Here is a 144179-nt window from a genome sequence, read left to right as displayed (position 1 = left end):
AAGGAAACGGTGTCTACGCTCTCCACTGAAGGCATGCATTAGCCTACATAATTAATTTGGTTTGTTAAGCACCAAGATTTGTTTCAAAACAATTTCTTAATTCAGTTCTAATTTCCAGCAAACAAATAAATGAACAACAATAATGAAGTGTGGTCAGAAATCTGAGTTATATCCAAAGACATGTCCTATGCCCCATATGGTCCAAAACCTGACAGGTGGACACATATAAGCTTGTGTTTATTAAAGCAAATATATTATGCATAAAGTAACTAATACTGCTGATAATAATAACAACATTATACAAAAGCAAGTTGTAGTGAATAAACTGAAAAAGCCCCCGAATTGAAGGCATGGAGGTAATGGTTTTTATATTTATATATAAAATTATATTCCTATAATATTTTATTCCTTTCATTCTTTTTCATTTGTAAAGATATTTGTTTATTGCCGTATATGCTGCATGTATTAAGCAATGTTTAAGCGAAGCGCACAACTGACGTGCTCTGCGCTGAATTTTAGACCTGCTTTCAGCTGGTCTATTGAGCAGTCGTTTTAGTTTCTCAAAATTGAACAATGCGCCTTAAAGCTGTATTAATAGTTTCGCCTGGTGCCACATCACGCACCTTGCGAAACGGTCGAGGCTTTTAAACTTGCCGCGTTCACCATTGTGATATTCCTTAAAATGACAAAGGGCGGTCAGAAGAAACTGACAGTATAGTCAGACAGATAAACAGAAGCAGGAAGTTTCCAGAACTACGTCATATCATTAATATCATTCAATATTTTAAACAAATTATTTTATTGTTTTTACATATTATTTTAATGATTAGAAAGATTAGAAAGATTTTTATAACCATTCAAGATTTTTTTTTTATCAAACTTTGATGCATCACTTGCTTTTGTTCATATCTCGGACAGTTTTACCTATTAAAGGGCACCTATGGTGAAAAATCAACTTTTCAAGCTGTTTGGACAGACATATGTGTAGTTATAGTGTATAGACCGTCATACTGGGGTGATTTAAACACACCCAGTCCTTTTTTTCAATTTAACAACATAAAAAGGGTGGACTACTTGGAGCGGTTTTGAGACCGAATGTAACTTGACGTAGGAGTGCGGTCCCTCAGCCCACAGAATTGATTGACAGCTGCGTATTAACATGTCCCGGTGGTCACATGTGTATACTCATATCAACAAGACAGGACATGCGCAAAGCAACTGGGAATAAAAGGTCTGTTCAGTTAGCTAGGATCATCTGGCCCAGCATCCTCTGTTAATAAACTTCAGCTTGTGCAAAATGCAGCTGCCAGAGTTCTTACCAGGTCTAGGAAATTTGATCACATCACCCCAATTTTATCCTCCTTACACTGGCTGACTGTTAAGTTTCATATTGAATTTAAAATATTGCTTCTTACCTACATAGCTTTAAATAATCTAGCTCCTGTTTATCTAACCAACCTTCTATCTCGCTACAATCCAATTCGCTCTTTAAGATCTCAAAACTTAGGGCTTCTGGTAGTACCTAGAATAGCAAAGTCGAGTAAAGAAGGTCGAGCCTCCTTATTTATGGCTCCTAAACTCTGGAATAGCCTTCCTGATAATGTCCGAGGCTCAGACACACTCCCTCTATTCAAAAATAGATTGAAGACCTATCTGTTTAGTAAAGCATACACTGCACATGCACCTTGTTTATATACACTATGAACAGCAGCTACGCTAATTATTCTCTCTATTCTCCATTTCCACCTGGGGATACTCTTCCCAAGGCCCTCAGACTATGCATAGTCACTGATTCGATCCAAGACCAACGACGAGATGATCCCAAGGTTTCCATATCCTGGACCAGGCCGTATCCCGAGCAGCTACTGTGGTGATCATGGAGGAGTGGAGAACATGACACTGATTCCTGTGACGCTCCAGGGACAGACAAATCTTTGCTGAGGCCAGCTTCCAGCCTCCGCCACTGAGACTGCAGCTCTGCACAAGACGTTTGGCCACCGGAGAAATTAAAATGGCCGTGCCCAGCTGAGTCTGGTTTCTCTCAAGGTTTTTTTTCTTCACTTTCGCCAATTAGCCAAGTTTTTTTTCCCTCTCCGCTGTTGCCACTGGCTTGCATGGTTCGGGATCTGTAGAGCTGCGCATCGTTGGATTTGCTCTTCAGTGTTTGGACTCTCAGTAGTGATTATTAAACCACACTGAACTGAGCTAAACTGAACTGAACTTAAACACTAAAAACTGAACTACACTGTTCCAATTTACTAAGACCTTTTATGTGATGCTGCTTTGACACAATCTACATTGTAAAAGCGCTATACAAATAAAGGTGAATTGAATTTAATCATCAATTATCATCAAATGTGATCAAGAAGAGTGAGTTAAAAATGTTTTAAAACAGTGCATGTGTGTAATGAATTACAGCAATTTACTTCAGCTTTACGTAATCACCACAGCCGAGTGTCAGAACAAGTATAAAAGAAGACGCTTCAATCCTGCTTTGTGGACGTTAAATCAGGTTTATTTTGTACATTAACATAATAGATATCCATACAGCAGTGTATATTAACCTGCATCCTGTCACATTTGCGTGCAAAAAGAGTGCAAAGCTAAACGCGCCCGCTGTCTGTTTGTGCGTGTCCCCGCTGTGTGTGTGTGTATCTGTGTGTGTGCATGAACTTTGTAGCGACATTGTGTGTGACTCATTGTTGCAACTCCACAACACATGGATCAAATACTCAAATTGGTAAAGTCCTTACTGTAGTATTTCTCATAAAGGTTACATGAGATCTTCTTCCTTTATGTCTGTCTGTTGTCTGAGGCAGCCTACGGAGGAGATTAAAGGCTAATTTATACTTCTGCGTCAAACGCACGCGTATGCTACGGCTTGGCCTACGCATGGACGCATAGCCCTCGCCATGGCCATCAGCGTCGCAGTCGCGCACCTCTCTAAAAATTTACTACATGTCGCAATGACACGTAGCGCAAACTCTGTGATTGGTCGGCTTGGTAGCGCTGACGAGTGTGGGCGGGACCGAGAGCCACGCGAGCCCGATGGAGCGATTGTTAACAAGTGTAGAGTGCTGTGAAGAAGCTCTGGATGGAAAGTTTTGTTTTGTGTTTACCTTATGGTTAAAGTTGTTGCACGTCCGCCAGTTCCTGCCTCAAAATGAGTGAGTTTGAACCACTTTTACATTAAGGAAGCGTACAGAAAAAACAAAACACCAGCGAAGAAACTTGACAAAGAGTAACATAAACACCTCACTGCCAACTAGCATTTCGGAAGTGTTATTGCAGAGCAACAGAAACAGCGTGCGTTATGAATGCACAGATCAGCGCGTTGCATGCGCCGTGGGTTACGCCGATCACTTGACGCAGAAGTGTAAACCAGGCTTAAGGCACGCTGAAACGGTAGGCGTGACGACTAGCTTTAAAGGCGCAGTACAACAAAACCGCTACCTGATGCTAAAAGGTAAAAAATAGAAACTTATAAAAGGTATATTAAACAATCTGATGGGTGTTTTGAGCTGAAACTTTACAGACAGATTCTGGAGACACAAAAAACTTATATTAAATCTGAAAAAAGGGGTAACCTAGGTGCCCTTTAAAGTTTATTAAAATATCAATGACAACAGAACATGGGTTGCTCTACAAAAATATTTTTATTATTGCAAGGATAAAAGCAAAAAAAAAAAACAAACAAACACTTAATTAAAAATACTGATGTTTCTTTTTAGATTTAGCCCGCTCCACAAGTCACACATTACTGTCTGGCTAAATTCTGTCCTCTTCTTATGTTAAAAAGGCAATGGTCCAACATTCCTGACTATTATCACCAATAAAGCCCAGAAAAACAGGGCATCAGTATATTGTAAACTGATATATTCAAATATTCCTTTCCAGTAATCAAAGCAATAATTTGTTCCTTAATTGTAGTTTTCTAACTAATAAATTATTTTAAATTCAAAATAAGCAAACTAGCGGATGCATCGAATATAAACCAGGCTTAACACACTTCTTTTCCAGACCAGAACACCCATAAGTCTACAAAGTGGCGAAAATGTATTCGCTATTTAAACAACGTGGTGGAAAACGGGAAAATTAGAGTTACGTTGGTCTGAAACTAGCAACACGTCTTGCGCTGGGTGTATGATAGGCCCTAGATCTTCACAATTTAACATCACAATGACCTTTGGATTAGACTGACAAAATTTGGATTCAATCTGATAAAATTTGTAAGAGGAGTTTGTTAAACTGTAATACATGTAATTTCCTGTTGCCAGCAGATGGCGCTATGACTGTAACTGGATATTGGCTTGTCAACATGTTCAGTTCAGGACTCTTATCAAATTTTTCGTTTCCTGTTTTGTGGCGAAATATCAAAGTTTGTGAGGCCGCCACAGACACGCCCTTCATCGAAAACTCTAGATCTTTGCAATTTAATGTCCCCAAGGCCTTCAGATGATAAAACCCAAAAGCATGGAAATAGTAAAAACTGCACTTTTTAGGCAGATGAAGCTAAAAACATCTGACTTTCTGTTGGCTTTGAGATTTCGCTCCAAGAGACTTTTTTGTTGGTATTGGCATGTTTGATGTGTGTGCCAATTTCAGCATATGTGCGTGAAACATAGCTCGGGGGCCACTACGTCAAAAGTGCATAGGTGGCTTTGTCGAGTCATGTTTCCACACCCACTGCCGAAATCCATAACACACGTAAAATTTTGCAACTTTGGGGGCATGTGCAAAGTTTCTTGAGTTTTCGAGCATGTTTAGACCTTCAAAATCACAATTTATTCTAGAGAAGAAGTAGAAGAGGCAAAAAAATTAACGGAGCATTTCCAATAGTGCCTTTGCATCGTAGGTGCTCGGTCCCTAACTATACTAAAACCATATTAAAACTATAGTAAAAACATATTAAAACTATAGTAAAACCATATAAATTTTTTTTTTAACCATAATAAGACTATAGTATAAAAATTGTAAAACTGCAGTAAAACAAAATAAAAAAAACAACAGTAAACCATAGTTAATAGTAACCACATAGTAACTATAGTTAAACTATATTTAAACCATAGTTAAACTTTGGTTAAACTATTGTAAAATCATAGTAAAACCATAGTTAAACCCTAATTAAACCATAGTTAAACTTTAGTAAAACCATAGTTAAACCATAATTAAACCATATTTAAACTATAGTAAAACCAGTTAAACCAAAGTAAAACTATAGTTAAAGCATAGTAAAACCATAGGTTAACTATAGCAAAACCATAGTTAAACTATAGTAAAACTATAGTTAAACCATGATTAAACCATAGTTAAACTATAGTAAACCATAGTTAAAGTATAGTTAAACCATAGTAAAACTGTAGTAAAACCATAGATAAACCATAGTTATACCATATTTAAACCATAATAAAACTATAGTAAAACCATAAACCATAGTAAAACCATAGTTAAATCATAATTAAACCATATTTAAACTATAGTAAAACCATAAACCATAGTAAAACCAAAGTTAAACCTTAATTAAACCATAGTAAAACTATAGTAAATCCATAGTAAAACTATAGTAAAACCATAGTTAAACCTTAATTAAACCATATTTAAACCATAGTGAAACTATAGTTAAACCATAGTAAAACCATAGTTAAAATAAAACCATAGTTAAACTTTAGTAAAACCATAGGTAAACCATAGTAAAACCATAGTTAAACCTTAATTAAGCCTTATTTAAACCAAAGAGAAACTATATTAAAACAAAAGTAAAACCACAATTAAACTATAGTTAAACTATAGTAAAACCATAGTGAAACCATAGTTAAACTATAGTAAAATCATAGTTAAACTATAGTCAAACCACAGTAAAACCATATTTAAACCATAGTTAAACCTTCATTAAACCATATTTAAACCATAGTAAAACCATAGTTAAACTATGGTAAAATCATAGTTAACCCTAGTAAAACCATAGTTGAACTATAGTAAAACCATAGTAAAACCATATTTAAACCATAGTTAAACTATAGTAAAACAATAGTTAAACCATAGTAAAACCATAGTTAAACTTTATTAAAACAATAGAAAAACTAGTTAAATTATAGTTAAACTATAGTAAAACCATAGCAAAACCATAGTTAAACCATAGTAAAACCATAGTTAAACCATAGTTAAACTATATTAAAACAATAGAAAACCACAATTAAACTATAGTTAAACTGTAGTAAAACCAGATAAACTATAGTTAAACTATAGTAAAACTATAGGAAAACTATAGTTAAACTTTAGTAAAACCATAGTTAAACTATAGTAAAACTATAGTTAAACCATAGTTAAACTATATTAAAACAATAGAAAACCACAATTAAACTATAGTTAAACTGTAGTAAAACCAGTTAAACTATGGTTAAACTATAGTAAAACCATTAGAAAACTATAGTTAAACTTTAGTAAAACCATAGCAAAACCATAGTTAAACTATAGTAAAACCACAGAAAAGCTATAGTTAAACTATAGTAAAACCATGATAACACTACAGTAAAACCATAGTTAAACTATATTAAAACAATAGAAAACCACAATTAAACTATAGTTAAACTGTAGTAAAACCAGTTAAACTATAGTTAAACTACAGTAAAACCATAGTTAAACTACAGTACAACCATAGTTAAACTATAATCAAACTATAGTAAAACTATAGTAAAACTACAGTAAAATCATAGTTCAATCATTTTTAAAACCATAATAAAAACCATATTAAAACTATAGTAAAACCATAGTTAGACTATAGTAAAACCATAGGTAAACTATAGTTAAACTATAGTAAAACCATAGTAAAACTACAGTTAATATGAGTTATTAGTATGTACTACGAAACACTGAAATTTGTCAGTCGGCCACGAACATGCCTTTCGACGAAAACTTTACCATTTTTTCTTCACCATTTAACATACCAAAGGCCTTTGGATTATACTGAAAAAAACATAGATTCAATCTGATAATATTTCTAGGAGGAGTTTTTTGTAAAACATGTCATTTCCTGTTGCCAGTAGGTGGCGCTATAACAGTAACTGGATTTTGGCATGTTAACGTGTTCAGGTCAGGACTCTTATCAAATGTGTGAACTTTGATTGCACAATGCATGCCTGAGTTATAACAACTTCCTGTTTCGTGGCGAAGCATCAAAGTTTGTGAGGCCACTAATGACAGACCCTCTTGACAAAAACTCAAAATTTTTCACATTTTAACATCACCTTTAGATGACAATTACCAGTTTTGGTGTTGATTGGATGAAATTCCTAGGAGAAGTTTGTTAAAATACAATGCCTGGAAATAGCAAAAACTGCACTTTTTTGCACAGGAAGTTAAAAATTTCTGACTTGAGCTTGGAGACCAGTCCGTCAAATGTGCATAGGTGGTGCTGTAGAGTCAATTTGCCACACCCACTTCTGAAACCTATAACAAACATAATTCTTTTGCGACTTCTGGGGCGTGTGCAAAGTTTCATGAGTTTTTGGGCATGTTTAGACCCTCAAAATCGCAATTCAGTCTAGAGAAGAAAAAGGAGGAAGAAGAAGAAGAAGTAACAGAGCAATTCCAATTGGGTCTACGCACCATTTTGGTGCTCGGTCCCTAATAAAAACTGGAGCAAATCCAATAGGACCTACGCACCTGTCACGGATTGGCCAGGCTCTTCCACCAACATCACGCAAAGATCACCATCACCTGAGTATTAACCACACACAGCTGCACCCAATCACTTAGTCACTATATAAGCACACACCTCACTTCACTCAGTGTCCGGTCTCGTTCCTACGAAGCGGACTCTGAGTGAACACCTCCTGGTAATCACTAGCATTTCAATCTCAGTATATTGTACTTATCTGCTCTCTGTCTCTCCTAGTTTGTCCAGTGTTCCCGGTGTCCTGTCTGCCTTGTGTTTGTCATCAGTCTGTCTTCCCCGCAAGCCCTCTGGTGTGTGCATTCGGTCTCCCTCAGTATCAGTCATCCAGCCTGCCACCAAGGATCATCCAAACAACCAGACTCCACTCACTTCTCCTCCGTTCTCCTTGTGTGCTCAAGTGTTGTAAATAAACATCGTCAATAACTCACTCACCTTCCTTGTCCGTCTGCTTCCCATAACAGCACCATAGCTGCTCGGTCCCTAATAATAATAATAATAAACGGAGCAATTCCAATAGGGCCTACGCACAGTTCCAGTACTCGGCCCCTAATAAGAAACAGAGCAATTCCAATAGGGTCTACGCACCATAGGTGCTCGGTCAATAATAAATGGAGTAATTCCAATAGAGCCTACGCACCGTAGATACTCGGTCCCTCATAAACAGAACAATCCCAATAGGGCCCACGCACCGTAGGTGCTCGGTCCCTAAATATAGCTGCAAGCAGTAATTATCGAGACCATGCAGCCCAGCGAACACATAATAAATAAGCACAGCAGCAAGCTACAGAGCAACAGGAAAATTCTATAACTTTTTGGCAACAGATTTTAAAACTAATTCAAGATAGTGGACAGGAAGTTATGTCAATTAGGAAATAAACTATATCAATGTTCTCAGTATAATCCAAGGAATCTAACAAGACCAGTCTCATGACAATAGACGAAAATATTCAAAGTCGTTAGATAAATTTTGTATGATTTCTATTGATAGAATTTAATTGTTTGTCAATTTTACCCAGAAGGTGGTGCAAACTGATGTAGTTTGGTCAATGTCAGTTCCAGATCATATACATTGAGCCCTATCATACCCCCGGCGCAATAAGGTGCAAGATGTGTTTACCCTGATTTTCAGACCAACGCAACCTTAATTTTCCCATTTTCCGCCACGTTGTTTAAATAGCAAATCCATTTGCGCCACTTTGTGGAATCATAGGTGTTCTGGTATTAAAAAGAGGTGTGTTAAGGTGCATTGTTGGCGCATTGCTATTTTGGGAAGCTAAAATAGACTGCGCAATAGACCAGCTGAAAACAGGTCTAAAGTCCAGCGCAGAGCACGTTAGTTATGCACCTCGCTTACACATTACTAAAACATGCAGGATGTACAGCAATACCCATATATCTTTACAAATGAAAAATAATTCAATTAATAAAATATTTTTAAAAATGATTACGTTCTACATAAATATAAAAACCACTGTGTCACGGTTACACAATGAGGACTTTTTCATCAATTTATTCAAACAAGTAGTGGATTAATAAACAGGAGAAACAGGTAAGTGAATGTTGTTTACTTTGTAAACACAGAGCTTCAGGCAAACATAGAGTGTAAAGTCACTTCCCTTAATGATAGCTTTGTTCATCCACAGGTTTAAGAGAAACATCCACAGGAGAAACGTACATTGGAGAGGAGCAACATCCACGGAAGAAGGCAGAAGTCAGGGAGAAAGTAAGGTGAACCATCAGACATCGATTGCAGCCACTGACTGACTGGAATCTCTGGGTTATATGGGGAGTGCTGATGGTGGGTGCAGTTGTGTCTAATTACAACTCAGGTGAATGTGCTCGGGTGATGGTGAGAGAGAGTGGTAGGTGGAGCAGCCGGGGATGTGACAGTACCTCCACGGGTGACTCCAGGCACCCTGGAGCGACGGCAGGGACGGCCACGTCCACGAGGATCAGGTTTATCAGGATGCTGACGTTGGAATTCATCAAGTAGTGAGGGGTCCAGAATGTCATCTCGAGGTGTCCATGACCTCTCCTCAGGACCGTAACCTTCCCAGTCAACTAAATATTGGAGGCGGCCATTTCGCCGCCGGGAGTCGAGGCTTTCCTTGACCTGGTAGATGTTGTTGTGTATGTTGAATATTCAACAAGGAATGTTTTGTAATATCAACTTCACGTAAAACATAGCGCTCTCATACAGCATCTTACACAAGCTTCCTTATTTATCATTTCTCTCTAGCCTTTCCTGAACTAACTTGACTGACACTCGTTTTAGCCAATAGGAACCTAGAATGCCCTGCCTGTGCAACGCCACTGGCTTAGAGTAAAACACAAATATTACATCGCCTTTCTTTTAAAGTGAGAAAACAAATAATGTATGGCAGATAAAAAAATTAAGTTTTCCAAAATGCATCAACACCCGTATGTTACTGAACTACTACCATAAAACCATAATTATTTTCTTTATTCTCCATTTCCACCTGGGGATACTCTTCCCGAGGCCCTCAGACTATGCAGAGTCACTGATTCGATCCAAGACCAACGACGAGATGATCCCAAGGTTTCCATATCCTGGACCTGGCCGAATCCTGAGCAGCTACTGTGATGGTCATGGAAGAGTGGAGAACATGAGACTGATTCCTGTGACGCTCCAGAGACAGACGAGTATTCGCTGAGGCCTGCTTCCAGCCTCCGCCACTGAGACTGCAGCTCTGCACAAGACGTTTGGCCAGCGGAGAAATTAAAATGGTCGTGCCCAACTGAGCCTGGTTTCTCTCAAGGTTTTTTTCTTCACTTCCGCCTTTAGTGAAGTTTTTTTTCCCTCTCTGCTGTCGCCACTGGCTTCCATGGTTCGGGATCTGTAGAGCTGCGCATCGTTGGATTTGCTCTTCAATATTTGGACTCTCAGTAGTGATTATTAAACCACACTGAACTGAGCTAAACTGAACTGAACTTAAACACTACAAACTGAACTACACTGTTCCTATTGACTGTGACCTTTTATGTGAAGCTGCTTTGACACAATCTACATTGTATAAGCGCTATACAAATAAAGGTGAATTGAATTGAATTGAATTGAAAACAACGCTTGCATCATATGTTTGAATAAACTAAAACTGTCACACGTGTAAACAAAATTTGCATTACCTTTTAAGTGCACTGAACATTAAATTCCTCAGTGGTTCACCTACATACCTGTACAACTAAAGATCCAGAATAACTCTAGGCTTAATTTGTCTTCCATATCTGGTTCTGTAAATGGTAGCTTCGGGAAGTTCATCAGTGTGTTTAGGTGTATGTGTAGAGTCATTGTGTAGGGAACTGTTGGTTGGATTTGCACATGGTTCAGCACCATCATGCCATTCAGATTCTTCCAGACTGTTGTTTTGGGACTCTTTTGTGTCAAAGAGATGCCGTCTGTTGCGTCGGTATTCGCGTCCATCAACAGTATGCACATGACATGATCTTTCAGTGTTCACTGTTTTGATGACCACAGCTGGCTTCCAGTATCCTTGCTCCTGTACTCTGACTGTCTGTCCCTCCTTGAGCTGGGATAGGGGTCTAGATGATCTGTCATAATAGCATTTCTGATGCTGCTGTTTGTTCACTCTCTTTGTTTTGACGTCTTTACTGCTTACAATCTTTGGCATGAGCTGCTGGTTGGTGGTGGGCAAGGTTGACCTCAAGCGGCGACTCATCAGCAGTTGAGCAGGTGACTTGAAACCATCAACAGGGCTGTTACTCCAGCATGCTGAGGAAAGGATCGCCTTTGCCAGCCTTTGCCTTTTCCAGCAGCATCTTAGCAGTATGCACAGACTTTTCTGCTAGCCCATTACTTTGTGGGTTATATGGGCTTGTGGTAGTATGTTTGAATTGCCATGTTGTTGCAAATGTTTCAAATTCACTTGAGCTGTACTGGAGACCGTTATCTGATATTATCGTCTCTGGGATGCCATGTCGTGCAAAAGCAGCCTTGAATTTGCTTATCACAGAAGCTGATGTTGTGGCCTGGAGCTTGTCTAACTCAAAATATTTGCTGTAATAGTCAACTGTCAAAAGATAGTCTTCATTGTTCCAGGTGAATAAATTGGTGGCTACTATTTGCCATTGCCTATCTGGAATTCTGTGAGTAATCATGGGTTCTTTGGTGTTGGAAGGCCAGTATGTAAGGGAGATTGTGCATGTGCTGATGATATTTTCTATTTCTTTTCCCATTCCAGGCCAGAACATAATGTCTCGAGCCCTTTGCTTACGCTTTTCAATTCCAAGGTGACTGGTATGTATACGTGACTGCATGTCAGAGTGAAGGCGTGTGGGAATGACAATCTTTTCTTCTTTGAAGATTATACCATTCATGTACGAAAGCTTGTCACAATGATTCCAGAACTGTGAAATGCTCTGAGGACATTTTCTTTTCTCCTCAGGCCAGCCTCTTTGAATCACCTGTTTTAGTGTCTGGAACTACAGGTCTTTTCCAATGTGTTCCTTTATTTCCTCAAGCTTTGAATTACTGACAGGAAGACTGCTGTATACTATGTGTACCTGAATGTCCATGCCTTCACTGAGGCCTGTATCCTGGTCAGCCTGTGACTTTCTTGACAATGTGTCTGCAACAGGGATGCTCTTGCCTGGTTTGTGCACAATTGTGAAATTATACTTCTGAAGCTGAAGTATCATCCTCTGTAGCCTTGGGGGTATGGACGCCATGGGCTTCCACAATATTGACTCAAGGGGTTTGTGGTCACTCTCAACAAGGATCAAAATATGCTAAGACTGGACCTGGGTCACGTGTGAGTAGCTCTTTTATTTTCTTGAAAGCATTGTCTTGTTGGGCATCCCAAACGAACTCTCTTGACTCCTTAAGGAGCTGACGCAGTGGTGCATTGACATCAGAAAGACCAGGCGCAAACTTGGAGAGGTAGTTAATCATAACTAATACTGTCTCAAGTTCTCTTTTGTCTTTAGGTGGTTCCATGTCTCTTACAGCAGCCACTTTGGCTGGGTCTGGCTTTACACCTTCCGCTATCAGGAGATGTCCAAAGTAGCTTCCTTCTGTGGCACAAATGATGCATTTTTCTGTATTGCGCTTAACACCTCTCTCTTTCTGGAACGAAGCAGCATCGTACGGGGGTTTCTGTCATGCTCAGTTTTGGTTTTCCCATGAATGAGTATGTCATCGACAATGGCCATAACTCCAGGCAAACCTTTATAGGTTTTGTCAATCTTTCACTAGAACTCATCCTGAGCTGAGACCAGTCCAAATGGAAGACGCAAGAAACGGTAACGACCAAAGACAGTGTTAAAAGTGGTTAGTCTTGACGATTCATCAGTGAGTTTTATGGCCCAATAGCCAGATCTGGCATCTAGGATGCTAAAATATTGGGCACCGGCTAACCTGGATGTTATATCCTCGAGAGTAGGTAAGGTCTCTCGGTCCAGACATACCCTTAGCTGACTTGTGCGTGGTTTTTCAGCCACAACCATGGAATTAACCCATTCAGTTGGCTCTGTGACCTTAATAATAACACCTTGCTTTTCCATACTTTCCAGCTTCTGTTTAAGATGACTGCATAATGCGAGTGGAATGCGTCTTGGTGGATGGACTACTGGGGTTGCATGTGGCTGTAAGTGTATGATACACTCACCAGGAAATAGCCCAATCCCCTTGAAGACATCTGTGAACTCCTCCTTAACTGGCACCTCTGTCTTTGTTTCTGTAACTGATAGAGCCATTTTAATGAGGCCAAAGTCAATTCATCCTTTTAACCCTATGACAGGGGGTGCGTTTGTGTCAACAACATAGAATGCCATGACCATATCAATGTCTTTGCACTTGCATTTCAGGTCACACTTGCCTTTTATTACCAGGCGTTCACCTCCATAACCATACAGGGGGCGAGATGTTGACTGCAGATTGAGCTGCACATCCAATTTAACATACTCGTACAGTGGTATGACATTGGCTAAGGATCCTGTGTCCAGCTTGAACCTAATTTTGTGTTGTTTTGGTCTTATTTTAATATTCACAAAGGCTTGTTCCATGTCTGAACTGTGTTTATGCTGTGTCAATAAACAGCTCATCACACTCCTCAGCTTGGTCTGAATTTTCTTTACTTATTGCATGTATGTTTTTCTCGCTATTAGAGTAATATACTTTTGCAAAATGGTTTAACTTGCCACATACTTTACAAACTTTTCCTCTTGCAGGGCACAGGGAGCGATCAGCATGATGTTTGTTTCCACAAATGCCACATACTTTGGATTGCATTGAACTTGCATTTCTAGATTGCAGTCCGTCACTGTATTTCTTTGTATATTTGGTATTCTGTTGCTTAGCAACTGAGCCTTTTGATGCATTACGGAAGACTGTGTGTACATGCTCACGTGTAGTGCTCATACTGCTTGAGACTGTTTTTAACTGTGCTTGGGCCAGCTCATGAGATCTAGCAATGTCTATTGCTCTATCAAGGGTTAATTCAGAGCCCACATTCAAAAGCTTCTCTCTTACTTTCGATGAATATATCCCGAAGACGATGCGATCGCGGACCATTTCGTCACTATTTGCATAATTGCAGTCCTTCACAAGTAGACACAAATCTGTCACAAACTGCTGAAAAGGCTCATATTCTCCCTGCATTTTTTCGTAGAATTTATAACGAGCAAATATTAGATTTGCTTTTGGTTCAACATATGCTGTAAAGCGGTCATAATATGACTTGAGGATCTTCGCCTCGTCTGCGGACAGTGACCATGTATTAAAGATGTTGTGACCCTTTTCTCCGACCCATAGGAGAAGATAACTGCATTTTTCATCCTCACCCTTATTTTTTAGGGGTCCACTGAACATTAGCTCTGCATGCTGTTGAAACTTGCACCATGTCTCAGGTAGGTTAGTAGCCTCCCAGTTTATAATCAACATCGGGACTCCCGCTAAATCCATCTTCGTTTGTGTCATCCGTTTATTCTGACACCATGTTGTGTATGTTGAATATTAGACCACTCACAGGCTTTCAATAACGAATGTTTTTTAATATCAACTTCACGTAAAACATAGCACTCTCATACAGCATCTCACACAAGCTTCCTTGTTTATCATTTCTCTCTAGTCTTTGCTGAACGAACTTGACTGACACTCGTTCTAGCCAATAGGAACCTAGAATGCCCTGCTTGTGCAACATCATTGGCTTAGAGTAAAACACAAATATTACAGGTGTTATCAGGGATGACTTTGGCTTGTTCGAGAGAGGAGGGGGGTGATTCTGGGTCTGTTGAGGGAGGAGAGACAGGATCAACAGGGCTTTAATAGGGAGACGTGAAAGGACATGCAATATGGTACTGTGGAAGGAGATTGAGGTGGAAGGTGACTGGGTTGATCTGGGAGTGGATAGTGAATGGTCCTATGTAGTGGGGACTCAGCTTGCGGCATGGCAGTCTGAGGCGGATGTCTCTTTTAGAGAGCCACACTTGTTGGTGTACCTCTGTACTGCCCGCTGCGGTGGACATGAGTGGAGTCCCACACCCTCTCGCTCTCCCGGAACCAGTGGTCTACTGCGGGCACTTCAGAGGTCTCGCCGGCCACGGGCCACAGGGACGGTTGGTATCCTAGAAAACACTGAAAGGGTATTAGACCAGTAGAGGACTGTCTGAAGGATTTCTGCGCATACTCAGCCCACGGTAGATTCTGGCTCCAGGTGTTTTGGTGATGAGAGCAGTGTGTCCGGATATAGTGGGGAATTTCTTGAATCTGGGCCATTAGACTGCAAATAGTAGATAGATAGGCTGATAGTTGTGCCCAGAAGTTGGAAGAAGGCCCGCCCGACCCTGAAGATGAATTGTGGACCCCGGTCAGATACAATGTCTTCGGGGAGTCCATAGTTCCGGAAGACATGATGGAAGAGGGCTTCAGCTGTCTCAAGAGCTGTAGGGAGACCTTTCAGAGGGATTAGTTTGCAAGACTTAGAAAAGCGATCAACAACAACAAGAAATGTGGTATAACCTTGAGCTAGAGGTAAGTCGGTTGCGAAGTCCACTCCTAAGTGGGTCCAGAGTCGGCGGAAAATGGGTAGTGTCCAGTTTTCCTTCAGGCAGTCAACTAAGAGTGGTGGTGGTAGCACAGACCGAGCAACCCTGGACGTACTGGGTGACGTCCCTGGTCATATTTGGCCATCAATATCACTGTCGAGGTGCAAGAGGGTTTGCCTGCTGCCTGGGTGTCCTGAGCCGAGGGAGGTGTGCGCAATATCCAGGAGCGGAACACGGCATCTAGATGGTACGTACACACGACCAAGTTCAGGGGGTGCTGGTACTTCAGCGGTGGCAGTTCATATTTCCTTATCCAACTGCCACAAGACGGAAGCAAGGAAGACGGTGGAAGGTAAAATTGGATCTGGGGTATAAGAAGAAGGTTCAGGTTATTACCTACAGGAATGGGCATCGGCCTTTACATTCTTGTGGCCTGGTTGGTAGGTGATATTGAAGTTGAACCGGGCAAAGAATAGGGATCAGAGAGCTTGGCAAGCATTCTGGCACTTGGCATCAAGGAGATACTGGAGGTTCTTGTGATCAGTAATGACAGTAAACGGGAACTGTGCTTCTTCCAACCAGTGACACCATTCTTCCAGCGCCAACTTAATAGCAAGTATCTTGCGGTCTCCTGACAGTTTCCTGGAGTAGTACGCACATGGATGGAGGCTTCAGGGTTTACCAGACCACTGGGGGAGAATTGCTCCAACTCCGGCGTGCCGCATCAACCTTCACGATAAAGGGGAGCATAGGATCAGGATGACAGAGAACAGGGACAGTGGTGAACATTTCTTTCAGGCAGAGAAAGGCTTGACGTGCTTCAGCGTTCCAGGTGAGTAAACGTTGTCCGCCTTTCAGGAGTGAGGTTAAAGAAGCAGAAAAGATCTATAGTGTAAATGTATGTACAAAATTAAAAATCTCCAGCCAGCAATTATTTTAAAAACTGGTTTAACTTGTTGAAATTTGTTTTAGTCCATTAACAAGAAGTAAACACTGTGTGGCTCAGTTTCAAAAGCAACAAAATAGCAATCTCATGCAGCAGTTTAACACAAATATTAAAATTAAATGATGACAAAATGACAAATTATAGGAACAAAGAGTAAATTATTATAAACTTCATTATAAATGGAAATAAATACCCAGCTAGCAAAATTCATGTGGCTCAAATACAGCCCACATCAGACATTTACATCCGGCCCACATACCGCATGGAATGATGTCACTTGGGTGGTCTGCTCCTGTTTGCCAGATCTGGGCCACAAATAAGCCAAAGCAATACCACATATTAGCCAGAATTCAAAATGAACCAAATCTGACCATATTCTTGGCCACAGTTTGCTTTTAATCTGGCCCAGATCTGGCCTACACTTACAGTACATCCGGACCACTTAGATGACTCTAGGGTGGTCCACTCCAATTCATGTTCAGAGAGTTAAGAGAGTGAATAAAAATAAAAAAACAGTTCAGAAATGGTACAGACACACTAAGACCACAAGAATGCGAATGTGACTTTGTACCTCAGCAATGGTAACAATTAAAGTATTTCATGCTGCAATGCATGAAATGCAAAGTGGTCCGCTTTGATAACTGGGCCACATTTGCTAAAGCTTACTCTTCCAAATATTTGTCAAAATAATTTGCCCACATTTGTTTTAGGATAACTGGGCCACATTTGGCATAATTTCTCTGGGCTACTATAGGCTCAAATCCACATTAGCCATAGTTTACTGTGCCAAATATTTGCCAAGCATGGCCCACATGTTTTAAGATAACTAGGCCACATTTGCCATATCTTCTCTGGACCATAGGCTAACAGCCACATTAGCCAGAGTTTATTGTGCTTAATATTTGCCAAAAGTAGCCCACATATGTTTTAAAATAACTGGGCCACATTTGCAATATTTTCTCTGGGCCACTTAAGGCTCACAGCTGCATTAGCCAGAGTTTACTGATCCGAATATTTGCCAAAAATGGCCCAAATAGGTTTTAAAATAATGGGGCCACATTTGCCATATTTTCTCTGGGCCACTTAAGGCTCACAGCTGCATTAACGAGAGCTTACTGTGCCAAATATTTGCCAAAAGTGGCCCACATATGTCTTAAGATAACTGGGCCGCATTTGCACCTACACATGTGAGCCATTTTAGGTTAATTTTGTGTGACTGTCACAGACTGACACAGAATGACATAGGGGGGACAAAGACTCCCTGTGTTATACCACCGGTCACAATTGTGACCGTCTTTAATTATGAGCATTTTGACAACAGAAAAAAAAATGTAAATAATATAATTTTAATATGTTTGTATAGAGAACCCTTTCTTGATGATGCATGCAAAAAATGTATTGCCTATTTAAAAATTAACTTAGGAAACTTACCTGTCATTTCTGAGCTTTGACATTATCCTTCTATTTAAATGGCAGTACTACGAAATGAATGTAAATGGTGACATGGCCAAACTACCCAATCATGTTAGACCTGCCCTGAATTCATTTAGACATCTAAAATTTTCATTATATATGAACATGTGCTTCATAATAAGAGTTGCTTTTTAATACTACAGAAAAATATGCAAGCAAAAATTGTGGTCACATTTGTGTCCGGTGGGATTAAATGGGTTAAATGCCATTTGCCATTGACTTCAAGTAGATTGTTTGTGTAGTGTGTTATTTGGGTATACTTCATGTAGTAAGTATACGAACATACTGTATATGTAGTGTATTTGCAAGTGTACTACTTTAATAACAATTAGCCGGTTTTTAGCATATAAAAGTATACTTTTAAGTGTACTATAAGTAGTAAACTTTAAATGCACATGTAATTCACAATTGTGTTTTTCATATGCACTTCAAGTCAACTTATGGGTATACAGTTTGGTTTTGTAATACTTGCAGAAAAAAAAAAATTGGGTCTTTTGGGTAAATACACAGAGCTTAGAGTGAACTTTCAGTCCAGTGTATCAATGGTTTTTAAAATGTTTATAAAGCAGTACATGCTTGTATACTCAGACATGCAATCTATTCCTGGGAAAAGTGAGTGATTGAAACCATTGTACCAATATATTGTGGCCAACTGAGAATTTAGGACAAACTGGGCAGATAAGGGACAGTTTTATCAATGTATACACTTGTTGAGTTCTGAAGCAGAGAAGAGAACCGTCCCTTAGGTGCCTGACTGCAGATCAGCTCCCGCTGATGAAAGCGCTTTAGAAGAGCAACTGGCACTGGTCCTGAAAAGGTGTCATGGTGCTTGATGCAGGTGAATGTGTTCAGTGTGCTGAAACTGGTGTTTATTGGAATGATGATTGCTGACACACTTGCCTTTGAGGAAAGGTTAAACATATGCCTCATATGACAATAACAATATGCTTCATAACAATATGGTTTATTTGATTCTCGGAAGATTTATTTTTTATGAATGACTGACACAGTAATAAAGACATCCAACTTACATGTTATTGTGTGTGTGCATGTGTGAAAAAGTGTGTGGGAGAAAGATCCATCTGCTGTCTGACAGAGAAGTGTCCTCAATGGTGAAACAGGCTGACAGCTACATTTTCACAATTTGGATGGAAACAGGCTGGGAACTGGACATTTTGAAAAAAAAAAACTGTTTCCACATTTCCACTGGCAATAACAAAACACTGCAATGTGTAGATGGAAATTGCTATAGTTACAAACAATACTGTACTATCTTGCTTTGAATTATTAAAACACATTTATAAATGTAACTGCTATATATATATATATATATATATATATATATATATATATATATATATATATATATATATATATATACATACATACACACATGGCTTGACATTCAATTTTTGATCTCCAGCCACTGTGGCTAATAGCTACTAGCTGTGGCTTGATTTAGATCTTGTGTTATGTCCACATACCTCCTCATTCATTTAACTTTTTTGTGTGTTGTATGACCTTGAGCAATTTGGTTGTGGTTTCATAGTGTAGCATCGCAATTATTTGTTATTTCACATGACATTTCAGGGCTCCAAAATTAATGATTTACCAAATGTATCTCTGACCACACCAAAAAAAAAAAAAAAAAAAATATTCCTTAGCCATAAATTTTAAACAATGTGTCAAAACAAGCAAAATATAGCTGTATACATGCACTTTTTCTTCAACAAAACATTTCTTAAAAAAAAAAACAATTTAGATTTTTAAAAAAAATATTGTCATTTATCTAAAACTTTGCACAGTCTGTCTTGGCTAAAGGTCTAATATCACCAGTTAACTACACATAAATGGGGAGTTAATCTCCTATTAAAACAATGTTAATGCTAAAATGATAATTAAACCTTATTAACAAAAATAACCATAAGCAAAAGAAAGCAGGTGCAAAATATACCGTGTGTGGTAATAAAAGGATTATCACATGCACACAGTTAACGTTAGGCCTCTTAATAATCTGTTCAAAGAATGGTTAAAGCAAAAACAGCAACCACTGCTGCTTACAAAAAGGCAAGTAAAAAAATCTGGAGCTCTTAAAAAGCAGCAGGACTGTGGGTCCATGAGCATCACTTTTGTCCAGTCTATTTCAAAGAGAACTGATTGCACTAGTTGTGTTTTCAGGCATGGTTGCTTCACGCAAGGGAACGGGAGCACACATCACATCACCCGTGCGCGCCAGTGATTCATGCTGCTTCGCGATTCTAAGATCACATTTGCAAGCCTCTCTTATTGTCGAATCCTGGTCTTCAAATAAAAAAAAAAAACCTACAATTTAAAAATTATTTCCAACCAGCCAAAGTGGCTAGTGGGAGTGGCTGTCTAACCCACCCCCGCTGAAATCTTCCCACACTTGGCGGGTATTAATGCCAAGCCCTGTATTCATACAGTTGAAGTCAGAGTTATTAGCCCCCCCTTTTAAGTTTTTTCTTTTTTAAATATTTCCCAAATGATGTTTAACAGAGCAAGGAAATTTTCACAGTATAGTATGTCTGATAATATTTTTTCTTCTGGAGAATGTCTTATTTGCTTTATTTCGGCTAGAATAAAAGAAGTTTTACATTTTTAAAATCCAATTTAAGGTAAAAATTATTAGCCCCTTAGTCTACAGAACATATAATCTACAGATCAAGAGAACAAACCATTGTTATACAATAACTTGCCTAATTACCCTAACCTGCCTAATTAACCTAATTAACCCAGTTAAGCATTTAAATGTCACTTTAAGCTGTATAGAAGTGTCTTGAAAAAATATTTAGTAAAAAATTATTTACTATCATCATGGCAAAGGCAAAGATAAAATAAATCAGTTATTAAAAAATAGTTATTATAACACTGGCACACTTCTTTTCTAAGCCTATATAGACCTCTAGACAGAAATGTTAAAAAATCATCTAGAATTAAAAGCTTGTGTAAGCATCTGAATTACCCTACAGATTATATTTTAATAGTTGTAATGCAGTTATGCCTCAGGCTCGCTGTTATTGCAGTTCTACTCTGGCATTTAATTACTAATACTCACTTAACACAACATCCTGTATTGGCTAGTGTGGAACAACTGAGAAAGACAAGATGTCTGAGATATTGAATAGAGAGAGAGAGAGAGAGAGAAAGAGAGAGTCTTGGTAAATTATTAATTAACTTCTTTTTTTAAGGTGTGCATGAATCAAAATTTCCAAAGATTAATTTGCATGCACATTGTTAGTCTTAAGGTAAAAAGTTTTGTTTGTTTCTACGGGTGCTCTGGTTTCCCCATGCAAGTCCAAAGACATGCGCTATAGGTGAATTGGGTAAGCTAAATTGTCCATAGGGTATGTGTGTGAATGAGTTTCTATTGGTGCTTCCCTGTGATGGATTACAGCTGGAAGGGCATCCGCTGTGTAAAACATATGCTGGATAAATTGGCGGTTCATTCCGCTGTGGCGACCCCTGATTACTAAAGGAACTAAGCCAAAAAGAAAATGAATGAATGAATGTTTAGCCAATATTTATTCAAAATCTAACCATTTGCTTCTGCTCTGCAATGCCAGTCCTTCTCTGTTGACATAGCTGCAATGGGTGCTTAGGGGTTGTAGCTTTAAACTGATGTACAGCTTTTTAAAATTACTCTTGTCCTTTTTGATGTAATCTATTCATAAACATTGACATGTGAAAAAGCAGCGCCTCAGTGCATCCTCATCGGGGCGCTGGCTAAATGGTTAAGTGGCTTAACCACGCCCTTTCAACCTTTAGTTTGCTGTGAGTGAAAAATGAGACAAGGAGCTCAAAAATAAAATCCTACCCTCTACTCAATATTCCATTTCAGTTGGAAATATATTATCATCCTGAAGAAAAAGTCTGGAGTAACTTCTGGTTCCTATTTACTTTAATTAAATGACATAGCGTCCAAAAGCCAATTTCTATTTCTGCGTCAAGTTGCCGGTGGTTGGTTTGGTGTAGTCTATGCTAAGTTGCAGACACTGATGTCGACCCTACAAGCAGCTTAAAAAATTTACCTACAATTTCAAAAGGATGTGTAATTGGTTGGCTTGGTAGCAGTGTAAATATGAGGCCAGTGTCGCAAGTGTTTAAAAAAACTTTAGTCTTTCTCTATTGAATGAGTGTGAGTTTGAGCTACCTCCAGGGGCGTCGCTAGCATGTGCCCCAGTAAAAATCGCCAGTGCCCCAGTAAATGCTTTGAGATATGATTTACTTCATATGCAAGTGTATTTATTAAGAGTGGTAATTCTGGAATAAAGACGTTATTCTCAGCAAACTGATGCATCTCCACATGTGCTCAGAGAACCTGCTTTTTTTGGATGAAGCAAAAAGAAACGATGACGAGTCAGGGAGGTAAAGACTTAATAAACCTAATTCTCTGACATGTGTCAAGTCTAAGACAACAAATAATTCTATAAAACATCTTTTTTGTATTCTATTGAATTGTTTATAGAATTTCAATCAAATGAAATAAATATTTATGCAAAAGATTTCTTAAATGATCTTAGCATATCACTCCATTTGTGTCTTAACATTGTTTTCCAGTTACATTTATGATTATTTAGAATAATAATTGTATAATAACAATAATACTTTTATTTATAATAAATATTTGTTATATATATATATATATATATATATATATATATATATATATATATATATATATATATATATATATATATCTTTTTAATAAAATTTTTATTTATTTATTTTTATTTTATTTTTTTTGAGGGAGGTGGGGGGAAGGTGGTCAGTGCCCCAGTAGAGCTTTATGTCTAGCAACACCCCTGGCTACTTCTATTACTGGCATAAACCCAAACAGCTGGCAAACAATCTTGATACAGCACATAGAAACCCTACTGTCTATTAATGTTTCATATGTGTTATTGCCAGAGCAGTGTAGACAGAACACAGAAGTATGCTCACAATTGTAGCAGCTATGAGTAAGGTATGTGTCATATGGCACTGTATGGTGATCAACTGATGCAGAAGTATAAATCAGGTTTTAGCAGCTGACTTGTCGCCTTTCACCCTTTTTTTTGTGACTCTGTAGGCAGCGTTTTTGCACAAAGGCTCCTCATAAAACATATTTCAAACAGACTTCTGATACTGCATAACAATTTAATCATGTACAACAAAACAACAAGAGCTTTGGGGAAAACAAAAGGAATATTTGCTCACTACAACTTTAAATTCTCACAAAAATGCTATCAAACATTGCTGATAAACATACACTTACACATAATATTACAACCAAAAGTGGCGCTTTGAGGTGCCATGTTCTTTTTTTTAGCTCCACTGTCAGAAATGAAACCCACAGCAGGATTGTGAGATATCAAAGGCAGTAAGGAGCACATCAATCAATTTGATCAGAAGAAGAAACTTCCAGAGACAGAAAGTTAAGCAGAATGATTTGAATTTGGATGTGCATTTATTACTTCCTGCCTTGGAATGCTGCCACAGAAAAAAACAAAAGACAACAACACTTGAAATTTATTTGCACTGGTAAAGTTACAATTTTTATTACTCATTATTATTATTATTATTATTATTATTATTATTATTATTTCTTTCAGTTGACATTTCTATGGGTCTTGATACAGATGGACCTCTATTATCCAGAAATGGCCTTCCAGTCATTGAGGTTAATTAATGGCAGCCTGTATCAAAATCCTGTGTAAATATCCACTTTGAGTGTTTAGCCTCTTGTCTTCATCTCTGTCGGCTTTATGTTCACTCTCCCGTTGCTGTTTTTTCATTAAATAATCATTGTGGGTAAGATATATTTTTTAAATACGCTGTGCTGTGAAGTCAGTAGCCTTTTACACTGAACTGAATTGTCAATTGTTCTTCTCAGATCTCTAACAGAGACAAAAGAGGGAATTCACAATGAGAAATGGGGCTCATTCTTGTTATACATGACCTTTTGGAACAGTAAAAAAACATTTCTATAACGAATTATATCTGAATTATTTTGTTTGTGCCAAGCTAAATATTTGATATAACATTGATTCAAGTTAATAATTGATGAGTTTGTAGGCAGGATCATAACATGAGCTATCTTTTGTCGGTCACACTATATTTTGATTGTCCGTTTGTTACATTGCATATACATGTCAACTAATTCTCATTAGATTATAAGTAGACTGTTAGGTTGGGGTTAGGGTTAGTGTAAGTTGTCATGTACTTGCAAAGTTTCTTAGTCAGTTAAATGTCTGTTGAAGGAGCAGTATCAGCAGATATTAAGCAGATAGTCTACTAATACTCAAATAGACCATCAAAATAAAGTGTTACCCTTTTATTTAATTGGAATGAATTTTAAATGGAATGGAATTTTAAAGTGAAACAAAGCAACAATCACTGCAAAACGTCAACAAATTTGTACAATCAACAATTAAATTTGAGTTGTGCATAATTATATCAATATATGCAGATAGATGAACTAAAATATCATTCACATAAGTGGGGGAGTCATTTATTGAATTCACTTTTTTGTTGGTTTGTCTCTCCCTCTGATAACGAAACTAAACTATTTTTGGATGGCTTTGCAGACTCATATTTCATTTCTCAATTCAGTCAGTCAAAAGGGGGCAATGGCTGTGACATAATGAGACATACAAGCATGAAAACACATGCGCACACAGCTAATCAGTGGAACAACCAGGACTGGATTCACTAATGAGATCCCGCTGGACAAACTGACAATTATTGTGCAGAAACACACACATGCATGCATACCAACAGATCCAGAACACTATAGATGTGTGGATAAATTAGTAGGTCTTACCGTCTTTCTGTATCTCTGCTTGCATGCACGCACACACACACACACACACACACACACACACACACACACACACACACACACACACACCTTGCCAATTTAATTAGCCTTATACAGCAGAGTGATACACAGTTCATCTTTACTTCATCTCAGTTAAAATACAGCACAATCACTCATGCTTTCATTGTCATTTAATTAATTGTAAAGCATGAAGCTGTTTTTAAGCTATATAACATGTTTACTTATAAAGCATTTTGGTGGCATTTGATAGAAATAGCTTGATTTAGACTTTATTTTGATGGCCCTCTTTAGACATACTGCTGCCTTTGCAAGAAACTGTGCAACTACATACATTAATTTAAGTTAGAACATTATTAGAATTTCTGTCATGACAACTTTCTGAGAGATTTATGGCTTGCACTGAGTGCTACAGTATGGTACAATACGGTACGGGTCGGTATGGGCCACATTTATCAAGCTTGCATTTCCACTGTTAAAAGGGTACCAATGTATTCCTTTGGTGGCCATGGTATATAAGACAGAAAGTTTCAGTCGACGTCATTCTCGCTCAATGAAATGTCTACAGTAAAGCTGTATGGGTCGTTCATATTTCATATGAGAAGCACTTCTCACAAAACAAATGCTTTATACACATGAATACTTGTATTGTTTATATTCTATGAACATGATTTGATTATAACTGCATATGAGTTACTGCAGGCAAAACAACCTACTGTGACGTTTGCAATTATATAAAATAAATAAATAAATGAATAAATAAATAAATGCAACATATATGAACACATACAGACCCTTACAGTCTCCGATGTGTTACTAATTACAGAAATACTACACACATCATACATTTAGTTCCTATTTGGTTCAAAAACAACAAAAGGGGACGATAATAGTTAAACATAGCAGTTTGTTCATCTTTAAGGTTGCTGAAAGAATTGTTTGCTCCTTTGTTTTTTTTTTTTTCGGCTTCTCCTTAGATTTTGTTGCGCTACACTCCCACGTTTGTCTGTTTCTGAAAGGAATGAGTGACCAAAGCACTTCAATAATTTCAGAAGTTAATTCTTTCAAATATAGACGCGCAGCAAACGCACACGAGAAAGCGAAACCGCTTATGCTTTAGACTGCCTTGTAAACAACTACGGGGCACAGGGTAGATTCTGCTCTTCTTCTTGTCTCTGTGGTTGTTCATCAAGACGACGACAAGGTTTGTTTGAACTCGGGTGGGCCATGGCTTGTTACTATATATATATATATATATATATATATATATATATATATATATATATATATATATATATATATATATATATATATATATATATATTATTACAGAGTAATGTCTCAGCTGTGTATTTAAAAATGACACTTCCTTTGTTTTCATTCTCCTGTCTTGTGCATGAGCCAGTGACGTTTCTCTGTAAACCAATAGCGTTCAGCTGCATGTCTTGCTTCGCCATTTAGTACTCTTTTGTTGTGCTAGATACCCTTTACAAGGGGGTACCTAAAAAGTGGTATGGTATTGTTCGCTTTTAGGTACCTTTTGACCATGGAAACGGCCATAAAATTGTTCCGTACCACTTAGTGGAAATGGGCCATTAGTATGATAATGAATGTATATGGCAATGATGATGTCTATGGTCTTGGCAGCATAGATCTGCTACGCTGCTGGTGCTGCTTTGATTGCTATGGCAAAGCAAGTACCAAGAATTGCTACTATCAGTATATTCACAGACATGCCATCTGAGAATATAACACACTGCTGCTGCAAACATAAAATATATGTAACCCCAATAGCAGATCTTAACACAGATAGAGTTGGGGTGGAGGAGGGTCTCTGAAAAATGTGCTGCACATGTTAGCGTAAAACTACACTAAGCATTAAAAATGCTGAGGAACATGTTCATTGGCTGGCAAGGTAACAGCAATGAATCTTTGGCACAACATAGCTAAGGACGTATGAGCAGATTAAGTGACCTATCAGTCTATGTGAACACAGAGTTTCATAAAAAAAACCTTTGTATTTCAATTATTATGATATTAATCAAAATTCACTGAATGTCTAAAGGGAGCACAATATTTGCATTTTTCTTGTGACCTGATATTTAGGACATACCACTTACTATCTCCTAAAAACAACAGAAAACAAGATAGATAGATAGATAGATAGATAGATAGATAGATAGATAGATAGATAGATAGATAGATAGATAGATAGATAGATAGATAGATAGATAGATAGATAGATAGATAGATAGATAGATAGATAGATAGATAGATAGATAGATAGATTTTTATTTTAAAGCAAATTTTAAAGTCATTTTTGGTTCAGTTGGCATTATCAGATTTTCTCAATCCGTTTTCTATTTCAAATCTGTTGTCAAAACAGCCATTTCTGACTTATGCTTTTGCATTGGTTGTGTTGCCATAACAATAAGTTTCAGGATGTTTCTTCAGGGTAGCTGTTAGGCCTCTGTGAATGTGCAAATGAAGATGGATTCCCTATGAGACAATACACACACACATACACTTCCAAGCTGTACATCTGTTCATTCACAGTGTGATATTTTGACAGCTAATTCTTTATTATATGAAGTTTAATTTCAGGAACTTGTTTCTAAAAGTCATTTTTAAATTAATTGCAGAAGATTAGTCTTCTCTTATCACAGAACTCCAGGTGTCCTTCCATATTGATTGAAGGGCTTCATATGGTTGTCATGACAACAGATTCAAATGATGTCCAGCTCAGAGGGTTCTCCTTTCTGCAGCATCCACAACCACACACACAATGAAGACATGAAAACGCTTTATTGTTGTAAATGCTGGCCAGGTTTTGTCATCTCTCTTTCTTAAATGTATTCCTTATTTCTGTCAGCTCTCTCACTAGTGTATTGCATGCTCAAACAGCATTGTCTGCTTGCATAAAATTAATCAAAACTTTTAATAAAAAAACCACTGGAGCATTCAGTTTTGATAACAGTTTAGTTTACATTTGCAGAGCACTCAACTCTCTTTGACTATCAGCAATTCAAACCCATGTTCCTATCGCAAATCCCCTTATCAAAATGAATGGCTGAAGAATTTTCTCTGCTGAATCACCAGTACCTCACACATTCTGTAGGGAACTTTTGACAAGATATGACTTTTAAACTGTTCATCTGAGTGAAAATTTAAAATAAATAACATGGTATACAATGGTATACAGTGCATGGTATACAATACAGTTCAAATTAGAGAACAGCCTGAAGTTAGTAATTAAATTCATTAAAGCATCACTGATTAGTCCTATTTTTAGTTATCATATTATGTATAAAATTGTGGTTTTAATGTATATTTCTTGAGTTAAGTATTAGACATACATATTAGTGTGTCAGCAAACAGCTCAGGTTCTAAAGGAAGTGCCTGCGCATAAATGAGTAAGGAAACCCTGAGAAATTATATAAGAGAGAACACTCTGGTTCCTAAGGTAACCCTCGTTCACTGAGGGGATGGGGGGGGATAAATGCTATGTGGAAACTTTCACTATGGGATTTTGTCAGAATCCAATCTTCCGAAAGAGTATAAAAATGGGCCAATAAAATGTCAATGAGTTGGCGGCATCAGCGTGCACAGCTGTCATTAACAGAGATGTATAGTACCGAAGTAGAACTACTTCACTGCAGGTACTTAAGTACTAAAAGGCTGTATCTGTACTCTACTGGAGTATTGTTTTTTTCTCCTACTTCCACTTTTACTTTAGTACATATTTTCGATAAGTTTAATACTTTTACTCCGATAGATTTTTTTATGTGCTGCATCATTACTCATTACTAGGGGTGTCAAAATTATTGATATCTGTTCAGTAATAGATAACTGGCTGTTCACCACCATCGGTGAACAGCGCTTTCATTTCTAAAGCCAATCACTGCCCTTTCTGTTGAGCAGGTGAAGACAACAACCAATCATAGGGGTGTAAGACCTCAACTGTCAGTACTCAAAAAGCAAGCGGGATAATATTTACATTAGTTTATTTGCTATAAATGCTCGTGCTGTCTTCTGTGCATGTATTGCAGTTTTTTTGATACATTCAGAAAGAGTGTTTTCTTTGAGCAGGTCAAATTAAGGGTATAGTTCATATATCTTACTGCTGTATTAAATAACAAAATTGTATTACAGTTAATATGTAAATATATAATATATTTATAGATTTTAATAAAAAAAAATATTGTGTTGTGAACAAAAAATCGAATTATGTATGGCAAGCATCGTCAATGCACCGAGAAATTGAATTGAACCGAATCGATGGCATGATAATCCTAGCCAAACCAAACCAAATCAAACCATGAGACCAGTGTAGATTCACACCCCTACTTGTTACATTTATAGAGCTTTTTCTTGGCTGCTGCATGGAGGGCACCATAGCAACCAGCGTCTTCCTGTAGAATATATAGAACTTCCGTTTACAGCATTTACAACCGGTGATTTGCGATCGGAAAATGGGTTTCAATAGCGTTTTGAGTGGATTACGGAATGTTTTTGTGACACAACTTTGAAATGTCTGTGTTAATAGCTGTTATAATCTGTCAGATCTGTGATTCAAGCGCGAGAGAAAAACGTTATCCTAGTTCATATAAATCGTAAGCCATGTTTCTTTTCCTTCTGCTTAATCATGTGACCCCAAAAAAGATATTTAAATTAAACAAAACAATATGGCTTTTGATTGCTTTCTTTAATAACTACATTACAGAATACTTGTACTTTTATTTTCAGTATTTGAGTTGTCAATTTTGAAATAAACTACTTGCAATACTTAAGTACAAAAAATGTTGAATACTTTAGTACTTCCATTTAAGTATGGTGGTTAAAGAGCACTTCAACTTCTACTCAAGTCACTTTTTGATAGAGCACTTGTACTTGTACTTTTACTTAAGTCTGAGTCTCTAGTACTTTATATACATGCACTTTAGCGCTGCATCCTTTTCTAGCTGAAGAGCCTTTTACGGCTGCTAGCTAAGGGACAATCGTTGTGACGAAGAAACAATATTTCTGCTATGAGTATGAGAGGGGAACAGCATAGAATTAATATCCACGTCTCGCGCCTCTGGGAGCTGGATGATTAGGCGATGCTTTCCCAGTGTGCCGCCATCGCTACATCTTCAGAGCGGGCAGTGCATCTGGCATGTTCGGGGTCCTTCTCGGAGAGAAGTATACCACACAGCGAATAGACTCCACTTCAGGGCGTAGGCATGCCTTGTAAAAGGTTGCTCTAGCCTGAGTGATGGCGTTAATCACCTAATCCATAGGTCACCTAAGTCCACCATGCTCCATCTATGGACCACACATGAGGTTTCATAGATCTGGGTGTGGGTGCCAAACGATGCCTGTCCCAGAGAAGAAGTTTTTTCAGGGAATGTGCCAGGGAGGGGCTAACACGAGGAGAGAGCTGAAATAAAGATCCGGTTGGGCCAGAGAGGTGCAATACATAGACCTGTTCCTCGTCCTCCCTGACTTTACAAAGTATCTGTGCGAGTAGGCTCACTGGAGAAATGCGTATTATGCATGCCCCGGGGCCAGCTGTGTAGCCAGTGTGCCAGAACACACCCATAGAACGTGGAGTCTCCATTTTCCCAGACAAACTGCCGTGAGAGCGCATCAGCTGCATGGTTGAGCTAGGCAGGGAAGTATGGGATGCATCCATTTCGCCGCGTATGTCCAGAGGACAGAAGCACAGCTAGGCAGTTAAAATACCAATGCAACCAGGTTCCTTTCACGAAGCCACTGCTGCATGCCCACAACACACAGCCCCCCAGCACAACTGGAAGCATCAGTCAAAATGACGACATGCCTGGACACTTGTTCTAGAGGCCAGCAGACCTGTAGAAACGCAGGGTACGTCCAGAGGCTTAGGGTGCGGCGACAAAGCGTATTGACAGTCACCCGGTGCGCACCCACGTGCCAACTCTCTCAGACAGGTCAGCATCAGCTCGGCGCACTCTCAGAGGAGGCGCGCCTTCATAGTAATCAAATCCAGCTCCAACCTGAGAAGAGAGATGCTCTGCAAGGGGGCGAGCTTGCTCTTTTCTCGGTTGACCTGAAGCCCCAATAGGTCGAAGTGCCGAAGCACCCTGTCTCTGTCAATTGATCTGTCAATCAATTGATCCCTTGAGTGCTCTGAAATCAGCCAGCCGTCAAGATAGAATATGCAGATGCCCGCGAGCCAAAGGGACGCTGGGGCACCCTCCGCGAGCTTGGTAAAACCCGCAGAGACCGAGAGAGGCTGAAGGGGAGGACTTGTATTGCTAGGCTCGACCTTTGAAAGCAAACCGCAGAAACTGCTGCAAGACCAATCCCGAGGACGAATTCACCGGAGGAAGCACTTCTGCATAAGCATTCTGAACAGCAGCCTGTGAAGCCATCGGTTCAGACCGTGCAGATCTAGAATTGGCCGCTCTTTTTGGGTACAATGAAGTACAGGCTGTAAAACCCGTTCTCCATTTCGGCTAGAGGGACTGGCTCGATTGCATCCTTCACCAGGAGGACAGCAATCTCCTCTTGCAAGACAGGGGTGGATGCAGGGCTGACCGTGTTGAAATACATGCCTGTGAATTTGGGAGGCTGTTTCGCGAATTGATCTCTCGCAAGTGGCTTCACCGTGAAGTACCAGCAGTGGGGCAGCACGGAGTGGGTGGGCTCAACCATGGAGCTCTGGGGTCCCACAGGAGAGCAGGAGGAGAGAAATTGACTCTCGTCTCGCACCCAGACTCCGCAGGAGAGGCTAGGAGTGTGAGAGAAAGGAGACCGTTCTCCCATCCTCCGCAAGCCACTGGCGAAGTGCACCAATCCTGCAAGCTGGAAGGCATAGCGTCCCAGACTGGCAGTGTTTGGGCTATCACAGGGGAAAAAATGCTCTTTCTCTGAGTATTTGATGCAGTTTTTTTTTTTTTACACCGTTGGATGAAGAGCCAGGCCCTCCACCGGTTAAAGAGCAAATTCCCTCTTCTCCAGATGGCCTGTCTCAGGGGACGCTTCACGGTCCATTTACCGGACTTAGTGGCACCCTGGGGCGGGGGGCACTGGTTGCCTGCAAGATGCTCAGTGCAGTCGCTTGGCCGGAGGCTCAGACGGGAGCAGCGGAGCAAAAGTCGCTGACAAGCGTCCATGGCGAAAAGCAGTGGATGTGGGTGGATCGGCGGGGTGAGTGGTCTTACGATCCCGCTGATAGATTACCTCACCTATCACCTCCGACTGCCCCTTCACCGGCGTGAATTCCTGGGCGAATTCACTGCCGGTGTCGCCGAACAGGCCAGCCTAGGATATGGCTGTATTTAGAAAGCGAACTTTGTCAACATCGCGCATATCAGCCAGGTTTAACCAGAGGTGGCGTTCCTGAACCGCTAATGTGACCATCGACCTTCCCAGGTAACACACAGCCGACTTGGTGGTACGCAGATCATAGTCGGTTGCGGTGCAGAGCTCATGCTCAGGCCTGGGTCGGAACCACCCTCGTGCAGCTGGGCCAGCGCTTGCGCTTGATCCATAGCTTACACGGTGGAGGTGCACGCAGTGCATGAGCTTACTGTGCACTTCCAGAAAGAAGGGGATGGGAGGATTAGAAGGTCTTGTATTCTTTACATCCTCCACATAACCCCCTCTAGTCAGTCCGGCCACGAGGCTGCGGGATAAACCACTCCAGGCCCACGGCCAAAGCAGCCCGGAAAAGCACAGCCACCATGTCTGCTTCTAGATCCGACGCCACGCTCATCACCCCTGAGGAAGGAAGCGGGTTTGAATCCTCATCAGACAATGACAGCCCACCCTACAAGGATAGTGAGGACGGAAGGAGGGAAGAAGGGGATGGAAGGTTTAGAAGGTCTTGCCTTCTTATATCCTCCACATAACACCCATCTAGTCGGTCTTTTATGTCAAATTGATTGCCATTAGCGACCAACTGACAGGCATTTCATTGGCTTGTTTTTATACTCTTTCATATGATTGGATTCTGACAAAATCCCATAGTGGAAGTTTTCCACATAGCATTAAAGTTCCCCTCCCGAAGGGGAACCTACAATCTACTTCATGTCAAATAAAGCACATCAATGAGAATTAAATGGGCAACGAGAAATGGTTTATGGTCCTTAGATGTCCGCCAACTCTGTAGGAGCATGTCCAGGCATTGTGCGGAGATCATACAGGCATGTGGAGGCCACAAAAACTACTGAGCCTCATTTTGACTTGTTTTAAAGACATTACATCAATGTTGGATCAGCCTCTAGTGCATTTTTACACTTCAATTTTGAGTGTGACTCCAAATCCAGACCTCCATGGGTTATATAACTTTTTCTTACAGTTTTTTCTCAGTTGTTGTACATTTGCAGGCTGGCCAGCTTCACTAACAGTATGCTAAAACTGGGCATGATTTATATATGGTGTGTGTATATGTGTATGTGTCGGATGGAGTTGGTTTGTCGAGTTTGGCGTAATACATATAATTGAGTGTTGCTGTCAGAAGAGATTTCATGTCTTTAGTACACACATCAGTCATGATTAATTGGCTGACAGCCTGGATTTTATTGCAAAGCGAAGAGATGTGTGTTTGTGAGTGTGTGTCGCAGTATCTATAAGAACCATTAGGCTAATCTCAACACCAGAGAGAAGGCCTTTTAGAAAACAAAGTACACAGAAGAAGGGATGTGTTTGAGTAAGAGAAATGTGGCAGTGTTTAAATGTTTAGTAACACTCGGTGCAGTTGGAGTGTGTATACTGCATGCTCAAAGCAAATTTCCAAAGAATACCAAAACAAAACTTAATTTTGGAAAATGTGCAGTATATTATCATGCATGGAATATTGTATCCAATAGTAATTCAATATATAATTTAAACAAAATGGGCATTACTTTAACATATATGCCTAAAGAAAACAACTACTGCTTGAAACATGAAACATCTGCTTCATATATATATATATATATATATACAGATATGGCCACTATGAACGCGTGAGTGTTTTAAAGAGAAATCGCTCACTTCCGCAGTAAAGTTCGGGAATCCGCAACATGGTCCAACACAAGAAATACATGGCCAGCAGTTATGTAACATGGTGAGTATACTGAACTGGTACGGTGTACTGAGCACGTGAGCTACCTGTAAACAGTGTGAAAATGGCATTCTTTAGGCAGCTGTGCATGTTATCTTATACTATATAGTTTAACTGTTTAAAATGCAGATTTTGGAGTGTCTATTTAGACTAAGTGCAGATAGCACACCTCTTTGGAATAAGCTAGTCGAGTGCTTCTCGCCATCCGCCCAGTTTAATCAACAGAGACAAGAAAAGTAAAGAGCACTTCTGACAACAGAGTGAGTAGCGTAGCTCATAAAGCGCATAACAACATGATTTGAGGCCATTGATCATGAACTCGGTTCAAATCTAGCATCTGGCGAACATGTTTTTTATTTTTCCCCACTACATATCAGATTGGACATACATTTATTTTTATTAGAAAGGAAATATTTTTGTTGAAAAATTAAAATAAAGTATATAAAATATATAAAATTAGATATAAAGTCACAAGAATGAAGTGACCAAATAACAGCCTCAAAAGCACAGACGTGTGTAAAATTACACTTTATTACAATATATATTGAATATAAATATATTATATAAATTATATAATATATATTATATAATATTAAATTACATATAAAAATAAAAGGACTAACTCTGGACCTTATGGCCATGGGGGGTGGTTCGTTCTAAACACCCAACCCCCCCACCCCCCCTCGGCTACTAGCATGATTTAGGTATATACTATACAAATAAATTAAACAGTTTCAAGCCATTTTAAACTTTCATTTTACAAAGACCTGTCTGAATTTTTATTTTTTTTGATAGGCTATTTACTAAAAAACAATAAACAACAAAAGAGTTTTGAAATATATTTTATAAAATGTTTGGATAAGATGATATTAGACCAGCTGAAAGCAACCTAAAAGCCGAAAGACCAATCAGGTTTAAAATCAAGCGCAGAGCGCACATATTTTAAAATGGCATGTCTAGACTGATTCTCCAAAGCATATTGCACTTTAAAATAATAACTATCCTTCAGATAAAGCTTTACATGTAAAATTATTTTTTTTAATTTTACCACATCATATAAAACATAAACATTTATTTGAGGATGTAGATGTTTTACTTGCAGTTTTACTTGCAGTTTTCACAATCTGTTCATAAAGCAGCACTGTGCAGGGCTGGATAAGTTAGATCTTAAACATTATAGCATTTTTTCTTACGGAAAGAGCAAATATTCATTATCTGTTGATGATGATGCACAGAAACGGACAAATCACAGGCAGTTTCAGTAGTGAATTTTGTGCGAAGTGCAACATACAAAATTCAAGTGCAAAGAGTGCAAAGCACTTTGTTGCAGTTGTCTGCTGAGTCAAAATATCAACATTTCGATACAGAATCTTGCTTTCGCTTTGCTCTCTCGAAACACGCTCTCTTCTCCTGACGAGCGCTGCTGCCTGTCCCTCATCTGTATAAACAATATCCAAAGATTAGTATCTGAACTCATTTCAATATCACTGACTCGATTAATTAAATACGAAAGCTGTGTAACGTGCTGTCGATTGACGTTTTGTCCTTTTTTTCCCTTTAAATCTCTCAAATTATCATATGGGATCTTCTCTGTTATTGGACTTTTTAACTGAGAGGGGAAAAAACATCAAAAACAGACACAAGATATCTTAAACTGTTCACTGTTGTGCTTAACGGTAGTGTAATGCAATACTGAAAATTCAGGATTCAATAATGAATAGAATAAATATTGATAACTCAAGATGTTTCAGGGAGCAGGTCGACGCATACACGTGTGCTATGGCACGTGAAACGCCATTGATGTGTCGATTAAAACATCTTATATGTGAAATAAATGCTGAATTTTGTTGAGATGCTATAAATGGTAATGTATTAGTTATTGTGACCACCGTTACAAAGGACTGGATATTTAAAAATAAGTTTGCATTGTAATGTTTTAAAGAGTGTTGGAGATTTAGCTACCCTTTAATGTTCTCATATTTACAAAAACATTTGAAGTTCTAAAGCAGCTGTTTCCTTGAAAAAGACTTGATAGTGTTAGAGACTGAATTGGAAATGACGTTATTTTAATATAGTCAGTCGTGAATTAATTGTGGTGGGCCAGTCTAAGGCTTGAAGGCTTAACATTTTATAATATATAATAATAGTGTATGTGCGTGAATGTGTGTATGAGTGTTTCCCAGTACTGGGTTGCAGATGAGGCCCCAGGTTAGGTTCACAGAGTAAGTTACCACAGTAACTGACTCTGAGTTAAAGTTACCTCTCTTTAAGAAACAGGCTTTACTTACCCTGCTTTCTCGAGTTTGACAAACCTGCCATTTTGAAAACAGAAAACCCAGAGTTTCTCTCTTTTCAGGGTTTTCATACTCTGAGGACAAGAACGCGCATCCAGATTATGTCTGAACCTCACGTACCCGCATCAAGCGGGAACGCGCATGGTTTGAGCGCGACCAGGATGGCGCTCATACAATGACAAGGACAAACAATGACGGGAAAGATGAGTGTTTGACCTAAGAAAACTTAAGTCGAGCACAACAAACAAGACATGAGAGGACTAGTGTCTGGACTTTGCCATCAAAACAAGAATTAACAAGACTGGAGTGGCAGAATCCTGACATTAACTTCTTCATTGACAAAACACTTTTGTTTATTTGGCAAAATTTGCAGAAAGTTTACTAATGTGACTACACTTTGGTTCAAGTCAAAGAATCATTTGCTCATTCACACAGACACACACACACGCGCACAGGATGGACATTAGAAATTGGAAATTCACCACACACTTCCTTCTCTCAACAATAGACGACAATACTCTCAACAAAAGCAAATGGTATACACAGGATGTGTTTTACACTGATGTCGTGTTAACGTGGTGACATTTTAACACTCTTTCCTCTCCTTTCAGTAACATCAATATTATGCAACGGCCTCTTTGCACTTGTGAATCAATCATTAACTGTAAACAAGGGAACTGATTAAAATGGTAAGCTATGTTAAACAGCTGTCTGTGGTGTTTTGTTAATGAGTGCAAGTCTGCGCATGTGTTTGTATAATAATGCCCTTGCTGGTCAATAGTGCTTAATGAATATTAGCAGTTATGAGAAACACTAGGTTTAATCCCAGTTGGCATGTTGTACCATTGCACTTGTCAATTGTGTGAGTATGTGGGTGTGTGTTTATGCTCGGAATTAAAATCAGTTGATCACATTGCAAAAAAAAAAAAAAAAAAGCCAAAAGAATTATGCTTTCCCTTGTTTGGTTTCCACTGACTGTGTGTGACCTTGTTTACAGTCTTTTTCTCTACCTCTCTCATTAATAAATGTCATTTGTCATAATTTCTCCAAGGGTTTTCTGCTCAGTTGTTTCGTGAAGGTTGATGGGCATTAGAACATCCCACGGGGGAATGTGTGCAGGGATTGCTTGTCCAGAATATGTGTGCCTATATAAGCCCTTATATGGATGTACGTGTGTGCGTGTGTGTGGGTGTACCACCATATGTACCACCATTGTCATGTGCATAAGACCACATATGTACAGCTGTGAAAGTAACGTCTATTTTTGGTGCAGGTGGCCCTTCAGGACACAGAGGGGCACAGAAACAAATTTACCCTTAGCAAATGACACTTTCTCCCCAGCCAAAACATGAGTCAAACATGTCAAATCTAGCATATAAAACTAGATCAATATAAAGATGCAATCCCACATGGATCTGTGTACTTGTCTGTGTTATGATGCTGTATCATCCTGCTTCATTTGATCTCTCTGGGGAAAAAAAATGTTAGTCTTTAATTACATTGGGAGCTTGGACAACTTGATACTAGTGGCTTTCTCTGTGTACATATCCTCACCTTGGAATTATATGGTTCTATCTGACATTTTTGTTAACTTATTTACATCATGTGATGTTTTTGTAGAAGTTGTTTAATAAATAAAAGCTAAACTCTAGCTTGGCTCTATAAGGCTCTTTCTGTTAGCCAATAAAGATTTCGAATGCATGCACGAGGTCCAATAAGGATCAGCTTTCTTTGTCATTCCACCGGACTGCTCTGTTGTTAAAAAAAAATTAATATTTAAATGTAAAATATTTTTATTTGTGTGTATATAGTGTTATGTCCAATTCTCTCTCTCTCTCTCTCTCTCTCTCTCTCTCTCTCTCTCTCTCTCTCTCTCTCTCTCTCTCTCTCTCTCTCTCTCTCTCTCTCTCATTGACTGGTGACCTGTGGCATCAGATGGCCTGTTATTGATTAGTCTATGTTTGGCTTGTCTCTTTAGGTCTTGGAATCTTGGGCGCTTTTTTATAACTGACACAAGAAATGTTTGCTAATAATCTAATGGAAAAGCTAAAATGTGTCAGACAAGATCAGTACCTTTGCTTTACCAATGTTTATATATATATATATATATATATATATATATATATATATATATATATATATATATATATATATATATATATATATATATATATACTTACAGATAATATAATTTTAATGACATAAAGGCCACTTAAATGTACTTAAAGAGAGTTCAAATTTTTAATTGAGTAGTCAAATAAAATGCCAGACATCAAAGTACATATTTATTGTTGTATAAGAATAATGAAATGAGCTTTTTCTGCTTTAAAAGGTGCACTTTTTTCATTTTTGACTAAAGAAAGTTTGATAAAATATGTTTAAGTTCACCATTGATGTTCATCAAGACAATACACTTCGACAATATTAGAAGACAACACAAGTAATTACATATAAATAATTTTATTAAATAAAAAATATGCTATTGGCTTTCAAGTACATTACATATAGTCTGATTTTAAGCATGTCATTTCAAGTATAATGTATGAAACCCATTTTAAATACATGCTGAGGGCTGCATTTTTGCAAACCATAATATATGTTGCTCAATTAACGTTTCCTCACAGCTTGTGTTGACAAATTCACTAGAGGCTACTGGCTACCATTTTACAAAATTTGAAATACTTTATTGGGCTATGTTTTCTCATAAGTGCCATTAAGACGCCCTTCTTGTGCCTGCCAGCTTGTTGTGCATAATATACTCGACTTGCAATTAGAGGGATACAAAGTTAACATTAGCTCTACTATAAAAGATCTGGGTGTTATATTAGACAGCAATTTAACTTTTGAAAATCATATATCCCATGTCACAAAAACTGCCTTCTTTCATCTGAGAAATATTGCTACGTTACGAAGTATGCTATCCATCTCAGATGCAGAAAAGCTAGTCCATGCTTTTATGACTTCTTGGCTGAATTGCTGTAATGCTCTGTTCGCTGGTTACCCAGCATTCTCTATTATCAAACTTCAGCTAGTACAAAATGCAGCTGCCAGAGTCCTTACCAGGTCTAGAAAATATGCTTATATCACCCTAATTTATCCTCCTTACACTGGCTGCCTGTTAAGTTCCGTATTGATTTTAAAATATTACTTCTTACCTAAAGCTTTAAATAACCTAGCTCCTGTTTATCTAACCAACCTCCTGTCTCGCTACAATCCAAGCCACTCTTTAAGAACTCAAAACTCAGGGCTTCTGGTAGTACCTAAAATAGCAAAGTCGAGTAAAGAAGGTCAAGCCTTCTTATTTATGGCTCCTAAACTCTAGAATAGCCTTCCCGATAATGTCCGAAGCTCAGACACACTCTCGTAGTTCAACACTAGATTAAAGACCTATCTTTTTAGTAAAGCATCACATAGCGGTATGATGCATGAATGTGCTCCACGCATCTCATTTATATACACTAAGAACAGCAGCATCAGTGCCTCTGATGCGATCCAAGACCTGTGAAGAGATGATCCCAAGATTTCCACAATCCCGGACCAGGCCGTATCTTGAGCAGTTGCTGTGGTTGTCATGGAGGAGTAGAGAGCATGCATCTGATTCCAGTGAGACTCCAGGGACAGCTGAGTCTTCGCTGACGTCCAGCATTCTCCAGCCTCCGGCGCATAGACTGGAGCTCTGCACAAGGACTCTTAGCAGTGAAAATTAAAACCACACTGAACTGAACTAAACTGACACTGTTTTAATACACTATGTTCTATGTGAAGCTGCTTTGACACAATCTACTTTGTAAAAGCGTTACAGTATAAAAATTAATTGAATTGAATTTAATATCACATCATTATCAACTGACCCGCACCTTTCCTTTATTAAGCATATTTTTGTTCTTTTTAATCAATTTAAAAAATATTATGTATCAAAAGTACATTATGCTGTACAACAGTTGTTAACAGTTGTACAACATGTTATTCAGCAAGTTTTATGCAGTGGATGCCCTTCCATCTGCAACCCATCACTGGGAAACACCCATACACTCTTATTCACAAACATACACTACGGTCAATTTAGCTTACCTAATTCACTTGTACCACATGTTTTTGGACGGTAGGAGAAATCGGAGCATCTGAAGGAAATGCAAACTCCACACAGAAATGCCAACTCACCCAGCCAGAACTTGAACCAGCGACCTTCTTACTGTGAGGCGATCGTGCTACCCACTGCACCACTGTGACGCCCCGAATTTATAATGCTCTTTTGCTAAAAAAATATGACAAAGTGTACTTTTTAAACAATTAAATGATGCAGACAGAGGGAGTTATTATTAAACAATCTATTGCGTGTTCCGTATGGTCAAATAGCTTTCAAAAACTGATCTAAAATGGATCCACTCAATGGGAACTAAAATGGTCTAAATTACTGTTGTTTTGTGTACTTTACAAGACAGAGAGGTCAAGCCGAACATCTATTTCCTGAATCCCAAATTAAACTTTCCACACACACACACACACACGCACGTACGCACGCACGCATGCACACACACACACACACACACACACACACACACACACACACACGCACAGACACACACGCACACACACACACAGGCTCCAAAATTAAACCTCTTCTCCTTCCTTCTGTGTTCAAATGACTAAAATACTCTCTGCCTCGCCTCCCCTGCTCCATCTTGTCTATCTTTATTTTTCTATTTTCTGGTGCTTTTTTCTCACAAATACATACTCGGGCATCGCTGTGGCCTTGGTCCAGCATCTCTACCTCTCAGCAAATTACCTCTGATTACTGAGAGAGCCAGTGCACAATCAATACACTCAGCCCAGGGGAAAATCTTTCCCTTTGCTTTCTTTCGTTTGTCTCTATGCTCACCCCTTTGCTCTCTTATTTCTCATATGCAGTTCAATAAGTTATAAGCACAACATGGAGTCTGCAGACCTCCTCTAGATTATAGTGCTGATTTTGGGGAAAAACTAAATTCGTTTTACTAAATTTCAACATATATAAATAAAAGCTAAAAACCACACGTCAACCTAGACTCATTGAAAATATGAGCTCTGCTCTGATTTTTTAAGTCTGGCACCTTTCACTATTTGCGGTGAACTAGCAAACTAATCACAGCAGAAAACATTGTCTGGTACACACAAAATGCAGACATATTTACCTGCAATCACTTATTTCCCGGTTTTCAACGGTGTATAGCCCTGCTGGGGCACTTTGCTAACACTTTATAATATCTACACACTATGAATAATTTATTAAGCATTAGCAAATAGTCAATTCATTATTTGTTCATTAATTCATTAATAAATGTTAGTAAGCAGTTTGTAACTGTAGCTACAAATGCTGTATTCTTGACTTACAAGCACAAGTATAATGTGCTTAATGATTGTGTTTTCATTATTAATGATTCATTTTTCGTGTCTAATTTAAGTATTGAATTATTTACAAACCAATGATTTAACAATAGTTTTTTCAAGATCATTCAAATGTGAGAGTAAATTATTAATATACTTTTTAAATTAACATTTATCTATCTTATTATTTAGGTATATATTAATAGTAATTGGTATTTTGATAAATGCTTTATTAACTCAACTTTATCCAGTTTTATGACCTAATCTAAAGTGAGAACTATTTATGCTTTATAAATCTGATATAAATGACAATTAAATGCTCAGTTAAATTCTAAACAGCAAAATAAAAAAAATAAATTATTTTATTAATTTTGAGATACAAAAAGGAAACTATCAAATGAAAAAAAATTTTTGCTACCTTATTTAAAACAAAATTACTGTGCAGTTTAAAAATCACTAATTATCATTGAAATGTATCATCATTATTTTTTATCCAATTTTATGTTGTATTTTGTCACTCCTGTTTTTTGGCAGTAGTTAAATTTTACAGTAATTTTACTTTTTAGATAAGATTGCAAAGATTATTGTTCATTTAATACTAAGCCTTTAATTGCCACTTAAAGGGATTTACAAACGTAAAAAAAAAGTCCTCACTTTAGATTAGGTCACAAAACTGGATGAAGTTGAGTTAATAAAGCAATTATTAAAGGATAGCTATGATAAAATCATCTTTTGTAAGCTGTTTGGACAGAACTGTGTGTAGGTACAGTGTGTCCACAGTCAAATTGGAGTGATGGAAACACAATAAGTCTCTTTTTTTTAATTTCCTGATGTTAAAAATAGGATCCAAATCCTACCCATTTTGAGGCCCACCACAACGTGATGTAGGAGTGCGGTTTCCCAACCAAATTGATCGACAAACATATATTAACATGTCTCCATAGTAATGCATATAAACATCAACAAGACAGGATGTGCGCAAAAGCAACTGGATAAAAGGATCTGTTCAGCTCTCTGTGATCATCAATCATCATCAACATGACAGGCATGTGGGAACAGTAGGCGGGGAGATCTAGCATTAAAGGCACAGGCAACAATAACAGCTGCATAGTGTTTACAGCAGAAAATTCTAATATTCTGAAAGGTATAAATAATGTGATGGGATGCGAGTATTAAGCTGAAGCTTTACAGACACATTCTGGAGACACAAAATACTTACCTTAAATCTTGAAAAAGGGGTAAAATAGGTGCCCTTTAACATACAAAGTAAATGCCATTATATGACTGAATAATTATATGTATATACACACACACACATGCACACACACACACACACACACACACACACACACACACACACACATATATATATATATATATATATATATATATATATATATATATATATATATATATATATATATATATAAATATAAATATATATTTATATATTTGATTTCAATATTTTATTAATACTTTACCTCATTCTGAATGATCTTAAAAACCACCAACTACTCTTAAATACAAACGGTTTGTAAATAATGGTTTTAAATTAAATACATAATTTATTAATAAAAAATTAAATCAGTCACAAATTATGAAAGTACAATTATTAAGCAGATTGTAAATATGTTTTTAAGTCAAGAATACAGCATCTTTAGCTGCAGTTACAAACTGCTTACTAACGTCTATTGATGTAGATTTAATTATTAACAAATAATGAATTCACTACATGCTAATGCTTTATAAATGATTCATAGTGTGGAATAAAGTGTTTGGAACATTTTCCAAGAGAATTGTAAATTGTGAGCATTTTTTTGTTTATTTTCTTTTCAATCTAAGCATAGCTTTTTTGTTTATTCAAAAAAGAGTCTATAGATATGAGAGTATAAATATACAGTATATATATATATATATATATATATATATATATATATATATATATATATATATATATATATATGTGTGTGTGTTTTTTTTTTTTTTTTTTTTACCATGTATGCGATTTTAAATGGATGAAAAGAAACTAATTCAAGTAGATGGTAAGTTAATAATGAAATAATTATTACTTTTGGGTAATTTTGATTACACACACAAAAAACATCAAATACATTTACATCAAATAAAATTGTATACATTTATTATTAGAAGTACATTACAAAACACATTAAGTAAGGTCACTTATTTGAGACAAATATAATGAATGAGACAAAATATGACTGAAATATTATCCACAATCTCTTTCCTCAGCATCATGTGTACTAAAGATAATTGAAGGTAGAATCTTTATCAGTAGCTTATCTAGTCTACCGAAAGGACACTTCAAGTAGGAATGCTGAACAAGTACGGCTTCTTCACAGCCATATAATCTCTAACATTAATATGTGTTGGAGGTCTATTTCGGCTCTAGAATTCCCTGTAAACTCAAAGCACACCCTTCCCTTACAATTACTGAGATGGTCTGTGGAAAATTAATGTTTAGACTGATTTGGATTGCTTGTCATTCAAACAGAGAAGCTGAGTGAGTCAAGTAGGTCTGATGAGGAAAGGTATTCATTCCCGATGATTCATCTTAATAAAATCAACTAATGAGATTATGCAGTCTAAGCATTCAGTATTTTATGGCTATGTGTAAATGTAACAGGGACAGTAAGATAAGCAAAGGGCTATGTTGCAAGCAAGTGCACACACGCACGCACACACACACACACAAACACACGCACACACACACACACACACACACACACACACACACACACACACACACACACACACACAAACACAAACACAAACAAACAAACACAGTCTTAAATGGGCTAAGGGATAACACAGGAGTCAATAAAATATTATGATCATGGCATATTTGGCTTCGACTAATTCGAACAGCCAAGGCAGACAAATAGCCTCAAAAGAATAGTTATTAAGATAGTTTACGTACACAAGCACATAAACAAACACATGCACTTACACAATTAAAATATAAATATTTAAAGATCATTTCAGTAGTAGTAGCCTAGCTAACAATGTTACATTATAAATACATTCCAGTGATGTTCCCATTAAGTTATGAAAACAATATTTTTGAGCAAATTTTATTTCAAGAGTTCCCACTTAGATATCCTTGGCATTTAAAGCAGGTTTGGCATGCTGTCCCGGGAGAGAACCCTGAGCTCAGAGATATTTGAGCCCAGGGCTCCCGCCCGGTCAATAAGCATATCAGGAGATCCGAGATCAGGTAGGTCTTGAGAGCTCCCCCTTTAGAAAAGGGAGGAAAAGGAGGAGATGGGGTGGAAGGGGGGGATTCTTCCAAATAGAGCAGTAGGAAGAAAATTATCCATTTATAGTAAACTAGGATCACTCTGATTGGATTATTACTGATTACAGATGAGCGGCCAGTCATGCTCGATCATATCACGTGCTCCTCTCGAAATTAGTTTATGAAACTTTACTTTATTCTAATAAAATTAATCACAGGTTATAGAGCACAAAATTAGCCAGCATGGCTTTGGATCTGAAAAATGTTCGTTCTTAAATGAGTTTGATTTTTAAACAGTTTTAGATCCTTCGGGTGGGGAACTTCAATGCTATAGTGGAATTTCGTTCAGAAAGCCAATCTTCTGAAAGAGTATGTAAACAGACCAATGAAATGCCAATGAATTGGCAGCGTCAGCTTGCGCACCTGATGCTTGTTGCAATCACTTTAGCAATAAAAGCACAGGGAAAGTAAGAAGATGCATCCTTTTATCTTCAGAGACTTCACAGCCTTCTGAGAGAGTCAATGAGAGTTTTTCCTGCTGATCATCAGCGATTCCAAGCGAACGAGAGCGGTCTCCCAGTCCAGATTGTGATACATGCGGCGGCAGACAGTCAAGCTGGGTTTTCTCCCTTGCCTGGTGTTCTTTGGGTCCCGTCCTCCAGAGCGGTTTGTATGTTGCACTTTCACCTAAAAGAGCAACACAGTCTTGCAGCGCATCCTTTTGAGGACATCGCTCCGACCGTGCGTTTCTGGATGCGGTGGTTTCCTGTCCCCGGATGATGGCCACGAGCACTGCGTTGCATGTCTGGTGGTCCAGCTTGTTAATGCAGCGCTTGCGGGCAGTGCATGCAGTCACTGCGGGGGCATGTCTGTGGCGCAGTTAAGATCGCGGGTCACTCTTGCAAAAGAGCAACCCACCCCAGATGTCTCCCGCTCCGCAGCTGGGCACTCGGGCAAATCTGAGGGATACAGTGGCAGTAAATCTGCCGCCCTCGGGCTTGCGGACCTCTCAGTCCTCCATGCACTCCATCCAAGCTTCGAGTGAGAGAAGCGCTCCGTCCTCGGATGGCTCCACCCTCGGATGGCACCGCCCTCTCACTTGATGACACAGAGGCTCAGATGTTCACTGCTGCATTGGAAGACGGGCTGTCATTGTCTAATGAAGGATTCCCTCCCTCCGCTCCCTCCTCTCGGGAGCAAGCGCGGCGGCGGATCTAGAAACAGACATGGTAACCGTGCTTTCCTGGGCTGCTTTGGTCGTGGACCTGGAGATGGTTTATCCCCCAGCCCCACAGCCAGACCGACTAGATTGGTGTATGTGGAGGACTAATCTAGCCTCCCATCCCTTTCTTCCCGGACATGCACAGTGGGCTCACACAGTCTGGAGGGCACCTTTTTCTGCCCAATCTGCGTGCGCCTTCGCCTCACCACCCTTGATGGTGGAACATCCAGGGTGTACGAGTCGATAGCCCAGATTGAGAGTGCCACTGTGGGCCTGCATGGTGCCTCTTTCTGCTGGAGTCTGCCTCGTCTCCCGTCCAAAGCGTGTTGGTTTTCTGCCTCCCCTGAGCCAGAGCCCACACAGCCACGGACAAGCCCTGCACCGCACCCGACTGAGCTCCACTGGCCTCAAGTCTGCTGCGTGTGCCCTGGAAAGGACGATGGCCACATTAGTGGTCCAGGAGCACCACCTCGGGCTAAAACCTGGCAAAGATATGCACGGAGTCGACAAAGTTCACTTTCTTGACTCCCCTATATCCCAGGCTGGCCTGTTCGGCAACACAGTCAGTGGATTCACCCAGGAATTCACAGTGTAGCAGTCGGACATGATGGGAGTTATCTATCGGCGGGATGTAAGACCGCTCCCCCTTGCCAAACCATCCACATCTACTGCTTTTCACCGAGAGCGTTCGTCTATGAAAGCTGCCTTGCCCCGCCCCGCCTGTGCCTCTGGCCAAGCGGCAGCGTCGAGCACCTCGCAGATATCCAGCGTTCCCCGCCCCAGGTTGCTGCTAAGTCCAGTAAAACGGACCATGAAGCGCTCCTGAGGCAGGCCATCTGGAGAAGAGGGAACTTGCTCTCTCCCCGGTGGGGGGCGAGGGGGGGTGGGGGGCTCCTCAGAGAGAGCACTTTTTCCACTTCCCCAGATGTGGCAGCCCGAACTCTGCCAGACTGGGACGCAATGCCTTCCAGTTCGCAGGTTCCGTGCATTTCGCCAGTGGCTCACCGGTACTGGGAGGATGGTCTCCTTTCTCCCACTTCTTGAGCCCCCCCTCTGGAGTTTGGGTGCGAGGTGAGAGTGAATCTCTTGCCTCCAGCTCTTCCGCAGGACCCTTGCACTTTCCGGATCAGCACACCCACTTTACGCTGCCCCTCTGCTGGTACGTCAGTGGTTGTAGCAATGAGTCCATTAGTGAGAGCTCTGCCTGCCTGGTTAGCGCAGGCCAGCCCTTCGCGGTGGCTCATACGCACAATCAGACTCGGTTATGTGATTTAGTTCACGAAACGGCCCCCCAAGTTCACGGGTGTGTATTTCACCAGGGTCAGCCCCCTGTCTCCCTGTCACTGTCACGCCGCTCGGATTACTCCATATGAGACCATTTCAGCACTGGCTTTACAATCGAGTCCTCAGACGCGCATGGCACGTGGGCACACACCGAGTCACTGTTACTGCGCTGTGTCGCCGCACCCTCAGCCCTTGGAATGACCCCTTGTTCCTACAGGCCGGAGTGCCTATGGCATCCTGTATGTCACAGAGAATGGAGATTTATGTCCACCCCGAGTCTGTTCAGCTGATATGAGTGCAATTCGGGGAAGTCCAGATCGATCTGTTTGCTTTCCCCGAGAACGCTCATTGCCAGTTGTTTTTTCCCTGACCGAGGGCTCTCTCGGCACGGATGCACTGGCCCACAGCTGGCCTCGAGGCATGTGCAAATATGCGTTTCCCCCAGTGCATCTGCTCGCGCAGTTACTGTGCAAGGTCAGGGAGGATGAGGAGCAGGTCCTGCTAGTTGTGCCCCTCTGGCCCAACTAGACCTGTAAGTCAGAACTCTCCCTCCTCACGATGGCCCTCCCCTGGCAGATCCCTTTGAGAGAGGACCTACTCTCTCAGGGACAGGGCACCATCTGGCACCCTCGCCCCGGTCTTTGGAACCTCCACGTGTGGTCCTTAGAAGTTAGGAAGTCTTAGGTAACCTACCGACTGTGGTGGTTAATACATTTTCAGTCAGTGACTTGTGCCTGGAATTGGGCCAGCTTACTCTCACGTTGTCCTAAGACTCCACCCGGAATATGTGCCCAAGGTTCCTACCACACCATTTAAAGACCAGGTAGTAAACCTGTAAGCGCTGCCGCCAGAGGAGGCAGACCCAGCCCTTTCATTACTTTGTCCAGTTCGCGCTTTACAAATGTATCTGGACTGCACACAGAGCTTTAGATCATCTGAGCAGCTGTTCGCCTCGTATGGTGGTCGGCAGCAGGGAAGTGCCGTATCGAAACAGAGGTTGCCCCACTGGATAGTGGATGCCATCTCCCTTACTTATCAGAGCCAGGGCGAGCCGTGTCCCCCAGGAGTGCGTGCGCACTCCACTCGGAGCTTCGCACCCTCTTGACCGCATGCACGCGGTGCCTCTCTAACAGACATTTGTAGAGCTGCTGGCTGGGCGATAATACATTTGCAAGGTTTTACAATCTGGAAGTGGAGCTGGTTTCCTCAAGGGTATTAGGTAACCCTTGGTGTTTGAGGAAACAACACGCTTAAGGTGTTGAAACATGCTTGCTGTACTATTCTCCCTAACATGGAGATACGTGTGCTTATTCACTCTGTCAGTAAAGTTCCCCACCTAGGTGAGCCCTGCAGAGATTCCTCCGAGGCCCCCAGCACTGACTCAGCGGAGGAGTTACTCGCTGGCCCATAACCTTGTAGGTCTGCCCTCTGGTCAGCCCGCATTTTGGGTATAGGTGCCTGCTATGCATGATCCCCTCTAGGCAATCCCATATGCCTGTTCAGCCACGGTGCAGTCCCCTCTCACAGACGGACCTGTGTCTTCCCTCTCCACCAACCATCTTATTATATGCATACTCCCCCCTTCTCAGGGCTAGTCCTTATACTCTTTTGCCACCATATCTCCCCACTTGGGTAGCAGGTGGCCTTTGCAGCGTCCTCCCTATCGGGAATGCATGTTTTCCCAACGTCCTGTTGTATTAAATTCCTAGAAATTATCTTCCTAGAAATTATCTAGGCGCTTTGCGGCTCCCTAAAAACATATCTAAATCTGTAAATCTTCTATTGAAGTGGGATAAGTAAGGTCCAGGGAACACGTTGGAAGACTCCCTCTCTATGATGCAGGTGCGCTCACGCTTGCCTGGCAAACCTCTCATCGGAGGCGGAGGTAAGGTGCAGTCATAATGCCGTTTTCCAGACATTTCCCATAATTGGATTAATTCCACTATAGCACTGAAGTTCCCCACCTGAAGGGGAATGCTCTGGTTACTAAAGTAACCCTCGTTTACTGAGGGGGGAGACGGAAATGCTATATTGCATCGCCATAATAATTGTTCCTTAGTTGTGAGTATCAGTCTCTTCAGCTTAAAAAGGATGCATCTTCTTGCTTTCCCTGTGTTTTTTTTTTTTTTTTGCTAAAGTGATTGCAACTTGCATCAGGTGCGCAAGCTGACGCTGTCAATTCATTGGAATTTCATTGGCATTTCATTTACATACCCTTTCAGAAGATTGGCTTTCTGAATTAAATTCCACTAAAGCATTTCCGTTACTTTAGTAACCAGAGCGTGGTATGTGATGATTCTTAAGCCCCAGTCAGATCACACAATTTTTTTGTCGATTACGAAAGTCACTATGTCAGATTATGCCTTTTTTATTTTTTTTTCTTGATAAAATCTTGACATCTACGATGAGCGTTATTTCCCAAAGTAGTCACAAGTATTGCTATAATGATATTTCTTACCTCTTATTTAAAGCTCGATAAACACTGATGCTTGCTGACAACTAATAACTACATTAGTTAAGGGCATTCCTTAAGACATGGATAGGATCCAACTTATGATTCCTTTTAAATATTAAGATATATTCTTTGAAATCTAAATGTATATTTTCCTGCCAGGGTTGCTTTTTAAACACTTCCTCGCCTGAACTTGCCGCTAGTGAGATGGAGAAAATGAAAGCACTTAAGCAGCAGCAAGGAAAAATCAGATGCTCAAGACATAATCTTTAAAATAATGACATATAAAAAAATTAGCAAATATATAACTGAGGTTTGTGAAACAACATTCACAGTGAAGCATCCATTAAATCCTTATTTTCCTCAGGTGAAACAAATCATCCACCCACACAGTTGAGTAATGGAAGGGCACAAACAAAAATATAATTTGGATATTTTTCTTGGAAAAAAATATCTTTTTGAAACAAATTTTGTTTGCTATAATTTTTATCTTAATTTTAATGTATCTTTTGTTGGTCAGTTATCTATAAACAAGAATAACGAATACCATTTGAGGTGAAGCGCTTCAAAACAATTCCGTGAGATTGTGTTGGTATGTTAATAAAATAATAATCTAGCCTAAATAAAATTAAAGTGAAATAGTCACAGTTTCAGAGAAGCCTACATTACAGTTTTTTACAGTTGCTATGACAGTTTTTTTCAATACATTTAACAAGTTTCCTAAACTCTTAGCATGGTTAGCACAACATCTGTCTTTGTAGGCTATACAATTAACACATTTATTGTTGCTTTGATACAAAATGCGTAGAATTAACACCGATTTCGAATGCTTGAACTTCTTTTACACACAAGCTCAACCAAGACCAAAACAATGTAATTTTACAGTCAAATTTACAAATGCTTTCACACTGTATGTCAGAACAGATAACATCACGTTCTAAACAGAATTTCTATAGGCTAAAGTCAAAGTGAACAGCGAATTGAAACACAAATATATTGCCTGTATTTTATTCCATTGCCAATGAGAAACAGCTTGTTGCAGTTATGTAAATATATAAATCACAGATGATTCCCATCTAGGAACTTCTCAGGTTTTTCCAATCACATGATTATATGTTCTAAAAGAGGACTCTTTGGGCTTTTGAAAGGAACAGTGAGCGCATCAAAGAACTCCATCACCAATACGTGCAGGTAAGGTTATGCAATACAGTCATTACTGTACTATACACTGTGTGTTTTACAGTAAACTACTCTATAAACCTGGAGTTTATTTTTTCATACAGTAGATATACAGACCAGCACAGCATTTACATGCACTGTGTCTAACTACTTTCAGAGAATCATGAAGTTGGAGGCCATTCAAGTCCCACATGAAATTTTCTATGCTGACAAGACTGGCTTCAACTTGGCGAAAAGATGTCGCCGTGGGAGAAACATAATAGGCCAAAGAGTCACAGTCACCATGCCGGGCCATAGAACATATCAGGTGTGATGTGGATGAGAACATGTGGCCAAATGCAGATGACCGGGCATAATAGAAGATTACTTTGTTTATTATTATTATTATTATTATTATTATTATTATTATTATTATGATTATTATTATTACAGTGCTTTCTTGGTTGTATATCTTGCAGAAATGTTCATTTGCCAAAAAAGTTTGTACTGCAGCAACTCTGTGTCTGTTTTTTTTTTACATAAACTGTACATTTTATAAAGATACTCTGAGATGGTTATTCATGTTTTGTATTGAATTTCTGCAGCAAAAGAAACAAAATGCATGCATTTACTAAACCCAACAAAACTAAAATGTAGCGAGGCTTCAAATATAAATGCAGGCCTGACACATAAAATAAGGCAGTGTCTGTAATGTCAGCTGATGATGATGTTTTTTGGTAATTGTGTTATGATTGACTAAACAAGTGTTAGTGTTTTGAACAATTATTTGATTTTGAAACATGTTTGCAGTGTTTTGTTAGGCGTGGTGTCTCGTGTTAGTTTATTGCTGTGTTTTGAAAACTAGTTTTGGGGTTTAGTTTACAATGTGTGATTTTGAGCATGAAGTTAATTGTTTTGCCAATTGTGTTTTTGGTGTGTTGGTGTGTTAAGAGTTTAGGAAACTTGTTAAATGTATTGAAAAAACTGTCATAGCCATTGTAAAAAACTGTAAACTGGTTTCACTATTAATGACAAATTTGAATAAGCAGGAAATGCTTTTGCAATGTATTCGCAGCACTGAACACATCCCAGATTACTTCGGAAGAACAAACTCTGTTGTGAGAATGGAGATGTCTGCATATTTGTGCCAGTCTGTCAGATAAAATTGCTTCAAACACCATAATATTTTAGAAAAGGTAGTTAAAGCTTGCATAACCCACTCATAAGTAACTATGCAGCCTATTTATTAATTACTTGCCAGAGCAGGCATCACCCGCTGAAATAACCAAGGAATTATGTGTTTCTATTGCAGTGTCACGTACGTGATGGAACTCATCGTGAAGAACGAGAAAAAAAAATGAAACATGCTAGACTTTCTGCGATGATGTCATGAGGCATCGCAGACATGGTATCGGTTGTCATGAACTATGTCACATTACAAGAGTAGAAACAATTGAATCTTGTGTCACGATGCCCATTTGTCATTTACTAATCCCCATGACACCCTACGCCAAGGAAATTTTGCTGAAATCATGACAAATTTGTGTGATCTGACTGGGACTTTACTATAAAGTCATGCAGTGTGTTATAACCTCATGTCATCAATTTATCATACTGTGAGATGTGACCTTACATGGTTTATTAATAGGGTTGTTTTTTGAGTTTTTTATTGTGAAATTAATTGTATTGTTGATGTGATTGCTGTGTGATAGTGTATGTTTTTGCAAAAGATTTTAAAAAAGTACAACAATGAAGTGGATGCTACCCCAGATAGTAATGCAGTGTGCAAAGAAAAGACGTTCTGACAACTTTGAAAATTGAGCAGTTTAAACTTGGATTGATGTTGTATAAACCAAGACAATCCTAACAATGTGGTCTGTAAAGTTCAGCTGCTCATCAATCACAGCATCAAGGTTCCTGGCTTCATACTGATAGGTAGAGTTCATTGTCATTAATTTATCTGAGATATGAAAAACTTTGTTTCTGAAAGGGTTAAGCCATATACATCGAGAAGAGATGCAGTCCAATAACTGAGCCCTGGGACACACAAGTAATTGTTGCCAACTGGATGCTTCACCTATTCAAGACAACCTGAAGACTTTTGTCATGAGAGGTAACAGGTGAATCTGGTGATATACCATGTCAAAAGCAGGCACAGAATGAGCAAAATGAGTTCTGAAAATTTGAAAGCTACATGTACTCTTTCCACTCTCAACAACTAAGAATAGGGCATGGTGGTTTGAACGTTTGATTTTGAAGGCATACAAGATGTTATGCAGTAGGTTGTTCTGTGTGAGAAAGGTTGAGATTTAAGTGTTTTTGCAAAAAAAGAAAGAAGAAATACCAGCCTGTGCTTTCTACAGTAAAACTGCAGGATTTAGAGAAGGGTTATCCAAGTCTGCCTAAATGCTAAAAAAGTGTAGCAGATTTAAGTGATAAACTGATCTCAAATGCTTCTTCTCAAATAAAAGCCCACATAACATGCTTCTACACACACAAAAGCAAACAAATGAAGAAAAGTATAAAGTCATGGGTACATATTATCGGGTACATTTATTCTCTCTATTTGAACAGTTAAACCATATTTAACACTGTAAATCCTAATACTGTCTTTACTTAAACACTCAAGTAAACATTAGTTAATCTACACTATTTGGCACCATAACTTGTTCATATTTGTTAGAAGAACTTATTCACTATTAAAATCCATATACTCAAGATTTTAAGTATTTTGACCTCTGCATCATGATTAATACTTGTAACAAAAAAAGTTACTTATTTCTGATTGGCCATGCAAAAATTCCTTCCTGGCAACAAGAGACTAGAGATCTAATTGGTGTACTACAAAAATGAACTAAAGAAATCTGTCTCTAACAGTCATCCCCCAGTTTGCTGAAAATGAGACTGATTTTTGATGATTTTTCATTATATTCAAGTTTGGCAGGTGCAATTTGTGGAGTTTTTACTCATTTATAACACACACTGGATTCTGTGGTAAACACTCAACTTCTCTCTTTATTCTTTTTGTCATTCTTTCCAGCACTTTCTGTACACTTTCTCACTGGAGTCCACAACAGTGCAGTTTTACATTACATGTTTTAAAGTAACCATGAATTACTGTATACTTCACAACACAACAGAATTATGCAGTTTGAGTAAATTTACAGTTTGTTTCAATCCTAATAGTATGTTTGCTGTTTCCTGAGAAAATTCTGCAAACTTAGCTATTGGCTAGCCATAATTAATTTGATGTTTGTGTTGTAATGTTTTTTATTATTTTACTTAATAAAACATAAAATAATCATAGACTAGTTGTGTAATGTTATTTCCTTGAAAAGAACATGATAGGTACAGTTACGGTTAACCCTATCTAGAATAATTAGCAATTTTCTTTATAATATAATGTTAGTGATGGTAAGTTATGTTTGTGGAGATACCAGTGTTTTTTAGTTAAACCTATGAGCTATATTAAATTGCATGTCAAGACCTTGCAGCTGTTACTGAGACCACCATGTGGATATTTATCCCTGAAAATTACTAAGCATAACTTAGCAGACAATATGCTATTTGCACAGCTAACTAGTGTTTTTCACCTGCTGATAAACTTCCAGTGAAATCTTTATGTAACTATTTTTAATATCCTAAAATTTCCTTTTACATCATCGATGTTGTAATGTAATTAAAATATAATGCATTAAATAGACTTAAGTGTTTATTTAGTTGTTCAAGTGTAAAATGAGATAAAAGACCATTTAACGTTAAACAAGCATCGTCAGTAACGATAGCAGCAGACGAGCACAGAAACTCCATTTAAAATACTGTGGAAAAATAAATGCATACAAGTTGACCTGATATTTTACAAAAATGCCATGTTTTGTAAAGTATAAATTGCGTCAATAAAATTTCATATTTTTCCTCAAAATCTCAAAATGTCCTCATAAACTCATTTTCTCGAAATGTTTTTCAGCCAACTGAGGTCTGACTCAGATCTTAACCTGTTTTCATTTGAAGATCCATCTGTGCTTCTGGTTGTAAATATCTCACTATATAGGCAAGGCAAGGCAAGGCAAGGCAAGTTTATTTATTTAGCACATTTCATACACAGTGGAAATTCAAAGTGCTTTACACAAACAGGAATAAAAAATAAAAATAAAAATAAAAACAAATAATAAAAATGGAATAATAGAATAGTGCGATCTGTCGGACGTAGCACAGTGCTCATTCAGTAAAGGCACAGCTAAACAGATGTGTTTTCAGTCTTGATTTGAATGTGCCTAATGTTGGAGCACATCTGATCATTTCTGGAAGCTGATTCCAGCAGTGAGGGGCGTAGTAGCTGAAAGCCGATTCACCCTGCTTTGACTGAACTCTTGGAATTTCTAGTTTATTTGATCCTAAAGATCTTAGTGATCTGTTGGGTTTGTATTCAGTGAGCATATCTGTAATATATTGAGGTCCTAGGCCATTTAGTGATTTATAGACCAGTAATAATACTTTAAAATCTATTCTGAATGTAACTGGGAGCCAGTGTAAAGACCTGAGGACAGGTGTGATGTGCTCTGATTTGCTGGTTCTGGTCAGAATTCTGGCCGCAGCGTTCTGGATGAGCTGTAACTGTCTGACTGTCTTTTTGGGGAGGCTAGTGAGGAGGCTGTTACAGTAATCCACCCTGCTGCTGATAAAGGCATGAATGAGTTACTCTAAGTCTTCACTGGAAACAAAGCATCTAATTCTTGCAATGTTTTTGAGATGATAGTATGCTGATTTACTAACTGCTTTGACATGACTATTGAAACTCAGATCTGACTCCAGAGTCACACCAAGATTCTTGACCTTATTTTTTGTTGTTTGACCCTTAGAGCCAAGGTACGCATTCACCTTGAGAACCTCATCTCTGTTCCCAAACGCAATCACTTCAGTTTTCTCTTTGTTTAACTGAAGAAAGTTTTGGCACATCCAATTGTTAATTTCATCAATGCATTGGCAGAGGGTGTCAATGGGGCTGTAGTCATTAGGCAGTAAGGCTAGGTAGATCTGAGTGTTATCAGCATAGCTGTGGTAGGAGATTTGTTTTTTTCTCATTATTTGGCTCAGAGGAAGCATATAAAGGTTGAACAGGAGAGGTGCCAGAATCGAGCCTTGTGGGACTCCACATGTCATGGGTTACTGACATAGTAACCTCTCCCTTCAAGGTAAGATCTGAACCATTTGAGGACCGTCCCAGACAGCCCAACCCAGTTTTCTAGCCTATCCAGAAGTATGCTGTGATCGACAGTGTCAAATGCGGCACTGAGATCGAGCAGTACCAGCACTGTTAGTTTGCCTGAATCTGTATTTAGGCGTATATCATTGATTATCTTTATAAGAGCGCTTTCTGTACTGTGATGTGGTCTGAAACCAGATTGATAATTGTCTAAACACCCCTTGAAGTTTAAGAACTTGTTAACCTGGTTAAAAACAACTTTTTCAATGATTTTGCCAATGAAAGGGAGATTTGAGATGGGCCTGTAATTGCTCAATAGGGTATTATCCAGGTTGCTCTTCTTCAAGAGGGGTTTAACAACTGCAGTTTTAAGTGAGTTAGGAAAAATCCCAGAGAGAAGTGAAGCATTTACCACTTTTAGAAGATCCATTTCTAAACAGGTAAACACCGTTTTAAAGAATGATGTGGGGAGCGTGTCAAGACTGCAGGTTGATGTTTTCATAATTTGCACGATCTCTTCTAAGATTTTACCATTAATTGGCATGAAATCAGACATAATGTCTGATTTCTTAAGTTGTGGTTGAGCTAGACTGACTTCGACACAACTTGGCTGATTGGATGAGCTGATTGTCTTACTGATATTATTGATCTTGTCAGTAAAGAAATGAGTAAACTCCTTACATTTGCTTTCAGAAAGTAGTTCACTGGGAATCCGACTGGGGGGGGGGGGGTGAGTCTCTCTATCGTTGCAAAGCGTTTACGAGCTTTATTTACGTTGCTGTTTATAAGGCTTGAAAAGTCTTTCTCCACATACGCTCATTTTTTCTGCACTGTCTTTTCATCATTTGTACTCTTGGGGACCTAGTCCAAGATCCCCTTTGCCTGCTAGTTATCTTCTTGGCTCTAACAGGAGCAATGTCGTCTATGACATTCTTAACTTTAGAGTTAAACAAATCAAGGAGAGAATCAACAGAGTCTGCAGATATACTTGGTGCTAGCGATATGGCCTTCATAAACTGCTCATTAGTGTTCTCATTTATGCATCTCTTTCTGATAGAGACAGTTCTGTCTTAAATAGCTGGAGTGATCAAAATACAAAAGAAAATACAGAAATGATCAGATAGTGCAACATCCTTAACAACAGTCGATGAAATGTGTAAACCCTTAGTTATAAGTAGATCAAGACTGTGTCCACGATTGTGTGTGGGTCCTTGAACATGCTGAGTCAGATCAAAAGTGTTCGAAACAGTCATCAGTTCTTTTACAGCATTGATTTCTGAATTATCAATATGAATATTAAAATCCCCAGCAATGGTAAAATAGTCAAATTCAGAGGTTACTATTGATAACAACTCTGTAAAATCATCAATAAAAGTTGGAAAATATTTTGGAGGTCTGTAGATAATGATCAGTAAGATACGTGGAGCACCTTTTAGTGCTATACTCAGATATTCAAAAGACAGAAAGTCACCAAATGACACTTGTTTACACTCATAGACATCTTTAAACAGGGCAGCGATGCCTCCACCTCTCCTATTGGCTCTGCAAACACTCAAAAAGTCAAAGTTTAAGGGAGCTGTTTCATTCAGAACTGCTGCGCTACAGCTGTCATCTAGCCAAGTTTCATTTAAAAGCATAAAATCAAGGCAATTTGTGTTGATAAAATCATTGACTAAAAGTGACTTATTGTTGAGTGATCGGATGTTTAAAAGTGCTAACTTAACAGTTTTAGCTATTTTTGCCTCAGTAGGCTCAGATTTATATTTAATAGACACAAGATATAGAGACACTATATAGCAATAGTTCATCCAAAAATTTTAATTAGCAGACAATCTTTACCCTCAGTCTACTAATAATGTAGATAAGTTTGTTTCTTAATTTAAACAGCAAAGAGTCTAAGAAGATTTAAAAAAAGAAAAGAAAAACATCAGAACAGTGTACAAATAATTCCTGACTGAGTCAGGTAATGTCTTTGTAAGAAACAACTTTAAACAGAAAATGTAAAAAATAAATAAATAAATAAACAAATAGAACACTTTTAAGCTTGAAGTGGAGGTAAAGCTGTCAAGGAAGTGTACATTATTTTGTAAACTGATTTCCAATTTAATGAAACAAAATAAATGAAACAAAAAGAGGGCTCTCCCATCTTGGAATGTTGTTGTGTCTGACATCATGGTGTTGGTTTTATGCACAAAAAAAACTTTTTTGAGTTGAAAGAATGCAATGGAAGCAAGCTATATATATATATATATATATATATATATATATATATATATATATATATATATATATATTATATATATATATATATATATATATATATATATATATATATATATATATATATATATGTGTGTGTGTGTGTGTGTGTGTGTGTGTGTGTTTTGCCACAAATGCTTATCTTGCACCAGCTCTGCGATGCACTCTCACGACCCAATGCATTGGTTTAAATTAGACTTTCCAGTCTCCGTGCTCCGTCCATTTCTTATACTATCTATTCACCTGAGGGCCAACCCTGTGTGACATCAGACACAACCCATTTATGCTAAAAGCTTTAGTACAACATACCATTTTTCATCAAAATGGTTACATTAATTAGGTTTGTTATATATATATATATATATATATATTATTATTATTATTTTATTTTAATTTTTTTCGTGGAAGATAGATTAAAGTGGAAATAAATTTACTAAATTTATTTAATCTTGACTGATTGCTTTCATTCCTCTTAAAACTACTGCCATTAATGCTAAAACAACAATAGGTGTTTGTTCTAGCTAAAAAAATAGCATCCTCTGTTTAGCAATCTTGTTTTTGCTTCTAAATGGTACTTACACTGTACCTGCATCTCTTCGGGTTGAAATAAGGATAGTAATTAATTTAACTTAAGTTAGCATTCTATTAAAGATGCATTGATGATCATCATTTGATGCCTGATGACACACTCTCGCTTTTTTCACTAGGTATCAGATCATCACAAGTCTATCCTTGATGTGCTGGCAGCAGTGAGAATCTTTCATTACTTTGCAGTTTGTACTGTAATAAAATTTTGTTCAAAAGGTTTAGCTTGTGCACTTATAATAAATCTACTAACTGAAATAAAATGCTGTTCTACAATGGTTGTTTAGCTTGGGGGAGGTTTCTCACCAATTCCACGTTGTGGTTTGAACCCTTAGTGTCTTTAGGGTTTTTATGTGCTTATTTTTGTGATATACCAAAATTGTATCTTTGATTCAGTAGTGTGCTTTCAAGGTCAGTAATATATAATGTACAAAAGTGACATTTCTGTGAGGAGTTTGCATGTTCTCCCCGGGTTTGCGTGGATTTCCTCCCGGTGCTCCGGTTTCCCCCACAGTCCAAACACATGCGCTATACTGTATGTGAATTGAATAAGCTAAATTGGCCGTAGCGTATGTGAATGTGTGCAAGAATGTGTGAGTGTTTCCCAGTGATGAATTGCAGCTGGAAGGGCATCCGCTGTGTAAAACATGTGCTGGATAAGTTGGCGGTTCATTCTGCTGTGGTGACCCCTGATTAATAAAGGGACTAAGCCAAAAAGAAAATGAATGAATAAAAGTGGAGTCAAATTAACACCAATAATTTTGAACTAATTTTGAAACCCCATTACTCAGAAGTTTAAGTACATGCTACAAATGCACCAATTACAATAAAATTCAATATGTGTGTTTTGGGAGACCCCATTACTCAATTAAACTGAGGGAATGAGTTTACTCAATCAGATGAATTTAATCAACTTATTGGGGTTTTCAGTGAACCTCTTTTTTGTGCTGTTCTGAGGAATTCATTTAGTATGCAGAGAATTAGTGGTATGAATATGTGTGTTATTTATTGCAGATTCTGAAATTACCTTCATGAAGAATCAAGTACATCTTCTGTAGTCATGTTGCTATGGAGACAGCAGGAAAGCTCAGGAGTTCATGGACCAGCTTACCCTTATTATTAACTCTGTGGCCTCTTAAAAGTGTGTGTGTTTCAGCCACTTCAAGGTCGAGCTTTATATACTCAACATTAAGAATTTTAAAGTCAGTACAGGTCCTAGAGGGACTTTTGCAAAACATGTCTTACTGTGTGGATCTGTGTGTGTTTGTTTGTGTCTTTATGTGCATAAATATTTTTCCTTTCCTATTTAAATATAAAAACGCTGTAATCACAAAGAACAAACGCTAATGCAATGTTCATAATGAGGACTTAGTTACAACGTATGAACAATATTAATATTAAAAACTTTTTAATCAAAGGCATGGCTCATTTGTATTTCCATTAGCATTGGCGAGATTACACCCCCACTTGAGAATAGTGCAAACTTGGCAAATAGAGAGACTGTCTTATTAAATTTCACATTCCTATATGTATGTATGTATATGTCTATCTAGCAATTCAACAGTATATTATTTTTCATTGAAATAAACGCGCAGTCTGAACATTTAGATTATTAACATAATCTAGTAGAGAAGCCCAAACTGGGGCACACGGGCCAAAGTTGGCCCATGGTAACCTTTGATTTGGCCCCCCATGCTATCTGAGATTGCGAGATTGCCATTTCAAATTTAACGTAACCTTATACTTGTTTGTTTTATAGTTAAGATACAAAAAAGCTATCTGAAATTAAATGTTTCAATGTAAATTATGTAGATTTAGTTTAAAATGTACATACGACGGATCAAGGACAATGCAGATACTTTGGTGAGCATATCAAGGCAAAGGCAGATTCTGCTTGACTTGTGTATTCAGGAAACTCTACACTGATGTGCATTTAATTGTTTTTATTGCAATGAGTTCTAATTTCAAAAGTAGTTAATACGATTCAAAGTAATGTCTTCTATTTACTTTTTAATATTATGAAACAAATTAGAAAATTACCCATGGCAATTTTAAAGTAAAATATTTTGTTATATTTATCTTTGGCCCACAGCTCTCAATGATATTTGGTTTTTGGGCCTTCATATGAACAAGTTTGGGCACCCCTGATCTAGTACAAAATATTATTTGTACAATACAATATAATAATCACTGTGAAATAATATAAATAACTAGCTACTTCGCATGATAGATTAGGTTTTTATTTTGATAAAATGTTTTATCTTTGATGGAAGTGTTTATGAGTATGTTATCAACAATGACTGTTGCTTCTTCATGTCATGTTAGCAATTTAACACTCTCCTCTGAGAGTGAGTGAATTCATGTACTATGAAATTTATCAAATGTTAGATGACAGATAAGCAGTTCAGAGGATTTTTTGTCTACATATGGGAAATATCTGGGGGGAGGTGGGGTGGGTAGGAAAAAGAAAGAAAGAAAGAACCCTGTTTTTTTTTTTTTTATCCTGTTGCAGACCCCCCAAAATACACTCATAATTTTACAAGAGATTCATTAATGGGGCGACGTGGTGATGCAGTGGATAGTGCAGTCGCCTAATAGCAAGACAGTTGTTGCTTCGAGTCCAGGCTGGACCAATTGCCATTTCTGTGTGGTGTTTGATGTTCTCCCTGTGTTGGTGTAGGTTTCCTCTGGGTGCTCCGGTTCCCCCACACAAGTCCAAACACATGCGCTATAGGTGAATTGGGTAAGTTAAATTGTCTGTAGTGTATGTGTGTTAATGAGAGTGTATGGGTGTTTCCCAGTAAGAAGTTGCAGCTGGAAGGGCACACGCTGTGTAAAATATATGCTGGTTAAGTTGGCGGTTCATTCCACTGTGGCGACCCCTGATTAATAAAGGGACTAAGCCGAAAAGAAAATTAATGATTAATGAATATAAACAATGTAATCTGATGCTTAAAATATGTGCTGACTGTAGCATCCAAACAAAAATCTATTATTTCATGCTATTTTGGGGGAAAAAATAAAAAATAAATAAACCTAGACAGTCCCTGTAATCAATCAAATTATATAGTAATTTTTATGTCTTTTAAATCTACCTGATAGCCTTTTATGCTATTGTGTTCATCTGAAGTCAAACCTGCTTCAGAGCAGTTAAAGAGCTTAATTCAATAGTTGTTTTCAAACAAAACATGCTGTTGCTCTGTTATAATGAAATTAGCTGTATCACAGTATTTTCCCTTGGGACGCATGTGAAAGAAAATTATTTTATTGCATTTATGTACAATAATTACAGATTTTTTGGGTTATTATTATTATTATTAGATTTGAAATATCTCTAGACTAGACAATGGTTTGCACTAATTACATTATTGCTGTGGATGTACCGTGCAATCTGAGTCAGTGTAGTCATGGTTCAATACTTAAATAAGGTCCCGTGATACCATTTGCAAACACACCAATACACATATTCTCTAACAACAAAGCAAAGTAAGCCACAGAAACATACTGTGCAAGAGTAGATGCTTGTAACAATGTAACTGTGACAGATTGTATATCTTTATTCTTGCTCTGCTGTGTTTTCTGAAGAGTGTGTGTGATATGTGTCTTGTATTCATCTGACACAACTACCATAAGACATGCTGCTCATAATTATACAATGACAGCATTTGCAAAGGCATGCTTACACATGGATACAAAATTGATTGTGTCAGTTAGATTATGAACTGTGTCTGTTGAGTTTTATTTAAATAGTAGTGAGGAAATTTGCTGACTTTTTTAATTACCACAATTTTAAAAAGTATTTTAGCATTTGCTAAATGAACATATTCTTTTAGGGAGACAGTGGCACAGTGGGTAGCACGATCGCCTCACAGCAAGAAGGTTGCTGGTTCGAGCCCTGGCTGGGTCAGTTGGCACTTCTGTGTGGAGTTTGCATGTTCTTCCCATGTTGGTGTGGGTTTCCTCCGGGTGCTCTGCTTTTCCCCCACGGTCCAAAGACTTGCGCTATTGGGCAAGTTAAGTTGTCCGTAGTGTATGTGTGTGAATGAGAGTGTATTGGTGTTTCTCAGTAATGGGTTGCAGCTGGAAGGGCATCCGCTGCGTAAAACATATGCAGGATAAGTTGGCAGTTCATTTCACTGTGATGACCCCAGATTAATAAAGGGACTAAGCCGAAAAGATAATGAATGTATGAATGACCTATTCTTTGGTTTTCTATATTTTCTATTTTATTCATTTGATGATCTATAAGAAAACAAAGCATCTAAACAGTGTGAGGAAGCATTCAGTTCTGACAGTAGCACATTAGCATTAGCACTGAGCTTTTCATTTTATGACAAACGCTAGGTGTTCATCCAAAGATATTTTTATGCAATCGGACATATGTTTATCAGCTTCCATCTTATCAGGATAATGAGAACAATTGTGAATAAGACAAAATGCTGATATACCAGTTCTCTGAATGGTTAGAAATAGCTGTGCATGCATTAATCTTTATAACTTTGTGCTGTTTCTTTCATTGGATTTGCATGTGACATCTGACAATAACAAGTGCCTGCCTTATTGCTGTCTCTGTATTTTACATCTTCCAGCTTCATCACACTCTCTTTTTTCCATATACTCTTAAGTATACACCAGTGAGATAAATCCAGCTCTTATAATATGTTGAAAATTTGGGGGCCTTTAAAAGATGTCCGTTCTTGTCTCGCGATGTGTGTGTGCGCTGGTGCATGCATGCGCTTGCGTGACCGAGCCCATGTTTGCATCGTGGTGAGATGTGTGTTGGGGCTGCACAGTGGCACAGTGGGTAGTGCGTTCGCCTCACAGCAAGAAGGTCGCTGGTTTGAGCCTTGTAGATTGCATGTTCTCCCCATGTTCGCGTGGGTTTCCTCCAGGTGCTCCGGCTTCCCCCACAAGTCCAAAGACATGCGGTATAGGTGAATTGGGTAGGCTAAATTGTCCATAGTGTATGTGTTTGAATGAGTGTGTTTGGAGGGCATCCACTGCATAAAACATATGCTGGATAAGTTGGTGGTTCATTCCACTGTGGCGCCCCAGATTAATAAAGAGACTAAGCCGAAAAGAAAATGAATGAATGAGTTGTGTGTTACAAGCTGTGATCATCATGGAAATAACGTTGTTTTGGGGTAAATACTTTCTAAAAATCTTTATTATACAGTTGTTAATCCCAAGGACGAGATTTATTGGACATTGATTTTGCACCTCTTTGTAGACGTGGATTGTGTACAGTGTAGTAGACTTCATGTCGAACAGTAATCGTGATTTCTGATGTAAGTTTATTATTTCATGATATACAAAGTTTATTTACTGTTTCCTGGAAGTTGATAGATTATTATTGTTAGTTCAGTAAAAATAAAGTGTCTTGTGTGATGATACATGTATGTATATGTGGTGGGGAGAGCGTGGCCGAACACCCGAAAGGGGGAGAGAGAGAGTGGAGACACCAGCGGCTGGTCAGTAGCCCAATCAGAAATAATTAATAACACCTGCTTTCTCTAGTGATTGGGCCGGAGAGACGCCTTCTTAAGGGAGCGAGAGAGACCAGTCGGGAGAGAAAGAACCAAGCAACAGCCACCACATTGGGGAGCTTGTGCTGAACCCTTTAAGAAATAAAAATAAAACTTGTTACGTACCTTAACGCCGACCCTGTCTTCTTCTTCCCTCACAAAGAACCTTTCTACAGTATAATGTATGTTTCATGAAAAATGTACAAAATGTGAGATGTAAGGTTAAATTGGCTGTGCTAACATGCCTTTGTTTTTTATTTTTTGTACAATAGCACTGTCGTATTTAAGTATAGATAAAATAATTTTTTTTTTACTTTCTTATTGTATAAATTTTTTTTCGGGGCATTATTAAGGTATTTTAGTAACCTGAAGTTAACGGTAATTTTGCTTAAGTATTCAGGTTCATTTATTTATTATTCTTATTCTTATTATTATTATTTTTCTGAGACAATTTGTTTTCAACCAGCTTATTTCGCTGTGCTCCCTTCGACCGCTGTAATCTTTTTTTTATCAAACAGCAGTCAGATAAAACCCCATTTAAGAATTTACTTGTTTTGTGTCCTCTTTACTTACCGACCGGCTACATATAAAAGCACAAATGGGAATTAACACCCAGGAGGAGCTCGGAGTAGAGCCGCTGCTCCTCCACATCGAGAGAAGTCAGCTGAGGTGGCTTGGGCATCTGTTTCGAATGCCTCCTGGACGCCCTCCTAGGGAGGTGTTCAGGCATGTCCCACCGGGAGGAGGCCTTGGGGAAGACCCAGGACACGCAGGAGGGACTATGTCTCGGCTGGCCTGGGAACGCTTTGGGATTCCCCTGGAGGAGCTGGAGGAAGTGTCTGGGGAGAGAGGAAGTCTGGGGTTCTCTCCTAAGACTGCTTCCCCCACGACCCGGCCCCAGAAAAACAGAAGAAAATGAATGAATGATCATACTTAATATTCCAAATGATTTTGACATAAAAAGAAAATAATTCACGTTGAGTCATGTAATGTATTGTTAGCTATTACTGCAAATATACCTATGCAACTTTAGACACTTTAGGTCACAAATGGGCTGCATACCAGCAGAATGCCTCTTGATATAATAATTATTCAATTGTCAACATAAAATATAATGTTGTTATATGATAAACCACTAAAAGCCATTCATAAAGCCAAATGCATGTATGAATATTTTCCATCAGGTCACATCAATAATGGCTGGCATACCGTATGTAGAGTGTGCATATTTGTGAGTGTGTTAGCACAGACCTAAGGCATCAGACTCACCACTGCCAAAACCCAGGCCGTCACAATAGTTTAACTCAATGTAAAGAGATAGCATGAAAAAAGGGGGAGCAAATGAGAAAGAGAAAAAATACGTAGGATCATGGTTACCATCCAAAATCCTGGCAAAAAATACACAAATGGCTGGAAAAAACAAGTGTATAAGAATGGTAAGGAAAGCACAAACAGAGATAATGAGTTGTGCTGTTGGATGTGTATGGCCACAGGTAATATCTTCACAGCTCCCTTCCTCTCTTTCTTGCCCTTCCTCTGATGCCTGTCAGGGTTATCCGGTTATTTTAAGACTACACAACTGATCACACATACACTGTTTTGACAGTTTGATACCCTGTTAAATTAGGTATACTTCCTATCCTTCTTTTTCTATCCCTTACCCAGCATGGTTTAAATAATTTCATTATTTAATTTCTTATTTAGATTCACTATTTTGGGAGTGGATGTGCACATATACAAACTCAGACATAATAATATAAATCTGCTGATAAGTGTTTATTACCACTCTGGGGTCTGGGATGATTTTGGGTCCCCTAAGATGTTTTGACATGCCCTAGCACTTGTGATTCCTTTAACTACTTATTACATAGTATTGGCCAACATGCTTTTTTTTTGCTACTGAATGGCCCTGTTTTGAAACACTGAATGGCCCTGAAACAGAAACAGACTTTTAAGTAAGCAGTCTTGTAGGCTTGAATATTTACCTCACACGTATGTGAAAACTATTCTGTTCTCTCATTCAAAGGAAACATTACAATGATTTACATTTTGTAAAGTCTGTTTTTGGGTCAACACTGCTGTATGCATGGTCGTGAATAATTCCCACCTGGAGAGACAAGACTCAAAGATTTGTAATCTTTTTTTATGGCAATCGCTATGCATTTAAGAACTAAATGTCTCACATGACCACAGTGCTGCATATGTGAAAATAAAACTAGACAACACATTTTACAAAATATTATACAAAATTACATTTTAAAGTACTGTAAAGCAATGTCCAGCTGCAAAAGCTAGCTCAAACTATTTATAAATGTTTGTTGTATTTCTTGCTGTATTATGACCATGTGAAAAACTCTATGTGCACTTATAACATGTATTTATGTTATTACATGTGTATTTACATGTAGCATTTAATTATAATTTCTGAATAACTCTGAGACACTGAAGTAGCATAATGACAAAATCTTTAAACAAAAATAAATAACACTTTAAACATAAAAAACAAGTAGTTTAAATCAAAATAATATTTTAAGACCTTTATATAAATACACACACACACACACACACACACATATATATATATATATATATATATATATATATATATATATATATATATATATATATATATATATATATATATATATATTTATATATATATATATATTTATATATATAAATAAATGGGGCGTCCCGGTGGCGCAGTGCGTAGCACAATCACCTCACAGCAAGAAGGTCACTGGTTCAAGCCCTGGCTGGGTCAGTTGGCATTTCTGTGTGGAGTTTGCATGTTCTCCTCGTGTTGGTGTGGGTTTCCTCCGGGTGCTCCGGGAAAACCGCACAGTCCAAAGACATGTGATATAGGTGAATTGAAAAAGCTAATAACCAAAATAACAAATAACTTAGTTAACTTTTTCCAAACATTGACTGGTTCAACTATGGTAAAATAAATAAAAAATTAAATAAATAACAAGTATAACATGCGCCACATTTTGAATAAAGCAGCATCATATAACGGTGGTCCTGTGAGGTTAAATGGGTCATAATTCCAACTAAATCCTGGCTGTCTTCATCATTTGTGTTTGAATGGCAGACACAGGAATAGTGTGGATAATGAGCTCTCCATGCATTACCTTTTTTCCATACAGATTACCAAGCGAGACAACATTTGTTTTCAAAAAGAGTCGGAAAGTGCACATTCCAAGCTTTATGCAGGTATGTCTTTCATGCTGTCCCGGAAAAGTGCCCTGAGCTCAGAAGATCCTTGAGCCCAGGGTTCCCTCCCATTTGCAGGGCAAGAGGGGAGTTTGAGCTCAGGTAGGTCTCAAGAACTCCCTCCTTATTTAAAGCTGATGACAGACTATAAAATGCTATATAAAGAGTTAAGTGCTCGACTATAGTGGCATTTTAGACTGATTAATTCACTTATTACATGTGTTTTTGGAGTGTGGGAGGAAAACGGAGAACCCGGGGGAAACCCACGCCAGCACAGGGAGAACATGTAAACTCCACACAGAAACAACAACTGGCCTGTTAAGGATTTAAACCAGTGACGTTAAACCACTGAGCCACCATGCCACCCTATAAAGGGAAAGGTGGAAACGTAGGGGTGGAAGCGGGAATTCTTCAAGACAAAGATAACTAAAGTAAGAAACTGGTATTTATAGTGAGTTAGGAATTATCTGATTGGTGAATCATGCGTTAGTTAATGCAGGACCAGCAGTGATCAATCGTAAGCATGTGCTCCTCTCAAAATTAGTTTATAAATAAACTTCACTTAGATCAAACTGAGTAACTAGACATAGTGTTGGTTTCGGTCTGATTACTTTATCAAACAGTACTTGAAGAGTTTGGTTGCAAAATGTGATAAATGCCATTTTTTAATATTTGGATTTTATTATTGGAAATCACTGTTCAGATGTACCTTAGATCTAGGACTGCTAGCTTATCTGAAGGACATCACTGGACCTTTGCTGGACCCTCTGCAGTTTGCCTATAAAGCAAACCGGTTTGTGGATGATGCAGTCAACATGGGAATGCATTATACCCTATAACTTCTGGACAAAGCAGGAAACTACACAAGGATTCTGTTTGTGGACTTCAGTTCTGCCTTTGACACCATCGTCCCATCACTGCTCGAGTACAAACTGACCCAGCTCTCTGTTCCTGGCTCTGTTTGTCAATGGATCACCAACTTTTTGACAGATAGACAACAGCTAGTCAGAATGGGCAAAATCACATCCAACAGCCACACCATCAGCACTGGTGCCCCCCAGGATGCGTTCACTCCCCACTGCTCTTCTCCCTGTACAACAACGACAGCACCGCAAAAGATCCCTCTATCAAGCTCCTTTTTCTCTATCAAGCTCGTTTGCGGATGACACTACTGTTATCGGCCTTGTCCGGAATGGTGACGAGTCTGCATACAGACCGGAGGTGGAGTGGCTGACTTTATAGTGCAGATACAACAACCTGGAGCTGAAAACACTCAAAACTGTGGAGATGAAAGTGGACTTTAGGAGAACCCCCCTGCCACCCACTCACCATCATGAACAGCACTGTGGCTGCAGTAGAGTCATTCAGGGTCCTGGGCACCACCATCTCTCAGGATCTGAAGTGGGACATTCACATATACTCTATTGTGAAGAAAGCCCAGCAGAGACTGTACTTCCTTCGTCAGCTGAGGAAGTTCAGCCTGCCACAGGAGCTGCTCATACAGTTTTACTCAGCTGTCATCCAATCCATCCTTTGCACTTCAATCACTGTCTGGTTTAGTTCAGCTGCCAAAACCGACCTCCGTAGACTATAGCGAATAGTCCGGACTGCTGAACGAATCACTGGCACTATCCTTCCTACACTTCAAGAACTGTACTCTTCCAGAGTGAGTAAAAGGGCTTGCAAAATCACTCTGGATGCCTTGCACCCAGCACACTACCTGTTTGAACTGTTACCGTCCGGTCGGCGCTACAGAGCACCAAGCATAAAAACAGCTAGACACAGGAAAAGTTTCTTTCCTCAGGCCATCTATCTCATGAACAGTTAATATTCCCCTACTGTTCAATAAACATGTGCAATACTTTCTAATACGCACTTGTGCACAGCACCCTATAACAATATACAATAAAATACTTTCTCCATTCACATTTGTACACAGCACCTTATAACCTGTATATTTATAACAAATCTGTACATACAATTCAACATTCAGATCTTTTTGACTATCTGCATCTTTGTTTAATGTTTATCATCTTTTTTTTCATATGTATTTTGTGTTTCTTTACAAAGTGCGATATAATGGTTATAGAACGTTCAGGATGCTGCGCGAGCTCAGCATGACCCTGGGAAGAGAGTCACCGTTGGTAAAGGGCTCAGAGTTTGCTCATTGATTTAAGCATAATATCAAAACAAAAACATAAATTTTTAAAATGAGGATTCAATAGGCTAACTAAAAAAACATTTACCATTTAATTGTTTATACTGTTGGCAAGCTGTCACGTAGGCTACGTCACTGATCAACAGCTGTCTGTCAGTCTGAAAATCAAAGCTTCAGAATCAAGCTAACGTCATGTATTTCAATGATGGTCGGGCTATTCTTTCACTAGCAAAAACTGAAGTGTAAAATGCCTCTGTCACTTAAGATTTCTCATGCATCTTGTTCATTCAACATGATATACAATAAGCAATGTTTACAGTAAATATCATTGTATGAGAACATCTTTCTGCATTATTGAGGCTTATACTGTATCTATTCTAGAGTTGCACTGCTAGCACCTGATGTTGAAGCTGTATTCTAAATCTCAAATACACTGTCTGAATGTCACGGATTGGCCAGGCTCTTCCACCAGTATCACGCAACGAGCATCTTCACCTGAGTTCTAATCACGCACAGCTGCACCCAATCACTCTAGCACACTATATAAGCACACACCTCACCTCACTCATTGTCCGGTCTCGTTCCAATGAAGCGGACTCTGAGTGAACACCTCCTGGTTATCACGCCCCTTCGATCTCAGCATTTGTACTTACCTATACTCTGTTTCCTTCCAGTCTGTCCAGTGTTCCCGGTGTCCTGTCAGCATTGTGTGTATCGTCAGTCTGACTTCCCCGCAAGCCCTCTGGTGTGTGCATTCGGTCATTCTCAGTGTCTGTCATCCCACCTGCCACAAAGGATAATCAGTTCCACCGAACTCCATTCACTTCTCATAAATTATCCTTTTATGCTCAACTGTTGGAATAAACATCGTTAAATACTTACTCACCTTGCTTGTCCGTCTGCTTCCATAACAGAAGACCAGACCACAACAATCAACAGCATGAGCACTCACGATCCCCTTCAGGAGTTGGTGGACTCATTGAAGAGAGTATTACTACCATCTGCTCCACTTCCCGAAGCACCGCCAGCACCGAGCACTTCTTCACCGTCCACCCACTCATCCAGTCCCATGGCTCGACCAGCGCCCTACTCTGGCGGGGCGGAGGAGTGCAATGGATTTCTCTTACAATGTTCACTGGTATTCACTATGCAACCCGAGTTATATCCCACAGATCGGTCCAAAATCGCATTCATCATCTCCCTTCTCTCTGGGTCAGCTCTTCGGTGGGCTGAAACCATCTAGCAACAGTCTGGGCCAGTAACAAATTCCATTCATTCATTCACCAAGTATTTCAAGGATGTTTTTGGTCGTGCGGATGCTGAAGTAGCAGCCGAAGAACAGTTATACCATCTCAAACAGGGAGCCATGTCCAGTCAGGATTATGCTCTCCGATTCCGCACTCTGGCTGCTGCTAGCGGATGGAATGAGCGATCTCTCCTCACAACCTACCGGTTCGGACTGGAGCCCAGCCTTCGATTACAGCTGGTCGCCCTCGACGATACGATGGGGTTGGAGAAATTCATCCAACACTCTCTGCGCTGTTCCGATCGTCTGAGGGTCTACCAACATGATCCTCCACAGGTATCCCAAGCACTCCTCCGTTCGCCAGAGCCAGCCGTCCCTCCAGAACCAGAACCAATGATCGTAGAATCTGGTAGACTCACGATCACTGAGCGACAGAGGAGGCTGACCCGGGGTCTGTGCATGTACTGTGGTGCCGAAGGACATGTCAGGCTGGACTGTCCCATTCGTCCAGCACGCTCCGTGGTGAGTGTTCAGTTCTCCCATTGAAAAGATGCATCCTCTCACCACCAATGTCCAGTTAACTACCCCTTCTGTCTCTGTTTCAGTCATGGCCCTCATCGACTCCGGGTCAGCTGTCGCCCTCTGTCGCCGACTCCAGCTTAACACCGAAGCCTCGACACACGTCTACTAGATTCAACCCATAACCAATGATATCCATTCCCAGGCACGTATCCATCGTAAATGTGAACCCGTCAATCTCCAAGTAGGGCTGCTTCACAAAGAGGAGATTCAATTTCTGGTTCTGGAGGGTGCATCAATGGATATCATCTTAGGGCGCCCGTGGCTGGTGAAGCACGATCCCATCCTCTCTTGGGGCACAGGAGAAATAAAGAGATGGGGTGAAGAATGCAGATCCAGCTGTTTCCCGACCTACCCTTACAAATTCAGAGACCCTCGTCTACGTAACGTCTGTCGAAAGTCCAGTCGAGAAATGATCCATCCAGATCCCGAAGATCTACTCCTCATACGAGGACGTATTTTACCCCAAGAGAGCTTCCCAGCTGCCTCCACATCGGCCATGGGACTGCGCCATAGACCTGCTTCCAAATGCTCCTATGCCCAGAGGTAGGATCTACCCGTTGTCCCTTCCGAAAACCAAGGCCATGGAGGAGTACATTCAGGAGACTCTGAGTCAGGGGTATATCCGCCCATCCACGTCACCTGCTGCCTCAATTTTCTTCTTCGTGGCTAAGAAGGATGGAGGGTTGCGGCCATGTATCGACTACCGAATACTAAATCAAGGTACCGTCAAATTCCGCTATCCCCTTCCTCTCGTCCCGGTGGCCCTGGAACAACTCAGATCTGCCAAAATTTTCACCAAGTTGGACCTCCGCACCGCCTATAACCTGGTTAGAATACGTGAGGGGGACGAGTGGAAGACTGCGTTTGTGACCCCTACTGGACACTACGAGTACCTGGTCATGCCCTATGGTCTGGGTAACGTATTCCAAAACTTCATCCATGAAGTCCTCCGGGAGTTCCTCCATCTCTTCGTCATAGTCTACATAGATGATATCCTGATTTAATCCCGGAGTGAGGCCGAACATCGCCACCACGTTGCGAAGGTCCTGAAAACCCTCAGGAAACACCATTTGTACCTCAAGGCTGAAAAATGCTTATTCCACTTACCATCTGTTCAGTTCTTGGGGTACATCATCGATCAGAGAGGGGTTCGTATGGATGAGGGGAAGGTCACTTCCATTGTCTCCTGGCCAGAACCCAAAACCATAAAGGAACTCCAACGATTCCTAGGATTTGCCAATTTCTATCGACATTTCATCCATAATTGCAGTCTCATCACCGCTCCGCTTACCAATCTGCTAAAAAACAAACCCAAAACACTACCCTGGCTTCCCGAAGCCGCCGCAGCCTTCCAAAACCTCAAAGAATCCTTCACTCAAGCACCACTCCTGACTCATCCCGATCCTGACTTGCCTTTTGTGGTCGTAGTGGATGCATCGACCACTGGAGTGGGAGCCATCCTGTCCCAGTACCACGGTACTCCCTCATTACTCCATCCATGTGCCTATTTCTCCCGGAAGCTCAGCCCGGCGGAAAGGAACTATGACATCGGAAATCGAGAACTTCTTGCCATCAAGCTCGCCCTGGAGGAGTGGCGACACTGGTTGGAGGGGGCCAAACATCCGTTCCAGGTGATCACAGATCATAAAAACTTGCAATACCTAAAAGATGCTAAAAGACTCTGTCCTCGTCAGGCCCGTTGGTCATTGTTCTTCTCCAGATTTCATTTTTCTATATCATATCGACCAGGATCAAAAAATATCAGAGCAGACGCACTTTCCAGAATTCACGATCAGCATGAAACCATTGAGACCCCGGCCAAGATCCTTCCCAATCAGATCACTATCTGTCCCATCAAATGATCCGCTCCTACAGTAGTCGCCACTCCAGAATCCAGAACCCCGCCGGGCTGTCCCCTCAATCGACGCTTCATCCCTGAAAATCAACGGGTAGATCTCATTCATTCCAGCCATACATCTCTGGGCACAGGGCATCCCCGGGCCAACAACACCCTGTCGCTGCTATCCCAACGCTTTTGGTGGCCGAACATGGCGAGGGATGTGAGGAGATACATCCAAGGCTGTAGAGAATGCGCTATGTCGAAGAGTCCTCGCCATCTACCTGCTGGTAAACTCCATCCCTTGCCCATCCCGAACCACCCCTGGTCACACCTAGGAGTTGACTTCATGACAGACCTCCCATTATCTGAAGGTAACACCTGCATTCTAGTCATTGTAGATCGATTCTCAAAATTCTGTTGTTTGATTCCTTTGAAGGGACTGCCCACAGCCCTAGAGACCGCCGAAAACCTGTTCAACCATGTCTTTCAAAATTTTGGGTTACCAGAAGATATAGTCTCGGACCGAGGACCCCAATTCATCTCCAGACTATGGAAAGCCTTCTTCAGACTCCTAGGTGTGACCGTAACTGTCAGACAGAGAGGAAAATTCAGGAAGTGGGGATGGCGCACCATCTGATGTGCCCGCAGTGGATTACTGGTTCCGGGAGCGAGAGAGTCTGGGACGCTGCTCATCACCATCTCCAGAGGGCAGTACACAGAACAAAGGAGGTATCCGATAAAAGGAGGATTCCAGGTCCCATCTATACTCCAGGGCAGAAGTGCTGGCTCTCCACTAAAGATATCCGTTTGCGACTGCCCTCCCGAAAACTAAGTCCCAGATTGGTTGGTCCCTTCACCATCCTGGAACAGGTCAACCCCGTCACGTATAAGTTACAGTTACCACCACAGTACAGAATCCACCCCACATTCCACGTGTCCCTTCTCAAACCCTTTCACGATCCTCTGATTCCCTCCACAGAGCCTGGCCATGAAGAGGAACCTCCTCCCCCACTGATGTTAGAAGAAGGGACCATCTACTAAGTCAAGGATATCCTACGGTCCCGGCGTCGTGGTGGTCAGCTAAAATACCTCGTCGACTGGGAGGGATATGGTCCAGAAGAAAGGTCCTGGGTCCCCAGATCCGATATATTAGATCACGCACTTATGGAAGAGTTCCACTCCAATCACCCAGAATTCCCAGCACCTCGAGGACGAGGTAGACCACCACGACGTCGGAGGTTTAGGCCCTCAGGAGCGGGCCCTGGAGAGGGGGGTAATGTCACGGATTGGCCAGGCTCTTCCACCAGTATCACGCAACGAGCATCTTCACCTGAGTTCTAATCATGCACAGCTGCACACAATCACTCTAGCACACTATATAAGCACACACCTCACCTCACTCATTGTCCGGTCTCGTTCCAACGAAGCGGACTCTGAGTGAACACCTCCTGGTTATCACTCCCCTTCGATCTCAGCATTTGTACTTACCTATACTCTGTTTCCTTCCAGTCTGTCCAGTGTTCCCGTCGTCCTGTCAGCATTGTGTGTATCGTCAGTCTGTCTTCCCCGCAAGCCCTCTGGTGTGTGCATTCGGTCATCCTCAGTGTCTGTCATCCCACCTGCCACAAAGGATCATCAGTTCCACCGAACTCCATTCACTTCTCATAAATTATCCTTTTATGCTCAACTGTTGGAATAAACATCGTTAAATACTTACTCACCTTGTTTTTCCGTCTGCTCCATAACACTGAACAAATAAATGTGATTTAACATAACAGAACATAGACTGACAAACTCATGCAAAACTATAGTCAGGATCTGATTGTCCAATCAAGTTTGTGTAAAAAGTAAAAAGCATTGCTTAAGCATTCTTTACAAAACAAAATAAAGCTGGGTGTGTGTGGTATGAATGGTAAAACTGCTGACATTTTGTTAAAACAATACACAAGGAAATTAATCATACAAAATTAATTCAATTTGAAAATAAATAGGAATTGAATTGTTGTATAAAGCTGCACTGGACATAAAGCAGACTGTCACTGGACAATGACATATAGACTTGCTCCATAATTAACTGAGCTTGTTGCCATGACCACCAGGGATGTAGCATTTGCAAATTGCTTGACAACACTCCCTATCATTTACATGAACTACATGTCCCATCTTGCACTGCTCACACAACAGTTTCAGATCACCCCCTGATTAGACACACAGCTGAGGCTCGTGAAGAATTACCTGGACTATAAACAGCACAGCACACACACACACACAAACACACACACACACACACACACACAACACACACACACACACACACACACACACACACACACACACACACACACATCCAGTGCTGAGTCTTGTGTTTCCAGAGTGTACATTTCCTATTTTTATCCCTGGCTTGCCTTACTTGTGTTTTTTGACCCCTAGTTTTTTTATTGTTCATGTTGCCTCGACAATTTGCCTTTGACTTCCACTACTTTGACTTTGAATTACCTGGATGCTCCTGTTTGTCCCTGTGTTGACCTTAAGTTAATTTCCTGCTTTGCTACTATTCAAATCTCTTTGCATCTTTGCATTCTGCTCTGGGTTCACTTGCTTTTTATATTGTATACTCTAATTTTAGCTTCAGCCTATCAGCACAGTGCTCAAACGACACAGCTTTAATATCAACATAGAATCTACAAACTTCCTGCATAACAACTTTACTGACAAAAGATGAATTATTGACTAAACAACCTCCCACCTCTAGCGACTTACATTCCTGAGTCGGGAAAGCACAGATGAATGTGAAATTGCCTCTGGTTTGAAAAGATCTAGAATATCCCTGCTTCACAAACTGCCACATACTTCTACAAAAGAACGCAGTTCTTGAAACAAAGTTACTTGTGATCTGACCAGAACTGCCGGATCAGCATTCAGCTGGCGAGTCCTGTAAATCTACTCAAGGTACTGCTTTAACCACAGAAAAACAGAATTAAATTGTTGAGTATGAGCATGTTAACTGATGGCATAAACAAGGTGTGACACCAAAAGGTACTCAAGGGGTCAGATCATGAGGATCATACATTGCTGCTTTTGCGCCCTCTACTCCAAATCTTCAGATCAGATATAAGCTTTGAGTAATATGGGTGACAAATTACTAAATGGAGTCAGATAGAGATTGCATGATTCAGCAGCTAAATATAAATTCTGCCCCTAAATATAATTCATAGCATCAGAAATATGAATGATATAATGCATAGCTGCAGAAAACATGCAACAGGAAAGGACTAAATTTTATTAACAACTTTAATCTCTTCTGGAATCAAAGACAATTGTCTACATCAGATGACCTCCATCCAAACATACTTTTTACAAAGTGCTAAAGGACAATATATACTTCTCCCTCCATCATCCATCGTCTGTGTGTGCTACTGACCTTAACATAAATGGTGCACACACACACACACACCTGGTAATTGCCCAAATGGACTTCAAATCAGCTCCTGAGTGGACTTGTGGCTGAAATATCCCACAAGGACAGCAGTAACACCACGCAGCCACAACAACCACTGCTCACAGACACACTGCCAATGAGATTTTCAAGGTAAATGCGTACCTTGACTCTAGAAATATCAAAAAATAAAGTCAAGATTCTTGGAGTGATTCAGGAGTCAGATGTAAATTTCAGTAACTTAATCAGCATACTATCATTTGCAAAACATTGCAAGTAATAAATACTTTGTTTCCAGTGAGGACTTTTTATGTTTTTATCACCAGCAGGGTGGATTATTGTAATGTACTCCTCACTGGCCTTTCCAAAAACACAGCCAGTTACTGCTCATCCAGAATTCTGCTACCAGGATTCTGGATTCTGACCAGAACCAGAAAATCAGAGCACATCACACCTGTCCCCAGTCTTTACACTGGCTTCCAGTTACATTTAATATAGATTTTAAAGTATCATTGCTTGTCTATAAATCACAAAATGGCCTAGGACCTCAATACATAACAGATATGCTCAGTAAATACAAACAGGTAACTCAGATCATCAGGATCAAATAAATTACAAATTTCAAGCATTCAGTCAAAACAGGGTGAATTCACCATCAGCTACTACATCCCCTGCTACTGGAATCACCTTCCAGAAAATGATTGCTCCAACATGAGGCAGGTTCAAATCCAGACTTAAAACACATATGTTTATCTGTGTCTTTACTGAATGAGCAGTGTGTTACATCCAACAGAGCAAACTATTTTTTTTTTTTCGTTTCTTTTTCATTCCTTTAAAACCTGTTTTAACACATTTCAATCTTTTAATTTTTTAAAAATTACTTTTAGTCACTTTTATTCACTCTTTTTTTTCCTATACTTGTAATTTATGGTTATTTTTTTTTTTCTTTTTTTATTCTTGTTTAAGTAAACTACTTTGAATTAGCATTGTGTATGAAAGGTGTTATATAAATAAACTTGCATTGCTTTGCCTGTATGACCTTAAACCTTAATTAACTGCATTTGGATCTGCACATTTGTTGTCACACCCCAGTCAGTTACAGAAGACTCAGACAAACAAGGATCCAGCTGTACATCTGATCAGGTCTGTCAGGTGGAGCATTCAGGTTTTTTTTTTTTTTAACAATTGCCAATACCACTGATTTCCAGTCTGTGTTCTCAGACTTTTTTTAATGACAGACTAACTGAACCACTGAAGACCAGTTGGTTCTCGAGAGTGATGCAATTTATGGACTTGACACTACCGTCTGTGGGATCCCCTTCCACTATGCGTGAAACGGAGGAGGAAACCCCTAAATATTTTTGATGGGGCGGCAGGCAGGAGTTGGTGGTTGCACTCAAAGGCAAGATCCACTGGCTACGAGGCTTGCTACTCACAAGATCCTCCAGTGCCTCCTGACCTGCCAGAACATTCTGACCCAGAGCCTCCTGAACCACTGGGGTTCCCTGACCTGTCAGTGCCTCCTGATCCACTGGGGTTGTCTGACATGTTAGTGTGCCCTGACTCAAGTCCACTGCAGCTCCAGGCTCATCTTTGCTTCATGGACCTGGACCTCCATCTTTCCCTTTGTTCTGCCTTTGCTCCTTTGTGTGTATGGATGTTACCCAGTGATGGTTTGCAGCTGGAAGGGCATCTGCTGCGTAAAACACATGCTGGATAAGTTGGCTGTTCATTCCACTGTGGCGACCCCACATTAATAAAGCGACAAAGCCGAAAAGAAAATGAATGAATGTATAATACTTTCAGATACATGTATAACACCATACAAAGTGAGCTACCATGCAAACTGACCATATGGAAGCAGACAAATGAAACAAAGATATTTAATTAAAAGATCACAGACACACTTGAGCTCTTTTGTAAGTCAATAAATCAGTGCTGAGCGCTCTGCATTTTTAAAATGGTTTGCAAGTTGGAGAAGTGCTCACAACTAATAGATTTAAAACAACACTCGTGTTTTTTTAGTGCTGAAAAAAAAACATTTTAGTGGACACTGAACACTTCAGTGGACTACCCTAATGCATGTTTATGCATCATATTATATCACATAGCTCTTACTGTAATTTTTCTGGAATAAAAGAACAACATTACACTTTATTAAATGTTCTGTATTTTTACAGAGTATATTAATTCCTGTATGTGATTTTATATAGTTAAACTTTCAAAATAACTCTAAATGCATATCTGTCTATATCTTTTGACAAGTATAATAAAAGTGAGAGAAAGCAGAGCTCTTGTGCACATATTGGGAGGAACGTGTACATGTATTCCAGAAGCACCTTGAAAACACCTCAACTTTTCAGATTGCCGCAAGTGTAATGGATGTCCTTCTGCATTGTGTTGATTGGTGTTAATAAAAGGATCCATACATGAATTTAATTCTTGTATCACTCCTGTATCAAAAAGCACATGTAACAGACATCAGTCCAATAAACCTTCACAGCACTGCAATGTCTGTTGACCAGTACACATTTTTTTTGCTCTAATTTTTAAAGGCAAATACAAAAATGCTACATGAACCTTCTCAAAAATAAATATGAAATCTCAACCTGATTTAAATGAATCCCTAAATCTCATTTTACATATAACATACAATTTATATGTAACGAAAAAAAAAAAAATAATAAAATAGACAAAATACAGAATTTAACTAGGATTAGCTATTGTGCTCATTAAACTTAACTTATATATGTTGCGTTTCACACTCAAGTATCATCAAATTATGTTTCCCTCACAACAATGACACAATATTTAACCTTATTGACAACACTGAATAATCTAAACATCCATATCAATGTAATAATATCGGTATTTATAATTGGAGCTGAAAAACGCACCTGACTGTCAGACGCCATCTCACAAAGTGAGCGCGCACCGGAAACTACATCAGCTGTCATCTCGCACCTACGCAATCATACTCACTTAAAAATACCTATAATATTTTTCATATGGATGTAAAGAGAACATCATGGAAACTTTAAACATTGAGACAAAAATAATGCAAAATATTAAAGGAAAAGGAAAGTAATAAATTGTTCGTCTTGTCCATTTCCTTTAAATCACTTAAATAAAATACCCTCCCGAAAACAAAAATGAGCCAATAATCTAGTGCAACAACACACACACGCCACACAAGCACACCATGAGTCACATTACAAGAACTGACCAATCAGCTTCATACTTTGTATGGAAAATTTACACATTTCGTAGACTTATTACCTCAAACAAACACAGAACACCCAAACAATTTTTTCTCTATAAATAAACTTGTATCAGAGCCACAGCAATGTTTTGTCAGTTTAACATCCTCTGAGAAAATGGTTGATGGTTGCCTAGTAATGACAGATGTCAAAGGAGCATGAGCACAAAGTGCATTGTAAATAGTGAAGGAAGCGTCATACTTTCCACACCATTTTAGACAAGACGTGAAGTAGTTTGTAGAAAGTTTTTGCATTTACCTAAGTCACATAAGTAGAAAACAAATTCACATATTAAATCATTGCACTACAGCATATGACACCTTTAAATGAATATTTTTTGTGTGGCAGGAATAACACACTGTATTTATGCTTTTTGCCTGTTTGAATTTGTTATATCAGGATCATGTGACATTTCATACCTTCATCATTTTAAAACTTTGTCAGTTTCAATGGTTGATTTACTGTAGTGCATTATTAAACTTATTACCTGCAAGCATTCTTACTTATCTATGCAGATACATGGGAATGGACAGGACTTGTGATGTCAGAAGAGGAGAAAATGTGAAACAGTTTGTTTTTACAGACTGCTTCAGATTGTTTGTGATTAAATATTAATACTAATAATTGTGATTAAAAAATTAATAACAATAATAACATTATGAGCACATCATGTGGACACAGATCAGTATACAAAGACCATGCAAAGTGAATTTTGCATAAGCATACTTTAAAAAATGCTAATAAAATAAAATACAATACAATACAACTGTGTTGCCTGACTCTTTGATCCCTCTTTTTTTCTGTATTGTTTTTCTGCCAATGTCTGAAACTTTGCTGATTGAAGAAATGTAAATGGACAACGAATTGTTATAAATAAATAAGGTGTTTGATGCTAACCCATTCAAAGTTATTATGTCATTGATTTGGATATGGGTTTATCCTTGTAGGAAAGCATGTATAGGGGAAATTACGTTCAATTTTTAACAGCTAAAGGGTATAATTAGGCATGATGGGGAGCTGAGTACCTAAAACCAAACAAATATATTTTTTTAATCAGTTCTGATAGCATTATAGTTGACAAGCAACAGAGTACCCAAGAGTATTTTGCAACAACTTATGTGGCTCAACCAATAAGAATCTAGGACCTGAACTATCAGTTTTCTTATATAAAGTGTAGCATAGATAAGATTTGATTGTGTTATATAGACTGGTAGATGGCTTGCTGTCCTTGAGGCTTCCATCTTTCAACTCTCAGCTTCAACCAAGCATAGACTTTGAAACCAAATAGAGTGCGTTATCTTAGAATAGAGAAGGAGATGACAAGTGTAGTTATACAAAAGTGGCCTCTGGCAAGCTAATCACTGCTTCTTGATTACTGATGATTGGCAGGACTGAACAATTAGGATACTTCTAAAATTGTGTTTAGAACTTCATTACCCTCTCAGATTTAAGTCAAATGTGTCCTGTTCATTTCCAAAACGTAATGCTGACCATAATTAAAGTATTATTTTCTTGTTAAGACATGAATGTACTGGTATAGAAAACAGATTGTATCGATGTAGATATAGATATAATCCTATGTTTACAAACACACAGGGCTGTGTGTTTCTTAGCTACTGTACAATATTACAAACAATATATTATATATTCATTTTTCAACAGCTTAAAATGCAGGAAGCTTTCTGTTAAAGTTAGTTTAAAAGTAGGGTTAGTAGAAAGAATGTAGTTTACAGTTTGTTACAGTAGAATAATTCTGAAAGTCTCAATCAAACTGATTTGAATCTATTCACAACACCAGTGCAATTATTTATTTTATGGAATATCATTATGAAATATTGTTATTCAATATGGAATATGTTTTCTTTTTTATAATATAAATTTACTTGCTTTTTTAGCTTTTTTGAATTAAGTACACTGAATCAAGTGTTAACTTTTACTTGCCTAATTACCCTAACCTGCCTAGTAAACCTAATTCACCTAGTTAGGCCTTTAAATGTGACTAAGCTGTATAGAAGTGTCTTGACTTCAATTGTAGATAGATAGATAGATAGATAGATAGATAGATAGATAGATAGATAGATAGATAGATAGATAGATAGATAGATAGATAGATAGATAGATAGATAGATAGATGTTTTAATTGTTCCTACAAAGGATTAGTGCATTGTATTTTACTATATTCACCATCACTTAATACTGGAAATAGTATACGTAATGCAAAAAAAAAAAAAAAAAGTTGATTTTATTACTCAGGATTTTATGTAGGTCATAAAAACGAGGCTGTTAATGATCAGGAAGGAGCCAGACCAAAGTATTTACAGTTTAGAGATCATTAGAACAATTTAATGTTAGCCATTAGCTTAAAACATAAATAGCAATTTTGCTATATGGTTAACACTTTTATCATTAGTCCATGCAGCTGAAAATTATTTTATTTGAATAAAGAGCAAGATATTGATTTTTGATTAAATATATGACATGTGATAAATGTAAATGTACTTTAAGAATACAATAAGGGAATTTGTAACTAATGTTGCCTGAAAGCACATAAGTAAAAAAAAGGCACTCACAACAGAAAAGGGCAATTGAGCGGCATGCATATTTGACAATAGAGATCATATCTGTACACCATACATTGTATAGAAAGATTCTGCCAAAACAATTTTTTCTAATTTGGTTATTAACTAAATTTATCAGACAATATAAGGAAACAGCAAGTTGAGCTAGCAGAGGAGAGAAAAAAATCTCCATTTAAGAGATTAAATGGTATCTGTACCCAATAAGGGGACAGAAGTATGTTTGATATTACGGCGACCAGTCTGTATTTTCTTTTAATGCTACAGACAACCCCCCCCACCCACCCGCGGCACATATACACACACACATGCACGCACACACACACCACATACAAATAAGTGCTGCTTGTCAGGTGGATTTTCACTCATTCATCCAACTGATTATTAGTGCTGTCCTGATGGAGCACTGATTATCAGATTATTGCCTGTCTCAGATTGGAATAGTACTTAAGTGAGACAGGGATAAAGGATTGTGACCTTCAGTAAAAGAAGGGGAAATAGCTGGTGACTCACAATGCTTTTGTTAGTTTATTCTAAAGGGGACAAATTACAGGACATTGAAAGCCAATAGTGAAGGTTACCTTTTTTCATGGACTTGTGGTTGTCAATTTGTTTTAAAGGTGGTGGGGACAAACCATAGCAGGACATTTCACATTTATTCACCATGACAGAATGTGTAAACTGTACTTTAAAGTTTTAGGTGAGCATATGTTTGAAGTCAATATGCATATATATATATATATATATAAAGGTATGCGAGCTGTCACTGGGGTGTACCTACAAGGTCCATATTAATACCTCAAGGGTGCATATTAGTACCTACTGTAAAAGGTACAAAAGTGTCCCTTTAAAAATTTGTAGGTACTAATATATACTTTTGAGGTACCAATATAGACCCTTTAAGTACTAATGCGTACCTTTTGAAAAGGTACCACCCAAGTGACTGCTTGTGTACCTGTATTTCTATGAGTGTACAGTTGAAGTCAGAATTATTAGCCCCACCTTTGAACTTTTTTTTTTTTTTTCCAAGAGAGCAAGGAAATTTTCACAGTATGTCTGATCATATGTTTTCTTCTGAAAAAAGTCTTATTTGTTATATTTCGCCTAGAATAAAAGTAGTTTTAACATTTTTTAATCCATTTTATTAGTTTAAATGAGGCAACTCCTCCAGGATTCTTATATAAGCATGAGGCTCGTCAAACTGGTCGTGGTGGTGGAGTCGCATCAATCTTTAGTGATATTCTTAATGTTAATCAGAGAAACGGACTTATATTTAGCTCCTTTGAAGTACTAGCGCTTAATGTTGTCCTTCCAAACACTATGCAAAAACCTTTGTTATCTCTCGCTCTAATCACCATATATAGACCCCCAGGACCCTATGTCAATTTTCTAAAAGAGTTTTCTGATTTTATCTCTGACATACTAGTTAAAACTGATAAAATACTAATTGTAGGAGACTTTAACATCCACATAGATGACGCTAACGACACATTAGGGCTCGCGTTTACGGACTTGCTGGTCTCACTAGGAATAAAGCAAAATGTTATTGGTCCAACCCATCGCCTAAAGCATACACTAGATCTAATTCTGTCTTATGGAATTGAGGTCATTGATGTAGACATTATACCACAAAGTGATGATATTACAGACCACTACCTCTTACTATATAAGCTGTGCTTACCTGAAATTAGCAGATCCGCTCCGATATATCGCCCTAGTAGAACTATTGTTCCGTCCACTAAAGATGAATTTATAAATAACTTACCTGATCTTTCTCTACTTCGAAATGCACCCGCAAACGCAAATGACCTTGATGTAGTAACCAGCAGTATGGATGCCATCTTTACTAGCACTTTAAATACTGTGGCACCCATCAAACTAAAAAAGGCTAGAGAGAATAAATCTACACCGTGGTATAATAGTCAAACCCGCGCTCTCAAAACAGCAACCCGTGCCCTGGAACGTAAATGGAAAAAAACTAATTTAGAAGTTTTTAGAATTGCATACAAAGACAGTATGTCCAGCTATAGGAGGGCTTTAAAATCTGCCAGGGCTGAGCACCTCCGCAAACTGATAGAAAATAATCATAACAATCCTAGATTCTTATTTAACACCATTGCTAAATTAACAAATAATCGGTCATCTTTGGAACAAAACGCTCCACCGCAGATTAGTAGTGATGACTTCATGAATTTTTTCAGTGATAAAATAGAAGGCTTTAGACAGAAAATAGGAGTTATTAAACTTTCTGCACCGCCTTATACTTCAGATCCAGTAAACACGTCTCTGAATCTAAATAACCTACAGTGCTTTAAAATCATAGAACAGGAAGAGCTAGACAAAATTATAAATAGCTCTAAATCAGCTACGTGTATATTGGACCCAATTCCAACAAAGTTACTGAAAGAATTGCTACCTGTTATAGGAGAACCTCTTCTTAACATTATCAACTCTTCTTTATCCTTAGGCCATGTTCCAAATCCTTACAAGTTAGCTGTTATTAAACCTATTATTAAGAAACCACAACTGGAACCCAGCAACTTAGCTAATTATAGGCCTATTTCAAACCTTCCATTTATATCTAAAATACTAGAAAAAGTTGTTTCTGCTCAATTATGCTCCTTTCTGCAGACCAACAATGTTTTTGAAGTGTTTCAGTCAGGTTTCAGAGCTCATCACAGTACAGAAACTGCATTAGTGAAAATAACCAACGATTTACTCTTAGCTGCTGACCAAGGGTGCATCTCGCTATTAGTTCTACTCGATCTTAGTGCGGCATTTGACACCATTGACCATGGTATCCTTATTAATCGCTTAAAGTCTACAGGTGTCCAGGGACATGCCCTACAATGGTTTAAGTCATACTTATCTGACCGTTACCAGTTTGTGAATATTAATGGACAGCCTTCACAAATCAGCCCAGTAAAATACGGGGTCCCTCAAGGATCAGTTTTAGGCCCTTTGCTGTTTACAATATACATGCTACCCCTGGGAGACATTATTAGAAGACATGGGATCAGCTTTCACTGCTATGCAGATGATACTCAATTATATATTTCAACTAAACCTGACGAGACGTCTAATCTGTCCAAGCTAACTGAGTGTATTAAAGATGTTAAAGACTGGATGACCAATAATTATCTTCTCTTAAACTCAGACAAAACAGAATTATTACTTATTGGGCCTAAATCCTGTACACAGCAGATCTCACAACTCGACCTACAATTAGAGGGATACAAAGTTAGCGTTAGCTCTACTATAAAAGATCTGGGTGTCATATTAGACAGTAATTTAACTTTTAAAAATCATATATCCCATGTCACAAAAACTGCTTTCTTTCATCTGAGAAATATCGCTAAGTTACGAAGTATGCTATCCATCTCAGATGCAGAAAAGCTAGTCCATGCTTTTATGACTTCTAGGCTGGACTACTGTAATGCACTGTTTGCTGGCTGCCCAGCATCCTCTATTAACAAACTTCAGCTAGTACAAAATGCAGCTGCCAGAGTTCTAACCAGGTCTAGAAAATTTGATCACATCACCCCAATTTTATCCTCCTTACACTGGCTGCCTGTTAAGTTTCGTATTGAATTTAAAATATTGCTTCTTACATATAAAGCTTTAAATAATCTAGCTCCTGTTTATCTAACCAATCTTCTGTCTCGCTACAATCCAACTCGCTCTTTAAGGTCTCAAAACTCAGGGCTTCTGGTAGTACCTAGAATAGCAAAGTCGAGTAAAGGAGGTCGAGCCTTCTCATTTATAGCTCCTAAACTCTGGAATAGCCTTCCTGATAACGTCCGAGGCTCAGACACACTCTCCCAATTCAAAACTAGATTAAAGACCTATCTGTTCAGTAAAGCATACACTTAGTGCACCACTTGGGGGCTTCCACACAGGTTATGCATCTTGTTGATATACACTGTGAACATCAGCTACGCTAATTATTTTCTTTATTCTCCATTTCCACCTAGGGATACTCTTCCCGAGGCCCTCAGACTACGCAGAGTCACTGATTCGATCCAAGACCAACGACGAGATGATCCCAAGGTTTTTTATATCCTGGACCTGGCCACCCTGAGCAGCTACTGCGATGGTCATGGAGGAGTGGAGAACATGAGACTGATTCCTGTGACGCTCCAGAGTAAGACGAGTCTTCGCTGAGGCCAGCTTCCAGCCTCCGCCACTGAGACTACAGCTCTGCACAAACGTTTGGCCAGCGGAGAAATTAAAATGGTCGTGCCCAACTGAGCCTGGTTCTCTCAAGGTTTTTTTTCTTCACTTCCGCCTTTAGTGAAGTTTTTTTTCCCTCTCCGCTGTCGCCACTGGCTTGCATGGTTCAGGATCTGTAGAGCTGCGCATCGTTGGATTTGCTCTTCAATATTTGGACTCTCAGTAGTGATTATTAAACCACACTGAACTGAGCTAAACTGAACTGAACTTAAACACTACAAACTGAACTACACTGTTCCTATTTACTGTGACCTTTTTATGTGAAGCTGCTTTGACACAATCTACATTGTATAAGCGCTATACAAATAAAGGTGAATTGAATTGATTTGAATTTTAAGGTCAAAATGATTAGATCCTTTAAGCTATATATTTTTTTTCGTTAGTCTACAGAACAAACCATCTTTATACAATAACTTACCTAATTACCCTAATGTCACTTTAAGCTGTATTGAAGTGTCTTGAAAAATATTTAGTCAAATATTATTTACTGTCATCATGGCAAAGATAAAATAAATCAGTTATTAGAAACGAGTTATTAAAACTATTATGTTAAGCAGAAATTAGGGAAAAAAATAATCAGGAAGCTAATACTTCTGACTTCAACTGTATATATATAAATAAATTAATACCTTAACATGTATGACTAATTTAATAATATTTCAAACCATAGTATAGTTTTTAAATGTAGAAACTGCTTACATGAACAAAATTTAGTTGAATGTTTTATTACATTATAAAGGTATTAACTGCCTTAAAAATAGATATGTGTACCAGTAAAGAACAAACAAACATGTTCACAGATAAGTATATTGGATAGCCATAGCTTTGCACAGCTGTCTAGATTTTTGTATACAAATTGGACTGAGGAATTTTACCATATTCCTCAAAGCACCAATTATTATGTTTGCCCCATTTAAATTCCATGATAAATAATATAAATTCCCATAGCGCGACCTTCAACCAATCATCCTTCCTGCCCCCTCTGTTCCCCTCTCTGCCCAAGCCTCTGTCACACACGCATTAGCCCTTCAATCTTCTATTAATACACACAGTAATTTCAGCTTCCACCCTTTCCAATTACCTCATGCTTTGCACTTTGTAGACACATTCATCTAATTCCCTCATGTATGAAATGATCTCTTGTCTGCTACAGGCCACACCATTAAGTTTAGGCTTGTTCTTGACTGATAAGCTTTAGCATTATTAAATGATCGCAAAAGCCACTTCCCTCGGTTTCCTCCATAGAAGATTTGGCTTCTTTCATTTAAAGGCTTTCTAAGGAATCTGCAGGCCTTAGAAAGGAGAGAATTATAGGACAGTGTCAGCAGTGATAAGACGAAGGCTGTATGCTGAGAGAAAAAGCTTATAGGAAGTCACTCAGCACAGCGATCAACAGATGTCACTTGGTTAAACTGATTATTGAATTGCTTTGTTAAAATTTTAAGGCTATTGCAGAAAGTCAATTTAGGGGAAATCTCATTCGTTTTTATTGAAATTATAATAAGCAAGGTCCAGTATTTCATTAAAGATTTTTTTCAAAATTGTTTTTTCTCAGTACAGGTGAATTAAGTAATAACACATTGAGATTAGTATGCCATTGACATTTGGTATTTGTGTTTTGGCTATATTGTGGACTATGTTGTATATTTATATATATATATATATATATATATATATATATATATATATATATATATATATATATATATATATATATAATAGGTAACTTTAAGCAAGAAGGTCGTTGGTTCGAGCCTCGGCTTGGTCAGTTAGCGTTTCTGTGTGGAGTTTGCATGTTCTCCCTGCGTTCGCGTAGGTTTCCCCCACAGTCCAAAGACATACAGTATAGATGAATTGGATGTAAGCTAAATTGTCCCAGTGTATGAGTGTGAATGAGTGTGTATGGATGTTTCCCAGAGATGGGTTGCAGCTGGAAGGGCATCCGCTGCGTAAAAAACATATGCTGGATAAGTTGGTGGTTCATTCTGCTGTGGCGACCCTGGATTAATAAAGGAACTTAGCTGAAAAGAAAATTAATGAGTGATTGAACTTTATGAGAAATGTTACAATTCAAATATTTATAGCTTTTGATTACAGAGTTGTTATACCAACAAAGCAGAACACTGTTTCTAATGTTGATATCGGTGACATCAGTTTGTAGTATTTGTAATATTCCTAAATATCTAATTAATAAAGTCTATTGTATTGTAAATGCACTCTATAAAGGTTCTACTAAAAGCAAGACCTGTGATTGTCCAGTCTTTAAATATTAACAAAAATAGTAAATCATGACAAAAAAGTGAGGCCCCTGGTACAATGGGTCCATGTGCTATAGCACACTAACACACATGTGTACAGACCTTTAAAATGCTTAGATCTCATCTGTGAAAGATGCTGATTCATTCTCATGGGAAAAAATGCTCATCACAGAACAAGCAAATGAGGCACTTTAAGTACCATTGATTTTAAAGGGAAGCTAATCCTCCTACAAAGCAAGACCCAACAGTAATTTACCTCGTCAGCTCAATTAGGAAATGAGAAATACTGGCGTGTACTTATCCTCCTCCTCATCACCATTTCAACCAACAGCACATACAACTGTACACTGACTCTCTCCCTCTCTGTCTCTCTTTAAAAACATTTCATATAGTAAGACTATGAAAGTATGCATTACTCAACTATAAGGACTCTGTTGTATTTATCTCTCATATTGAAACACTTTAGTTTAGAAGTTTAGAAGTTGGTACTTCGTTTTACCATACACTGTTGTTCCACTCATACTATCTTACTGTAATAATTGGAATAACTACAGGATAACTGGGTATTTGGGGGAAGACTTTAAGGAGTGTTTAAACAGTAAATTAATGCATAATGTTTTGTTTGTTTGTTTTTTTCCCAAATGCCTATAGTTATTTCCTAGTTATTACAGTTTAATGCTTAACATTTTTTTCCCCAAAAACACAATTTTTTCTAGTTATCATAACTAACTACATAATTTATTATATAGAAGCACTGTAAATGACATAATATTAGCACTATGAGGCAGTTATTCTAACGTGAGAATGAAAATAGTGTAATGTAAAAAAAAAAAAAAAAAAAATATATATATATATATATATATATATATATATATATATATATATATATATATATATATATATATATATATATATATATATATATATATATATATACACCAGTCTTTCAACTATATAGACTTTCATACAATATAACCAATAATCATTTGAAAACAATCAGTTGTGTCCATCATAAAAATGATCTTTTAAATCAGAGAAATGAAAGCAAAATGGTGAAATCACAGTGGGGATGGAGTGCTCAGATCCAAGCTGCTAGCACTGCTGTTTAATAAGATGATTACTCAGGAGAAGATGGTCACCATTTCCACTCTAACCTGAGGGCACTAAACAATCAGCAGACATTTATGGCACACAACAGGAGCTGATTACTTCTGAACTCACCAAATCATGTACAGTGGACACCTAACATGCAATTAACCTTTCTGGTTGCAAGTAGCATGGAACATATTTCCAAAATTGCAATTTGCAACCTTTACAAAGGTTAGACTCAAATTAGATCATTATGTCAAAGTTTAAATTAGTAAAGTTGCTGCTTTGAGCTGTTAAGTTAAGCATCTTTTAAACGACTAACCTTACATCTCGTGTTGTAATTTGTTTTTGTACTATTAAAAGATTTATGTTTATCACCAACCCCAGTCCCACCCCTAAACCAGGGGTGACCAACCCTGTTCCTGGAGAACGACCTTCCTAGAGATTTCAGTTGCAACCCATATCAAAACACACCTGCCTGTAATTATCAAGTGCTGTTCAGATCCCAATTAATTGGTTCAGGTGTGTTTGATCAGGGTTAGAGCTGAACTTTGCAGGAAGGTCGATCTCCAGGAACAGGGTTGAGCACCACTGCCCAAACACATAATGCAAAAATTAATAAAACCGCAAAAATAAAGTAACATTAGTTACAAGTTGTCATAAGACACACTATTACTATAGTGCTCATTTTTAAATGTGAGAAAAATCACCTACTACTTGAACAGGTATTACATTTGAATTTGAATTTACTTCATGACTGTCAGAAAAGTATGTTCTATATAGTATGAATGTGAGAAGTATGAATGGAACTTGGATGTTCTATATTCACCATTTGTCATTACATTTACATTTAGTCATTTAGCAGACGCTTTTATCCACGTTATCATTATCACGTAACCTTGCTCAAGTCGGTTGCGTCGCTTCACTTCCATTCATGAATTATTTTATGTGGCAAAATGGGATAGTGTAGCAAGCATCAGATGTGCACTTCAGAATCTCGCCAGAAGTAGGCCATTCAGGTACATCTTACATACTGTTTTTTCGAATACAATGAATTCGGACATACTACTCGACTTGCATACTGTTTTTAGCATACTATATTTTATGGCAATTGTCTAATACTTTTTTCTTTTGGTCAAAATTTCCTTAATTTCCATAATTGAACACTTTTGAGATTATTCTTTTTAGTTAATTAAATGAAGTATTTAGTTATCAGAAAGGTGTCATGGTGGCTCAGTGGTTAGCTCTGTTGCCTCACAGCAAGACAGTTGTTGCATTTCTGTGTGGAGTTTGCATGTTCTCCCCGTGTTGGCGTGGGTGTCCTCTGGTTTCCAAAGACATGCGCGTAGGTGAATTGAATGAACTAAATTGGCCGTAGTGTATGTGTGAGAGTGTGAATGTGAGTGTGTATGGGTTTTTCCCAATACTGGGCTGCGGCTGGAAGGGACTACGCTGAAGAAAAATAAATGAATGAATGAATCATCAGAAATATTTTTTTTCATATATATAAGAATGTTTTTCATATATATAAGAATATATATTTTAAAAATACTTGCTTTGCTGCCATGCAGTGCTTGTTTGTTTTCACATAGACGAGGCTTTCAGTAAACAGTGAATTATGATTAGTGTGAAATGCTTTTGGCCTAATACAATGGCCTCAAATATAATTCTTCTCCTCCCACATTATCTAGCACTCTATGTATAGCATGTATCTGCTTAGATGGGGGAGCCATTGAAAGCTGAGAGATGCAATCTCCCACCTTGTCTTGTTTTTGTTATTTTACAGGGGAGACAGAGACACAAACGTCATACATTCACACCAATTCTACACAAATTTCACACCTGAACTATGAACATAGTGTGTGAAAGAGCTGCCCCTGTTGTGACTGAGTGAGAGCTAGCTTGTTAAAACATTTGAAGGAGAGTGAACAAATACTGAAAACTAGTGTTGTCAGTTTCTTACTGTCAACAGATGAGATTTTATAAAAACTATTCCAAATTTTGAAGAAAATCTGGGGAAACAGATTTCTCCATTGGGAGAAAAATCTGTTCCTCCAATTGAAAAGATTGGACGCATTCACTGTAAAAAAAAATCATTCATGTTATCCCAACATGTTATCCCAACACAAATTGATTGTAAACTTAACACAATTAAGTAGATTGAACATAAAACAATTAGGTTGTTGCAGAAAAATCTCAAGAAATTGTGACATTTCAGTTCATTTTAAATAAGTAGTTTGAAAAAGCATTTGTTTGAGTGTTGCTGTGAAATTTATTTCTCTAATAACATTCAATATGTGAAGCTTATGTAATGTATACATTCATTCCACACAGACTGATATATTTTAAATGTTCATTCATTCATTTTCCTTTCGGGTTATTAATCTGGGGTTGCCACAGCAGAATGAACATATTTTACACAGCGGATGCCTTTCCAGTCACAACCTAACATCAGGAAACACCCATACACTCTTACATTCACACAGATACACTACGGCCAATTTAGTGTGTTAAATTCACCTATACCGCATGTCATTGGACTGTGTGGTAAACCGGAGCACCTGGAGGACTCCCACGCGAGCACAGGGAGAACATGCAAACTCCACACAGAAATGCCAACTGACCCAGTCGGGGCTTAAACCAGCAACCTTCTTGCTTTATGACAATTGTGCTACCCACTACGCCACCGTGCTGCCCATTTCAAATGTTTATTCCTTTAATTTTGATGATTTTGATGACAACTAATTAAAACCCCAAATTCAGTATCAATTTCCCTGAAAAAGAAATCTGCATTTCCATAAAGTTGGTCAGCAGCAGAAAGCATGAAGGGCTCTAAAACACTCTGGTATAGAGCTTTATTGACCTTGGACCTGTGAAAACAAAGTGAAGCAACACCAGCAAATGACATGGCACTCCAAATCATCACTGACTGTGGAAACTTTACACTGGACCTCAAGTAACATGGATTGTGTGCCTCTCCTCTCTTTCTCTAGTCTTTGGAACATAATTTACTTTCAACAGAAAACATAACTTTGGACCACTCAGCAGCAGTCCAGTCTTTAGCCCAGGTGAGATGCTTTTGACACTGTCTGTTGACACAAGGAGTGTGACAGCTGAAACCCATGTCTTCCATATGTTTGTGAGTATTAGTTCTTGAAGCACTGACTCCAGCTGCAGTCCACACTTTTTGAATCTCCCCCACATTTTTGGATGGGTTTTTGCATCCCCAGTTCACTCATTCTGTTGCCAATAATCAGGGTGCCCTTTGATTGGGGCCGTTGCCAAAGTCAAGGTGGGGATCCCGGCAAATGGCTTACCTCTGCTGGCTGTTGAAGACCAAACAGAACCACAACTCTGTCTATCAACCTCAGGTTGCTGACCTTGATGAGAGGTTTAAGCAGAACCTGAAGCAAATACTCCAAAGAGTGGCATCTGAAACAAGAAAGATTGAGACTTGCTCCTATCATATGTTCTCTTTGGGATAAGAAAGATTCCCCAAGCCTTGACAGAATTGACCACCTCCAAGCTCCTGTTTGGGCGCCAACCAAGGGGTCTCCTCAACGTGGCTAAGAAAGCCTGGGAGCAGCAGCTGGTAGCTCATCGGATGGTGATCAAGCATGTGCAGGAGATGATTAGTCCAGGAGCACCTGGTGAAGCCCCAACAGTCTCATCAAAAGCACTAGAATTGGTTGTCTCAACCGCGGGAGTTCCACCTGAGAGATAATGTGATGGTCTTGGTCCCCAACGCTGCTTGTAAGTTCCTGGTGACATGGCAAGGCCCTTACATCATGGAAGAAAGAGTTGGAAATGTAAAATACAGAGTAAAACAACCTCAAAGAAGATAAAGACTCCAAACCAACTCCAAACCAACCATGTAAACCTGCTAAATAGGTTCATATACAAGATTTTGCCCTTGCACTCAACAACCACACAAGACCTTTCTATTCTGCCTCCATGGTGCTTCAGCCACCTTACAGAGACTCATGACATCCTGCTGAGACCCCATTAAGTGTACGTTGCAGCCTACCTTGTTGACATGGTGATCCACTTGGAAGCATGGGAGGAACACCAGGAAAGGCTATGGAGGGTGCTGCGTGAACTCCACTGGGCTGGACTGACCTCCGCAAATGTCACCTAGCCATATCCGAAGCAAAGTATCTGGGTTTCCGGGGCCTCATCCAACCACAATAAAAAAGGTAACAGGTCAACAGCTCCCAGGCCAATGACAAAGACCCAGATATGAGCTTTCTTGGGGCTGCCAGGCCACACCTGACCAGAAAGGGGCAACTGGAGAAGGTACACTTGATGGATAAGACAGAAGAGGCATTCAAATGGATCCAGAGGGCCCTCACCTTGGAGCTGGTTCTCTGCACAACGGACTTCCATTGCCTCTTCCTGCTACAGATAAATGCTCCTGACACCGGATTGGGGACTATGCTTTCCCAGATACAGTGAGACGAGGAGCATCTGATCATTTGAAATCAGCAAAAAGCTGACCCAGGACAAGAAACTACGCTGTGTAGAAAGAAGCTCTCACCATCAAGTAGGCAGTCCAAGAGCTGAGGTATTATCTGCTGGGAAGGAAATTCATGCTATACACCAATCATGCCTGCTACAATGGATGGCATGGACCAACCATCACCCGAGTCATGAGGTGGTTCCTTCAACAATGCAACACCTTCAACAACAACAATGCAAGATTACAACGATGTTTGCATGCCGTCGTCCAAGCTCATGGGAGTCATAGACAATATATATTCTTTGTCCACTGCACCATGGCTTTATAATACTGTACAAGAGTTTTGTCTAAGCAAGTCAGACCCTTCTGTCCTAATTAAATAATTAAAATTCAAGGCATGATCATTTTTGATTTTGGTAAAATCAGCGTAATCTAGAGACCTTTGCCTTTAGGTAATATCTATCTATCTATCTATCTATCTATCTATCTATCTATCTATCTATCTATCTATCTATATATATATATATATATATATATATATATATATATATATATATATATATATATATATATATGTGTGTGTGTGTGTGTGTGTGTGTGCGTGCGTGTGTGTGTGTGTGTGTGTGTGTGTGTGTGTGTGTCTGTCTGTTATATGAAGAGATGAATAGGTGGATAAATTCAAAAGCAAGGTACTACATTATATTAAGATACTACTCAGGAACAGAGAGCCCAACATCTCCCACAAGCACCAAGGTGCCATGAACTGTAAGAAACACCTTCTTAATTGGATGTCTGGTGAAATTTTCATGCAACCAGAAAAGCAGCGAGAAAAAGTTATTAAAGCTAAAGCAGAATGAGAAATTCAGGGCCAACTGCAAAATATAAGCCAAGAATACCATAATGCCCTAGGGATGCGAATTGACCTCTAGGTTCATTTGCATACAGGCACAAGTTGGCATCCATGGTAACAAGACATGGACTTGGGGCTGGATTTGATATTAATAATGCTGCCACTGTTTCTTAGTGAAGTGGAGAAGAATATTTTTTGTTGATTAGTGCAAGTAATTTTTAAGGGCTTCATGACCAATAGCAAGACAGTCAGTTAGATGTTAGATGCCATCTGGTTTTAAAATGAAAATTAATGGAACTCATGGAAGCAGTCCAAAAAAAAAAAAAAAAAAAAAAAACATTTAACCTCTGCAAATATCAATACACATTACAATTTACTAATACACAGTCACTGATTATAAATTACTCATACCGAACAGCATGACCCAAATGCAGACATGACTTCAGTGGTGACACAGGTTATTTACAGTGTGATAAATAATGCACAAGAAAAACACAGTTTAATCAACAGGGCAAACCAGGGCTTAATTTGTACTGGAAATCACCTCTGAAGTCTGACCGGCACCTCATTTTACCGATCCCCTTTCTCACACCACCCCACACCCCCGGCCCCTGCTCTTCACTTTCTTTCGCGACTCCCCAACCATTCCCACCAGCGACACTTCTCCGTTCCTCTTGTAACATAATGGATCCGTTACCCCAACACTTCACGATTTACAAATTAAGCACTAGGGCAGACAATGGAAAAGCAAACTAGGGTGCATTTCATTAATGACTAAATAAGGTGAAATGAGTAAATGGTTTCGCTAAACTGACTGCTCACGCACCTCATGAAATGGACAAGGCATTTATACTTGAGGTGTTCGCCGTTGAGATATTCATTAAAATGACAGTGGGCAGTCAAAAGAAACCAGTCGTAAAATCAGACAAAAAACATAGAAGTGGGAAGTTTCCAGAACTACGTCATCATTAATATCATTCAAGATTTTTTTAACAAAATTTTTTTTATCATTTTATAAATAATTTTAAATAATTTTTAATATTATAAAATATTTTTATAATCCTTCAAGATAAAAAATGTTGCATCACTTGCTTTTGTTTATGTCGCGGACAGTTGTACCTATTCAAGTTTATTAAAATATTATTGACAACAGAATATGGATTGCTCTACAAATATATTTTTATTATGGCAAGAATAAAATTATTTAAAAATTACACTTAGCAAAAAATGTCTAAACAAAGGTAACTAACATCTAAAGGTTTTTTTATGTGGCCAATAACAGTAGCTATTATATCGATCTACATACGAATCATTGCACAGAAATGAAAATCGTTCAAGTCATACTTCAATGAGAAAGCAATTGTGTATTTAAAAAAGTTTGTTTACAAAGTATATAGTAGTCTACTGTGTGTTATATTTATGTGTGTGACATAACACATACTTTTCAAAATTTTTACTGGCTGGTGATTCAAAATGTTTTTTTTTTTAATCTCTTCAAAGTGATTCAAATTCTACTCAAATCAAATGCAATGCTGTGCAAACTGTTCGCTCGAGTCTCAAAAAATTTTGTGCACTCTGCCAGCCGAAATCATGTTGCTTGCACCCAAAGCAAACCTCCGCCAACTCCACATGTGATGATGTCACATTCGCCATGCACACTCAATCGAATTAGAAAACACGTCGAGCATAAATTAGCCTTAAATGGATCTCAAGTAGAAAAAAAAATATTTAAATTAAAAAAAAGTATTACAATTGAATGAATTAATTAACATAGATGGCAGCCACAATTATCAGGATTCAAGCTTTTTACAAGTGTAGGATCAGTTAGGAAGTCTGTAACTACCCTAAACAACAATGTAAAATATGATTTTAGCAGTTACAGAGTAATTGCTTTGTAAAAACAGCATTATTTTGTGACCAGCACTTTAAGAAATTAAGCAGTTATGTGTTTTGCTCTACCATCAGGCTAATCAAAGCTAGCCTGTCACGATTCGTGGTGGGGAAAAGGAGCGAGGACCCAAGTGCAGGGAAAAAATGGTATGTATTTATAATAAAATAAAATGCAAAACAAACTACCCTGAGAGGGAAAACATTAACAAAACATACAAACTTTATTGGGCAGACTGATCAGGGCTGGACAGACAGGACAAGGCTACGATCTATGACAAACTGGCACAGAACAGCAGACATGAGGAGAATATAAGCAGAAATAATTAACACACAAACAGGTGAACATAATAAACTAATAATGGGTTAACAAAGAGGGTGGGACTAGACAATAGACGGGAGAGCACATGACACAAGAAAACACCACAAGCCATGTGCTTACGTAAAATGGGACAAGAACACGCAGCCAATGAGAAAACTCATTAACAGTGTGTTCACAAGACAACACTAAAGCACAATACAGAAGCATGTGGCCACAATGTCAACACAGAGTCCTGTGCTTAGACAACACAAACATAAACAGACGCAAGACACGATAGTTGAAAACACCTTACCATGCACTCACACATATGCAACGCGCATGTTTCATCTCAGTGCCAACTGAAACAAAAACCAACCAGACTTAGACGCTGAAAATGAAACAGCGCAATGCCGACAGAACAAAACACAAACACAAGTACAAGAGCGTGTGTTCCAAGTACGCACAGACCCCGTTCACCCGCATCCAGCAGGAGTGCGCATGGTCTGAACGCGCTCACCATGGCACCCATACAGAGACACAATGACAGAAAAGTAGTGCTCGACCTGAGAAAACTCGAGCTGAGCACAACATATAGGACAAGACAGAATTAGTGTCTGGACTCTGCCCCCAAAACAAGAATTTACAAGACCAGACTAGCAGAACCCTGACATAGCCTGGGTGATGTGAGCAGACTGGGTTGGGTACTACTATCTGACAAAATTTCAAGTGCCTACAACTTACAGTTAGGTCTGCACAATCACTTATAAGGCAGAAAAGTGACCTTTAACAATTTGCCATCCTGTGGCAAACCTGAACGAAAAGTCAACTTTTTTTGATAGCTTTTTATATTCAGACTGATCAGTCTTTTGGGGCAGAAAAGTTACCTCTGGACTTTTAAAACAATTACAATGAGGTTTCAGTGCAATGTTTGAATCGCTAATAAGAGCTTGCATTCTGGGCTTTTTCGTCCAGTTTATCTCTGCTGTCTCCTAGGTTTTGGAGCAGAGCAATAAATTGTTTGCTGAATACTATTAGCCTTTGGATTCCACCGGGGCTGTCTGACAGAAGTAGATATATTAGGTCTTGATTGATTTCATTATTATTCTAAACTTGGTATGGCAGTGTTGTTTTATTTCAGGACTGAGAAAAAGAAATCTGTTTCAGACATCTGGAAGAGAAGGATTACTAGCCTACACATTTAAGTCAGTTGTGTGCTATAAACAGTGACAATAGTGTGCTGACGTTTTGCCTTGGAGCAGTGAACAAAGGGAAAAGTGTGGAAGTGTGTGCATGTCTTTGCAAATCTATGTAACTCTGCTGAGTAATGAGAGAGCTTTAAAATAGTGAGTCAGTAGCTTTACTCTCTCTCTCTCTCTCTCTCTCTCTCTCTCCTGCTATAGCTCACACTCACGCTATCAAACAAACCCTGACAGCAGTGACCAATAAACTACATCACGTCTGTGACTTATGGTTTAGCTTCTGATTCACACACGCGCGCGAACGCGCAAACGCACACACACATTTTTTTTTATTTGTCTGTCTGTCTGTCTGTTTATCTATTTTAATTTGAGCCAACTATATATATCCATCCATCCATCTATCCACCCATCTATCTATAAATGCTGAAAATTCCTTTAAATAACATCTAATCTGATGTTCTCTTGTGTTTTTTACAGTATGTTTGTGAACATGTATATTTGTTGTCTGCTCTGGTTTACTCCTGTAATTCACTACTGTTACAATTGTTGACTCATGTTCACTCAGGTATGATAAATTGTTTGTGATGTTTCTTATTTGTTAGTTGATATGGATAAAAGCATCTGATAAATGATTAAATGGTAAATGTACTACCAGCAGGGACTAATGGCGAAGTTAACCAGCTAATAAATTAATAAGATGTGTGTGCTTTAAATATATGTTGTTTTATAGATGAACAAAAAGTTGCAACAGCCTCTTCACTTTTTCTATAAAAGAAACTTTTTTTAAAGCAAACTCCAAATATAGCTCTCTGCTAAATTAATTTTATGCCAAACATGCCAGTTCCTTATTGGTAATAATGAACTTGCTTATGGCTTAGTGCCAACCAAATTGACATATTCATAATGTACAGTTGAAGTCAGAATTATTAGCCCCCCTTTGAATTTTTTTCTTTTTTAAATATTTCCCAAATGATGTTTAACAGAGCAAGGAAATTTTCACAGTATGTCTGATAATTTTTTTTTTTCTGGAGAAAGTCTTATTTGTTTTATTTCGGTTAGAATAAAAGCAGTTTTTAACTTTTTAAACACCATTTTAAGGACAAAGTTATTAGCCCATTTAAGCTATATATATTTTTGATAGTCTACAGAACAAACCATCATTATACAGTAACTTGCCTAATTACTCTAACCTGCCTAGTTAACCTAATTAACCTAGTTAGACCTTATCACTTTAATCTGTATAGAAGTGTCTTGAAAAATATCTAGTAAAATATTATTTACTGTCATCATGGCATTGATAAAATAAATCAGTTATTAGTGATAGGTTATTAAAAATATTATGTTTAGAAATGTGTTGAAAAAATCTTCTCTTCGTTAAACTGAAAATGGGGAAAAAATAAACAGGGGGGCTAATAATTCAGGGGGGCTAATAATTCTGATTTCAACTGTGTATAATAATAAAGGCTGGTTCTGCTTGGCAAAGTCAAGACAAATCTTCTCCTGATAAGTGAAACAGTGCAATTAAGGTCTCTCTGAGGTTTTTGTGGCAACTATTGATATTATGTCCCATCTCACATTGCAGTGGGACTCAATAACTCAATATCTGTTTAACAGCCCTTCTTGATAAGAGTTAAACATCAGCAGGCCATCTGCTTCAGCACTTCAGACTATTAGCATGCTGTTATTAGCATTTCCCTCTTTGTCCTGCAGCTGTTACCCCATAGAGAGCTCCACTTCCTGTGATTTCACTGCTTTTGCACTATTCCTTTTTTCTATTCCTTTATCACGGCTGAAGCATATCAACCTCGACAGTTTTTAAACAGCTGTTTTCTCTTTTATGTCAAAGCTACAAAGAGATGAAAAGAGCTGCAGATGTTGCTTAAATGTCCCTCCATCCTCTTGGGTTTAGGGGTAGGGGTGCTGTAGGGCCATGTAATAAACTTTTTTTTTAACAGTATAAAATGCATTATGCCTATGGAAAGTTCAATTCAATGGAATTCAAGTTTACTCATAGAGCTTTTCACAATAATTATAGTTTCAATGCAGCTTCACAAAAGGTATACATCATTACAAGTTAAGTAAAGGGCTGATAATCAACACAATCTCACGGCAATTCGTAACTTTTTGATTAAGTGGCTAATTTGTTTGAATTTGTATGATCTAATTTGTACAATTTAGTACGATTTGCTCATCCCCCAGTGCCGGTAGGGTTTAGGGGTGGGGTTAGATGCCACGCCTCCTTTTTAAAATCGTACAATTTTGTACAAATTAGCCATTAAACTGACAAAACATGTTTTCTCGTGAGATCAGGCTGTTGACAATATATAAATGTACTTAACCTGCAGTTATTCGTGTCCTTCCAAAACAATACAACATACATCAAATAATAATACGTGTTCAATGAAATGTGTTTGTGTATTAGGTTTTTGTTGTACTTGAAGATCTTGTGTTGTTGGCATCCTCTCTTCAAGTCCTCATAGGGTTGGCATCATCACTTCACAGGTCTTAAATCTGATCAAGTGGCGCTCCACAATCTAAATCATTCACACACACACTACAGCCAATTTAGTTCATCCAATTCACCTATACCACATGTGTTTTGCACTCACAAAAACACGGAGAGAACATGCAAACTCCACACAGAAATGCCAACTGGCCTAACTGGGACTCACTAATCACTGAGTTACCATGCCACCCTGCATCTAAAAATATGTTTTGTATATGTTTCTGCAATCATTTAGGATTGCAGAAATATGGCATCTGTTATGAACCGCACAGTTTTGCGTGTATGTTCTTTCTGTTTCTATCCGTCTCTCTCTCTCTCTCTAGACATATTTTCATCAAGGATCGTAACATGAAATGGGGGCTCGTCCGGGATATTTATCTGAGATATTTAAATAAGATCAATTAAGGTAAGATAAAATAAATCATCTGGGATAAATTTAATTCACCTAAGAAAATAATTTTAGAAGTAACATTTTGAAATTAATATTTCTTAAGTTTATCAATGATAATTTAATCCTGTAAAAAAATGACCAAAAGAAAAGCTGTGGTGATGGCAACAGAAATTGCTGTGCAGTAGGTCAGTTGTGACATTTAGGTAAGTTGCAGAAGTAGCAGTTAGTAGCACTTGAGCACGCGACACTTTAAAATATTCAGTTTGGAGGAATTTGTAAAGAGTCCGTCATCGGAGCTGCTTGACATTTGTCGGAAACAAGACTTGTTTTTGATTGCTGATCATTTTAAACTGGTAGTTAACAGACAGGATCATAAAGCTGAAATTAAGCACAAGTTTACAGAGCAGTTGGTTGAGCTAAATGTTCTTACCACGCCAAATATTGAAATGGATGAGACGGCTGATCATGCAAGCCCTAGTGATGAGGTGGTGACTTCTTTTGATATGGGAGATAAGAACGTGTGTAGTGGCAGTACAGAAGCAGAAGCAGGGGTGGAGGCCGCTGTTGATACTGATGTTGGATTGCCGCCATTTGAACCGTTCTCCACATTCTCCATAGGTTCACGAGACAATGCGCAACTGAAAGTTCGCATGGCATGTCTTTATTATGATGCCCAAGAGCACACCCGTTGGGCTGAACTTGACTTGCGTTTGCAGATACGCAAACTCGAAATCGAGGCTGATATGCAGGTGAGACTGCGCCAGCTCGAGTTGGATGCTTCAAAGAAGGCTGCGGAGGCTGTCCAGCCAGTTCCAGCTTCTTCAAATGTATCTCCGGTGTCGACTTCATCCACAAGTTTTGACGTGAGTAAGCACATTGTGCTTGTTCCACAATTTAGAGAATCTGAAGTTGATTCTTATTTTAATGCGTTTGAACGCATTGCGACTTCATTGCACTGGCCACCCGAGTTTTGGTCTTTGTTACTGCAATGTAAACTTGTAGGCAAAGCTTTGGAAGTTTATTCTACTTTATCGCTTGAAGAGAGTTTAAAGTATGATTCAGTCAAATCAGCAATACTTCGTGCATACGAATTAGTTCCCGAAGCAATATAGACAGAAGTTTAGGACACACAGAAAGACTTCTAATCAAACTTTTGTGGAGTTTGCCAGAGAAAAGGGCACGCTTTTTGATAAATGGTTTGTAGCTAATGATGTGGCAGATTTTAAATCACTGCGTGAGCTTGTTCTTTTAGAGGAATTTAACAATTGTTTGCCTGAGAAAGTGGTAGTTTATCTTAACGAACAAAAGGTAAATTCATTGTCACATGCCGCTGTTCTCTCTGATGAATTCATTTTAACTCACAAGAACGTATTTGTTCACTCACGTGTGGAGAATGCACCTGCCGTTCCAATTTTATCTAACACACAGTTTGTGCGCTCAAAAAATAATGCACCAAGAGTTGGCGATGAATGTAACTGTTATAATTGCCATGTGAAAGGACACGTTATTTTTGATTGTCCCCGACTTAAACGAAAACAAAAATCACAAGCTAAATCTGTAGGTTTTGTAAAGACTTTTAACCAGAATGTGGCTGAAAACTCTAAAGATAAGGTGGAAGAGACGTTCCGTCCTTTTATTCATAAGGGTTTAATTTCTCTGACTGGTCGTGATGAGGATCAAAAAGAAATCACAATGCTTCGTGATACAGGCTCAATGCAGAGTTTTATTGTTGAAAGTGCGATAAAATTTTCTGATGAGATGTCATGTCATTCTAGTGTAGTAGTGCAAGGAATTGAAATGGGATGTGTAAAGAGACCTTTGCATAATCTGCATTTAAAAAGTGACTTATGGGATTTGTTAGTGTTGCAGTTTGTTCTTCACTGCCGATGAAAGGGGTAGATTTAATCTTGGGGAATGATTTAGCCGGAGGAAAAGTCATGCCATTATTAGAAGTTCTGGATGAACCGACAGAATGCACATCTGACGAGGTGGGTGAAGCCTATCCTGATGTTTTTCCTGTGTGCGCTGTCACTCGCGCGCAGTCGCATAAAGAGATTGCATTAAATGACTCTTTCTTTCCTTCTGTTTTAAATGGAGAGGAAAATTTTTACTTTGAGAAAAAGAAACCAGAGAAGGTGAGGATTTTGCACAATGTAACTGACACAAATTTGTTGCTTTTAAAAATCACACTAGAAAAATTAATCACTGCACAGAAAGAAGACGAGACATTGACTACACTTTTTAATGCTGCAATTTCACATGACTTGGCTAAGACAAAACAAAGCACTTACATTTTAGACAATGACTTGTTAATGCGTAAGTGGTGTTCGACACCTGACAAAGCAAGCATCTGTCAAATTGCGGGAAAACCAAATCAGGTTGTTCCACCAGCACTGTTAAAGCCTATACCTGTTCTTGGCGATCCATTCGAACATGTCCTTATCGACTGTGTAGGTCCATTAAAAAAATCTAATTCTGATAATGTCTAATTCTGAGATTTTAAAAGATCTTGATTCACATTTGAAAAACTTGACTGTTGATCAGAAACGCGATCTTGTGACATTAATTTCTGAATTTAAGTGTCTGTTTAATGATGTACCGACACTCACGAATGTCATTCAACATGACATTGATGTCAAAGATGCTCGCCCAGTCCGACAGCACGCTTACAGAGTAAATTCTCTGAAACGTTTAGTTATGCAACAAGAGGTTGACTATTTGTTGGATAATGGTCTTGCTAAGCCTAGCTCTAGTCCATGGAGTTCTCCATGTATTTTAGTTCCAAAATTAGATGGTTCTTTTAGATTTTGCACAGATTTTAGAAAAGTGAATGCACTTACAGTTCCGGATAATTATCCACTTCCTAGAATGGAGGATTGTGTTGATAATGTGGGATACGCCAAATTTGTGAGTAAATTAGACATGCTGAAAGGATACTGGCAGATACCACTGACACCCAAAGCATCTGACATAGCTGCTTTTATCACTCCAGATGCGTTTGCACAATATACAGCAATGGCGTTCGGACTTCGAAACGCACCTGCTACCTTCCAGAGGTTAGTAAACACTGTTTTAGCTGGTATTCCTAATTGTAGCGCTTATTTGGATGATGTTGTTGTTGTTTATTCCAGAGATTGGAGTGAGCATTTGAAGTCATTACGTGACGTATTTGAACGTTTTGCAAGTGCTTCATTGACCCTTAACTTAGCCAAATGTGAGTTTGGTCAGGCGAAGGTAACGTATTTGGGAAAAGAAGTAGGACATGGTCAAGTTCGACCTGTGGAAGCAAAAGTGGAGGCTATATCCGAGTTCCCAATTTCTCGGAAATTTACAATTGAACTCAGAAGATTTCTCGGAATCGCTGGTTACTATCACAGCTTCTGTAGAAATTTCTCGTCTGTTGTTAGTCCATTAACTTCACTTTTAAGCCCTTCTAATTCATTTGTGTGGGATGAAAAATGCCAATATGCATTTGAGAGTGTGAAAACACTGTTGAGTAGTTCACCAGTTCTTGCAGCCCCGGATTTAAATCGTCCATTTAAACTTGAGGTTGATGCAAGTAATGTTGGTGCTGGTGCTGTGTTATTGCAAGATGATGAGCAGGGTATAGCTCACCCGGTGAGTTATTTTTCGAGGAAGTTTAACAAGAATCAGTTAAACTATTCTGTGATTGAAAAGGAGACACTTACTTTAATTTTTGCGTTGCAACACTTTGAGGTTTATGTTGGATGTAGTGTACAGCCTTTGAACGTTTTTACGGATCATAGTCCACTGACATTTCTTTCAAAGTTCTACAATCACAATCAGAGATTGACACGGTGGTCACTCTTCTTGCAAAGTTACAACTTGGATATTAGGCACAAGAAGGGAGTTGACAATGTTTTAGCGGATGCACTGTCACGAGTATAAACTTTTTGTTTTGAAAAAGAGTTTATTCTTAAGTGGGGGAGTGTTATGAACTGCACAGTTTTGCGTGTATGTTCTTTCTGTCTCTATCCGTCTCTCTCTCTCTCTCTCTCTACTGGCCCTATCATTTTCACAGGTAGCGCCTACTACAAAGCACTATTGGCTGACAGGACTGCCAATCTAAATCAACCATGTGACGACGACTTCTCTCTCTGCCAATCACGCTTGTTGCAGAGCTCTTTAAATAGGAAGCGGCAACGGGAAGAGATCAGCTGCTGCTGCTGTTGTTGTTTTGGCTTGTTGTCTGTTTGGTGGTGTTCGTGTGTTTTGTAGCTGTTACGGATGTTGACTTTAAGTGAGATTTACTGATGTTGACTTTGAGTGAGATTTGTTTGAGAGTTCTGATGTGTGTTTTTACATCTCTTGCCCGCTAATGCTCCATTAAAAATCCTTCTGTGACTTATGACAAGGGAGATCCGGAACAACATAGTAAGTCATGTGACATACATACTTTGCACGCAGGATTATTGATGTATAGACACACTAGTTAGCGAAGTGCGAAATTTCTATTTTTCAGATTAGTGTAAGTTCAGGGCGCTTTTGGCGCTGAAGGCTTTTCTTTTCATATTGTTTTCTTATTTAGTGGTTTGGGGAGGAGTTTAAGGGAATATTTTTGTTATATTTATTTCTTTGATTTTGCTAGCGCAACTTCAGTTCCCTCTTCCGGGTTTATCTTGGTTCTTTTCAACTTCAATTTATTGTTTATAAATATTGTAAATACTGTGGGAGCAATAAATCTTTTGCGGTGCTAATTAGTTGTGTCTTCTCTTGCCATTTTTCTCCAGTTTATACTTTGGTCATCTTTATGTTACTCCTTTTAATTCCCTAGACATATTTTCATCAAGGATCGTAACAGCATCGTGCACTACACAATTATGCACTACTTGACTTTGTCATTCCAATCACAGTTTACACAGAAACATATGCCTTGTTGCCAAGAGATGCATGAAGTGCAGGATTAGGAATGTGCAAGACTGGATTAGGGATGTGTGAGACTAGTCCATTGAATAATACTGCTGCTGCCGCTAATCAACACTAAAAATAATATTTTTATTTATTTTGGTAACACCTTATTTTGATGGTCCACTTGAATATTAGTAGACTGTCAGCTTAATATATGCTGATACTGCTCCTTTTCCTGAAGGACATTTAACTGACTATAAGAAACCTTGCAAGTACATGTCAATTTACACTATACCGAACCTTAACCCTAAACATAACCCCAACCTAACAGTCTACTTATAATCTAATGAGAATTAGTTGGCATGTAGATGCAATGTAACTTAAATTCAACAAACGGACCATCAAAATAAAGTGTGACCTTTATTTTATTTTACTATTACTTTTTGCATTCTGCTTTCTAAATGTTGTATTAAAATAACTTTCATAATTGTCATGTTAATAAAATAAATAATTTTGAAGTGGCATGTAATTTTTAAGCTTTGCTTTTGTACTTGTAATCCAGTTGTGAAAGACATTAGTACTTAGGTTGATGACTAACCTAACTATTAATTCGGTTTTATATGCAATTATGTTGGCAGAGTTTGTACTATTTGATGCTATTTTGCCTATTCAGGTTGTTGTAAATATGTATATATTGGCTAATGTGCATTGCATGTGTATGTTGCATTGTATGTGACTGTGAGACTGTTTTTAATGATGGAGGGGGGGGGGGGGGGGGGGGGGGGTAATCAAATAGTGTACTACAGCCTTTAGCTACATGCTAAAATAAAAACTCCTGAAACTCATAAGAATTTTGCCTTAGGAGCAATATTTACGTTTTTGCCAATGTAGTCAATGGATTATGAAAAGATGAATTGTCTCTGTTGCTGCCTCTGCAGCTGGCAGCATATTTTGGAACAAACACTTGATGTGACAGCAACATTACTGGTTTCATCATAGCACTCTGTTTTCCAGTGTCACTTAGAGTTGTAAAGATTATCTCTGTTTACCTGTAAATGTTCATAAATGTTTCTTTCCTAATGCAAAGTGACATAAAATCAACCTATTTTAAGAATCTCTATGCAGAAATTAATAAACAATTTTGTCGTTACTGTAATTAAGATGTTTACTTGTCATATATTGTTATCATAACTTGTTTACCAGTACTGGGTTGTCGTTGGAAGGGCATCTGGAATAGTTGGTGGTTCATTACGATGTGGTGACCCCTGATGAAAAAAAGGGACTAAGCCAAAGAAAAATGAATGAATAAATAAATGAACTACAGAATTTGAGGCATTTTCATAAAACAGCCCACTATAATGTCATTGCATGTTTGTTTCAGTATTGTTGTATTTAGCATATGCAAGCCATTCTCAGTTTTCATGTATATTTGTATGGTTTTTGTCACCCTGGGTGAATGACTCACCTTATTTCTGATGCAGTGTCTTCTCTGCTGTGCCAGCTTGTTAACGTAAATGTGATCAGCTTGTGCCGTGGCTTCCGGCAAGATTGTGTACATGTATTTGAAAGTAAAAATGCATAAAAATGTAATTGTAAAGTAGCTCTACATATGCAACCATTAAATTAAATATGATCAATGGACAAAACAATAGGCAGACAATTTACTCCATACAGTGTGACAACATACCAGACCATGTCATTGATGCAGACTATTGGGTGTACACACACTGTCTGTATATTTTGATACATGTGATTGGTATAGTAACTGATAACAGGATGCCAAAATCCAGCCATGCATATAACACATACAAGAAAATAGGGTAACACTTTATAATAACTACACACTATAAATAATTTATTAAGCATTAACAAATAGTTAATTTATTATCTGTTAAGCATTAACTCTACATTAATAAGCATTAGTAAGCAGTTTATAAGTGCAGCTACAAATGCTGTATTCTTGACTTACAAACATATTTATAATGTGCTTAACACTTGTACTTTCATACTTTGTTAATGATTTATTTTTCATTACTTAATTAAGTATCGCATTATTTAGAAACCATTTGTATTTAAAAGTAGTTGAGGATTTTTAGGATAATTCAGAATAAGTTAGTAAGTGATTAATAAACTATTGAAATCAATGCTTATATGTCTTATTATTCAGGGATATATTAAGGGTTACTATGTATGTTAATAAATGCTTTATTAACTCAACTTCATCTAGTTTTGTGACCTAATCTAAAGTGAGGACTATTTATGCTTTATAAATCCCTTATAAATGACAAATAAAGGCTCAGTTAAATTCTAAACAGGAAAAATGACATTATTTATTCCTTTTCATTTAAAGATACACAAAACTGTACTTCAAATGAAAAATAAACCTTTGCAACCTTATCTAAAATAAAATAACTGTAGAGTTTAAACATTGCATCTTATTATATTGTTAAATTATTATATTGTTGTTGTTGTTTTATCCAGTTTTATGTCGTATTTTGACACTCCTGTTATTTGGCAATGTTTAAACTTTACAGTAATTTTATTTTTTAGAAAAGATTGAAAAGATTATTGTTCATTTGATTCTGAGCCTTTAATTGTCATTTATAAAGGATTTATAAAGCATAAATAGTCCACACTTTATATTAGGTCACAAAATTGCATGAATTTGAGTTAATAATGCATTTATTAACATATTAGTTAACTATTAGTATATGCCTGAATAATAAGATATGTAAATGTTGATTTCAATAGTTTATTAATCATTTACTCACTCATTCTGATATATCCTAAAAACCCTCAACTACTCTTAAATACAACTGGTTTGTAAATAATGCACTACTTAATTTAGTAATGAAAAATAAATCATTAACTAAGTATGAAAATACAATTATTAAGCACATTTTATAGGTGCTTATAAGTCAAGAATACAGCATTTGTAGCTGCAGTTATAAACTGCTTACTAACGTTTATTAATGTAAAGTTAATGCTTAACAAATAATAAATTCACTAGATGCTAATGCTTAGTAAATGATTCATAGTGTGTAGTTATTATAAAGTGTTACCGAAAATAGCATTTAATTTGGCAGCCAAGTATGTTGTATTTACATTTACAGTAACATTTCTCAAAATACATATGAAATAAACCATATCATACGTAAAGCTAGAAAACTATTGAGAATAACAAGAGCATGAATATCAATGTCACAGTCACTTCTACCCTAGCATTGACGTTATGCAACATTCATATCTTATGTAAATGAAAATATTACTAGTTATTAATCATCACCTTTCGGCCAGTAGAGAGGACAAGATGCACTGATACAATAGAAAGATCTCTTTTAATTACGTTTTACCCCCCTCCAACTGACAAATCTCTGATTTCTTAAAATATTTATAGGTTGGTAAAGTGAATATATATATATATATATATATATATATATATATATATATATATATATATATATATATATATATATATGGCTGATAATTTCCCAGAATGCATTCTACATTCAAAGTAGTACACAACTGTTGAAAATAAATACAAACAACAGCATGTAACAGTGTATGTAATGTATACATCAGGATACTAGTGAGAAGAAAAACATACCAGTAACAGTTACTAGTTACTTCATTCAAAAAGTAACTCAATTACTTTCTCATTGACTTACACCAAAAAGACACGCATTACTGTTAAAAGTAATTTTTGAGTTACTTCTTCAAAGAACATTTTTAATGCTCCCATTAATGCCTTCATAACGTAGCTTCAGTGCTGCATGGAAAATACACTGTTGATCAGTTTCACAGTTTTAAATAATTTGCATTCTCACAACTAAAACACAAGACAGACTTAAACCAAAAGTAATTTTTTTGTAACAGTCAGACCAGCAGTGGCGGGCTGGGACAGCATTTTCAACCGGGAAAAGTGGAAAAGTTATTGAAGGTCTGGAAATGTCCCGGTGCTCCCTATGGCCAATCTGCCACTGATCACTGGGTATTGACCAGCTCAATAATATATTCTGAAACACACAAAAAAGTAACCCTAACCCTTAAACATCTTTCTTCACAGCTTAGGTAATATCAACAATATACAACAAACACAAAACCTTTATGAAATAAATAAATGAAAGTATTCAGAATTAATTTGGTGAAACTCAGCACAAAAAAAAATAAAAATTATTAACCATAAATTGTATGCATTTTAAACAAAACAAAAACATAACAGCTGCTCAAAAATGAAATCGATGACGATTTTCGAACTAACCACAAATTAAACACAGTATGTCAGCAACTTATGGAGAGTAAGCTGTGTATATTCAAAGTGGAATATCTGCACAATAAAACAATAAAAATAAAATATAAAAAAAGTCAGCATTTTTCAGAGCAATACAACACTATACGTTTAAATAATGTGTTCTTAAATATAACAGAAATGTGTCACTGTGCCTACTAAGCTAATCAATTTTGTTATACAGATAACAAATGTGTGCTTATTTATGTGAAACAATAAACATAGTAATATTAGTAATAGTAGATTATAATAGTGACGTTAATAGTCTTTCGGTCTCTCGCACGCATTCGGTCTCTCTTGGTAAATGGGAATATGTAGGCTAGACTGCAGCTAAAATGTATTACTTTACCAGGTAACAGGCAAACACATTATATTGTAACGCTAACAAAGTTAGAATATTTAAAAAGTAATGCATTACAGTATTAGTTACTGTCAAAAGTAATGTTACAGTAATACATTATTGCCCAACACTGGTTTTAATCACAATAGAGATGGAAGAGTATACATTTTATGATTACTAGCATTTGCACTAGCAGGTTTTAACGCATTAGGCAAAAAAATGAATGAATTTTGTACATGATGTATATCATGATGTTGCCTTCTCATAATGTTTAAAGCATTTAAAGCATAATTTATTAGTTTGCTAATGAAGTTCATCAATTCCAATTTTGTTTCTGATGTTGTACAGTGTAATGCAACTCATTAACATACTAATGTGTATCATATGCAAATTAAACCATTATACAAATGTCTGATATGTATTTGTTTGTGAATGTGAAGCAACTTATCAGACTTGGTGTGACTGAGCTGATTTGCATTATCGAATTATGTATAGGTACATAATTGTATTATATAGAAAAAAAAGAAAAATTATATATATATATATATATATATATATATATATAGTTTAAAAAACAAATATGTTTACCAGCTATTAACTCTTCTCACATCACAGTAAAATGTTAATTATTAATTAGGAGATGGGAGGACACAGCGCTTGACTGTCATCTGACCAGCAGCATATGGCTTTTCATGTGGTCATTGAAAGAGCCTTTAATCATGTTCTCACTAAGCTGAATGCTTTAATGACTCTCAAGGGACAACATCTGCCTGCATGTGTCTTCTGACTTCAGATGCCTTAAAATTGATGAGGATAAAGAAACTTGGCAAGAATGTTTCAGTCTAACAGGGCTACAATAATTAGATGGAAGGAAATAGAGACAGTGAAACAAAATATGGTGGTGTGTCTTGGTGTCCAGCACTCACTCAACATGAGCTAAATGAATGTTAACTGGAGAGTGAAATTATCAGTTTGGAAGTGCAGTCACCATTAAGCATTTCATCCACAGCTGCAGTTTTTAAAGATTAGACACTTGCAGACACCAATTTTCATGTTGTAACTCTAAAAGACAGTTTTCAAAAGTGTTTGCAATAGTCTTTTTTTCCTCTCAAGGCAGAATGGCTGTGAGGATGGTGGGCAGTCTCACCAGTACCACCTGGTATGGTACAGTTGCTGACCATTTTGTGCACATTCAGCATAGTTAGCGATAGATATTCATGACAGAAAAAACAAACAAAAAAAAAAATTATGTTATATTTATTGTAAACTCATAAATAAGCTACTGTACTGAAATTAATATTAATAATAATAATAATTAGTGGTTTGGTCCAGACCGGACTGCTAGCACCACTGCCGAAGTCTGCCCATGGCTATGAACACATCCCAGTCATCTTGGATTATTATACACACTAACCAGAGGCAGTGCCCTTAAGAAAAGCAACTTTAAAGGCGATAGCAATTAAGCTCGTTCTTCTCTATAGCCGCGTGGGCATCCCCTCTGAGATCTTGGCTTACCTGCGTAAATCATTCATATCCTGGATTATGGTGGATGTCATGAAGGTTAAACAGCTGCGGACATCTGTTTACCACCCCCAAATGAATGGCCTCACAGAGCGGTTTAATCAGACCCTGAAACAAATGCTCTGTCTGGTGGTGGCAGAAGATGGGTGCGACTGGGACCTCATGATCCTGTGTGTGCTGTCTGGCATCCATGAGGTACCCCAAGCCTCTAATAGCTTTACCCCATTTGAACTCCTGTTTGGATTTCATCCCCACATTCCATTACCACATCCAAATTCCTGGCCACCTGGAAAGGACCTTACCTGATCATCGAAAGGGTCGGGCCAGTCAATTACCGTTTTCGTCAGCCAGGACAGAGGCAAGAGAAACAACTGTACCCCATCAACCTGCTGAAATACTGGGTTCCCGAACAGCTGGGTCAGAATGCCTTCGCAGATGAGGGCGGGCATATTGTCCTATGTCGGTAAGCAGTTGTCCCCAGTGCAGAAGACAGAGCTCCAAACCCTGTTCAGTCAGTATAAGGATGTGATCAGGTCCAGGTGGACCTCTGTTATACAGCACGACTTCATCACACCACCTGGAGTCATCGTTCAGCAGCAGCCCTACCAGGTACCATAAGCTCGCCAGGTGGTTATAGAGGAAGAAGTTGAAAAGATGTTGAAGTTGGGGGTAATCAAACCATCCTGTAGCTCATAGTACAGCCCAGTTGTGATGGTACCAAAACCAGATGGCACCCTCTGCTTTTGTAAGGGCTTGCAAAAGCTTAATGAAACATCCAGTTTTGATGGGTACCCAATGCCTCAGTTGGATGACCTGGACTGACTCGATAGTGCCACTTTCATTTCCACCCTAAACTTTTTCCACCCTAAAAAATATTTCACCACCCCTGGAGATTACTGGAACTACCGGGTCTTTTTTTCTTTAGCCTACACTTGAAACTGCATCTAGGACTTGCAGAGGCAAAGTACCCGGGAAATAACTTTGGTTGGGGACTGATCCAGCCACAACAATCAAAAGCACTCCAAATAGCCCCCTCCTTCGGTCTGGGTGTGGTGCTATGAGAGAGCACATGTTCATGAGACAGCGTGTGGTGAGCGTTTCAGTCTCACGTCGCCAGAAAACCAAATTACTGTCAGCTGCATCCACCCAATCAACGCTCATCACTGTCAGTTGCGCTGCATGGGGGAGAGAGCATTTAAGCAGAGGATAAGGAAACATCAGTGAGCTACAAGCCTCCCAGAGACACATGCTAATTCTCTCTCACTGTCCTTAACATATTCCATTGGATAAATCTGCATTTCTCACCTATATATGCAGTGAGTGTAGCTGCAGTTGCCAGAATTTTTTTTCATAAAATATGGTACAAACCATAAAGGAAATCTCTAAAGTTTGCTAAAAAATATAGTTTTTCATTATTTTTATAATGTTAATAAAAGTGTTTTTGACTAACTAATATTTATACATGTTACGGAATTAGCTCAATTTATGAATATTACTGATTAATAATAATGCTTTATTAATAATTATTAATATTCAGAATTAACCTAGTTAATTTAACAAAATAATCATAACAATGACTTTGTCCGCTCGTCTGAGCAGACTTTTTAATTTCTTCTTGTCTGTTCAAGCTGTTCAAGCTCTCTTGAGATACAATGGCAGATAGGGTATGACATAAAAAAAGTTTCTCTGTGCCATTCACACATATACAAACACCTTTATGGTAAGAGACACACAATTTAAGAAAATGAATAAACATTATTTACCAACATTAGATGTAACATAAAACTTTAATTTAAAGATGGGGGGACTTAAAAAAATGTAATGTCAACAAAAATAATAGAAAGAAAGTGTCATGCAAGGAAATCTGGGAAAATAATTTTATGGTTATTAACCGTATACATTAAGGGAACTATTTTTTTACTGTAATATTTTTTACAGTTTTTAGCTGTTGAAATCGCTGCCATTTTTCACAGTTTTAAACTAGCATTTGTCAAAATATCTTATTTTGTCTTTGACAGAAGAAAGAAACTACACAAGAAAGATAGTATATGGTGAAGTATTCCTATAAAGTGTGAACTATGCCTTCAATATTCTGCTCTCTTTAGGTGTTTTATAAATGTATGCTCATGTGTGTACCTCAGGAAATGTTTTATGGAAATTTGCCTTGTCTGGACTTTACAGAAAGCTGTTAAATGAATAAATGCAGTTGTGTTGTGCTGTTCTTTTTAAATCTGCCCTGTGAGCTTCCAGATTATTACATGGGAGACTTTATAGCAATGAGCCGAGACCTGCATAAATTAACCATAATTTTGTTTTACTAAAGAGCAGTGATGTGCATTTGTGAACCGGTGGGATTTTTGATAGGGTATTTGAAAATGACTATGTAGGAGGACATTAGAAGCATAGACATTCACTTTCACCAGGTAACACACTGAAATTATAACATGCACAAAGGCAATTTCATGATAATTAAACACAAAGCATGTATAAAAGACAATGTAATGATTTCTTTTAGTTTAGGAGAGGCTTAAAATAGCACTAAAATACCATCAAAGACTTTAACTGCTTTAACTATTTTCTATTTCATACTTCAATTAAAATCTTATTGTCTTACCTAGGAGACTGCCTTTCTCAGGGCAGCAAATGTATATGTCAGCACAATTTTAGATGTTAGAAAAATAAGTTAATGTAACTGAAAGCAACCTTATTCCACAGTCCTGTTTGAAGTAAATGCTGAAAAATTACCCATTGTATTGTTGGAGATGTTTTTATCAATTCTGGGGTGATTTTGAGTATTAATTATACCACAATCTCCTCTGTTTCAACAAATGGAATGATTTTGCTGACAAATATTATTTTGACCGATATTTTGGAAAAATACTTTACAAATGTCAAAAACTCAACAATACACTCAACAATAAATGTACTACCCTTTTGTTATGTTTGTGGCTGTTTTTGCCCCATTGACGTCCAGTCTTTTGATCACAAAGTGGATGTGAGGATCCATGTGCAATTTATTATGAGACTTGTCAGGCAGGCAAATGTCAAACACAGGAGCAAATGGGTACATACATGTAATCCAAAAGGCAAACTCAAGAAACGGCAAATGGACGATGCAGATGGCAGACAATGTACACAAGGGAACAAGGCAGGGATTAAACACAGAAAGACTAGACACAGAAAATACTTTGTGGTCTTACACTAACAAAACTCAGCAAAGTGTGGGTACATGTGCGGTGTTTAAAAAAGTCTGTGTAATGAGTCCTTGATCAGCTCCAAGCTGTCTCTAATCATTGGTGATTCTGGAAAAGGTGTGTGTGAGGTGCATGACGGGATATGTAGTTCATAAAGAGACAGAACTGTAGTCCGAGTGAAGGTACGTGACAAAAACACATTATTTTCTCCCTTCCCTTTCTGCCATCTCTTGCTCGGCTTTGTCTTTTTTCTGCTCTTCTTTTACTTAACTTTCACCAAGGATTCTGGTAGTGAGTAACATTGAATCTTATGGGTTTTGCAGCTCTGCATTATATATATATATATATATATATATATATATATATATATATATATATATATATATATATATATATATATATATATATATATATATAATGAATAGAAAAAATGTTCCTTTTGCTGTTTAATATGTGTGTGCTGGTTGTCCAACAATTTCACACACAAAAACATTTACATACCATACCTTATTATCAAACAAAATTACTATCATCAGATCATATGGGAGAAGTTCACATTTTAAAAAAGCGTAAAAATTGTGTAAAACTGATAACAGCAGCAAGAAGAGAGAATAACACTGCTTTAGAAACACCTCACATATGCGGTAATTTCTTTTTTTCATTTTTTTAAATTTGATTTAAACATTATATAAGGCATATTTAAATCCAACTCCTACCAAATCTGCTTCTTAAGTATACCTACCATACTAAATATAGGCTATATCTTTTATTTGACTGAAGATGGACTAGAATCAGAACATTTTTAGTTACAAATATTTTTTTTCAATGCAGTTTTTTTTTATTAGAATATGCAAGTAGTACACAAAATGGGATCACATACAAAGAAAACAAAACAACAAAAACATGAAAACACAATGTGTGCGTGCGCGTGCAGGTAAAAATAACTAGATGGATGGTCAGAGTACATACAAAAAGGAAAAAAAAAATATATATATACAACATGTATAACAGTCATTAAATGAAACAAATAGCATAGATATAAATAAAATAGATAGAGAAAAAAAATAATCAGTGGTGAGGAGTGACAATGATAGTTATTTATTTATAGTAAAAATGAAAAGAAAGGACAACAGTAATAATGACTGACAACAACGATGATAATAATAATAATAATAATAATAATTACAAGTACTACACCAACTTCTACTACTACAGAAAATTACTAATATACTACTACAACGACTACTACTGTTGATATTACTACAACGTCTACTACAACTGATACTACTACAACAACATTTACCGCTACTACTAGTGATACTACTTCAACAACGACTGCTACTACAACATCTACATCGACAACATCTGCTACTTCTGATACTACTACACCAATGACGACTACTGCTACTACGACATCTACTAATTCTGATACAACTACACCAATGACCTCTACTATTACTGATACTACTACAACTACTACTTCAACAACCACAACTACTACTACAATCACTACTACTACTACTACTACTACTACATCAACAATGACAGCAACCTGAAAAATGACAATGGTAGAAATACTTATAATGATGATAATATGAGGTCTCTCCTACTTAGCGTGAACAATCCCTTAACACACTCATACAACTTTCAAACGAGCTACTTCTCGAGCATCCGCCTGTTTTTTGTAGCTTTAGCCTGCTAGCACCGCTGGTCAGCTAAATCTACCGACCTCTTTCATTCACTTATTTTCTCACTTACTGGCTTTACTCTTCACCTTGCACAATTTCGCTTATGTGTCTGTCCTTGAGTGCAGGAGAAGCATCGATGGAGGCGCTGGAGCTGGAAGCAGTGGAGTCCCAGATTCGCTCCCTCGAGCTCCGGCCTTTGCTCGAACCCGTTATTCGCTCGTCTGAGGTAAGTGTGCAATACAATCACAATTCTCCGTATTCCTCAACCCCGCGTGTTTCTCTGTCCAAGCGCAGCGCACCGAGGACGAGGTTCGCCCAGGCATCCTTCACGCCGACACCCAGATACCACGGCCCCTGGGTCCAGCCGCGTAAGGTGCTTGCCGGGTTCCGGGGCAGAATGTCTCCATTCATAACAATCTTAATGCACTCTGTCTCACTGAAACCTGGCTGAAACAAAATGACTATATTAGTTTAAATGAAGCAACTCCTCCAGGATACTTATATAAACATGAGGCTCGTCAAACTGGTAGTGGTGGTGAAGTTGCATCAATCTTTAGTGATATTCTTAATGTTAATCAGAGAAACGGACTTATGTTTAGCTTCTTTGACGTATTTGCGCTTAATGTTATGCTTCCGGACACTATGCAAAAACCTATGTTATCTCTCGCTCTAATCACTATTTATAGACCCCCAGGACCCTATGTCAATTTTCTAAAAGAGTTTTCTGATTTTATCTCTGACTTGTTAAAACTGATAAAATACTAATTGTAGGAGACTTTAACATCCACATAGATGACGCTAACGACACATTAGGGCTCACGTTTATGGATTTACTACATTCACTAGGGATAAAGCAAAACGTTATTGGTCCAACCCATCGCTTAAAGCATACACTAGATCTAATTCTGTCTTATGGAATTAAGGTCATTAATGTAGGAGAAGCACTTTAGTATCGAGAGCAACACCGTGTAAGTACATTTAGACTTGTTTTCAGTTGCTGTGTTTGGTTAGAGAACACTTAGACTTGTTTTCAGTTGCTGTGTTTGGTTAGAGAACAGCTGTTTTCAGCTGGTTGTGTATAATTGTAGGACATTTAAACTTGTTTTCAACTATCTGTGTACGGTACTAGAAAGTTTACCCACTGTTTCCTTGGTTACTGTAAGAGCTTGTGTGTCGAGCCGGACGGTTTCGCAACACCCCCCCCCCCACCCCGCTGCAGTTTCGGGTGTTTTTACTCTGGAGGCATGTCCAAACGCCAGTTAAAGACTATATATTTGAGCACAGTAGGTTTAGTTAGCAGGAGAAGCACTTTAGCATCGAGAGCAACACCGTGTAAGTACATTTAGACTTGTTTTCAGTTGCTGTGTTTGGTTAGAGAACACTTAGACTTGTTTTCAGTTGCTGTGTTTGGTTAGAGAACACTTAGACTTGTTTTCAGCTGGTTGTGTATGGTTGTAGGACATTTAAACTTGTTTTCAACTATCTGTGTACGGTACTAAAAAGTTTACCCACTGTTTCCTTGGTTACTGTAAGAGCTTGTGTGTCGAGCCGGACGGTTTCGCGATGATCCACTGCAGTTTCGGGTGTTTTTACTCTCGAGGTGTGTCCAGCTGAGCTCAATCAGCAAAGCGCTCAGGTGTGTATATAAGCAGCTAGTCTCACCGCAGCAGTGGTCGCGGCAGCCTTGTGTGAAGGGCGCCTCGTGTGAAGACCAACGAGAGTAAAGACCATCGACTCTACCTGCGCGGCTCCATCGAGCAAAGACACCGACAAAGCACTTGAGTACTTTTTACTTTATTATTTTACTTTATCTCTGCACTCATTATTGTTTTCCTTGCACTTTTATTATGTGTTTACTAATTACTGTTGTTACTAACACTCGCAAAGCACAGGAGACACACTCCTCGACAGACAGGGAGAGGGGGTGGGACTGGACTACTGATGTCCAATGAATGGAAATTCACTCAGAGACCGTCCCTGCCAAAAATCAGCTCCTTTGAATTCCATGCAGTCACCATTATCCACCCCTTCTACATAAATGTGGTTGTCATCTACCGCCTACCGGGTACATTAGGTCACTTCTTAGATGAACTGGATGTTATTTTCTTATCTTTTTCTGATTATGACACTCCCTTGTTAGTGCTAGGTGACTTCAACATTCACATTGAAAGACCTCAAGCTGCTGACTTCCAGACTTTGCTTGCCTCTTTTGACCTCAAAAGAGCACCTACTTCTGCTACTCACAAATCAGGTAATCAGCTAGACCTTATTTACACTCGACATTGCTTCGCTGATCAAACACTAGTAACTCTACTACAAACATCGGATCATTTCCTTCTGTCTCTCAACATCCACATTACTCCTGAGCCGCCACACACTCCAACTCTAGTTGCCTTTCGCAGAAACCTACGCTCTCTCTCACCCAATAGACTATCCACCATTGTTTCAGACTCTCTTCCTCCATCTTGCAAACTCTCTGCACTTGATACGAACAGTGCCACTTATACACTTTGCTCCACACTAGCATCGTGTCTAGACAGACTATGTCCTCTTACATCCAGGCCAGCCCGTGCCAGTCCTCCTGCACCCTGGCTCTCTGATGTTCTCCATGAGCATCGCTCAAAACTTCGGGCTGCGGAAAGAATTTGGCGAAAAACTAAAAATCCTGAACAGCTCATAACATACCAAACTCTTCTGTCCTCTTTCTCAGCTGAGGTTACTTCTGCAAAGCAGACGTCCTTTTGTCAGAAAGTCAAAAGTGCCACCAATCCTCGCTTACTTTTTAAAACATTTTCCTCCCTCCTCTATCCTCCTCCTCCACCCACATCCTCCACACTCACTACTGATGACTTTCCTACATTCTTTTGCACCAAAACTGCAAAAATCAGTGCTCAATTTGCGGCACCTACAACAAACACGCAAGATACACCACCAACACCACACACTCACCTCTTTTTCCCAGCTCTCTGAGTCTAAGGTGTCCAATCTCGTGCTATCTAGCCATGCAACCACCTGTCCGCTTCATCCCATTCCCTCTCATCTCTTGCAAGCCATTTCTCCTGCAGTCATACCAACACTGACTCACATAATTAACACATCTCTTGACTCTGGTTTATTCCCTACTTCATTTAAGCAGGCTAGGGTAACCCCACTGCTAAAGAAACCCAACCTGGATCAAACGCTACTTGAAAACTACCAACCGGTATCCCTGCTTCCATTCATGGCCAAGATTTTGGAGAAAGTAGTGTTCAATCAAGTCCTGGACTTTCTTACTCAAAACAACCTCATGGACAACAAACAATCTAGCTTTAAGAAAGGCCACTCAACTGAGACTGCCCTGCTCTCGGTCGTGGAGGATCTCAGACTGGCTAAAGCAGACTCTAAATCATCTGTCCTCATCTTGCTGGATTTATCAGCTGCTTTTGACACTGTAAACCACCAGATCCTGCTATCTACGCTTGAGTCACTGGGCGTTGCAGGCACTGTTAATCAATGGTTCAGATCCTACCTCTCTGACAGGTCATTCAGGGTGTCTTGGAGGGGAGAGGTGTCCAACCTACAGCCTCTAAACACTGGGGTACCTCAGGGCTCTGTTCTTGGGCCACTTCTCTTCTCCATCTACACGACATCTTTAGGAACAGTCATCCAGAAACATGGATTTTCCTACCACTGCTATGCTGATGATACCCAGCTATACCTCTCTTTTCACCCTGATGATCCCTCGGTTCCAGCTCGCATCTCAGTCTGCCTGTCAGACATTTCACACTGGATGAAAGATCATCATCTTCAGCTTAACCTCGCGAAAACGGAAATGCTTGAAGTTTCTGCCAACCCGACTCTACACCATAACTTTTCAATCCAGATGGATGGGTCAACCATTACTGCATCCAAAATGGTAAAAAGCCTTGGAGTAACGATTGATGACCAACTAAACTTCTCTGAGCACATTTCTAGAACTGCTCGACCTTGCAGATTCGCACTCTATAACATCAGAAAAGTCCGACCCTTCATATCTGAACATGCAGCTCAAATTATTGTTCAAGCTCTTGTTCTCTCCAAACTGGATTATTGCAACTCTCTACTAGCCGGGCTTCCAGCTAATTCTATCAAACCTCTTCAGCTGCTTCAGAACGCAGCAGCACGTGTGGTCTTTGATGAACCCAAAAGAGCACATGTCACTCCGCTACTCACCCGTTTGCACTGGCTGCCAGTTGCTGCTCACATCAAATTCAAAGCTCTGATGTTTGCTTACAAAGCGACCTCTGGATTGCTCCTTATCTGCTCTCACTTCTGCAGATTTATGTGCCCTCCAGAAACTTGCGTTCTGTGAATGAACATCGCCTCGTGGTTCCATCCCTAAGAGGGAAGAAATCACGTTCCCAAACTCTCGCATTCAACTCTTGTTGGTGGAATGAACTCCCTAACTACATCAGAACAGCAGAGTCACTTGCTGTCTTCAAGAAACGACTAAAAACTCAACTATTTAGTCTCCACTTTCCTTCCTAATCTGTAACTGCCTCTCTGGCTATACCACTAACTGTACTCTCTCTCTCTCAAAAAAAAAAAAAATAGTAGTGATGACTTCATGATTTTTTTCAGTAATAAAATAGAAAATAGGAGATATCAAACTTTCTGCACTGCCTTATACTTTAGATCCAGTAAACATCCCACTGAATCAAAATATCCTACAGTGCTTCAAAATCATAGAACAGGAAGAGCTAGTTAAATTATAAATAGTTCTAAACCAGCTACGTGTATGCTGGATCCAATTCCAACAAAATTACTGAAAGAATTGTTACCTGTTATAGGAGAACCTCTTCTTAACGTTATCAACTCTTCTTTATCTTTAGGCCATGTTCCAAATCCTTACAAGTTAGCTGTTATTAAGCCTATTATTAAGAAACCACAGCTGGACCCCAGCAACTTAGCTAATTATAGGCCTATTTCAAATCTTCCGTTTATGTCTAAAATGCTAGAAAAAGTTGTTTTTGCTCAATTATGCTCCTTTCTGCAGACGAACAATGTTTTTGAAGTATTTCAGTCAGGTTTCAGAGCTCATCACAGTACAGAAACTGCATTAGTGAAAATAACCAACGATTTACTCTTAGCTGCTGATCAAGGGTGCATCTCGCTATTAGTTTTACTCGATCTTAGTGCGGCAATTGACACCATTGACCACGGTATCCTCATAAATTGCTTAAAGGGCACATAGTTTACCTCTTTTTTATGATTTAATATTATGGTTCTTCTTAGTGTGCCAGTTTAGGTTCAGTTTAAAACACAATTCAGATTTTTTTATTATAATGTGTTAAAAAGTGTCATGTTGGGGGCGTGTCCACAGTTTGCTGATTTATGGGTGTGTTGCTTCACATGTAAATTAGTTTCAGCTTCCCGCCAACGTAACAAGGGGGCGGGGCCATGAGCTCACCCACTCTGCGTTTGCAACAGAGTCTGACAGGGAGACTGAGAGAAGGAGAAGGAGTGAGAGGTTCAGCAATCAGTTGTACATATACGATTCGGACACAGACCAATAAGAGTACAAAATCATATGTGTCTTTGTACAGTTTTACAGCCAACTGTGTGCTAGTTTCAAGTGCCGAGCTTGTACACAGAAACTAATAACCACGCACACTGAATTAACTTCGACTGAGGCACCGGATGCGCCGCTCGAAGCCGCGACACGGCACACCAGACACTCTCTGTGGCGCGGCAGAAACATGAAGTGTCCCGAATCGTCGCGCCACGCATTTTTGAATTCTAAACATAGGTTTCTGCAGCAGTCCGCGGCGCCCAGCCGTCGACTTGAGTGTACCCTGATAGAAACCTATGTTTAGAATTCTAAAACGCATGCTAGTTAAGATCACAGGGAGCTTCTGGGATCGCGAGAAATGCAAACGGCTGAAGTATAAGGTAGACTCAATGAGAAGTACACATGTTTGCAAACCCACCTAAAGATACAACCAATAATTCCAATTAGAGCGATAATGTGGAGAATATTGCTCTTGTGTTGAGCCCAATGAGCCTTGCATCTAAAATAGAGCTAGGGTGTTCCTTTAGTGATATCGCTTCGACTCACGCTGAAAAGTGTGGACATGAATGAACAAACTGAGGATATGATGACGCGCCTGTCAATCAATATTGGTGGGCGGGGGGACCGCACTCCTACGTAAAGTTGTGGTCGGTTTGAAAACCGCTCCAATTGGTCCACCGTTTTTTATGTTGTTAAATTGAGAAAAAAAGGCACTGGGTGTGCTTATATCACCCCATTATGACGGTCTATATACCATACATGCACATATGTCTGTCCAAACAGCTTGAAAAGTAGATTTTTTACCATAGGTGCCCTTTAAAGTCTACAGGTGTCCAGGGACAGGCTCTACAATGGTTTAAGTCATACTTAGCTGACCGGTACCAGTTTGTGAATATTAAAGGAAAACCTTCACAAGTCAGCCCAGTAAAATACGGGGTGCCTTAAGGATCAGTTTTAGGCCCTTTGCTGTTTACAATATACATGCTACCCCTGGGAGACATTATTAGAAGACATGGGATCAGCTTTCACTGCTATGCAGATGATACTTAATTATATATTTCAACTAAACCTGACGAGATGTCTAAACTGTCCAAGCTAACTGAGTGTATTAAACTGAGTGTAATCAATTTAACTTTTAAAAATCATATATCCTATGTCACAAAAATTGCCTTCTTTCATCTGAGAAAGATCACTAAGTTACAAAGTAGGCTATCGATCTCAGATGCAGAAAAGCTAGTCCATGCTTTTATGACTTCTAGGCTGGACTACTGTAATGCACTGTTTGCTGGCTGCCCAGCATCCTCTATTAACAAACTTCAATTAGTACAAAATGCAGCAGCCAGAGTTCTTACCAGGTCTAGAAAATTTGATCACATCACCCCAATTTTATCCTCCTTACACTGGCTGCCTGTTAAGTTTCGTATTGAATTTAAAATATTGCTTCTTACCTACAAAGCTTTAAATAATCTAGCTCCTGTTTATCTAACCAATCTTCTGTCTCGCTACAATCCAACTCGCTCTTTAAGATCTCAAAACTCAGGGCTTCTGGTAGTACCTAGAATAGCTAAGTCGAGTAAAGGAGGTCGAGCCTTCTCATTTATAGCTCTTAAACTCTGGAATAGCCTTCCTGATAACGTCCGAGGCTCAGACACACTCTCCCAATTCAAAACTAGATTAAAGACCTATCTGTTTAGTAAAGCATACACTCAATGCACCACTGGCTTGCATGGTTCGGAATCTGTAGAGCTGCGCATCGTTGGATTTGCTCTTCAGTGTTTGGACTCTCAGTAGTGATTTTTAAACCACACTGAACTAAGCTAAACTGAACTGAATTTAAACACTAAAAACTGAAGTACACTGTTCCAAATTAATATGACCTTTTATGTGAAGCTGCTTTGACACAATCTACATTGTATAAGCGGTATACAAATAAAGGTGAATTGAATTGAAAATAAGGAGATAACAGGAGGACAAGTCAGAACAGTAATACTAATAATGGTAACAAAAGTAGAAGTAATAATATTAATGATGATAGTGAGGAGGTAGAGGGAGGTTTGGAAATCAGGAAGAGGACCAATAATTATAATAATTATAATAATAACAATAATAATAACAATAATAAGTAGAAGTAGAAGAAGAGAAGAGAGAAAAAATAGAAGAAAGAGAAGAAAAGGAAGAAATAGAAAAGAAAAGGGAGGAAAAAATAGAAAGTACAAGAAGAAAAGGAAAGGAAGAAAAGTAGAAAAATAAAGTGCAGCAGACAAAACAATGAGAATAATAATAATAAAGAAAACATTACTATAATAATGATAATGTATAAATATTGAGAACACAAAGTATAGAATAAAATTAAGATTAGATTAGATTCAACTTTATTGTCATTACACATGTACAAGTACCAGGCAACGAAATGCATTTTTTTTTTTGAATGTAGTATATGTAAGTAGGAGTCTTATATTTTTTCCAAATAATTGCTATTATTTAATCTGTTGTTGGATCAGCCGGGGGAAGAACCCTACTTCACATGCACCTCTGTCTCTAATACAAGCTGTACCTTTGAAGATATCTAAAGGAACTGAGGTAAAGGGGAGAGACAAGGAGAACAAAAAATAAAAATAAAAATAAATTTGAGAGAGACAGAAAAAGAGAACGCATAGAACAAGAGAGAAAATAAAGAAGCGCTTAAAGTACGAATTATATTGTGGGAAAATACAATAAATTTAATATATATTTTTTTTCCTTTTTAATTTATTTTACTTTTATTTTTATTTGTTGGACAATTTCTACCTCTATTCAATTAAATTCAATTCACCTTTATTTGTATAGCGCTTTTACAACGTAGATTGTGTCAAAGCAGCTTCACATAAAAGATCATAGTAAATTGAAATAGTGTAGTTCAGTTTTTAAAGTTTAGTTTAGTTCAGTTTAGCTCAGTTCAGTGTGGTTTAATAATCACTACTGAGAGTCCAAACACTGAAGAGCAAATCCATCGATGCGCAGCTCTACAGATCCCGAACAATGCAAGCTAGTGACAACAGCGATGTGGAAAAAACCAATTGGCGAAAGTGAAGAAAAAAAAAAACGCGAGAAAACCAGGCTCAGATGGGTACGACCATTTCTCCACTGGCCAAACATCTTGTGCAGAGCTGCAGTCTAAGCACCGGAGGCTAGAAGCTGGGCCTCACAGGAACAGTCGGTAACTCATAAATCATTTATTAAGCATTAGCAAATAGTTAATTCATTATCTGTTAAGCATTAACTCTACATTAATAAGCGTTAATAAGCAGCTTATAACTGCTGCTACAAATGTTGTATTCTTGACTAACAAACATATTTATAATGTGCTTAATACTTGTACTTTCATGCTTTGTTAATGATTTATTTTTCATTACTATACTAAGTATCGCATTATTTACAAACCATTTGTTTTTAAAGTAGTTGAGGGTTTTTAGGATAATTCAGAATGAGTTAGTAAATGATTAATAAACTATTGAAATCAACGTTTATATGTCATATTATTCAGGCATATATTAAGGGTTACTATGTATGTTAATAAATGCTTTATTAACTCAACTTCATCTAGTTTTGTGACCCAATCTAAAGTGAGGACTATTTATGCTTTATAAATCCCTTATAAATGACAAATAAAGGCTCAGTTAAATTCTAAACAGGAAAAATGACATTATCCATTCCTTTTCATTTAAAGATACACAAATAAAACTGTACTTCAAATGAAAAATAAATCTTTGCAACCTTATCTAAAATAAAATAACTGTAGAGTTTAAACATTGCATCTTATTATATTGTTAAATTATTACATTGTTGTCGTTTTATCCAGTTTTATGTTGTATTTTGTCACTCCTGTTATTTGGCATTGTTTAAACTTTACAATAATTTTATTTTTTAGAAAAGATTGCAAAGATTATTGTTCATTTGATTCTGAGCCTTTAATTGTCATTTATAAGGGATTTATAAAGCATAAATAGTATAAAAGCATTATAATAGTATTAAAGCATTTATTAACATATTAGTTAACTATTAGTATAGGCCTGAATAATAAAATATGTAAATGTTGATTTCAATAGTTTATTAATCATTTACTAACTCATTCTGAATTATCCTAAAAACCCTCAACTACTCTTAAGTACAACTGGTTTGTAAATAATGCAATACTTAATTTAGTAATGAAAAATAAATCATTAACCAAGTATGAAAATACAATTATCAAGCACATTATAAATGTGGTTATAAGTCAAGAATACAGCATTTGTAGCTGCAGTTATAAACTGCTTACGTTTATAAATGTAGAGTTAATGCTTAATAAATAATGAATTCACTACATGCTAATGCTTAGTAAATGATTCATAGTGTGTAGTTATTATAAACCCTTTATTATATTATTAACCCTTAAAAACCCTTTATTATGTTATTATAAACATCCCCTTTGGATGTGTCTAATGACAGGACCTGGTATCTGTTGTTGAGGTCTTATCAGCGTCCTATTCTGGGAGTTTTTTATGCAGCTTTTTGTTTTATTTTTCCATTTATTTTCCCTTCAAGCTCCCAGTCGGCTTTAGATTTTTCCCTCCAAGGGTTATTTTTGAAGAAAATAGTAAACTTTTCCTAACCTGCAGTTGTGTCCGCCTGTGTTTCCTGACAGAACAATGTAGCCACAATGGACGCAGCGGGTTCGGATCCAGTCTTTACTGCAGTCACCCATCAGGTGTGCTGCTAGGCCAGAATGAGGCAAGGTTGACCAACACCACCAGGGAGCTGGAGTACTTGGCCAGCCAGGTAGCTGATTTAACCGCACGGATCCACAATTTACAGCGTGACACAGCCCAGGGGGGGCAAGTGGACCCTGGCACTCAGCATCCACGTGAGCCCCGATGCAACAACCCACCGCCTTATGATGGGGACCCCAATTCATGTACAGCCTTCCTTTCTCATGCTCTGTGGTGTTTGCCTTACAACCACACACCTATGCAGCTGAAAGATCTAAGGTGGCCTACGTTCTTACGCTGCTCGCAGGCAAGGCCCGTGATTGGGGAACCTCAGTTTGGGAAACCCAAGCTCCCTGTTGTGCATCATTTGAAGATTTCAGACTAGAGATGGTGAGATTGTTTGATAGATCTGCTCAGGGGTAGGAGGCAGCGGACCAGTTGGCTCGTTTACGCCAGGCAGGCCGATCAGTCACAAAGTATGCCATCCAATTTAAGACCTTGGCAGCTTCCTGTGACTGGAATCAGGGGCCTGCATGTCCATGTTTCATACGAGGCTTGAAGAGGAAATCCAGGAGGAGTTGGCCACCATCGACCTTCCTCAAGATTTTGACAATCTGATCAGTATGGCCCTACGGGTAGGAGGACATCTGCACTGTCGTCGTCAACGTCCGGCTTTCCGCCCATCCTGGAGGATAGAGGACACATCTTCCGCTGCTCCTGAGGCTGGTAACGCCGTTTCCTTGGGTTCAGAGCCCATGCAGGTGAGGCGTCTTCGACTGACTCCCCAGCAGAAACAACAGCACCTTATCCAGGGTCTGTGTTTCTACTGTGGCAAGCCAGGACACTTTGCAGTGGCTTGTCCGTTAAAAGCCATCACTCGCCAGTGAAGAGAGGGATCCTAGTGAGCGCTACCCCTTTATAGAATTCACCCTCCTCTCATACTGTTCTTCCTGCATCTGTCCAGTTTGGTGACTCTTTTAATTCTGGTTCGGCCCTGGTTGATTCCAGAGCCGAAGGTAATTTTATGGATAGTTCTTTAGCTACCTTGTGGGGAATCCCTGCTCTTCCTCTTTCCAATCCTATCCCTGATCGCTCTCTTAATGGCACCCTTATCACCACTGTATCCCATACCACCCCTCCCCTCCATCTCATTGTCCGGGGCAATCACCATGAGGTTACCACGCTGCTCCGCCTAGATTCGCCTAGTGCCCCCATAGTTATGGGGCATCTATGACTGGTGCAGCATGGCCCTCACAGTGATTGGTTGAGTAATTCAGTTTTGTCTTGGAGTCAGCATTGTCTTGCCTCGTGTTTGGGTCCTGCTGCTTTTCCCGTGTCTGTGTTTCCTGTCTTACAGGTGGAGACGGCTAATCTGACTGGGGTACCGGCGGAGTACCTTGACCTGCTCTGGGTGTTGGTCTCGGGCCACTTTCCTGTCTCGGCATCGTTCTTATGATTGTGCCATAGAACTCCTCCAAGGCACTTCTCCGCCCAAGGGTCGTTTGTTTTCCCTTTCTGGTCCTGAGAGAGAGGCCATGGATAAATATATCAATGAATCACTCAAAGCTGGTCTCATCTGACCCTCTTCTTCTCCTGCGGGCGCCTGGTTCTTCTTTGTCAAAAAGAAGGATGGCTCACTGCGTCCCAGGATTGATTACCGAGGGCTTAATGGCATCACTATTAAGAACAGGTACCCCTTACTTTTTGTCTTCTGCCTTTGAACTCTTGCAGGAAGCCAAGGTCTTTACCAAACTTGACCTCCGGAATGCTTACCATCTAATTTGCATACGTGAGGGGGATGGGTGGAAGACTGCCTTTAACACACCTACAGGACACTTTGAGTACCAGGTCTTACCATTCAGTCTGACCAATAGCCCGACGGTCTTCCAAGCCTTGGATAATGATGTGTTGAGAGACATGGTTAATCGTTTTGTCTTTGTGTACCTTGATGATATCTTGATATTCTCTTTGTCTTTACAGATACACACTCAACATGTCCGCCAGGTGCTACAACGGTTGCTGGAGAATCAGCTTTATGTTAAGGCGGAGAAGTACGTTTTCCACATCCAGTCAGTTTTGTTCTTGGGATTCGTATTTTCGGCTGGAGAGATCCAGGCAGACCCCTGCAAGGTAAGGGCCATTGCCGAGTGGCCAACTCCAGACTCTTGTAAGGCTCTGCATTCCTGGGGTTTGCCAACTTTTATCTGCGTTTTATCAGGAATTTTGGTCAGATCGCTGCACCCTTAACGGCACTCACCTCTCCCAAGGTACCGTTCAAATTGAAAGTTGATGCTCAGGAGGCCTTTGATAAATTAAAGTCCCGTTTTGTCTCTGCTCCTGTCCTATCTATTCCAGATCATGAACGGCAATTTATTGTTGAGGTGGATGCCTCGGACGTGGGAGAAGGCGCGGTCCTATCTCAGCGGTCACACCTGGATGGAAAAGTTTGCGCTCTGCTCTGTTAGCGCTCAAAACAAGAATTCCAATGTGCCTCCCATTGGTCTGCATCGCCCACTTCCCATCCTATCCCATCCCTGGTCACATTTGGCCCTTGATTTTGTCACCGGCTTACCAAAATCTAAAGGAAACATCGTTATTCTCACGGTGGTGGACCGCTTCTCCAAAGCGGCCCATTTCATTCCCCTTCCCAAACTCCCCTCAGCCAAGGAAACTGCTTAAGTGGTGATTGATCATGATTTCCGGATTCATGGTCTTCTGGTCAATGTGGTTTCTTATAGGGGCCCTCAGTTTGTCTCCCGGTTTTGGAGGGAATTCTGTCGACAGAATTGGGGCCTCTACGAATCTGTCTTCAGGATTTCATCCCCAGACCAATAGGCAGTCCGAGCGGGCAAACCAGGATTTGGAACAAACTCTCTGCTGCCTGACATCCCACAATCCTGGCTCTTGGTGTCAACAACTACCTTGGATCGAGTAACAATAACTCCCTTCCATCATCTGCCACAGGTATGTCCCCTTTTCAATGCTCGATAGGGTTCCACCCTCCTTTGTTTCCCACGCAGGAACCCGAAGCTGCAGTTCCGTCTGCCCTTGCTTTTGTCCAGCAGTGTCAACGCACCTGGAGGAGAGCCAGGGAGGCCTAGGCTCAGGCTAAAAGATGGACCAAAGCAGCAGCTGATTATCACTGGACTCCTGCTCCTCGTTACAGATGTGGTCAAAGAGTGTGGCTTTTTACCAAGGACCTGCCTCTCAGGGTAACCTCACGCAAGTTGGCACCCAGGTTCATTGGCCCATACCGGATCACCAAGGTCTTGAATCCGGTGGCGATACGGCTCAAGCTTCCTCCTACGCTTGGTCGGTTACACCCTACCTTTCATGTGTCTAGGGTTAAGCCTGTATTGTATTTATGTCTTGTTCCCCTGCCCCCGTCTAGTGGATGGCTCCCAAGTTTACACAGCGGAAATTACTAGACATTAGACGCAGAGGTCGGGGCTTTCAATATTTAGTGGACTGGGAGGGCTATGGTCCGGAGGAGAGGAGCTGGGTCCCAGCTCGAGATGTTCTGGATCTGGCCCTGGTTGAGGATTTCCGTCAACGACAAGGTAGGCCCCATGCGGCACTTGGTGGCGTTCGTAGAGGGGGGGTACTGTCACATCCTTGGTCTGGTCATGCTGTATGTCTCCCATTTCTGTTTACATGTGTCGAGCACACGTGAATGTTTAGCCTACCGGCTTCATCTGACTGCCGGCTTTCTCTCCCTTTCTAATGCTCCACTTCCGCATTCCCCACTCGGCCATGCGTCAGCACGCCCCCTGCCGGGTAATAGCATATAGACTCTATTGCTTGTATACACTTTTGGCTCACCCAGGCTGTCTTTTGCTTTCTCTTTTTTTGAAGACTGTGAACGGTGCACTCCCTTTTGGATGTGTCTAATGACAGGACCCTGTCTCTGTTGTTGAGGACTTATCAGCGCCCTCTTCTGGGAGTTTTTTATTCAGCTTTTTGTTTTATTTTTTCCCATTTATTTTCCCTTCAAGCTTCCAGTCGGATTTAGATTTTTCCCTCCAAGGGTTATTTTTGAAGAAAATAATAAACTTTTCCTAACCTGCACTTGTGTCCGCCTGTGTTTCCTGACAGTCTCTGGACACCAGTAGGCTTTAAGCGATTTATGAGGATATTGTGGTCAATGGTGTCATATGCTGCACTAAGATTGAGTAAAACTAATAGCGAGATACACTCTTGGTCAGCAGCTAAGAGTAGATCAATGGTTATTTTCACTAATGCGGTTTCTGTGCTAGGATGAGCCCTGAAACCTGACTGAAACACTTCAAAAACTTTGCTCATCTGCAGAAAGGAGCACAATTGGGCAGAAACAACTTTTTCTAGCATTTCAGACATATATGGAAGGATATTTGAAATAGGCCTATAATTAGCTAAGCTGCTGGGGTCCCGTTATGGTTTCTTAATAATAGGGTTAATAACAGCTAGCTTGTAAGGATTTGGAACATTGCCTAAAGAAAAAGAAGAGTTGATAACGTTAAGAAGAGGTTCTCCTATAATAGGTAGCAAGTCTTTCAGTAATTTTGTTGGAATTGGGTCCAACATACACATAGCTGGTTTAGAGCTATTCATAATTTTATCTAGCTCTTCCTGTTCTATGATTCTGAAGCACTGTAGGTTATTTTAATTCAGTGGAATGTTTACTGGATCTGAAGTATAAGGTGGTGCAGAAAGTTTAATATCTTCTATTTTCTGTCTAAAGCCTTCTATTTTATCACTGAAAAAAATCATGAAGTCATCACTACTAATATGGGGTGGAACATTTTTTTTCTAAGGATGATTAATTATTTGTTAATTTAGCAATGGTGTTAAATAAGAATCTAGGATTGTTATAACTATTTCTATCAGTTTGCGTAGGTGCTTGGCCCTGGCAGATTTTAGAGCTCTCCTATAGCTAGACATACTGTCTTTGTACGCAATTCTAAAAACTTATAAATTAGTTTTTTTCCATTTATGTTCTAGGGCACGGGTTGCTGTTTTGAGAGCGCGAATATGACTATTATACCATGGTGTAGTTTTATTCTCTCTAGCCTTTTTTAATTTGATGGGTGCCACCGTATTTAGTGTGCTAGTAAAGATGGCATCCTGACTGCTGGTTACTACATCAAGGTCATTTGCATTTGCGGGTGCAGTTCAGGTAGGTTATTTGTGAATTTATCTCTGGTGGATGGAACGATAGTGCTACTAGGGCGATATATCGGAGCGGATCTGCTAATTACAGGTAAACACAGCTTATATAGTAAGAGGTAGTGGTCTGTAATATCATCACTTTGTGGTATACATGACCCCCTCTCCCCCCTCCCCTCTTTTTTGTATACTGATGAAGGTGTTGTTGGGAAATGGCATCAGACAAAGAGGATCTTCAATGGAGATGTATTCTGTTAATAAGTTTTTCCAGGATGAAATGTGAATGGTGTTTCTTGATTTCCAGTTCATTAGGATAGTTTTCTTGGTGATAATTAGAGCCACCAGTATTAACTGACCATTTAAATTATTTATATCTATTGTGGATATGTCACCTAATATGCAGAGGGAGGGAGACAGGGGGATGTGACATCCCATAAAGTTGGAGAGTGAGTCAGTAACCTTTTCCCAAAATGATTTAAGTGCAATGACATAAGGCATGAAGATAATTATCTGGGGTGTTTTGTGTGCAGTGTGAACATGTCTCTGGTGAAACCCAATTTAAATAATTTCTGCCAAGTTAAATGAGATCTGTGAAGTACTTTATACTGTATAAGTTGTAAGTTAGCATTTTTAGTCATGGAGTATATATTTTTGCCAATTTGAGTCCAGAATGCAGCATTGGGAGTAATGGATAAGTCTGTTTCCCATTCAGCGGTTGGTGAATGCGTTGTCTGATTTTTATAGCATTTTGCATATTTGGAAGAGTAATTTTTTGGAGGAAGATATATTAATAAACTCTGAGATTTGAGGGGAAAGGTCTAGATTGATTAATTGGTTAAGTAATTTTGATTTAATTGACGATTTGATTTGTTAATATTCCAGGAAGCAAATACTCCCAGTACTGTCTGTCTGGGCTATATGGGAAAATTGTGTTTTTTAATTGTTTGACTGTGAAAATGTAATTCAGAAATGTTAATACTTTTGCAGACTGATTGTTCAATATCTTGCTATGTGTATTCTGATGAGTTAGGTTTAATCCATTTGTGTACATTTTGGAGCTGATTTGCCAGAAAATAGTTGTAAAAATGGGGTGCTTCTAACCCTCCTTGTGATTTTGGTTTTTGTAGGGTTGTCAATTTAATTCTCGGGGTCTTGTTTTTCCAGTAGAATTTTGTGATAAATGAATCTAGAGATTTGAACCTGGTATATATGGGCTGTGTTGGGATCATTGAAAATAAATAGTTTATTTTTGGGAGAATGGACATTTTAGTTAGTGATATTCTGCCCATGATGGATAATGGTAGGTTCATCCAACGTTGAAGATCGTCATCTATTTTTTAAAAAGTAGTGGAGTATAGTTGAGGGCAAAGAACTCTGACAGCCTGGGGGAAACATTAATACCCAAATATGTGATGTAGTTGGTGCACAGAGGAGTTTGTGATGGTTGGGATGTTACATCCACACTGGTGGAATTTAATGGAAGTATAGCAAATTTATTCCAGTTGATTGAGCATTCAGAAATATTTGAGAAAGTGTCAATAAGTTTTATTGTTTCTTGTAATGATGTTTGGTGATTTTGTAAGTATAATAGTATATCATCAGCGTAAAGACTTATTTTGTTGTGTATGTTTAATGTTTGAAATCCTTTGATGTAGTTGTTTTGACGGATAGCTGCTGCAAGTGGTTTGATGAATATGGTGAATAGAGAGGGAGAGAGTGGGAATCCAATGTAGTTAAAAACAAGGCTGCCAACTTTTGGTTTGAGCTTGGAGTAAGAATTTTAGCTCCGCCCATATCACCAAGCCACGCCCACAACAAGCTACGCCCCATTTATTTATAAATATATAAAAATTATATTACTTTAATAAATGCTTTTCATTTAATATTCTATTAAATATTTATTATTACTATTATACAATTACTCTTTTAAATAAATAAAACCAATGTTTTAGAAAACAATGTAAAGACATAACTAAAGTGATATGCTAAGATAATTTAAGAAATCTTTTACATAATTATATTATTTTTAGGACAGCATGGTGGCTCAGTGGTTAGCAGTTGCCTCACAACAAGAAGGTTGCTGGTTCGAGTCCCGGCTAGGCCAGTTGGTGCTTCTGTGTGGAGTTTGCATGTTCTCCTCTCGTTGGCGTGGGTTTCCTCCAGGTGCTCCGGTTTCCCCCACAGTCCAAACACATGCGCTATAGGTGAACTGATGAACTAAATTGGCTTTAGTGTAAGAGTGTGTGTGAAGGGAACAGTTGGCGGTTCATTCCACTGTGGCAACCTCTGAAATAGAGACTAAGCCGAAGGAAAATTAATGAATGACTTTTAATTTCATTAGAATGACATTCTATCAACAATTGTATAGAACAAAAAAATAAGTTTCATAAAATTATCTGTTGTGTGTTGTCTTAAGCCTGGTTTATACTTTTGCGTCAAGTGATCGGCGTGACCCACGGCTCATGCAACGCTCATTGCTGTCCATTTATACTTCTGCGCATTGATTGTGTTCCTCTGCAATAACACTTCTGAAACGCTAGCTGGCAGTGGGTGTTTATGTTCCTTTGTGTTGAGTTTTTTCGCTGGTGTTTTGCTTTTTCTGAACGCTACCTGATGTGTTCAAGTGTCTCAAACTCGCTGAACGTTCAACAACTTTAACAGGGCTGCCAACTTTTGGCTTTAGCTTGGAGTGAGAATTTAAGCCACGCCCATACCTACAAGCCATGCCCCCACAACTAACCACGCCCCGTTTATTTATAAATATATAAAATGATAAATATATTATTTCAATAAATACTTTTTAAAATATGTATTACAAATTAGAGTATCATTACTATTATACAATTATTCTATTATAAATAAATAAATGAAAAAAAAATTCTAAATGTAACTGGAAAACAATATAAAAATACAACTCAAGTGATATGCTAAGAACATTTAAGAAATCTTTTGCGTAAATATATTAATTTCAGGGCAGCATGGTGGCTCAGTGGTTAGCACTGTCATCTCACAGCAAGAAGGTCACTGGTTCGAGTGACACATGCTATAGGGGAATTGATGAACTAAATTAGTTGTAGTGCATCAGTGTGTGCGTGAATGAGTGTTTATGGGTGTTTCCCAGTAATGGGTTGCGGCTGGAAGAGCATCCACTGCGTAAAACATATGCCGGTACAGTTGGCGGTTTATTCTGCTGGATCCAATTCCAACAAAATTACTGAAAGAATTGCTAGAGGGATTAGAGGGATACAAAGTTAGCGTTAGCTCTACTATATAAGATCTGGGTGTCATATTAGACAGCAATTTAACTTTTAAAAATCATAAATCCCATGTCACAAAAACTGCTTTCTTTCATCGGAGAAATATCGCTAAGTTACGTAGTATGCTATCGATCTCAGATGCAGAAAAGCTAGTCCATGCGTTTATGACTTCTAGGCTGGGCTACTGTAATGCACTGTTTGCTGGCTGCCCAGCATCCTCTATTAACAAACTTCAATTAGTACAAAATGCAGCTGCCAGAGTTCTTACCAGGTCTAGAAAATTTGATCACATCACCCCAATTTTATCCTCCTTACACTGGCTGCCTGTTAAGTTTCGTATTGAATTTAAAATATTGCTTCTTACCTACAAAGCTTTAAATAATCTAGCTCCTGTTTATCTAACCGATCTTCTGTCTCACTACAATCCAACTCGCTCTTTAAGATCTCACAACTCAGGGCTTCTGGTAGTACCTAGAATAGCTAAGTCGAGTAAAGGAGGTCGAGTCTTCTCATTTATAGCTCCTAAACTCTGGAATAGCCTTCCTGATAACGTCGGAGGCTCAGACACACTCTCCCACTTCAAAACTAGATTAAAGACCTATCTGTTTAGTGAAGCATACACTCAATGCACCACTTAGCGGGTTTCCTCACAGGTTCTGCATCTTGTTTACATACACTATGAACAGCAGCTACGCTAATTATTCTCTTTATTCTCCATTTCCACCTGGGGATACTCCTCCCGAGGCTGTTAGACTATGCAGAGTCACTGATTCGATCCAAGACCAACGACAAGATGATCCCAAGGTTTCTATATCCTGGACCAGGCCATATCCTGAGCAGCTACTGTGGTGGTCATGGAGGAGTGGAACATGAGACTTATTCCTGTGACGCTCCAGGGACAGACGAGTCTTCGCTGAGGCCAATTTCCAGCCTCCGTCGCTGAGACTGCAGCTCTGCACAAGACGTTTGACCAGCAGAGAAATTAAAATGGTCATGCTCATCTGAGTCTGGTTTCTCTCAAGGTTTTTTTTGTTCACTTCCGCCAATTGGTGAAGTTTTTCTTCCCTCTCCGCTGTCGCCACTGGCTTGCATGGTTTGGGATCTATAGAGCTGCGCATCGTTAGATTTGCTCTTCAGTGTTTGGACTCTCAGTAGTGATTATTAAATCACACTGAACTGAGCTAAACTGAACTGAACTTAAACACTAAAAACTGAATTACACTGTTCCAATTTACTATGACCTTTTATATGAAGCTGCTTTGACACAATCTACATTGTATAAGCGCTATACAAATAAAGGTGAATTGAATTGAATTGCTGTGGTCACCTCTGAAATAGAGACTAAGCTGAAGGAAAATCAATGAATGAATATGAATTTCATTAGAATGAAATTCTACAGATTGTATAAGACAAAATTTATAGAATTATCTGTTGTGTGTTGTCTTAGACCTGACTTATGGCCAAGAATTAGGTTTATTAAGTCTAAACTCCGACTTCATCCCTCTTTTCTGCTTCAAAGAAAAAAAAAATCTATCAGGAGATATGCTAGTCAAAATAAGATCATCATCATATTAGTTAAACTTTAATTTTGTTGATTTCCAAAACTCACTGCGCATTGACACCTGTAGATTAAAGGCTGTAACCTCTGCCATAAAACGCAGCCCCTCTGAAATATGCATCTATTAGTATTAACTTAAATTGATAATTGTTTTTAATAACATTATTATGACACTAATGAGAGTGAACCCTTCCCTTACAGATTACAGATTTGTTTTTAAATTTATTTGTAAACCTAGTGCATTTTAAAATGCGTGTCACTTATTGTTTTTGCTTTATCCATCAAGATAATAATCATATTATGTTTTAATCAATTATGGCCTTTGGTTTTCATGAAGACTGAAAATCCCAATGAAAGTCTATAAACGCAGGCTTGGATGCCCCTGGTGGAGGTCCCTGGGCACAATGTCTTGTAGGCCATCTACCTGGCCGCACCCCTATAGTTGAATTATAGTTGAAAAAATAAAAGTTAAAAAAAATATTTTATAATAAAATTAATCTATTATGTATTGCCCGCATTTTTTAAATAAATGATATACAGTACAAATATTTTTAGTCTAGAACTTATTTTTAAAGCATTAAAAGCACACTTTGAAAATAAATACTAAAAGGCTATAATATGCTATATACTAATAGATTTTAATATACTTGTTCTAGTTCACAGAAGCAGTACTAAAATTTCTATTTAAGTGTATTTTTAATGTATAACTTCTACAAACTTATGCATATGATTTGGATATAACACCTCTTCAATCCAGTTCTATGAATCTGAGTCTTCCATAATACACTCACTTTTCATCACGAGGAAGACAAGTAGCCTAAGAATCATTGAAGAGTAGGCAAAATCTGATATGTAGTGGGGGAAAAAAAGAAGAACGTGTTTATCAGATGCTGGATTCTAACCGGGTTCATAATCGATCGCGTCAAAACATGATGCTATGCGATTTACAAGCTACGCCAGTTACTCGGCTGTTTGTCGTTCTCTTTAGTTATGCCGCTCTGTCAATCAAACGATGAGGGCTGGGAATCACTCAGCTAGCTTATTCCAACTAGGTGCGCTATTTGAACTTAGCCTAAACAGGGTTGACTTTCTCAGCACAACACCTGTTGTACAATGCATGAGCGGTGCGTGAGCAGCGTCAATTTTTTCCGGCGTGCATGTTCACAACCGGGATTCATAACTGGAGCGGCATCACGAGCAGCGCATCAGCATCAAGCAGGACTTTATTCATCAGGTAAACACAAAACAAAAGTTTCCATCTGGAGCTGCTTCACGGGACACCACACTTGTAAACACTCACTTCATCGGGCTCGTACGGCTCCCACCTCTGCCCATACTCGTCAGCGCTACCAAACCGACCAATCACCATGACTTCATATCTCATTTCTGCTTCATACAAAAAAATCTATCAGGAGCTATATGTTCAGTCAAAATAAGATCATCATATTACTTAACTTTAGTTTCATCGACCAAAACTCACTGCGTGTCGACACCTGTACATAAATGGTTGTTACCCCTGCCATAAAATGCACCCCTTCTAAAATGTGAATATATTTACTTAAATTGCTAATTTATTAATACCAGCATTATGACAGTAATGAGATTGAACCAATGGGAGTGAACCCTTCATTTACAGAAGATTACAGATTTTTATTTTTACATATATTTGTAAACCAAGTGCATATTAAAATGCGTCTCACTTGTTGTTTTTGCTTTATCCATCAAAATAATGATTATATTAAAATGATTTATTCAATTATGGCCAACATAGGTTTTTATGTAGACTGAGAATCTCAATAAAAGTCTGAAAGGGGTGCATTTTATGGAAGGGGGGGCGTTTCTCGGCACAACACCTGTTGCACAATGCATGAGTGGCGCGTGAGCTGCGTGTATTTTTTTTCTGCATGCATGTTCACAAACGAGATTTATACCGGGAGCGGGAACACGAGCAGCCTGTCAAGCAGGAGTGGTGTGAGAGGGTATGTATTCTTCATGCATGCATCAGTTTGTTTTTGGTTACATTGCGTGCTTTCACCAGAATTGGTTCGGTTGCACATAGAGAAAAAAATTTTATATAACGGAAAAAGTCTTTAAACGTGTCTATATTATAACGGAAAAAATATTTCACGGGATGATTTTATTGTGTGAGAAAATGCATGTGTGGCATGAGAGCATAAGAATGCGTGAGAGTTGGCAGCCCTGATAAATAGATAGTTCAAAAGTTTTAGACTTAGTTTAAGACTTGGAAAATTTATCAGATGTCAGTTATCATTATTTATCAGTTATATAGATGTCTCCATACTGCGTACATCTTCACCATGTTCACCTGGGATGATATTTACACGTGATGTTTTCCACAGCTGCACGCTTCATGGTTTTGGTGCGTTTCACGGTTCATTCACAAAACATGTCAGCGTCTATGCAGAGGACAACAGCCAATCACATTACTTTTCCAGTGTTGTGTTAATGCGATTGACTACCATCTGCTCTAGGGTATTTGTATGGCTCGATCTAACTGGCTGACACCTATTTGATGATGTAAAGTTCATTTAAAGTTCATGTGAATCATTGACGCTGACATACAAAAAGAAACATTTAAATTAAATTCAATAATTCAAGGGCAGTTTCAGTCAGTTAACTTGTGTGTAAGGCTGCCATGAAGTTCAGGTCAAAAATCACAGGATCTGCACAGTCAAAGTCAATCCAAATGTGCTGTGAGAGAGCATTTAAGTCGACTAGTCTGTGCAACCCCTTATCTGATCTGAAAATATGAACATATGATGGCCACTTTTATATGTTCGCACTATCTATTCAGTAGCCTTATAGCTGTCATATTACCTGGACTAATTTAATTGTTACTGTGAAAGGACTTCTAACAATAATACCATAGAAATATCCAGATGACAGGTACAACAGGAATAAAACCCACTTGTCAGTGACTGCCTGCCAGTGACAGCAATTCTCAATGCATGTTGGACACTTTCAGTCTTGTCCTTTATGCCAAACAGTCCCACAGAAGATTTTCACTGCTCCAGTGTGAGACTACGGATGGGTTGTCTTTTCAAGGACTATTATGACACACTATCAGAAGCATACCTGTCAACCCTTCCGTTTTTCATGGGATTCTCCCGAATTTTACAGTTCTGTCCCGCTATCATCCCATAAAGGCATTTTCCTGTATTTCTCCTGTATTTTTAGTCTTTCTCTGAAGGGTGGCAAATAAACATTAAAGGGCCGACCCTCCCTATACGCAACCTATACCACCAAACCACCAGGGGCCGCCCCTTGCTCCTAAATTTGAGTCTGTTCTGTGCTTTCACTTTGTTTAGGCAAGAAAACTCTTTGAAATAAATATAAAAACCATGAGATTCACTTTCCTTTTCATTACAGGTGCCGTCTCCCCTTCATATGCAATCCTCAAAACAGTCATATAGCGGTACATGACTGTCAGCTGACGCGATCCATAGTGATAAATAGACGCTGTTTCCCAAATGGATTCTGTACACGCAATTTGAAGCAGAGCGAACGTCTGGGTTGTGGGTTTGTGTTTGAACAGACATATATACATAATTAACAATAATAATATCTAAAGATGTCGATCTTGATGGGTTTTTTTTCAAACACAACTAATTCGTCCTAAATGAGCATAAAAGTTAGGAAAGCAATCGAAAGCTTTCATTATTAGATCTGTGCATTTTTAAAGTGACGCCTGTTAATGTAATGAAAAGAAAAAAATCTAAATAAATAAGAGATTCATTCATTGCTCTTTTTGATCAGAATGTGTAAAGAAACGGCTAATGAGATTTGATAGCTTGATGATTTGATAGATATCTATTGCATTGTAAAAGCTTTTAATTGTAAAAAGCTGATCTGTTTGCTAATGTATAGTGTATAATGTATAATATAACACATTACTGGCCATTTAACTGTTTATTTACAATGAAACAGCTCCAAATGAACATATTTAGTAATTTGGGGATTTTTTTAAAAGGGGTCAGGGAAATCCCTTATTATGGTGGGCATATCCCTTCTTTTCACATTCCAGTGTTGACAGGTATGATCAGAAGTGCTCCACTGACCTTATCAACCTGGACCTGGACCAATATGGACTCCTTCTGACATATTGAATCAAATGGCATAATATATGCAGGCACAGAAACATCTTAAGGCAAATTCAGAAAGGAAGAGGCTGCTTTGGTTTGGTGTCATGTCACAGCTGTAGAGAGAAAGGGGATGGTGGTCCAAAAAATCCTCGGTTGAAAGTAGGATTCAATGTCAGTCTCTACAAACAAATATCAACTTTTCTTCAAAGGCTCAAGACTGTAGAAATGTGTTGTCAGTTGTTATGGATTAAGTACATATCTCCTGGTTATGGATGGGGATTTAGAATACCTTTCTTTATGGCTCAGTTTGCAAACATTTTTGTACTTCTAGAAAAGCAATTCCAATAGGCAATTTTGATTTAATGAAAAAAAAGTAAAGTCATTTTGTGTGTTTTACACAGACTTTCTAAACAAATAATAAATACAATTAAAGTATTTTATTTGCTTCCTCATTATTCATTAGTTTTATAAAAACGCATCTGCTTTATACAATGTGGATACCAACACACTTGCTCATACTGGGCCTAAGCTGGCTTTTTATGGCCCACATATCTGGGCTCTGTGTGAGAAGCCTACAGTAGCAGAAAGTCCACAGTAATCTCATGAAGGCATAGTGCATGCTAATCCCTACACTAGCCCTGCATTTTTTTCTGGACTATAGAATTTCCTTTGTCTGGACTTACCTTTCCAGAATATTCTTGCAAACTTGTGCATTATCATTGTTTTGGACTGCATATACACTGGTGAACTATGACTAAAACTTTAGGATATGGTGGATTTATCTGCATGCTTTTAACTTGATTTATTGGGTTGTTTGTAAATACACCTTTCCTACTACAGTTATTAATGTCATTTATTCTTTTACACTTAAAAACCTCTTGCAAATCTAAAATCTGATGCTTTTTAACCCTCTGGGGTCTGAGGTAATTTTGGGGCCCCTAAGATGTTTTGACATGCCCTTACATTTGTGCTTATTTCAGCTACTTATTACATAGTATTGGTCAATATGTATTTTATTTGTATTTAGCACAAACTGTGCTACAATAGTAAGTGAGAAACATTGATGTACATGCTTGCGTATTTTAGAAAACAAATGAGCTGAAATAAGGTCCAAAAAACACAATGAATGTACCTGAACAAGACTTTTGTGTAACCAGTCTTGTAGGCTAGAATATTTAATTCACGATTATGTAAAACTTATTTTGTTTTCTCATTCAACAAAAACATTACAAAGATTTTTACATTTTTGTTAAGGTAGTTTTGGGTCATCTCCGCTGTATGCGTGAGTGACAATGGTCATGAATAATTCACACCTGGAGAGACAAAAGACACTCCCCCACTCAGCCCCCACCACATCAAGGGCAATATAAAGCAATGTCCAGTTGCAAAAGCTAGGCCAAACTACAAGCTTGTTGAATTACTTGCTGTATGATCATGCAAACACTCTGGGTAAACAATATACAGTGCTCAGCATATATAAGTTCACCCCTCACAAATCTATCCTTTAAATTCATATTTTTTATAAAAAGCTATACAATATATATATATGCATATAGATTAGATTAGTCAGTACTGGAGCTTATCTAACAAAATAACTTAAGATAATGGTCCAAAAACTAGTACACCCAAATTCATATGTTATAGAAAAAAATCAAGAGAAGCAAAAAATTAAAAAGGTTTTTTAGGTTGTATTTCTTTTTGCAATATTTGGTTGAATTTAATTGTATTATTTTTCATTATGAATGTGTTTGGTGACTAAAATATAATTTTTTAAATAAATGTATCTGTTTAATCAATCTGTTTTGTTTAAATGCACAAAAATACATTGCCTCTATTTACTGAGAAATGC

This window comes from Danio aesculapii, chromosome 7 (assembly GCF_903798145.1).
Source record: "Danio aesculapii chromosome 7, fDanAes4.1, whole genome shotgun sequence".
In the NCBI taxonomy this organism is placed as follows: Eukaryota; Metazoa; Chordata; class Actinopteri; order Cypriniformes; family Danionidae; genus Danio; species Danio aesculapii.
This window is presented reverse-complemented; position numbering follows the sequence as displayed.